This window comes from Bufo bufo, chromosome 1 (genome assembly GCF_905171765.1).
Source record: "Bufo bufo chromosome 1, aBufBuf1.1, whole genome shotgun sequence".
Classification (NCBI taxonomy): domain Eukaryota; kingdom Metazoa; phylum Chordata; class Amphibia; order Anura; family Bufonidae; genus Bufo; species Bufo bufo.
This window is the reverse complement of record NC_053389.1, coordinates 255,221,860-255,366,038: the sequence shown is the minus strand read 5'-3', so window position 1 is coordinate 255,366,038 and position 144,179 is coordinate 255,221,860. Positions and strand designations below refer to the sequence as shown.

At 43.9% G+C, this 144,179-nt stretch overlaps 2 protein-coding genes across 2 annotated transcripts; one reads left to right on the top strand and one right to left on the bottom strand.

The window, feature by feature from the left end:
- Positions 1 to 47,199: 47,199 nt before the first annotated feature.
- RESF1 (retroelement silencing factor 1) lies at positions 47,200 to 102,564 on the bottom strand. The gene is made up of 4 exons (XM_040438946.1): positions 102,295 to 102,564; positions 53,531 to 58,368; positions 49,449 to 49,529; positions 47,200 to 47,889 (listed from the first exon to the last, which is right to left on the bottom strand). The coding sequence occupies exons 2-4, from the start codon at positions 58,338 to 58,340 to the stop codon at positions 47,747 to 47,749; spliced, it is 5,034 nt and encodes a 1,677-aa protein (XP_040294880.1). The 5' UTR covers positions 58,341 to 58,368; positions 102,295 to 102,564; the 3' UTR covers positions 47,200 to 47,746.
- LOC121003295 (E3 SUMO-protein ligase ZBED1-like) lies at positions 80,923 to 82,537 on the top strand. Its single transcript, XM_040435061.1, has 2 exons — positions 80,923 to 81,407; positions 81,495 to 82,537. Exons 1-2 carry the CDS (start codon positions 80,936 to 80,938, stop codon positions 82,535 to 82,537), a joined length of 1,515 nt encoding a protein of 504 aa, XP_040290995.1. The 5' UTR covers positions 80,923 to 80,935.
- Positions 102,565 to 144,179: the final 41,615 nt, after the last annotated feature.

The following is a 144,179-nucleotide window of genomic DNA, read 5'->3' as shown; positions in this document are numbered from 1 at the left end:
GGACCAGTAAGCACGGCCAGGGACGCTATATCTCCCTAACTGCACACTGGGTAAATGTAGTGGCGGCTGGGCCCCAGGCGGAGAGCTGTTTGGCGCATGTCCTTCCGCTGCCAAGGATTGCAGGGCATCATTCTTTACCTCCTGATGCCTCCTCTTCCTACTCGGCTTCCTCCTCCTCTTCTACCACCTCCTCATCCGGTCAGCGACAGACCTTCACCACCAACTTCTGCACAGCCAGGGGTAAACGTCAGCAGGCCATTCTGAAACTGATGCGTTTGGGGGACAGGCCCCACACCACGCAGGAGTTGTGGCGGGGTATAGAACAACAGACCGACGAGTGGTTGCTGCCAGTGAGCCTCAAGCCCGGCCTGGTGGTGTGCGATAATGGGCGAAATCTCGTTGCAGCTCTGGGACTAGCCGGTTTGACGCACATCCCTTGCCTGGCGCATGTGCTGAATTTGGTGGTGCAGAAGTTCATTCACAACTACCCCGACATGTCAGAGCTGCTGCATAAAGTGCGGGCCGTCTGTGCGCGCTTCCGGCGTTCTCATCCTGCCGCAGCTCGGCTGTCTGCTCTACAGCGTAACTTCGGCCTTCCCGCTCACCGCCTCATATGCGACGTGCCCACCAGGTGGAACTCTACCTTGCACATGCTGGAGAGACTGTGCGAGCAGCAGCAGGCCATAGTGGCGTTTCAGCTGCAGCACGCACGGGTGAGTCGCACTGCGGAACAGCACCACTTCACCACCAGTGACTGGGCCTCCATGCGAGACCTGTGTGCCCTGTTGCGCTGTTTCGAGTACTCCACCAACATGGCCAGTGGCGATGATGCTGTTATCAGCGTTACAATATCACTTCTATGTCTCCTTGAGAAAACACTTAGGGCGATGATGGAAGAGGATGTGGCCCAGAACGAGGAGGAGGAAGAGGGGTCATCTCTAACACTTTCAGGCCAGTCTTTTAGAAGTGGCTCAGAAAGAGGATTTTTGCAACACCAGAGGCCAGGTACAAATTTGGCCAGCCAGGGCCCACTACTGGAGGACGAGGATGAGGAGGATGGGGATAAAGCATGTTCACAGCGGGGTGGCATCCAACGCAGCTCGGGCCCATCACTGGTGCGTGGCTGGGGGGATACGGAGGACGCACATGATATGCCTCCCTCAGAGGACAGCTTGTCCTTACCTCTGGGCAGCCTGGCACACATGAGCAACTAAATGCTGCAGTGCCTGCGCAACAACAGCAGAGTTGCCCACATTTTAACGTGTGCTGTCTACTGGGTAGCCACTCTGCTGGATCCCCGTTACAAAGACAATGTGCCGTTCTTAATTCCCTCACTGGAGCATAATCGGAAGATGCGCGACTACAGGCGCACGCTGGTAGACGCGCTCCTGAGAGCATTCCCGACTGACGCCGGGGGATAAGTGGAAGCACAAGGCGAAGGCAGGGGAGGAGGAAGAGGTCGCCAACGCAGCTGTGTCAGCGCCAGCCCCTCAGAAGGCAGAGTTAGCATGGCCAACATGTGGAAAAGCTTTGTCACCTCGCCACAACAACCGGCCCCAACTGCTGATATGGAGCGTGTTAGCAGGAGGCAGCATTTGAACAACATGGTGGAACAGTACCTGTGCACACGACTACACGTACTGACTGATGGTTCTGCCCCATTCAACTTCTGGGTCTCCAAATTGTCCACATGGCCAGAGCTTGCCCTGTATGCCTTGGAGGTGCTGGCCTGCCCTGCAGCCAGTGTACTCTCTGAACGTGTATTTAGCACGGCAGGAGGCGTCATTACAGACAGACGCAGCCGCCTGTCCACAGACAACGTGGACAAGCTCACGTTCATTAAAATGAACCAGGCCTGGATCCCACAAGACTTGTCTGTACCTTGTGCAGAATAGACAGTTCTAACAGCCTCAACCATCCATACTTGTACTCAAGTGCACTTATTCCTTTTATTTATTTTTTTATATGTCCCAATATTTTGGGGGATACCCCTATGTAAAAATGCAAAATAACACACATCTGTGTTGGCTACCTATTCCTCCTTCACCGCCGCTTCCACCTAAACCGCCACGTGAGCCTACACGGCCACATCCACCCATTCACCGCCTCCTCAACCTCTTCCTCCTACATTATTCCTAATTTTTATTTTTTTAAGGTCTTTTATGTTTTTTTTTTTATTCATTTCCCTATCCACATTTGTTTGCAGAGCATTTGCCATGCTCTTAAGCACACTTTGCTGCCTTTTTCAGCCCTCTAGCTCTTTCCAGGGCTATTTTAAGCCATTTTAGTGGCCAAAAGTTCGGGTCCCTATTGACTTCAATGGGGTTCGGGGTCAAGTTCGGGTCCCGAACCCGAACTTTTTTTTCAAGTTCGGGCGAACCTGCCGAACCCGAACATCCAGGTGTCCGCTCAACTGTATTCATGATGTTTTGCAGCTTTTCGCTGCTTTCACACTTGAATTATTGTTTTCCAGTATTGAGATCCGGCAGAGGATCTTAATACCGGAAAAAAATGTTTCCGTTTGGTCCCCATGCATTCTGAATGGAAAAAGATTTGTTCAGGATGCATCAGAATGTCTTCTGTTCCGTCAGCATTCCGTTTTGTGACCGGACACAAAACCGCTTCAAGCTGCAGTTGTGTGTCTGGTCATAGAAACGGATCTGTCATTGAAAACAATGTATGGCAATGGTGCTGGATCAGTTTTTTTAGGAGTCTAAAAAAACGGATCTATCACCCATTGACTTTTAATGTATTTAGTGACGGATACGTTTTGATTTCACAAAGCCGCATCACAAAGGAATGGATGCATCCTGATGTGAAAAATCATAATGGATCTGTTTAATCTGCCGGATCTCAATACTGGAATTAACAACGCAAGTGTTAAAGTAGCCTAAAGCGGAATATCACCATTCATTTCAATGGGGGATGCAATCGACCCAGAAATCCATCAATCTGCATCTTAATCCACACCTATTTTCTGGCAGGTTTTTCCACCACATGTAAAGGCACTTTTTGGGGAACTAAACCCTGAAAAAACATAAAGCATACAAATACATTTATTCCATAGTGTACACACAGCTATGTTTGCTAGATGCTCCCCAAACTGCTGTCATAAGAGGTTTAGGAGAGATCTTGCAGACTATGAACTTTGGGGGACATTTATCAAATCAGATATGTCAGTTTTGTGGCAAGTCATAGCAACTGAGCCGTTTTCTGCAACATTTGGTGTTCCTCGCCACTAGCCTTCAGCAAATCGAGCTTTGGATCATAGATCCGAAGTCGATTCATCCAAAAACTTTGTTTTAATGCTCTCCAGAGACCTGTCTCACAGCATTAAAATGTTTTGCCTCCATGTAGGCAAAATTAGTTTCACCTGAAGTCACACAAGACTTCGGTGAATGAATTCAGTATTCATTTCTGCATCTTTAAAAACATTTAAAATTAGAAATCTGAATTCAGGTTTGGTAAACTTTGGATTGCTATTTTAAAATATTTTTAAATACTTAAATATTTATTATAACTTTATTATAAATGTATTCCAAAATACCTTTTTATTACTTATAATGGTTAATTTTGTCTAGGGAACAATCATTAGGAGAAATAAAATGGTCGCCATCCTATTAGTATAGACAAAACCTGTCCTAATCACACAGGAGAAGTTACTTCACAACACTGAGCTAAAGAGCTGCCTCATCCTCCTCTCTGCTCTGCTTGTCAGGGATCATTATCCTGAATACAGTTTAATTTGATCTTCAGCTGAATCTCTGAAGGAATGGAGATCATGAGAAGACATGAAGTACAGAGAGGAGGTGGGAATGTGGCGAATGAGCAGCAGCTCTTGTATGCAGTCTCCATTACCACAGCCCCACAGTACCATAGTCTGTCCTGTCCGTCCTCTCTGTACTTCATGTCTCTTCATGAACTCCATTCTTACAGAGATTCAGCTGAAGATCTTGTCATCTGTATTCAGGATCATAAACCCCAACAAGTAGAGCAGAGAGGAGGATGAGGCAGCTCTTTAGCTCAGGGTTGTGAAGTAACTTGTCCTGCCGTGTGATTAGGACAGGTTTTGCGTGTACTAATAGGACGGTGGCCATTTTATTTCTCCTAATGATTGTTCCAGAAACAAAACAAGCCATTATAAGTAATAACCGTTATTTGGGAATATATTTATAGTAAAGTAATATTTAAAGAGGACCTTTCACTAGAATAGAAAATCTAAACTAAGTATATAGACATGGAGAGCGGCTCCCAGGGATCTCCCTGCACTTACTGTTATACCTGTGCGCCGCTCCGTTCTCCCGGTATAGGCTCCGGTATCTTCATATGTTCGGCTCCACCCAGTTGAGCCTGCCGGCGTCTCCTTCTCCCAGGCTGTAGTGCTGGCCAATCGCAGCTCTCAGCTCATACCGGGAGAACGGAGCGGCGCCCAGGTATAACAGTAAGTGCAGGGAGATCCCTGGGCGCCGCTCTCCATGTCTGTATGCTTAGTTTAGATTTTCTATTCTAGTGAAAGGTCCTCTTTAAGTATTTTTATTTTCTTAATTCTCAGAGAACCCCTTTAAAGAGGCAAAAGTGATTACAGAATTCATTCACTAAAGTCTCATGCGTCTATGGCTGAAATGAATTTTGCCTACACGGATGCAATACATTTTACTGCTGTACAGAGACAGGTCTCCGAACAGCATTAAAATGAAGTGTTTGAACAAATGGACTTTGGATCTATGATCTGAAGCTTGATTCACTCAACACTACTCGCCACTTTTCAAAGTGGTCTATGTTTAAGAGCTAAAAGTGAGATTAGACCGGGGTTATGGCACATTTACTATGTGTGACGTTTGCAAAAGCCAAGACCTACATCAGACAACCCCCTTGTGTACTTTTGCACATGTAGGTATAAACCACATTGCACTCATGTCAAATATATTACTAAAAGGGCTGTCCGCTTCTTTTATATTGATGACCTATCCTAAGGATAGATCATCAATGTCAGATCAGCGAGGGGATGACTCCAAGCACCCTCTCCAATCAGCTGATTGAAGAGAAAGCAGCGTTCACACGAGTGCTGACTTCTTTGCTTTGTTTACCTGCTTGCTGCAACGAGCAGTGTAATTACAAGTACATATTTTTTTTCCTATTGTCAGTGGCTAAATGTAATTAAACTTGGGGAAGGGGATTATAAATTTAGTACTCCATGGAAGTGTGGTACTCCCTGAAGCAACCGTCAATGCAGAGGCCCGGATGATCGGGGCACGTGTCACACTGAGTGGTGGTGTCCTTCCGTATCCCCCTCCTGTGACACACTCTGCACTTTTTTTTGGATCCGTCACTTCTTTCCAGTATGGGGAACACACCTGGAAAGTGTTGGCCAGGGATGATCCGAGCGCCTCCAGTTCCCGAGGTACTCCGGTCTGCTCTTTCCCGGTCAGAAAAGATCAGGGCCTTGAGGACTGCCTCATAGAACTGAAGGAATTTCCCTGTGTTGCCAGCGCTCCGGGACAGCACAAAAGAGTTGTACAAGGCAACCTGTACCAAGTAGACTGCAACTTTTTTGTACCATGCCCGGGTTTTGCGCATGGCATTATATGGCTTGAGGAATTGATCAGAGAGATCAACTCCTCCCATATACATACTGATTGTAGTCGACGATACAATCGGGCTTGAGGACCGTTGCCGCGGTACCTCACACAGGGACAGGGGTGATGCCGTTACCGTGAATTGTGGACAGTACAAGGACATCCCTCTTGTCCTTATATCTGACCAGCAAAAGGTTTCCACTGGTAAGGGCGTGGGTCTCACCCCTGGGGATAGGTACCTGGAGGGGGTGGGTAGAGAGACCGCGTTAATTTTTCTGTATGGTCCCACAAGCGGACGTGGATCTGGCGGCGAGGGACTGGAACAAGGGGATACTAGTGACTAGTGGGGTCATCCTCGTCCTTACTGGGACTCTCGGAGTTGAAAGCAAGCTGGGCGTATACCTCCTCTGCCGAGAACATCCGGCGGGCCATAGAAGAGTGTGTGTGTGTGTGTGGGGGCACGGGTGTTCACATATTTACCCTAAACCTAACAGAAAAATATATATAAACGTGAAATGTGAAAAAAATAAAAAAATATGTCAAACTCGCTGATCAGCGGTGGGGTGTACGATGCGCTAACAGTGGCCGGCCACATTCACAGTACGCAGAATTTATTTTTTTTAAACTGCTTGCACCTCCAAAAAAGTTGTGGTGGGGGGCAGGGGGGCAATCTGCAGCACCCCTGGGGGGGGGATCTAGGGTCACACAGCTATGCTGTGGACCCCAGACACCCGATTTAGGGTGAGGCAACAAAAAACTTTATATTTTTTTTTTTCCACTAAACTTTCTCTGAATATCCCTACCTAACCTAACCTGTCCTTAACCTTTCCCTAAATACCTTTTAGTGCCAGATGGCACTGTGGTGGGTCAGAAGGGGGTGCTGGGCACAGATGGGGGTGCTGGCTCTGGAGATCGATGCAGCGCCTCTCTCCTCGGCTCCCGGACACAGAAAGATGGAGGAGAGCTGCAATAATTTTAACCGCCCGCCCTCCCCGCAGCCAGAGACGATCCTGAGAGGTCACCATCACCTCTTAGGATCGCAAGATGGTGATTGGTGGTGTATTATCACACCACCGATCACCATCCTGTTCCGGGTTATCGGGTCCCCAGAGACCCGAATAACCCGGAAACGCAGCAAACCGCAGGTCTGAATTGACCTACAGGGTTTTCTGCGATCGCCGACACGTGGGGTCACAGGACCCCCCTGCGCATTGTCCCAGGGTGCCTGCTCAATGATTTGAGCAGGCATTCAGTTCCGATCACCGCCCGCCGCGCGGCGGTGATCAGAAATACACAGGACATACAGGTACGCCCTGTGTCCTTGAGTACCAGGACATCAGGGCGTACCTGTACACCCTGTGTCCTTAAGAGGTTAAGGTGCACCATTTCATAAATTTGCTGCAGGCACACAAAGCAACCGTAAATGATAAATGCCCCCCTTATTCTTCCTCTGCCATCTTCAGCTGCAGAACAGTCAGGTGAATATGCCTGACATCACACACACTGAACAGGATACGAGTCTCTGCCCTTAGTTTTTACAGACATTTTCTCTCTTACTCCCCTGAGATCTATCATCTGCCTCCCAGCCTTTACATCTTGCTCAATCCAATCCAGCCAATTTCATTTCACCCAACTTACCCATTGAGACAAAGCTCAGAAGTGCAAAGTAAAAGTGGAGAAGGACCTCTGTGATGTCACAATGTTGGCAGAGCACCTGTGCTGTGTGAGAGAGGTTGGTGTTTCCCTTGTCAAATACTAGGAGTTTTAGCTCTTTCCTTATACTCACTCCCTGTAATATCATCTGCTAGAAAAGCTGTGAGTTGTAGTTATGTCCTCTTATATACCTCTACATGTAATGGCCACTGATGTCCCATAACAACAAAATTTACTCTGTTTTCTAGAATATACTCTATTGTAATTACTGAAATGAGTGAGCTTTGCACAATGTTCTAGTATGTAGAGTTTCACCCGTATATGCAGGGGTATGGTCTATGCAATAAAGAGGTCAGAGGCCATGGAAACATAGATCATTGCCGCCTGGAAGCTTGAGATACGAATAACAGTGTAACAGGTCTTGTGCTCACGCACTTTTTGATAAATTATACTTAATGTCTGTAACATTTTCCAAATGCCATTCAAACTGTGAATATGTTGTTAAAACTAGTTCAAACCAGTTTCAATATGCTTCAAGATTGCCTATATAAACTCAACTTCAACAATATACCACACACATTCTGCTGCACCTACATACAGTGTGTTTAGTAACATAGTTTGAAAAAAACATCTGTCCATCCAGTTCGGCCTGTTTGTCTCTTCTTATATAAGAACAAAGAGAAAATACCTCCTTTAACCTTAAATTCAGATGACATCGTTGAAAGGGCCCCTGGTTTGTCTATGGGTGAACCTCCGGCCGGACAACCACTGAAGACCAATACACGTTGATAGGTTTAAAATGGTTGCTTCTTTATTTTGACATCGTAGCCAATTTATAGATACAAACCACAAGATTACCATATACCTCCCCTAAGCTTAATCCAATCAGGTAACGAATTTATCAATCTCACCTTTATACAACCAAAGCAAAAAAGTCATGATAATTTCCTAGAAACAAGGTACATATGTGACGCATTTATAATTCTTAGAATTCAGATATCTAACCACAATCTTTGTCGATTTTAGCTTTGTTCAAATATTTCTCGGAATTATCTTTGTTTATTTTGTACCAACATTTACCTGATAAAACGTCTTTCACTTATCTAAACCACAGGTGAACGTCAATATACAAGATGCTTATATATATAACCCGTATTGCAGTAATTGTAAAATATATGTCTAATGCACATGTTAGATATATGTGTAAAAGGTATATATGCATATATATGTTTCTGCAGCTATGATGCCATGCATTCGGCAATTCTCTCTTCAGGTACCTTTATCACAAATGTGGCCTTCTTTTGCTAAAGCATGCATATCTCTTTTTAGCCATGCGGTTTTGAGCTTCAGACAGCCATCTCATGATAGCTTGTGTTACTAGACCTTGTTGTCATAAGAGTATAAAATATTTCCTTTAAAGAAGAACTCTGTATACTTAATACAAGCATATAAGGCTGAATTAATACATATATGTGAACGTGTGTGGATACAGACATAATTTCCTTACAATCCCCTCTTTGATCATATGGAATTCCCATTCCATATGATCACTCCTTATACCACACACCATTTTTCGGTATCTTTCTCAGAGTACTTCCCTTTTTAAGGGTGACATATTCACCTGAATCTTCTGGTGGTTTCTTACGCTTTATCAATTGAGAGGTTTTTCCCATTCCTCATATTGTGAACTTTATTAGACAATATATAAGGAGTAGAAATACCAAAGTCATCAAAATAACAACGCCTGCCTTTCTGAAGAAGTTGAAAATTCCGGAAAAGATACCTCCTGTCCAATCTCCTATCGAGTCAAAAGGGTTCCATGACCCTGGCATATTATGTAATTCCCCTTGTAATCTCTCCCTTTCCTCTTGATGACTGTTGATTATATCATAGTAATCTGGTACCTCAATGTTCTTTGTGTCTTTGGTGAAGTTAGAGAAATAAATGCAACAGATTTGTTTGTTTTCTGTTTGATCACACAGTCCAGTGACTGCCATCATCAGTCTCTCCTGTCTCTGCCTAATCACTTCCTGTTCCATCCTTATTTTTCTCATTTCTTCATTTATCATCCCCAGGTCTTTTGTGGTGATATTAACCCATCTCTCGACTAATTCCTGGAAGGCATCTAATCTTACTAGGGCCATTGCAGTTCCCGACGGGCCTAAAATGCTCATGTAAAACTTCTCCCATGTGCTCGTCAGTGATCTCTTTTTCCTGTGTGTGTTATGGAAAATGAGCACCCCATGGGCTGGTCCTATCCGTACTTCTTTTCCTGATTGTGCACTCATGTATGGGAAGAGTTGGACCATAGTGCACCAACCTTTTGAACTAGGATCTTTAGGAAAAGGGATTGTAGTATGGCACCATAACCCACAACACACTATCCAGCCCTTTGGTAGACGAGGTGCTGGAATATCACTGAAGGTATTTTGCCCACTTCTTAGCCCCATTAAACACATCCATTGAACTATGTTAATAGGGTCAGTACTTCCATACTTAATGTCCGTCTTGTTTACTTGCTTCAACCAAGAAGTTAATGGGCCTTGATTTACCTGGGGCTTATAAGATGGACATTCTGTAAGATTGTACTGAAACATTCTTTCTATTCTTTCATCAGCATCGGCAATGGCAACTGTATTGAGCCCTTTTATGTCTACTGTTTGATTTGTAATATAGCTTTCTATGTCCAACAGTGTGAAGTTAACGTCTGTATTTGCACAGAATCTAGCATTAGCAAAATATTTAATATTCCTAGAATAATAATGACCATTTAAAAAACAAAAGTTTGGAGACTCGGAATACCCTTGTATCAAGAATGGTTTGTTAGTTGTTGTGATTTGTACTGTCTCTAGATCTGTTAGGTCGATCAGGGAAGGAAGGCGCATAGGTTTTGCTAGCATTGGATAAATGTGCTCCCCTGAATGCATGTGTGAACAAACCCAACAGTCTCCTTTTCCCTCTGACTGTTGTTTACCAAATTCATGCATTAGCAGGAAATGATGTGGCACATTACTTGGGTCTGGCCAGTTTAATGGTTCTACGTTATCTTTTGGGAAAGATGGTGTGTCTATTATATCTATTTTGAAGGTTGTCTCAGAGAGGAGATTTCTCTTCTGAGCTCCTTGTCCCTTTAATTCCTGTATTTTCCGCCTAGTGGCTTTGTCAATTGGATTGGGTGATAGACATAGGGAGGTATTCTTTGGGGACGCCCTGATAATTAGGATTATAGCGTCTAGTTTACATACCCCTTCCTTCTTCTGCTCATGCCAACCTATAACTCTATCTAACATTGATTGTGATAATTTATTTCTTCCTTTAGTACAACAGGTGATTTTCTCTTTTTTGTAATTGGGCCTATTAAATATAGATGCAGATCTTTTTGTTCTCTCATGTAAGGTTTCATTCACTTGTATCGGTGTGTGTGTCATAACTGCTTTCACAGTTGACACTACTACACTATAGAGAATTGCGAGGGTACATATAATTGCCAAACAGTTCAACAGGGATAATGGACACTTAGTGATCCCGATCCTGCGACTTGTTTTTGCTTCAGTGTCCACATCAACAGTATGAGTTTCTTTTTCCTCTGTTTCTTCAGAAAAAGATGTTGTGGAACAAGGAGACTGGGGAGGCCTGGGGAGTTTTCTTTTAGGGGGTTTTTCCTTGACAACCCTGCTCCTGTCATCCCATGTCAGTACTCTTCGGAAGAAGAAAGGATTTATCCATTGTCTCCCACCATCTGACAGTTTCATTCTCTGAATCATCTGCTTACTAAACGGTTCAGGAAAGTTTTGATCTTTCAAGTCCTCAGTTTCTAGTTCATTGGTATACTCCCTGAACATAAATTCTTCCTCATACAAGTCCTGCATAGTCTTTGGATCCTCTGGACAAAGTGGTTTTGGATAGCCTCTTAGCCATCGCTCATATCTACTTTGCAGGCTTGGGGGTATGATCAAAGCCATTTCCTTTGAAGGCATCTTGTCCGAAAGACTCATGTTTGTCCGGGGAATTCCCTGAGGACTCCTTCTGGTGTCTTCTTGAGCCGGCTGGCGTGTATCCACTGTGGACTCTGCTCAGTAAGGACAGCCGTTCGAGCAACTCTTAGAACCTCAAATGGACCTTGGTATATTGGACCAGTCTTGTGGCGGGCAGCTAGTTGTTTCACCAGAACTTTGTCTCCGGGCAAGAATGAATGAGTTGGGTCTGTGGAAAGAGGAGGAAAGGTGACAGCAACCTTATCATAATTTTCTGAGAGTATACCTACCAAGTGTTTCACGTACTGTTCCTGCAAGGCAAAATGTTACTGTCAGTATCCGGTTCCTCACGGGTATTAGGGGGTCGACTGAATAACACTTCATAAGGTGACAACCCTGTTTGTTTATTTGGTGTCGTTCTTATTTGGTAGAGAATGGCGAGTAGAAATTTCAGCCAATCTTTCAATGTTCCTGAAGTAGCCTTTTTTAACTTATCCTTAATGGTTCTGTTCATTCTTTCCACTACTCCTGCACTTTGAGGGTGGTAGGCTATATTGAGCTTCCACTGGAAACCCAGAATCTTCGTCAGTTCTTGTATTAGTTTGGACTGGAAAGCAGGTCCCTGATCTGAATGAATTACCCGAGGGAGTCCATACAGTGAAATCCATTGATTTATCAATGCCCTAGCTGTCACACCAGCTGTTTCTCCTGAAGTAGGTATGGCTACACACCATCCGGAGAACCTACAGACTATTACAAGCAGATATCTTATATTCCCGGGTTGCTTTGGCATGTGTGTATAATCCATCTGCAAATCTTGCAGAGGGCCTGTAGGGGGTGGTAGATTCCCATGTCTTCCGTGTGCTTTTCCTTGAACATTATTCTGTGCGCAAGTCATGCATGAGTCGACCAGATCGTCTATCAATCCCTGCAATTGGTGTGTACAGAACAGTGACTTGTAATGTTCTGATATGTACTGTTTTCCTAAATGTCCAGGACCATGAAGATAAGATATTAGGAGCGGTGCTGATGCAGTAGGAACCCCCAATATCCGATCTTTTGTCCACATACCTGTACCTGTCGTCTGCAGTCCCTGAGATTTCCAGTACTTGATGTCCTCACTGGTAGACTGTTTCTGAAGTTGATATACTATTGACACCCAGTTTTCACTTTCAAAGTCTGTCATGAATAATAACTTATTTTCCCTTCTCGTGTCTCTCTTGGCTGCCATTTTTGCTGCTCTGTCTGCTAGGTTGTTTCCCATAGCTTGATAATCTCCTTTTGCAGAGTGTCCTTTCACTTTTATCACACTTATAGCTTCTGGCAATTGAATTGCATGTAGCAAGTGATCTATGTATTTCTGATTCGCTACCTTCTTCCCGTCTGCTGAGATATACCCCCTATTTTTCCATATTAATGCATAATCATGCACTGTTCCAAATGCATAGCTACTGTCAGTATAAATATTCACTTTGTGTCCTGCGAATATTTCACAGGCTCTTGTGAGCGCCACCAGCTCAGCTTGTTGTGCCGAAGTTGTGACAATTGGTTCAGCTTCTATCACTTGATTTGGGAGCATGACCACTGCGTAACCTGTTTGGTATGTCCTGTCATCTGGTCTTGTGCATGATCCATCCACAAAAACATCTATACTGTCAGTCTGTGGTGTGTCCTTTAAATCCTCCCTAGGTGTTGTGCATGACAAGATTATTTCATCACATCTGTGCTCAGGTATTGGGTCTACTTGTTCGTCAGAACCTTCACGCTTGAGTCTCAAAAGTGTATGCAAAAATCTTATCACTGGTGAGGTGTCTGGACATGTCTGTATCAACAGGTTTGCCGTACTGAGTACTATGGTCTCATATCCGGACAGTCTCTGAGCTGTCATGTGTTGTGTGGTCATGTTTTGAAGGAGGGACAAGACTGTATGAGTGGTGAAAAGTTCCATTATATTTCCATGGACTATCTTAGTAGCATCCTTTACCGACATAGCCGCGGCTGCTAATGCTTGGAGACAGTGAGGCATTCCAAGAACTACAGGAGGTAATTTTCTCGATAGGTATGAAACTGGCCTGTTTCTCCCCCCATGTGTTTGTGTCAAAACCGCTGCATAGGTTTCTCCCGATACCACGCAGTATAATTGGAATGGCTTTCCATAATCTGCCAGGGCCAAAGCTGGGGCTTGGGTCAGGGACCGAATCAATCTCTCAAAGGCTTCTACTCTGTCCTCTGTCCACTCCACTACCTTTGGTGCTTCTGTGAGTGTAGTTTTTCTTAGGATTGAATCCCAATGGGAGCAATCGGGAATCCACTGCCTACAATACACTATTGATTCTAGAAAGGACAGCATTGTAGCTTTGTCCCTCGGCCTGCTTAGGGAGGTCACTGCCTTGACTCTAGCGGGTGAGATCTTTCTCTCTCCTGCCTCTATTATGCACCCCAGATACTCTACCTGGTTACTTGCATATTGGATTTTCTTCTTCGAGGCCAGGTGTCCTTTGCTTGCCAAGTGGTCTAATAAACTCTGTGAATCTATTTCGCAGGCTTCTAATTCCGAATTGGAGAGTAAAAGGGTCGTCTGTGTACTGTATTAAGGTGGATCCCCTCTTTGGTTCCCAATCTTCCAATGTAGCCTTTAATACAATAGAAAAGGCTGCTGGGCTATCCCCAAAACCTTGTGGGAGACGGGTCCAAGTCACCTGACCATCATCAGCCCACTGAAAAGCAAAAATATTTTGTGCATCCCAAGCCACTGGTATGGAAAAGAACGCATTACTGAGGTCAACTACAGTGTAGTATCTGGATCCCGCAGGAATGGCCCCAAACACAGCTGTAAGATCTGCTACCAAGGGGGGAAGTGGGATAATTGCCTTGTTTACCTTCCTCAGATCCTGTACCAGTCTCCATGTGCCATTAGCCTTTTTTACAGGATTATCGGGGTATTCCAGGGACTGACAATTTTCCTAAGAATTCCCTTCTGCAAGTATTTCTCAATTTGTGGCTTTATACCCTCTAACTTTTCCTCACTCAATGGGTATTGTTTCTGAAAGGTTGGCATAACCCCCTCCTTCAAACAGGGCCGGTAGGGCTCACAGTTAATCGTTCCTACTGAGTCTTTACATTTTGCCCAGATTGGATGATTTTCTAGGGACATTGGTATGCTTAAAAGGAACCCATTCATGTCACGCCTCTTTGGGTTTGTCAGGTCACATTTCATTGAGGTTGCTGTCAGTCTTCCCTTTTTGTCAAAGACTAATGAAATCTGTAATGCTGCCATTAAATCCCTTCCTAATAGGCAAACGGGGCATTCTAGTAGGACTGCAAAAGACATGTGCGTCACTAGTTCCCCCGTAAGAGTACAAACCGGGAGCAGTGCTGTCACCTTATGTCTTACTGTCGTCCCATTTATACCCATAGAACTTCCTTCGGTGCATTTATCATTAATGAAGTCTATTTTGTTTACACTTGAAGTCGTTGCTCCGATGTCAAGCAACAAATTAACTTTAATACCATCAATTTGCAGTATTACTTGTGGTAAGACTTGCCAATCAGTTGGAACAAAATGCATAATGAAGGATGGGACTCGTTCTGGGCACCCCTAATAGTAATTGTTCCCCCGTGGGGACGGGTACTGTTCATGCTCAGACCACCTCTGTAAATCTGATTGCAAATTGGGTTGTCTACTCCCCCCATCCTGTGCTGGCCAGTGTATGTTAATAAGATCTCCCTGGGGTTGTCTTCTTGTCATATCTTGCTGTCTTTCCTGTTGTCTGGGCCCCCCTCGGTAGTCAGAGGCGCCTCTCCCTCTGTATCCTCTCCTATCTTCATCTCTCACCTTTGGACATTCCCGCCTCCAGTGACCTAGACTCCCACAAATGAAACAGCCCTGTCTCTGATTTCTTTCTACTCTTCCCAGGTAATCTGCCTGGCCCCTACTTCTCGGACCTCTTCTATTATTCCTTCCCCGGGAGAAACCTGACATCATCATGTAATTGCTTTCCCCACCTGACAATATAGACTCCTGTTGTATGTCCTGCTGCATTAACAATGGGAATACTCCTCCCTTTTGATTGAAAACACCAGAGGCCGAGCGTTTTGCTATGTCATCCATAAATTCTGTCACTGATTGAGTAAGCCATTCGTTATTCACTAATTTTATTAGCTGTGTTGTCTTAGGGTCCCCATTTGTCATACATGTAGTCTTGAACAATTCAGGTGAATTCATTCCTGTACTACTGTAGAGGTCCAACAGTCTCTTACAGAAACTATAAAAATCCTCTTTCGGCTCCTGTTTTGTATTTAGCATTGTGTGTAAGCCTGAATCCCCTTTGTATCTTTTCATCCATTCTACTCCTATCTTATCCCAAAACTTCTTCCAAACCTTGGGGCCATCTCTCTCTCCTCCATCCCTAACTTCTTTTTCTGATGCCCTCATTATCTTTTCTGGATCGATTTGGGAGCCAGTGTCTGGGTCTATGGCTGATAATATTATCTGAATATCCTCCATAGTTAAATGGCTCCCTGCGGTATACTTCTGCAGAAACATAGCTGCTGCTCTAGGGTCCTTTTTTGGATTGGGGCACATATCTTTCAGTTCCTTCATTAATCCTAAAGGAAGAGGGATATGGACTTCAGTGCTACCCACAGTAATCATGGGAAGCCGCAGTTGTGTGCCTTTCTTATCCCCTTCCTCGGGTGTTAGAGTGAGTTTGGAAAATTCATCTGTCAGGGGTTGGATTACTCCAGGTATTCTAGGGCTGGAGGTTGCCAGGGGAATTCCATGTCCATGCTCTCTCTATATTCATTTCTTCTTTCCTGAGCCTGTTTGACTTGTGGAGTCACATCTGCTTGTTCCATAAGTGCTGCTGCCACTATAACTGCAGTACTCAAAAGGGAATCTCTATCCCCCAAATCCAGGTACAGTCCGGTTCTCCTTTGATTCTCACCAGAAAATAATATTAATTCTGGTGCGGTTGCTTGTTTTGGACAGGGGACCTTATCATAAGGGTCTTGTAGCATGTCCTCTGTAGAGACAGCTGGGAGTGTTGCCTTTTGTGGTTCTAATACCGTCACGTCATATGCCAGTGGCTTTTCTGGCAAGGAGGGCAGAATTTCTGACCATGGAACTTCTTACCTTTTACTCATTGTCCCCCTATCCTGTTTTAAGTAGAGTTGAGCGAACACCTGGATGTTCGGGTTCGAGAAGTTCGGCCGAACTTCCCGGAAATGTTCGGGTTCGGGATCCGAACCCGACCCGAACTTCGTCCCGAACCCGAACCCCATTGAAGTCAAGGAAACAGCCCAGGAAAGAGCTAGAGGGCTGCAAAAGACAACAACATGTAGGTAAATCCCCTGCAAACAAATGTGGATAGGGAAATGAATTAAAATTAAAATTAAAAAAATAAAAATGAACCAATATCAATTGGACAGAGGTCCCATAGCAGAGAATCTGGCTTCACGTCAGCAGAGAATCAGTCTCTTCATGCCATAGCAAAGAATCTGGCTTCATGTCAGCAGAGAATCAGTCTCTTCATGCCATAGCAGAGAATCTGGCTTCATGTCAGCGCAGAATCAGTCTTCATGTCATAGCAGAGAATCAGGCTTCACATCACCCACCACTGGAACAGGCCACTGTCACACATTTAGGCCCCGGCACCCAGACAGAGGAGAGCGGTCCCGTAACAGAGAATCTGGCCTTATGTCAGCGCAGAATCTGTCTTCATGTCATAGCAGAGAATCAAGCTTCACGTCACCCACCACTGGAACAGGCCACTGTCACACATTTAGGCCCCGGCACCCAGACAGAGGAGAGAGGTCCTGTAACAGAGAATCTGGCCTTATGTCAGCACAGAATCTGTCTTCATGTCATAGCAGAGAATCAGGCATCACGTCACCCACCACTGGAACAGGCCACTGTCACACATTTAGGCCCAGGCACCCAGGCAGAGGAGAGAGGTCCCGTAACAGAGAATCTGGCCTTATGTCAGCACAGAATCTGTCTTAATGTCATAGCAGAGAATCAGGCTTCACGTCACCCACCACTGGAACAGGCCACTGTCACACATTTAGGCCCAGGCACCCAGGCAGAGGAGAGAGGTCCCGTAACAGAGAATCTGGCCTTATGTCAGCTCAGAATCTGTCTTCATGTCATAGCAGAGAATCAGGCATCACGTCACCCACCACTGGAACAGGCCACTGTCACACATTTAGGCCCAGGCACCCAGGCAGAGGAGAGAGGTCCCGTAACAGAGAATCTGGCCTTATGTCAGCGCAGAATCAGTCTTCATGTCATAGAAGAGAATCAAGCTTCACGTCACCCACCACTGGAACAGGCCACTGTCACACATTTAGGCCCCGGCACCCAGACAGAGGAGAGAGGTCCTGTAACAGAGAATCTGGCCTTATGTCAGCACAGAATCTGTCTTCATGTCATAGCAGAGAATCAGGCATCACGTCACCCACCACTGGAACAGGCCACTGTCACACATTTAGGCCCAGGCACCCAGGCAGAGGAGAGAGGTCCCGTAACAGAGAATCTGGCCTTATGTCAGCACAGAATCTGTCTTAATGTCATAGCAGAGAATCAGGCTTCACGTCACCCACCACTGGAACAGGCCACTGTCACATATTTAGGCCCAGGCACCCAGGCAGAGGAGAGAGGTCCCGTAACAGAGAATCTGGCCTTATGTCAGCGCAGAATCTGTATTCATGTCATAGCAGAGAATCAGGCTTCACGTCACCCACCACTGGAACAGGCCACTGTCACACATTTAGGCCCCGGCACCCAGGCAGAGGAGAGAGGTCCCGTAACAGAGAATCTGGCCTTATGTCAGCGCAGAATCTGTATTCATGTCATAGCAGAGAATCAGGCTTCACGTCACCCACCACTGGAACAGGCCACTGTCACACATTTAGGCCCCGGCACCCAGACAGAGGAGAGCGGTCCCGTAACAGAGAATCTGGCCTTATGTCAGCGCAGAATCTGTCTTCATGTCATAGCAGAGAATCAGGCTTCACGTCAGCCACCACTGGAACAGGCCACTGTCACACATTTAGGCCCTGGCACCCAGACAGAGGAGAGAGGTCCCGTAACAGAGAATCTGGCCTTATGTCAGCGCAGAATCTGTATTCATGTCATAGCAGAGAATCAGGCTTCACGTCACCCACCACTGGAACAGGCCACTGTCACACATTTAGGCCCCGGCACCCAGACAGAGGAGAGCGGTCCCGTAACAGAGAATCTGGCCTTATGTCAGCGCAGAATCTGTCTTCATGTCATAGCAGAGAATCAGGCTTCACGTCAGCCACCACTGGAACAGGCCACTGTCACACATTTAGGCCCAGGCACCCAGGCAGAGGAGAGAGGTCCCGTAACAGAGAATCTGGCCTTATGTCAGCGCAGAATCTGTCTTCATGTCATAGCAGAGAATCAAGCTTCACGTCACCCACCACTGGAACAGGCCACTGTCACACATTTAGGCCCCGGCACCCAGACAGAGGAGAGAGGTCCTGTAACAGAGAATCTGGCCTTATGTCAGCACAGAATCTGTCTTCATGTCATAGCAGAGAATCAGGCATCACGTCACCCACCACTGGAACAGGCCACTGTCACACATTTAGGCCCAGGCACCCAGGCAGAGGAGAGAGGTCCCGTAACAGAGAATCTGGCCTTATGTCAGCGCAGAATCTGTCTTCATGTCATAGCAGAGAATCAAGCTTCACGTCACCCACCACTGGAACAGGCCACTGTCACACATTTAGGCCCCGGCACCCAGACAGAGGAGAGAGGTCCTGTAACAGAGAATCTGGCCTTATGTCAGCACAGAATCTGTCTTCATGTCATAGCAGAGAATCAGGCATCACGTCACCCACCACTGGAACAGGCCACTGTCACACATTTAGGCCCAGGCACCCAGGCAGAGGAGAGAGGTCCCGTAACAGAGAATCTGGCCTTATGTCAGCACAGAATCTGTCTTAATGTCATAGCAGAGAATCAGGCTTCACGTCACCCACCACTGGAACAGGCCACTGTCACACATTTAGGCCCCGGCACCCAGACAGAGGAGAGGTTCATTCAACTTTGGGTTGCCCCACAATATAATGGTAAAATGAAATTAAAAATAGTATTGAATGAGGAAGTGCCCTGGAGTAGAATAATATATTGTTAAGGGAAGGTAGTTAATATCTAATCTGCACAAGGGATGGACAGGTCCTGTGGGATCCATGCCTGGTTCATTTTTATGAACGTCAGCTTGTCCACATTGGCTGTAGACAGGCGGCTGCGTTTGTCTGTAATGACGCCCCCTGCCGTGCTGAATACACGTTCAGACAAAACGCTGGCCGCCGGGCAGGCCAGCACCTCCAAGGCATAAAAGGCTAGCTCTGGCCACGTGGACAATTTGGAGACCCAGAAGTTGAATGGGGCCGAACCATCAGTCAGTACGTGGAGGGGTGTGCACAGGTACTGTTCCACCATGTTAGTGAAATGTTGCCTCCTGCTAACACGTTCCGTATCAGGAGGTGGTGCAGTTAGCTGTGGCGTGGTGACAAAACTTTTCCACATCTCTGCCATGCTAACCCTGCCCTCAGAGGAGCTGGCCGTGACACAGCTGCGTTGGCGACCTCTTGCTCCTCCTCTGCCTTCGCCTTGGGCTTCCACTGGTTCCCCTGTGACATTTGGGAATGCTCTCAGTAGCGCGTCTACCAACGTGCGCTTGTACTCGCGCATCTTCCTATCACGCTCCAGTGTAGGAAGTAAGGTGGGCACATTGTCTTTGTACCGGGGATCCAGCAGGGTGGCAACCCAGTAGTCTGCACACGTTAAAATGTGGGCAACTCTGCTGTCGTTGCGCAGGCACTGCAGCATGTAGTCGCTCATGTGTGCCAGGCTGCCCAGAGGTAAGGACAAGCTGTCCTCTGTGGGAGGCGTATCGTCATCGTCCTGTGTTTCCCCCCAGCCACGCACCAGTGATGGGCCCGAGCTGCTTTGGGTGCCACCCCGCTGAGAACATGCTTCATCCTCATCCTCCTCCAGTAGTGGGCCCTGTCTGGCCACATTTGTACCTGGCCTCTGGTGTTGCAAAAAACCTCCCTCTGAGTCACTTTGAAGAGACTGGCCTGAAAGTGCTAAAAATGACCCCTCTTCCTCCTCTTCCTCCTGGGCCACCTCCTCTTCCATCATCGCCCTAAGTGTTTTCTCAGGGAGACATAGAAGTGGTATTGTAACGCTGATAACGGCGTCATCGCCACTGGCCATGTTGGTGGAGTACTCGAAACAGCGCAACAGGGCACACAGGTCTCGCATGGAGGCCCAGTCATTGGTGGTGAAGTGGGTCTGATCCGCAGTGCGACTGACCCGTGCGTGCTGCAGCTGAAACTCCACTATGGCCTGCTGCTGCTCGCACAGTCTGTCCAGCATATGCAAGGTGGAGTTCCACCTGGTGGGCACGTCGCATATGAGGCGGTGAGCGGGAAGGCCGAAGTTACGCTGTAGCGCAGACAGGCGAGCAGCGGCAGGGTGTGAACGCCGGAAGCGCGAACAGACGGCCTGCACTTTATGCAGCAGCTCTGACATGTCGGGGTAGTTGCGAATGAACTTCTGCACCACCAAATTCAGCACATGCGCCAGGCAAGGGATGTGCGTCAAACCGGCTAGTCCCAGAGCTGCAACGAGATTTCGCCCATTATCGCACACCACCAGGCCGGGCTTGAGGCTTACCGGCAGCAACCACTCGTCGGTCTGTTGTTCTATACCCCGCCACAACTCCTGTGCGGTGTGGGGCCTGTCCCCCAAACATATGAGTTTCAGAATGGCCTGCTGACGTTTACCCCGTGCTGAGCTGAAGTTGGTGGTGAAGGTGTGTGGCTGACTGGATGAGCAGGTGGAAGAAGAGGAGGAGGAAGCTGAGTAGGAGGAGGAGGAGATAGGAGGCAAAGAATGTTGCCCTGCGATCCTTGGCGACGGAAGGACGTGCGCCAAATAGCTCTCCGCCTGGGGCCCAGCCGCCACTACATTTACCCAGTGTGCAGTTAGGGAGATATAGCGTCCCTGGCCGTGCTTACTGGTCCACGTATCTGTGGTTAGGTGGACCTTGCCACAGATGGCGTTGCGCAGTGCACACTTGATTTTATCGGACACTTGTTTGTGCAGGGAAGGCACGGCTCTCTTAGAGAAGTAGTGGCGGCTAGGAACAACATACTGTGGGACAGCAAGTGACATGAGCTGTTTGAAGCTGTGTGTGTCCACCAGCCTAAATGACAGCATTTCATAGGCCAGTAGTTTAGAAATGCTGGCATTCAGGGCCAGGTATCGAGGGTGGCTAGGTGAAAATTTACGCTTTCTCTCAAATGTTTGTGAGATGGAGAGCTGAACGCTGCCGTGTGACATGGTTGAGATGCTTGGTGACGCAGGTGGTGGTGTTGGTGGTACATCCCATGTTTGCTGGGCGGCAGGTGCCAACGTTCCTCCAGAGGCGGAGGAAGAGGCCGAGGCGGCGGCAGCAGCAGCAGAAGAGGCCGAGGCGGCAGCAGCAGCAGAAGATGTAGCAGGGGGAGCCTGAGTGACTTCCTTGTTTTTAAGGTGTTTACTCCACTGCAGTTCATGCTTTGCATGCAGGTGCCTGGTCATGCAGGTTGTGCTAAGGTTCAGAACGTTAATGCCTCGCTTCAGGCTCTGATGGCACAGCGTGCAAACCACTCGGGTCTTGTCGTCAGCACATTGTTTGAAGAAGTGCCATGCCAGGGAACTCCTTGAAGCTGCCTTTGGGGTGCTCGGTCCCAGATGGCGGCGGTCAGTAGCAGGCGGAGTCTCTTGGCGGCGGGTGTTCTGATTTTTCCCACTGCTCCCTCTTTTGCTACGCTGTTGGCTCGGTCTCACCACTGCCTCTTCCTCCGAACTGTGAAAGTCAGTGGCACGACCTTCATTCCAAGTGGGGTCTAGGACCTCATCGTCCCCTGCATCGTCTTCCACCCAGTCTTGATCCCTGACCTCCTGTTCAGTCTGCACACTGCAGAAAGACGCAGCAGTTGGCACCTGTGTTTCGTCATCATCAGAGACGTGCTGAGGTGGTATTCCCATGTCCTCATCATCAGGAAAAATAAGTGGTTGTGCGTTAGTGCATTCTATCTCTTCCACCCCTGGGGAAGGGCTAGGTGGATGCCCTTGGGAAACCCTGGCAGCAGAGTCTTCAAACAGCATAAGAGACTGCTGCATAACTTGAGGCTCAGACAGTTTCCCTGATATGCATGGGGGTGATGTGACAGACCGATGGGCTTGGTTTTCATGCGCCATCTGTGCGCTTTCTGCAGAAGACTGGGTGGGAGATAATGTGAACGTGCTGGATCCACTGTCGGCCACCCAATTGACTAATGCCTGTACCTGCTCAGGCCTTACCATCCTTAGAACGGCATTGGGCCCCACCAAATATCGCTGTAAATTCTGCTGGCTACTGGGACCTGAGGTAGTTGGTTCACTAGGACGTGTGGCTGTGGCAGAACGGCCACGTCCTCTCCCAGCACCAGAGGGTCCACTAACACGACCATGTCCACGTCCGCGTCCGCGTCCCTTATTAGATGTTTTCCTCATTGTTCCCGTTCACCACAATTTTGAGAATGGCAAATTTGGGAATGCTTTTTCAACCCAGAACAAAAAGTCTGCTTTGACGGTCACTACAAATAACTTGACCAGCTAAAACTGTGCAGATTTGGTTGAATAGAGATGTGAGACCTGTTTTTTTTTGCGCTGTGTGACAGTTATAGGTTTAATCACAGAATGACACTTCTATCAGCACGCTAGCGTGTGTCTTAGGTTTTTCTGAATGATACTATCAATAACTTCAATGTAAGATTTTCTTTTTGGGATAGATTTCAAGTAGGCCTGAAATACCACAAACTAGTTATTTTCAGAATGGCAAATTTGGGAATGCTTTTTCAACCCAGAACAAAAAGTCTGCTTTGACGGTCACTACAAATAACTTGACCAGCTAAAACTGTGCAGATTTGGTTGAATAGAGATGTGAGACCTGTTTTTTTTTGGGCTGTGTGACAGTTATAGGTTTAATCACAGAATGACACTTCTATCAGCACGCTAGCGTGTGTCTTAGGTTTTTCTGAATGATACTATCAATAACTTCAATGTAAGATTTTCTTTTTGGGATAGATTTCAAGTAGGCCTGAAATACCACAAACTAGTTATTTTCAGAATGGCAAATTTGGGAATGCTTTTTCAACCCAGAACAAAAAGTCTGCTTTGACGGTCACTACAAATAACTTGACCAGCTAAAACTGTGCAGATTTGGTTGAATAGAGATGTGAGACCCGTTTTTTTTTGCGCTGTGTGACAGTTATAGGTTTAATCACAGAATGACACTTCTATCAGCACGCTAGCGTGTGTCTTAGGTTTTTCTGAATGATACTATCAATAACTTCAATGTAAGATTTTCTTTTTGGGATAGATTTAAAGTAGGCCTGAAATACCACAAACTAGTTATTTTCAGAATGGCAAATTTGGGAATGCTTTTTCAACCCAGAACAAAAAGTCTGCTTTGACGGTCACTACAAATAACTTGACCAGCTAAAACTGTGCAGATTTGGTTGAATAGAAATGTCAGGTCTATTTTTTAGGCGCTGGGTGACAGGCTCAACTTGCCCCTGATGTAATATATGGCCAAAAAATAACCAGACTGTTGATGGTTAAATGCACTTCGGTGACACAGGCTCAGCCTGCAGCTGATGTAGTATATGGCCAAAAAATAATCAGACTGTTGATGGTTAAATGCACTTGGGTGAAACAGGCTCAGCCTGCAGCTGATGTAGTATATGGCCAAAAAATAATCAGACTGTTGATGGTTAAATGCACTTCGGTGACACAGGCTCAGCCTGCAGCTGATGTAGTATATGGCCAAAAAATAACCAGACTGTTGATGGTTAAATGCACTTCGGTGACACAGGCTCAGCCTGCAGCTGATGTAGGATATAGCACAAAATAACCACACTATCGATGGTTAAATACACTTGGTGATAGCTCGTGCTGGCGCACCACAAGTCACAAAATGGCCGCCGATCACCCCAGAAAAAAAGTGATCTAAAAACGCTCTCTGGGCAGCCTCAAAAAAGTGAGCAAGTCAATAATAGCACTTCAATGATCCACAGCTGCAGATCGATCACAGAATGAAGTCTTTTGGAGGAGTTAATCTGCCTAATCTCGCCCTAACATCGCAGCTGCAACCTCTCCCTATACTGATCATAGCAGAGTGACGTGCGGCGCTACGTGACTCCAGCTTAAATAGAGGCTGGGTCACATGGTGCACTGGCCAATCACAGCCATGCCAATAGTAGGCATGGCTGTGATGGCCTCTTGGGCCAAGTAGTATGACGCTTGTTGATTGGCTGCTTTGCAGCCTTTCAAAAAGCACCAAGAAAGCGCCGAACACCGAACCCGAACCCAGACTTTTACGAAAATGTTCGGGTTCGGGTCCGTGTCATGGACACCCCAAAATTCGGTACGAACCCGAACTATACAGTTCAGATTCGCTCATCCCTAGTTTTAAGTATATGTGATGGGTTGGTGGAAATCTCTTTCTGTACTCTTTTAATGCCTTCTCCCATTTCTTAAAACATGTTTTCATATAATCTTCATCCCAGGCACCGACGGGATAGTTATATTTCGGGTGAAGCCCCACCATTTTTTTAACCTCCTCCCAGTCCCCTTCATTGCGAGGACCTACAGCGCTGATCTGCGTAATACACAGTTGCTGACTGCGGTCACAGATATTTACCCAAAACGGATCAGTTACACTAATCCCACAGGTGCCTGATACAAAATGTAACGAGGTGGGTCTGGTCTCTGGCTCACCATCCAGATCCTTTCCCACGCCGTTACCCATAATGTTCAATGAAATCGACAATGAACTCTATATATATATATTCAAGCAGCAAACAGTGAGGTAGAAATAGCAACAATTAAATAGCAGGAAGTAATTGTATTAGTACTGTTATGTTGAGAATCAATTAAGCCAGCACAATCAGATTTTCCACTAGCACAATATTCTTATAACACGTGTAAAATATCTAATATGAGCAACACCATTTACGAACTTAATAGACTGCAGTAATCAATGTCCAAGTTTTAACTGTACAGTTATGTTCTATAAACAATTCACTCCACAGACAATCCTAGTGAGTTAGAAACCAACATCTTCTTTATTTTGACATCTTAGCCAATTTATAGATACAAACCACAAGATTACCATATACCTCCCCTAAACTTAATCCAATCAGGTAACAAATTTATCAATCTCACCTTTATACCACCAAAGCAAAAAAGTCATGATAATTTCCTAGAAACAAGGTACATATGTGACGCATTTATAATTCTTAGAATTCAGATATCTAACCACAATCTTTGTCGATTTTAGCTTTGTTCAAATATTTCTCGGAATTATCTTTGTTTATTTTGTACCAACATTTACCTGATAAAACGTCTTTCACTTATCTAAACCACAGGTGAACGTCAATATACAAGATGCTTATATATATAACCCGTATTGCAGTAATTGTAAAATATATATCTAATGCACATGTTAGATATATGTGTAAAAGGTATATATGCATATATATGTTTCTGCAGCTATGATGCCATGCATTCGGCAATTCTCTCTTCAGGTACCTTTATCACAAATGTGGCATTCTTTTGCTAAAGCATGCATATCTCTTTTTAGCCATGCGGTTTTGAGCTTCAGACAGCCATTTCCTGATAGCTTGTGTTACTAGACCTTGTTGTCATAAGAGTATAAAATATTTCCTTTAAAGAAGAACTCTGTATACTTAATACAAGCATATAAGGCTGAATTAATACATATATGTGAACGTGTGTGGATACAGACATAATTTCCTTACAATCGTGATCCTTCCTTGGTAAAGAAAATTCTTTTAACATGGACATGCTGGGAATTTTAGTTTTCTTTGTTTTAAAAAGAAAAAAACACATCAAGACTCATCTCCAGCTGCGCCTGACAACAGTCAATTTTTGTAGCATCTTCAGCAGATTCCACAGCAGCCGTATAATGCATACATCATGTGTATAAGGTTAAACACAAGATAAAAATGCAATGTGAACACAGCCTTACACAGAAGTAAGGCCAGAGCTACACGACGACATGTGTCGCGTGACAATTTTTGTAATGATAGTCTATGGTGACGCACTGCGACATGCTGAAACTGCGACACGACATTAGCAAAAACAAAAACATCCAAGATGGATTTTTCTGCGACTGTCGCATCGCAGCATGTTGTATGTGCGACACCATAGACTATCATTATAAAAATTGTTGCACGACACATGTTGCAATGTAGTTGTGCCCTATGTGTTGTACGACATATTGTCGCACAACACATTTTGTTGTGTAGCCCTAGCCTAATAATGACTATTATTAGGGAGGATGATCTAGAAGATTGCTTCCAATAAAACGGTCACACTGGCAGTGTACACACAAGTTAGGCACACTAAACCCAGCCCCCTCCTCCAACACTTCCTGGCTTATATACACTAAAAAGAGAGGGGGAGAAGGAGCGGTAGTAAACATAGCTGCAGTCTGAGAGAACAATGCAATGCTTGTCCAGTTTACTTTTCATGGTCTGCAATTGCTGCATCTCACAAAACAATAGCAAACAACAGACAAATACGAATGTTACGTCGTTTTGTTTGGGGGTTTATTGTATTTGGATTCTGACTTTAGTTCCTCTTTCATGGAGTTGTTGCATGGTGTTTAATGCTTTGCTCTCATACAGCACAGAAAAATAATGGCAGGGACAAAACTGTATGAAGGAACATTTCAAAAACTGTTGATATTTTCAATTTTACACATAATTATTTTTAAGCTATGCCGAGAACTTTTCTAGCCCTGTGAATTTTGGTCGTACTCAATATGAGTGAGTAGTGTGCAGCAAGCTACAACCATTTTTATAAGCTATGTTTTAGGCTACATGCACAAGGCCATATCAGTTTTGTGGTTCGCTCGCAGCATTTTTTACAGCCCCATAGAAATAAATGGGTCCACACGTGATGCTGAAAAAAAGTGGATTGAACACAGACCGAAAATAATGTAGTGTGAATGAGGCCTTTTCCAGAATCACACAGACTTAAAATAAATTCATAGTCTGTTCTCACTCTATGGATCCTCATGTTAGATATTTTCTATTTCATATAGTTCAGGAAGGGACAAGCTCTTTTGGTGCCCAAGCCAGTGTATCAGAGAGCCTGAAGTTCCACAGGACAGATAAACAGACAGTGCCATAAGGCCAATTTCACTCAAGCATACATGCTCCATGAGATAGCTGTAACTCTGACTCGAACACACAGAATCATAATTATTTATGAATTGGTGAGTTCCTGCCCACCTTGTGCTTACTGTACTAATGCCATTGTGAGTACAGCACTGTACACCTGTCGTGGGGCAGGAACACATTATATCAGAAACCATTAGATTACTGCGAGTTTGGGTCAGAGAAGCAGTGTTCGGTCTGAGAAATGCGGCTGTCAAAGCGTTTCCAGGACCAAATGTGCTCATTTGAAAATGGCCTTTGAAGCCCATCAGACGCTGGGACCTACAGCATTATTAGCAACTTGGCCACACTGTCCTGTTTGTTGGCTACACTTCATCCAAGGCCTACAACATGGGATTATGTATTTCCTGCTACTTATACACTGACGAGCAAATGAGTAACAATGTTTTGAACTTTTGACTTTCAGGCTCCATCTCTCACCATCCACTACAGCTTTGAACGCGAGACTACCATCATTTTATAGACAATCATCTTGGCTATCTCATACATAAATTGGCCTTGCAACTATTTAGTATATGATTCTTGTCATGTCACTGCATTGTTACTATTTTGCTCCTGGTGGTGGAACAATGTTTTTCTTCTGGTAAACTATAAATTACAGCCTGTTCTCACATTCCCTAATAGCTCAGTGTGTTATTAGGTTGATTCCCAAGCGAACGGTAATAGTTCGAATCCAGGAGCAGCCATGAAGATGATTTCCCAAGAAAAGAGAAACAGCATCATCCAGCTCATCGATAGCGGTATCTCAGCCAAGAAAATTGCCAAACTGCATCATGTGAGTGCGATGACAGTTGGAAGAATACAAAATTAAGTTCTTCCATCCATTCCAAAGCCAAGATGTGGACGTCCAGGCAAAATATCTGAGTCAACAAGTCGGCTCATCACAAGGTCTATCAGTTCTGGTGTGACAAACACGGCAGTGGAGGTGGCTCATACGCCTCGTAATAGTGAGATCACAGACATCCATGCAAGCACTGTGCGACTGGCACTACACAAGTCTGGAATGTTCAACTTCAATATCGTCATATAAAGCATCAGCTAGAGAGATTGAAAAAAAAGTACAAACAGTGGACAGTAAAAGATTGGAAATGGGTGATTTGGAGCGATGAGACAAAAGTCAATAGACTGGGCTCTGATGGGTGCAAATGGCTCTGGAAGAAACAATGGAAAAGGGGGCTAACGGATCGAGAAAATTATGATTACTTACCGGTAATTTGATTTTCCAGAGCCCATTACAGCACCACGAGAGAGAGGATCTGCCCCTACAGACAGGAAACCTGCAGAATAAAAGGGCGGACACTCTCCTCCCAATTCAGTGCGATATCCAAACATTGGAGGAAGGCCGCCAACATAATGTTAGATGTCAAAATGTCAAAAATAATTTCCGTTTAATAAGGTTTTTTTTTCGTTTTTTTTTTTGCTATAAGACAACCAGAACAAACCCAGCAGGGAGAGAATATAAGGGTGCTGTCATGGGCTCTGGAAAATCAAATTACAAGTAATTATCATTTTTCCCTTCACCCATGACAGCACCACGAGAGAATTACCAGAGGAATTTTCAGGGTGGGAGAGTAGAAAAAAGCACCTTTTCCCCAAAGGAAGATCCTGAATGTGAGGAGTTCAATTCAAGACGATAGTATTTAAAAAAGGTTGATGGAGAAGACCAGGTTGCTGCTCTGCAAATATCCTCTATGGGAGCTGAGGATCCTTCTGCCCAGGAGGTAGCCACTGCCCTGGTAAAATGTGCCTTAAGACCCGTTGGAGGAGATAACCCAGATGAAAAATAAGACAAGGTAATAGCTGAAACAATCTGTAACGGATCCCCTTTCGTTAGTGGACGCTTCCTAGCTTGCGCCGAGGACCACAAGCACCGCACTGGACACCACAACCACCACAGACTCCACAACCGCCGTAGCTTAACTGGAGCCGCGCCGTCTTCCTTCCACCCTGAATGAACCTCCAGCATTCAGGACCGTGTGGGAAAGATCTCTCCTCCAGGGAATATGCAGAGCATAGCAATCCCCAGCGTGATACAGCAATTCCCTCCAATAACGAGACAAGGCTACATTTTGAGGGATTAGAAAAACATGAACTGAACTCTTTATTGAGGGCTACCCGCCCGTATTTATGCAGGTCCCCATCTGGTGTACACGCCCCTAGGGGACCAGAAGGAGGACTGTGATACATTGTGGGGATGTGTTGTATCCTGAGTGCTACGTGTCTGTCCTGTATCACAGTCCTCCTTCTGGTCCACTAGGGGCGTGTACACCAGAAGGTGTCGTCCTTCCCCCCAGCGGCAGTGTGTACCCCAGGGGGCCGAAGGTGTCGTCCTTCCCCCCCAGCGGCAGTGTGAACCCCAGGGAGCTGAAGGTGTCATCCTTCCTCCCCAGCGGCAGGGTGTATTACAGGGAGCTGAAGGTGTCGTCCTTTCCCCCCAGCGGCAGTGTGTACACCAGGGGGCCGAAGGTGTCGTCCTTCCCCCCCAGCGGCAGTGTGTGTTACAGGGAGCTGAAGATGCCCTCCTTCCTCTCCAGCGGCAGTGTGTACCCCAGGGGGCCAAAGATGTCGTCCTTCCCCCCCCAGCGGCAGTGTGAACCCCAGGGAACTGAAGGTGTCGTCCTTCCTCCCCAGCGGCAGTGGGTGTTACAGGGAGCTGAAGGTGCCCTCCTTCCTCCCCAGCGGCAGTGTGTACCCCAAAGGGCCGAAGGTGTCGTCCTTCCCCCTAGCGGCAGTGTGTACCCCAGGGAGCTGAAGGTGTCATCCTTCCTCCCCAGCGGCAGCCTGTGTTTCAGGGAGAGGAGCGCAGCACCCTCTCTCCCCAGCGGCAGCTTACCCTAACAAGGGGAGACACCAATCGCCCAGACGGCGCAGATGGGACCGTGGTCTCTGCGCCTGACCTACCGGGATGCTGGACAGCCTGTCCAGATCCCCCACTACCCTCACCAGGACAACAGGAGGAGGGGGTAAGTACAAATTCCCCTCCCCAGTTAACTCCTAACGTGGCCTCAGGGTTAACAGAGGCGATGTTAACCCCTACTGACTCCCATGTTCCTCTGGCTACTGAGCCGGACTATGGTCTAAGCACCCCAGCAGAAGAGCTGGCAGCTGGGCAGAGTGCAGTCGGCCTCTGCCCTCCCTCAAGTCCCCACAGCATGTTGCCCCATCACCACAGCAAAATACCCAGGTGCAGTAACTGTTTCTTGTGGGTGGGTCACCCTTGTACCTGTTTGTTGTGGGTGGGCTACTCGGGCATTTGGTTACTGTGGGTTGGTGGATCGACTAACGGAGGCACTGACCGACAGAAGGTCAGGTGCCTGGTTAGTCTTCCCCCCCAAAGGGGAGATGTGTGACAAACTGCCATTTGCCACTGGGCATTATAGAAAACTTATGGCTAGCCTCCTGCCCTACGACTATGGCCCCGGGACATATTATCCTTCAGGAACAGTGTAACAGAACTATGCCGCATGTCTGGACTGTTAATAGGACCGAACGCGGTCAGCGGTGTATACTAAAGATTCTGTGGAACTAAAATCGGATGCGCAAATACACGAACACCGCTGACCCTTACCTTCTTCCATACTGAACTTTCAGCTCCAGAGACTAAGTCCCGTTCGAAGATGGGACTTAGTTGTTTTTCTGCATGAAATTGACCGACCGCACAGCCCAAATCTATGGAACTGTTTTGGGCAGGGAATTGTGCTTGCGGTCGGTCATAAAGGACTTCCACTTAACTTTTGATCCGCTGGAGGGATTTGTGTGATTTTTGGAAGTGTTTATGTTTGATGTATGCAGAGTTTAAATATGTAATTTTTATGGAGATGGAAGGTATGGTTATAAAGTTACAGTGTATGTTTAAAAACTGTATTTTTACTGTCTGTGATAGTTATGTTAATCCATAATTATATCACAGACAGAAGGGAGGATTTTGTGTATTTGGGTGGTGATTCCTGCCCTGTTGTTCCCACATGTGTATTGGTGATTTCCCTTTGTCCTGAGAGATAATTGAATTGCTCTTCGGGTGTCTCCAGGGCAGAGAGGAGGAAACCATGATGCATTGTGGGGATGTGTTGTATCCTGAGTGCTACGTGTCTGTCCTGTATCACAGTCCTCCTTCTGGTCCCCTAGGGGCGTGTACACCAGATGGGGACCTGCATAAATACGGGCGGGTAGCCCTCAATAAAGAGTTCAGTTCAGTTCATGTTTTTCTAAGCCTTCAAAATGCAGCCTTGTCTCGTTATTGGAGGGAATTGCTGTATCACGCTGGGGATTGCTATGCTCTGCATATTCCCTGGAGGAGAGATCTTTCCCACACGGTCCTGAATGCTGGAGGTTTATTCAGGGTGGAAGGAAGACAGCGCAGCTCCAGTTAAGCTACGGCGGTTGTGGAGTCTGTGGTGGTTGTGGTGTCCAGTGCAGTGCTTGAGGTCCTCGGCGCAAACTAGGAAGCGTCCATTAACGGAAGTGGATCCGTTACACAATCCATCTAGCAATAGAACATTTAGAGGCCGCATTACCCTTATTCACTCCTTGAAAGAGAATAAAGAGTGAAGAAGATTTGTGTCAATCCTTAGTGCGAGATAATTAGTTAATCAAAGCCCTTCTGACATCAAGGCAGTGAAGGAATCTCTCTTCTTCTGACCCAGGATTTTTAAACAGGGCCGAAAGAATAATTTCCTGTGACCTATGAAATTTGGACACGACTTTTGGAAGAAAAGCCAGATCTGGACATATCAAAACCTTGTCCTCTAAAATTGTGGTATATGGAGGATTTATAGAAATAGCTTGAATCTCATTAATTCTGCAAGCAGATGTTAAAGCTATCAGAAGACATAATTTCAAGGTGAGACATTTAATAGGGCTGGTCTCTATAGGTTCAAATAGAGGACGAGTTAGGGCCTTTAAAACTACGTTTAAATCCAAAGGAGGAGGTCTAACTGAAGCTCTAAAGAACCTAGATAGCCACGGGCATCCTGCAATGTCTTGATTAAACAGGGCCGAAAGAGCTGAAACATGCACTTTTAAATTATTACCTGCTAGTCCCAGATCTAGTCCCTTTTGAAGGAACTCCAGTATTAGATAGATGGGAGCAGAAGATGGAATATCATTGATCTGGATATGTCCAAAATCTAAAAATTCTGCCACATTCTGGCATAGATGGCTACCGTTACTTTTTTCCTACTTTTAAGAAGAGTTGAGATCAAGGTATCGGAGAATCATTTCCTCTCTAACAGGAACCTTTCAAGTTCCAGGCAGTTAGGTGGAGATTTTTTATGTCTGGATGAAACACTGTACCTTGGCTCAACAGGCCCCGGGTCTCTGGAAGGACCCATGGATCCGAGACTGACATGATCCGGAGCCATCTGAACTAAGATCTTCACGGCCAAAATGGAGCAATGAGGATAACCCTCGCCCCCACTTCCCTGATTTTCCATAACACACGAGGAATCAAGGGAAGAGGAGGAAAGGGGAAAATTAAATTTCTGTACCAGGGCATCTATCCCACAAGGGGATACTGTTGGATCTAAGGAGAAAATTTTTAGAATTTTCTTGTTTTGGTAGGTAGCAAACAGATCTATGTCTGGCTGTCCCCATAAGGCCGTTATCTTCTTGAAAATGGATTGGTCCAGCGTCCATTCTCCCTGAGAGAGAGGGTGACGACTGAGAAAATCAGCCTGTCTGTTTTCCACTCCCCTGATATGCACCACTGATATCGACGCACATTCTTTTTCCGCAAGTAAGAGGATTCCCTGGAAATCCTGCATTAGAGTTTTGCACCTTGTTGTCTGTCATAATTCTTAGATCTTTCCCTCTTATTTTTGGAAGAACAGAACTCATCGCTAGGTGTACAGCAGTTAGTTCATTAGGGTTGGAGGACCCCCTTTTTTGGATACTCGTCCACGGACCCTGAAGGGAGATCTCCTGAATGTGAGCACCCTACCCCCAGGGACTCGCATCCGTAGTTAGACAAATCAGGTCTTTTAGTTTCCACGGAACTCCCTGAATTAGATTTTCCCTCTCCAGCCACCATGTCAAGCTTTAGATAGTATGCTCTGGTATCCTTATTTTTGCATTTAGGGAGTTGTTTTTCTCCCAGCGGGACAGGATTTCCCACTGGAGGGCCCTTGAGTGGAGTTGTGCTAGAATACAAGATGTGAGGGATCCTGGGATAGACATTCCTTTTCTTATTGAAATCACCGGATTTCTGATCAGGTCTCTGACTTTTTTCTGGATGAGAATTACTTTTTCCTCTGGCAAAAAAAAAGCTATGGCAGGAAGAATCTACTATCAATCCCAGAAAAGACTGTCTCCTGGTAGGATGTGATTTTGATTTTTGTAGGTTTAAAATCCATCCTAATCTGCTCAGGATTTCTGTCACCACAGCTACTGCCATTTCGCAGGCATATTCTGTTTCCCCTAGAATCGTGCAGGTATGATATGAAAAGAAAATCCCTCTCCCTCATATGAGCCGCCATCTCTGCGATTATTTTTTCAAAAACTCTTGGGGCCATGGTCAGGCCAAACGGGATAGCCTGAAACTGAAAATGCCGTAACTGACCCCTTATCCTGACTGCGACTCTTAGGAATTTTTGATGCCCTGTAAAAATTGGAATGTGATAATATGCATCCTTGAGATCGAGTACTGCCATGAAACAGAGAGGAGAAAGTAGGTTTATGACTGATTTTATAGTTTCCATTTTGAACTTTTTGATCTGAAGAAAATGATTTAATCTTTTTAAGTTTATTATAGTTCTGAATGAGCCATCCGTTTGTTTTTTGTTTTTTACTAAGAACAGGGGGGAATAAAATCCTTCACCTTCTTCCTCCTCTGCTATCGGGACTAAAACAGATTTTTCTACTAATTTTAGAATCTCGCTTTCCATGGCAGAAAATCCTAGAGCTGAGGCCTGATCTTTTGTAATTAGGAATCTTACTGGAGGTGCCAGACGGAATTCTAATTTTAATCCGTTGAGAATGGTGTCTAGAATCCATGAACTTAAGGAAATTTGGGACCTGGATGGAAAGAATTTTTTTAATCTGCCCCCTACCGGACTTCTGGGGTCATTGCTGACCCTGTTTCTTTTTGTCTCCAAGGACTGATTGAAGAAATAACTTCTACCTCTCCTCTGGTTTCAGAATCTGTCTTCCCTGGACTTTTTATCTGTTTCTTGATTACTTTTGAAGGGGCGAAAGGAAAGGTTAAACCGATTCTTAGAGGGGAAAGAGCTTTGAAACCCTGGAAATTTCTTATTTTTATCCGCAGCCTTATCTGATAAGTCGCCCAGTGTTTGCCCAAAAAGGTACTCTCCTTCCTAGGGGACACCACATTTCCAACCCAAATCTTTAAACAAAGTGCCCGTCGAGCTGAATTTGACAAGGCGGCAGACTTAGCCTCCAGTCTGACCGAATCAGCAGAGGCATCTGACAAGAAGTCAGACGCTTTTTTTTTTATTGTTGGGAGGGATGCTAAAATCTCCTTCCTGGGGCATCGGTTTTTCAGTTGATTTTCTAACTCAGAGAGCCAGACTATAAGGGACCGGGCTGTACATGTAGAAGCTATACTTGATCTAAATGAAGAAGTGGATGCCTCCCAGGCACCTTTTAAAAAGGTATCGGCTTTCGTTTTGAAGGAGATATAAATCCATGTTTGTTATATCTGAACCAGAGTTCAGATATAAGTTTAGTGATATGTCAGCTTTTTTGCAGGTGCGAGGGAACAGATGAACCCCACCTTTTCTATTCTCAGAAATTAAACTCAGAAATGGAAATTCTTACTGTTTAATTTCACATCCTCTTTCTGATAAGAAACTGTCTCGCTTTTCTGTCTTTGTAGTTTTCTCTTAAGCTATGTAACGCCCTTGGCTGCCGGATGACTGACAAAAAAATTCTGATATCTGTTAACCTAATAAACAGATCACAGCATCTTGACTGTACCAGTTTTCTCAATATGTGTACACATATGATTTCTTCTTTGATTTGAACCCTGATAAATCATAGACAGAGGTAATTGCCCCAACAAATTTGGCGGCCAACGTAGGGCTGGACTAATCAGCTCTCCTTCGACACTCCGATAACCATGGTCAGAGGACGTACAGATCCACTTAAAGCAGCACTGCAAGGTAAGAGACTTTATCTTGCTAAAATCTGTGCGTCATCTCCAGTCTGTCCAAATCGGTGTGGAGTTGGAGTCTAAAAAGCCAATTTACAGTCCAGCCTGTTTTTGGTAAAGAAATCTAAGAAGATAATATTCCTATGATTATTGGGTAAGGACAAAAATGACTCACAATGATAACTTGACTGGGACACATTTGGACTAGGTTTTTGGAATGTTGTTGGTTTGACTCTTGGAGTACTGATATATGTCTGTTTTGTTCTTTATGTCTTATGAAGATTTACTGTTAATGTCACGAAGGGTAATCAAGAACCTTGGAACCCCATGTTAGGGTGTTGAATCTTAATTGTAGAACTTACTTCAGATAGAGTACAGTCGTGGCCAAAAGTTTTGAGAATTACATAAATATTGGAAATTGGAAAAGTTGCTGCTTAAGTTTTTATAATAGCAATTTGCATATACTCCAGAATGTTATGAAGAGTGATCAGATGAATTGCATAGTCCTTCTTTGCCATGAAAATTAACTTAATCCCAAAAAAAACTTTCCACTGCATTTCATTGCTGTCATTAAAGGACCTGCTGAGATCATTTCAGTAATCGTCTTGTTAACTCAGGTGAGAATGGTGACGAGCACAAGGCTAGAGATCATTATGTCAGGCTGATTGCGTTAAAATGGCAGACTTGACATATTAAAAGGAGGGTGATGCTTGAAATCATTGTTCTTTCATTGTTAACCATGGTGACCTGCAAAGAAACGATTGCAGCCATCATTGCGTTGCATAAAAATGGCTTCACAGGCAAGGATATTGTGGCTACTAAGATTGCACCTCAATCAACAATTTATAGGATCATCAAGAACTTCAAGGAAAGAGGTTCAATTCTTGTTAAGAAGGCTTCAGGGCGTCCAAGAAAGTCCAGCAAGCGCCAGGATAGTCTCCTAAAGAGGATTCAGCTGCGGGATCAGAGTGCCACCAGTTCAGAGCTTGCTCAAGAATGGCAGCAGGCAGGTGTGAGCGGATCTGCACGAACAGTGAGGCGAAGGCCTGGTGTCAAGAAGGGCAGCAAAGAAGCCACTTCTCTTAAAAAAAAACATCAGGGACAGATTGATCTTCTGCAGAAAGTATGGTGAATGGACTGCTGAGGACTGGGGCAAAGTCATATTCTCCGATGAAGCCTCTTTCCGATTGTTTGGGGCATCTGGAAAAAGGCTTGTCCGGAGAAAAGGTGAGCGCTACCATAAGTCCTGTGTCATGCCAACAGTAAAGCATCCTGAGACCATTCATGTGTGGGGTTGCTTCTCATCCAAGGGAGTGGGCTCACTCACAATTCTTCCCAAAAACACAGCCATGAACAAAGAATGGTACCAAAACACCCTCCAACAGCAACTTCTTCCAACAATCCAACAACTTTGGTGAAGAACAATGCATTTTCCAGCACGATGGAGCACTGTGCCATAAGGCAAAAGTGATAATTAAGTGGCTCGGGGACCAAAACGTTGACATTTTGGGTCCATGGCCTGGAAACCCTCCAGATCTTGATCCCATTGAGAACTTGGTCAATCCTCAAGAGGCGGGTGGACAAACAAAAACTTACTAATTCTGATAAAATCCAAGATGTGATTATGAAAGAATGGGTTGCTATCAGTCAGGAATTGGCCCAGAAGTTGATTGAGAGCATGCCTAGTCGTATTGCAGAGGCCCTGAAAAAGAAGGGCCAACACTGCAAATACTGACTCTTTGCATAAATCTCATGTAATTGTCGATAAAAGCCTTTGAAATGTATGAACTGCATGTAATTATATTTCACTACATCACAGAAACAACTGAAACAAAGATCTAAAAGCAGTTTAGCAGAAAACTTTGTGAAAACTAATATTTGTGTCATTCTCAAAACTTTTGGCCACGACTGTACACTAGGTAGATATAGTGGGGAAGCTGAAGGGAAACTGAAGGTGAAAATAGACATCTGAACTAATTTTCTGGCATTGTTGTTGATATTATTTGACATAAAATAACAGGATCTAATAGACAATGGAAAATAACTTTAGTGTCCCAGAGGGTTACAAGACAGCAAAGACTCTAGTGGAGGTGTGGCAAAAGTTCAAACGAACTTATGGTGGATGGATTAGGGATCATGGATGTGAAGGAGTTGTTGATATATGTATAAAAGTAATTCATGAGGTTGAAACTGGGTGCTTGAGAGAGAATGAAGCATCGGTAGCTGACATAGATGACCTCCGGGGCATTACAAAAAGCACGGATTGCGTCTGTGTGTTCCGCAAATTGTGGAACGGCACGGACAGCCTTTAATATAACTGCCTATTCTTGTCCACAAAGCGCGCCAAAACTGCGGCTCGAATGCGGACCAAAACAATGGCCGTGTGCATGAGGCCTGATGTTGAGTATTTTGTAGATGGAAGCAGGTTTATGGGAGAGGATGGCCGATTCCACACTGGATATGCAGTGGTCATACAACATGAGGTAGCCATTGCTGAACCACTCCCTCAGCACATGTCTGCGCAGGAGGCAGAGCTGAAGGCACTCACTGAGGCATGTAAATTGGCCAAGGGGAAGAAGGTGAACATCTACACGGACTCCAGGTATGCTTTTGGTATTGCACATGACTATTGTGAGAGTTATGGTCCATACATTTACTGGTTATACATTTACTGGTTTACTGTATTTCATATAATGAATACTTATATGCTTGTTGTTAAACTCAATGGGAACTTTATCATATTCCTATGTCTTCTGACTGGAGATGTTTTTCAGTAAAGTTGTTTGTCAGTATGTGCCACGTCAGCATAATATGAGGAAAAGGGAGTATTTCATACAACAAAGAAGAATATTGAGATGTATTTTTGCTTATGTCCAACAAATTCTAGGAAATGTTATTCAAATGAAGGACACAGATGTCCACAATATGTGGTAAAGTTGGATTCAATTCCTGGGAACCTGACCTTTAGTTTAGAGTCTTATCTCAAGGATCTATAACCTAGTTATATGACTAAGACATTGCCAATATGTATCACATGCAATTATGTAACCTATATTGTCCAAAATTAAGCAGTGTAACCGCCCGGAAACCCCATGTTACTCCCATATCTTAAGGGTATATAATAAAGAGTTTGGGGCAGTCTCAAGAGAGATCTCCACAGACACATCAAACCTGATTGTCTGTGTGTTGACTGATTGATTTAATTATTTAATACTGATTACCTGTACCTGAAAATGTAACTACTCTGTCCATATGGCGAGCTAGAGACATTCTAACTTCTGCAGGTCAGCCCATTAAAAACAGACTCTGGTGCTTGAACTGATGAACTCTTTACTGTTACCAGGAGAAATTGCTATTGTAAAGGTAAAGGCTCACACAAGGTGTACCACGGTAGAGGCAAAAGGCAATGACAAGGTAGCCAAGCAAGCTGCGCTCCAGGCTCTTACTGATGCCACCCCAGTAAGAGCCTTAAAGCCTGTGGACATATATAAAGACATTTTAATTAAGTTGTTTAACCAGGGCCCACTTGAAGAGAAAGAACTGTGGACTAAACAAGGGGCTAGGCCAGATGACCAAGGAGTATGGAAAAACAAAGACAACTTGTCTACCACGCCCTCTATAACCAGCTATGGCTCAGGAGGCCCACTCACCTATGAAAAGGTGCCATGGTAAGTGTGGTTAATGCAGGGTGGATTGCTCCAGGGTTTTCTACAGTAGCTGCTCGATTCACACAAGGCTGTATGGTCTATGCACTGAATAACCCCTGTCAAGTAGTGAAGATTCCAAGCAAGCACACCCCTAGGCCACTTTACCCATTCCAGTGACTGCAGATAGACTACAACTACCAAAAGGTAGGAGTGTATGAGTAGGTTCTCGTGTGTGTTGATCTCTTTTCAGGTTGGCCGGAAGCCTTCCCAATAGCCAAAGCCAGTGCCAAGAACACTGCAAAGAAACTGGTCAGTGAACTGATATACAGGTATGATGTTCCTGAAGTTATTGAGCCAGACAGAGGTTCCCACTTTATAGGTGAAGTGATGAGAGAGGTTATGCAAGCATTAGGGGTGACCCAAGCCTTCCATACAGCAGTGGCCGAGTTAAGCGCCTGAATGGCAGATTGAAACTAAAAACACAAAAAGGCCATTCGGGGGATCCAGAGGCCCTGGACAGAGTGCTTACCTCTGGCCCTGTATTCAGTAAGGACCACCCCAAACAAGCAGACAGGGTTATCCCCATTTGAGATCCTGATGGAAGTGCCTCTAGGCTAGGGTTGTACTTTCCCCAGCAGCTGCAAATGAATAATGACAGTCTGACTAGTTATATGCGGGCCCTCACAAAAAGGTTGGAACACGCATAAAAAGGTGTTTGCTTCACTTCCAGATCCTGACTCAGTAGAAGCAACTCAAGTCTGCAACCAGGTGACTGGGTGGTGATAAAGAGGCATGTGAGAAAAGGCCTGGATCCCAGATATGATGGTCCTTTCCAAGTTCTGCTAACTACACACACAGCGGTGAAAGTAGAGGGAAAACCCAACTGGATCCACACCTCACACTGCGAGAAGGTGCCAAATCCTGAAAATAATGATCTTTGTACTGGTAGTCCTGGCTCTGAGCATTCAAGCTCTGCATGTGAACCTGAAAAAATAACTGGGACAATGCACTTATCAAGCATCATCAGGTCATGTTTAAAAATATAGATGCGGACGATTATAAAAACTGTTGGATCTGCACTCACAGCCCTGTGAGTTCCAAGACTATGCCCTACCTGGTCATACCGGTATCATGGTCAGAACAAGCAGATATGAGCTGTACTGACCGTTAAAAATCGGAGATCTACTGATGAGTCTCAATTTTAACTCTACAGCAGTCACCATCCCAATTGCAGTGTGGGTAGAGGCCCCCTGGTGGCAGGCCCAAGCAAAGACCCCACGTTGTAGAAATGAGTATTGCAAACAAGTTATTTTGTATTTTGTTTATCTATCCAATGGTAATGCAGATGTGGGATAAGTTGGTGGTAGCCACAGATTATCTAGATGATCAAGTATGGTATGTGTTAGGCCTCCTCAACCAGACCAATGATGTACAATCCCAGCTAGTTATAGTAGCTAATCAACATACTCTGGTTTTGGATTATCTCACTGCTAAGGAGGGAGGAATGTGTCAAGTAATAGGACCAGCTTGTTGCCGCTACATAGATCCACAGGGTAATCTCCAGGTGAGAGCAGGTATAGGATAAAAAAATGAAGGAAATGCGTGACAAATGGTTGAAAGCCCATAGTGCACAACGGGACAGTTGGTGGAGTGACACCTTCTCTTTCCAAAATCCTGCCAACTGGTTCCAAGGGCTGTGTGGCTAGCTAATGGGACTCATACAAATGATAGCACAAATGGTACTAGTTATTTACATTGTAATCAAGCTCACGCTTATATGTGTGTTAATAAAGTTTGTAAGAAGGGGAAACAATATCAAGATTATTGAGAGGGTCTGTGGTACTGCTCCCCCGTGAAGGGAATCCTATTAAAGAGGACCTTTCACCGATTCTTACCCTATGAACTAACTATACAGACATGTAGAGCGGCGCCCGGGGATCTCACTGCACTTACTATTATCCCCGGGCGCCGCTCCGTTCTGCCGCTATGCCCTCCGGTATCTCCGCTCACTAAGTTATAGTAGGCGGAGATACCAGTCCCTAAGTTATGGTAGGCGGAGTCTGCCCTAGCGCTGGCCAATCGCAGCGCAGAGCTCACAGCCTGGGAGGTTATTTTCTCCCAGGCTGTGAGATATGCAATGCGATTGGCCAGCGCTACAGAAGAACAAGGGCAGACTCCGCCTACCATAACTTAGGGAACGGAGATACCGGAGGGCATAGCGGCAGAACGGAGCGGCGCCCGGGGATAACAGTAAGTGCAGTGAGATCCCCGGGCGCCGCTCTCCATGTCTGTATAGTTAGTTCATAGGGTAAGAATCGGTGAAAGGTCCTCTTTAAGGCAGAATAAGGTTAGCTTGTTCTGAAGTACCTTTGGGTGGTAACAGTTCCACAGATTTCTCAAAATAGGGGAATTGTAAGAGATATAAATCCATGTTTGTTATATCTGAACCACAGTTCAGAAATAAGTTTAGCGATACGTCAGCTTTTTTTGTAGGTGCGAGGGAGCAGATGAACCCCACCTTCTCTATTCTCAGAAATGGAAATTCTTACCGTTTAGTTTCACATCCTCTTTCTGATAAGAAACTGTCTCGCTTCTCTGTCTTTGTGGTTTTCTCTCAAGCTATGTAACGCCCACGGCTGCCGGATGTCTGACAATAAAATTCTGATATCTGTTACCCTAATAAACAGATCACTGCTTTACAGCATCTTGACTGTACCAGTTCTCAATATGTGTACACACATGATTTCTTCTTTGATTTGAACCCCGATAAATCATAGACGTAGGGGTAATTGCCCCAACATTATCTAATGCGTCCTTCAAATATCCCCATGTCAAAAGGGAAGAGCCGTCTTTCTGGATACTTTAGAGATTGCCACATCTATCCTGGGAGTTTTATCCCATGTAACATAGTCTTCCTCTTTAAAGGGATATTTACACTTGAGATTTTTCAAGATGTACACCTTCCTGTTAGGTTTTCTCCATTCCCCTCCAATTAAGGCAGAAACATTTTTATGAACTGGGAAAGTACTGTGGTGTCTTGATTCTAATCCTCCAAACATAATATCCTGTATAGATCGGGGCTCTTTTGTCTCTCCAATGCCCATAGTTGACCGTACAGCTTTCAGGAGTTTTTCCGTGTCTATGGGAAAACACGGTCCACAACTAACTTCACCTTCTTCAGAGAAAGATAAGGATGAATCGTCAGATAGTCCAAATAAAGAGGAGTGTATCTCCTATTCCTCAAAGTCAGATAGAAAATGTTCCTGTGCAGATTCATAGCGTCTCACTCTAGTATCTTTCTCCCCCAAAGACTTTTTTAGATGACACAGTAGAATTAACCTCTGATCTGTAGACATTTATAAATTCTTTTATCAATACAGGACAGACACATTTTCTTTTCCCAATCAGAAGACAACCCAGCTTTACACAGAGCACATTCCTTATACTTCTTCTTAGTCACCACTTTCCTAGGTTTAGTCTGAAAATACATCAGTACAAGTGTATCAGCAGAGAGAAGCATAATATAATGCCCATAACACTCACCCCCTCAGATGTACCAAGACTGGAGGGACTGCCGACTCCTCAGTAAGTTTGTCCTCCTCCATTCTTTCGCTGCTGGCTACCAAAGTGCTGCTTTAGGATGCCAGTCTGTAGCTTATAGAGCTCTCTACTCATAGGCACTCCCTTGATGAGGTTACGCCCGACACAGCGCGCCGATCACGTGACTTCTCGTGCTTCCCTTTGCCGGAAGCCTCCTCTTCCCGCTGGGCCTGGCGTCCGTGCCTCTAGCACCTCCTTAATGCCGCCCCTGGGGTTCTGCTGTGTCCCTACAAGCACACCACCGATGCTGCCTCACGTTTTAGGTGGACAGCAGGAATGTTTCATCCATGTCCACAGGATTAACATGGGAGCAGCACCAGAGGGAAGGACCTAAAAAAAACAAAAAAAAAAAAACAGGCTTCCCAGAGACAAGAAACCACACTGAATTGGGAGGAGAGTGTCTGCCCTTTTATTCTGCAGGCTTCCTGTCTGTCGGGGGGGCGAATCCCCTCTCTCATGGTGCTGTCATGGGTGAAGGGAAAATTGAAGGAACTGTCAAGTTTGGTGGAGGAAGCCTGATGATATGGGGTTGCTTCACAGCCAAAGGCATTGGATACTTGCCCAGGATGAATAGTGGTTTCAATGCTGAGCTATGAGAGTATCCTACAAGACAAGTTACTTTGTACAGACGTGGCCAAAAGTTTTGAGAATGACAAAAATATTAGTTTTCACAAAGTTTGCTGCTAAACTGCTTTTAGATCTTTGTTTCTGTGATGTAGTGAAATATAATTACACGCACTTCATACGTTTCAAAGGCTTTTATCGACAATCACATGACATTTATGCAAAGAGTCAGTATTTGCAGTGTTGGCCCTTCTTTTTCAGGACCTCTGCAATTCGACTAGGCATGCTCTCAATCAACTTCTGGGCCAATTCCTGACTGATAGCAACCCATTCTTTCATAATCACTTCTTGGAGTTTGTCAGAATTAGTAAGTTTTTGTTTGTCCACCCGCCTCTTGAGGATTGACCACAAGTTCTCAATGGGATTAAGATCTGGGGAGTTTCCAGGCCATGGACCCAAAATGCCAACGTTTTGGTCCCCGAGCCACTTAGTTATCACTTTTGCCTTATGGCACGGCGCTCCATCGTGCTGGAAAATGCATTGTTCTTCACCAAACGATTGTTGGAAGTTGCTGTTGGAAGGTGTTTTGGTATTTGTCATTCTTTATTCATGGCTGTGTTTTTGGGCAAAATTGTGAGTGAGCCCACTCCCTTGGAAGAGAAGCAACCCCACACATGAATGGTCTCAGGATCCTTTACTGTTGGCATGACACAGGACAGACTGTAGCGCTCACCTTTTCTTCTCCGGACAAGCCTTTTTCCAGATGCCCCAAACAATCGGAAAGAGGCTTCAGAGAATATGATTTTGCCCCAGTCCTCAGCAGTCCATTCACCATACTTTCTGCAGAAGATCAATCTGTCCCTGATGTTTTTTTTGGAGAGAAGTGGCTTCTTTGCTGCCCTTCTTGACACCAGGCCATCTTCCAAAAGTCTTCGCCTCACTGTGCGTGCAGATGCGCTCACACCTACCTGCTGCCATTCCTGAGCAAGCTCTGCACTGGTGGCACTCCGATCCCGCAGCTGAATCCTCTTTAGGAGACGATCCTGTCGCTTGCTGGACTTTCTTGGATGCCCTGAAGCCTTCTTAACAAGAATTGAACCTCTTTCCTTGAAGTTATTGATGATCCTATAAATTGTTGATTGAGGTGCAATCTTAGTAGCCACAATATCCTTGCCTGTGAAGCCATTTTTATGCAACGCAATGATGGCTGCACGCGTTTCTTTGCAGGTCACTATGGTAATGGAAGAACAATGATTTCAAGCATCACCCTCCTTTTAACATGTCAAGACTGCCATTTTAACCCAATCAGCCTGACATAATGATCTCCAGCCTTGTGCTCATCAACATTCTCACCTGAGTTAACAAGACGATTACTGAAATGATCTCAGCAGGTCCTTTAATGACAGCAATGAAATGCAGTGGAAAGTTTTTTTTGGGATTAAGTTAATTTTCATGGCAAAGGACTATGCAATTCATCTGATCACTCTTCATAACATTCTGGAGTATATGCAAATTGCTATTATAAAAACTTAAGCAGCAACTTTTCCAATATTTTTGTCATTCTCAAAACTTTTGGCCACGACTGTACACTCGAGTACTATGTATAACAGGAAAAGTAGAAAAATCCAGCTCCAAGATGAAAAAAATCGTAGCTTTATTTGTGGTATTAAAATCTTCAACATATAGGACAAGTTCAGTTACGCCTTTCAGACCATGAACAAATAGCGGTCCTTCCTCATGATACATTGAACCTCTGAAAAGCTGCACCATATGAGCTGTTCACACAGCTGACCATGCAATCCCCAGACCTCAACCCAATTGAATACTTGTGGGTAGAGTTGAAGAAAAAGCTGTATTCATACCCAAGTGAGTCGACAAGTATGCACCAACATTGGAACATGTAGAAGAGACATTCTTGAATATGATCGAGAGAATGTCTAGAAGGATTCAGGCAGTGTTGAAAGCCAAAAGGTGGATTTACAAAATAGAAATATAGGAGCAAAACCGTAACAATCGGGATCCATGACAAGAATCTGCATAACTAATCACATGCTAAATAGTTGCAAGTTCAAGGGTACTTTCACACTTGCGTTGCTGGATTCCGGCAGGCAGTTCAGTTGCCGGAACTGCCTGCCGGATCCGTCAAAACGTATGCAAACTAATGGCATTTGTCAGATGGATCAGGATCCTGATCCGTATGACAAATGCATTGAAATGCATTCTGGAAAAAAGGAAACTGCATTAATTTTTTTCACATTTTTTGCAGTTTGAGCATGCGCAGACCGCAATGCTGGATCCGTTTTGCCGGAACACTCGGGGCCGGATTCGGCATTAATGCATTTCAATAGGAAAAAAAATGCAGATTCCGGCATTCCAGCAAGTGTTCTGGAATTTTGGACAGAGAAAATACCGCAGCATGCTGCAGTATTTTCTCTTTCCAAAGATCGTACAGTGACTGAACAGACATCCTGATGCATACTGAATGGATTGCGGTATTGAGCCTCTAGGACGGAACTCAATACCGGAAAAGTTTAACGCAAGTGTGAAAGTACCCTTATTTATGTATGAGATGGTCTACAAAATGCTGGCAGTCTCACGTTTGAAGTTGTAGTGGATGGTGAGATATGGAGCCTGAAATTCAAAAGTTCAAGACCTTGTTACTCTTTTGCTCGTCAGTGTATAGCTTCAAAATATTGAACAGCGCTGTACAGAGGTTATCACTACATTAGTGAGCCCACAATGGGGCTCGCAATCTAGATACCTTCACTTTACATGTTCCTTTAATAAGAAGCCTACTATCTTTTGGCACCATTTTGCATGCGTTACTGCAGCTGAGTCCCTTTACTTAATAGTGGAGCAAAACCATAATACCAGAGACGAAAACCTTGACATGGATGTAGCAGATATACCAGTAGCAGTATATTTTTAACCCATTTATCTAAACATGTACCAAGTGGACCTTATTATTCCAGCTGAAAGCACTTAAGATTCACCAGAAAGCCCCTTGTTCACACACAGCCATATCAACCAAACTGGTTGTAGAATGCCACATCGCATTCTGAAGGCCAGGCAACCGGAGTAGTCACAAATGTGTATAATCCATCTTTTTTGCCTAAAATGTCTTCAGGTCTAGTCACATTAGGGTTTGCAGTGATTTTCAGCAAAAAAGTATACCGACACTGATGCAAGACCTAGTCCTCCGGGACCACTACCGATCAACTGTTTGAAGACACCAAAGCTTGCAGTAGCCTTCTCTGCTCACCAAGCACAATGCTGTCTATTTGAAAGTGGCTGTGCTTGGCATCTCTGCTAAGGCCCATTCACTTTAATGGAGCAGAGCTGTGCCATGTGACATCACATGGCCTAGGGAAAGCTGTGAGAAGGCCACAGTGCTACTGCAAGCGCCATTGCCTTATAAAACGGCTGATTGGCAGGTGTTCCAGGTGTCACACCCCAGCTAATCAGATACTGATGACCCATCGAGGATAGATCATCAGTACAACAATCTCAGAAAGCCCTTTTAAGTAATCACGTATTGCACTCGTATCCTCCTAGAATTAACAACTGGCTATTACCATTCTGCTTGTTGGCAGGTTGTGACTGTACACATGGTCAGCACCGATTGGATAGTGTGTAAGGGACCCAACCCATTGACAAGAGGAATGGAAACACCAAGTTGTAAATATACTCACACATATCCAGGAGGAACAACAAAAAGACCTTGCTCAATGCAAATGTAAAAAAAAATAATGTTTAATCGAAGTACTGAAATGTAAACAAAGTACATACTACAAAATCTGTCCTTGGGACATGTAACAAAATCAATAGTGCAAAGTTGCAAGAAATTTACAAAATATCCCAAAGACATTAACATAGAACAGACAGCCAAAACAAAGTACAAAATGTAGAAAATCTTGTTCTGCTGAACATAGTAAAAAAAAAAAAATAAAGAAAAAGAAAAACCTTTACAATCATAATAGCAGCAACAAAATAAGCACCACCAGTTAATGCTCAGAAGTGTGAATTATGGAAGGTAATGCAATCCGTGCTCTTACACGGGCTCTGTACAATAAGACAATATTTGGGGGAAAGTGCAGATAGGGCAGTCAGAATAGCCATCTCAGGAAAAAAAATAAAAAAACACAGAACCTTTTCTCATTGTTCAGCAAAACGTAATACTTTAATCGACGGAATTCATGTTTTTGGGGACCATAAATTTATTTTTTCTAGTAAGCCCAACGATATTGTAGGCAATTAAACTGTAAAGACAAGTAATCCATGACATCATAGGCTGCTATCAAGGCTTTTACTTCTCTTTTCATGATACATCTGCCTGAAAACATTGAATGTTGTTTGAGAGTCTTGTACTGGCTTCAAATTCTTCTGAGCTGACTTAAAGGCAGATAATAGAGATGGACTTTGACAACCTGTGAAGAACAAGCAAGAAGCCAATTAGAAAACCAATGAATAGAGACCAGGAAATAAATCACACAGTTAGGGCTCATGCAGACGACTATGGGTATTTTGCACTCCGCAGAACAGCTGGCCTCTAATAGAACAGCACTATCCTTGTCCGTAATGTTGACAATTTTTGCCATATGGAACAAAATGCACACGGAGTAACTTCCTTTTTTTGTGGACCCATTGAATTGAAAGGTTCCACATATGGTACACAAAAAGAATATATAATAATTTATTAAAACAGAACGGACACCGAAAGGAAATAAGTTTGTGTGCATGAGCCCTTACAAGCATTTTGAAATATCCTGCAATATCACATCACCAACATCCAAAAAATATCTAGTTAGTCATAGGCGTCTTCATGCAACTTTGTGAAAAAAAATATAAAAATTCAAGCTTGTACCTAGAGGTGTGATACAAGCCGAGCATGAGGCACACAACACGGATTAAAAATAAAAGCCCAATATGTGCAAAGTTCATACAGGTCAGTAAAGTCTACATGCATATATGTTCACATATTCACCAAAGATCTCCATCATTCAGATGCTAGTTAACATTTGAGTCAAGGAATTGACAAGCGGGCCTATAACAGAAAGTTCACAATTTGAAATCTTCTATGAGGGACATGTAAAGGGGCTTGTACTAACGACTTACTCCCACTAATCAGACATTGGTGGTATATTGTAACACGATGCCCCCAATGCGTATGGTCGAGCCAGTGTGGGAGATAGAACTCCATCTTGTTCCTCTGAACCAGAGTTCAATAAGAGGTTGGTGTGGTGGAGCAGTTAACCCCCCCCACCTTCTCAGAAATGATAACTTTTGCTGTTCTAGTTCCACATCCTGTGTACGATAAGAGGATGTCTCGCTTCGATGTAGCAGTTTCGTTTCACTGTTTTGTGGTTTTCGTTTGAGCTATGTAATGCCCACAGCTGCCAGATGTCTGCTAGTAAAATTCTGATAAGATTTATCTGTAACAGAATTATGCCTCGTATGGTTTTGCGGTCAGTTTTAAACCGATCCGTTTTTCCATTTCAGTAGTGTTTCCGTTCCGCTTCAGTTGCGTTTGCCGTTCCATTTGGTTTCCGTTTTTTGCGGATCGGAAACTGAAGCATACAATAATATTTAAACACGAAGTACATAAAAAAATTGGGCTGGGCATAACATTTTCAATAGTTGGTTCTGCGAAAAACGGAACAATACGGATGTATTCCGTTTTTTTTGCAGAACTATTGACTTGAATGGTGCCACAGAATATGATTTGCGGGCAATAATAGGACATGTTCTATCTTTGAATGGAAATACGGAAACGGAATGCATACGGAGGAGTACCTTCCGTTGTTTTTGCGGACCCATTGAAGTGAATGGTTCCGCATACGGACCGCAAACGGAATCCGCAAAAACGGAACGGAAAAAATAAACGTTTGTGTGCAAAAGGCCTTAACAGCTGACCTAAATAAGAACAGTCGAATTAATCAAGCTAAATTTCAGCACTAAATCCAGCTGGAAAAAAATTATAACTCACCCTGATCCTCAAAGCTGGTATCCATTCGGCGCTTCTTAAAAGGTACACTACTGCACCATGCTTCTTTTTTGCTTTTAATACCTATGGTAAATTGAAATTTGTTTTGAGTGTTTTTTTCTACAATTTAAGAATAACCAGAAACAATCACTTAATTCTGATTGTCGAATTTTTTTTAAATACTGTTTTCTGAACATAATCTGGGTGGGTGACAACTATATGGGAGAGTTCTGGGCATGCTCTATGACCTATGCAGCAGAGGTCAATGTACTGGGAGGTGGGGTAAGGAGAGGAGCAGTGACCATCGCCTATTGTAAATGTTCTCTCCCTCGCCATTACCTGTCATTGTAATCCTGCCTGTGTAGATCAAGAAATGAGTACTGGTCTCTATAGAATAAGAAGTGTCAACCTTTTTTTTTTTTATAAGGACAAGTGAAAACGGGAAGAATTCAGGATATTTTTAAAATATAGAATGACATGGGATGAAAAAAAATATATCAATAAGATCTGACAATGTCCCCTAACCTGTCTGCAGCCGTTATAAAGCTATAACTCCCATCATGTCTGTGGCTAGGGTTCTGCAACAGTAGGAGAGCCACAGGTTGGAAATAGACGATTTAACTGCTTCCCAACATCCACTCTACATGTATGTTGAGTTTCAGGTGTTTAAAACCATCAGGAGCTGAGGGGGTGCTATAGCATGCTGTTTTATGTAGCCGACTTCTGCCAGTAGGGTCCACAAGTCCGTTGTCAACAGTGAACAGGGCACCTAAGCAGTCATTTACTGGGAGCAGGTTGCTTCCAGAGACCAAATGCCCCTGACAAGATTTCAGTGTCTGTTTAGTTGTTCTGGCAGCTGGAAGCCTTGAAGGCTCCCAGGCCTGCCATAGTATAGTACCTATTGTGCACCAATAGGAACATCGCAGATGTCATCATGCTGTCAGTCATCATTTACACCAGTTTCTCACGTAAATAATGATAAATGTGTCAGGGCCAATGGTCATGCCTACACCATGTCTCCTTTTCAAAAACTGGTGAGGGAGGCGTAATAAAGTCACAGCATTTTTTTTTTTTTAAAAGGTGTAAAACTGGGTTTTGCAACCTAACACCAGAAAACTGGTATAGAGGAATGATAAACAGCATGATATTCTAAATTTTTTACCTATTAGGCCCCTTTCACATGAACGATACGGATTGTGCCAGAAGGTGCTCAGGGTGAGTTCAGTAAAATGCGCACCATTTTGCAAGCAAGTTCAGTCAGTTTTTGTCTGCGATCGCGTTCAGTTTTTTTCATGTGGAAACAAATCGTATTGATGAGTTTTTCACGCGGGTGAAAAAAATAAATAAAAATAACACAGAAGGTTTACAAACCTCTCCAAGCAACCATCAGTGGAAAATGCATTGCACCAAGACTGCGTCCGCACGTTTTTCACTAAAGCCTCATTCACTTCTATGGGGCCAGGGCTGCGTGAAAAACGTAGAATATAGAACATGCTGCGAGTCTCACGCAACGTATAACGGAGGCGTGAAATAAAAATGCTTATGTACACAATCATTTAAATGAATGGGTCAGGATTCAGTGCAGGTGCTATGCGTTCACTTCACATATGGCACCAGCGCAGAAAACTCGCTTGTGTGGAAGGGGCCTAAATGTTATACATTATCTATAAACAAACAGCAGAGGAGTACAGCAAATAATAAAGTTTGCTTAAAGGGTTTCTGTCACCCCGCAAAACTCATTTTTTTTTTTTTGGATAGTTAGATTCCTCATAGTGCGATATAGCAGAATATAATGCTCTTACTTACTTTCATGCGGCCGATTCTTTATAAAACGAACTTTTATAATATGTAAATCAGGGCTCTACCAGCAAGTAGGGCGTCTACTTGCTGGTAGCTGCTGCAGAAATCCGCCCCCTCGCCGTGTTGATTGACAGGGCCAGCCGTGATCTCCTCCTCCGGACGGCCCTGTCAGTAATTCAAAAATCGCGCGCCTCGCGTCATTCGGCGCAGGCGCTCTGAGATGAGGAGGCTCGTATCCTCAGCACTCCCTCAGTGCGCCTGCGCCGATGACATCACCGAAAGAGAAGACGTCATTGGCGCAGGCGCACTGAGGGAGTGCTGAGGATACGAGCCTCCTCATCTCAGAGCGCCTGCGCCGAATGACGCGAGGCGCGCGATTTTTGAATTACTGACAGGGCCGGCCGGAGATCCCGGCTGGCCCTGTCAATCAACACGGCGAGGGGGCGGATTTCTGCAGCAGCTACCAGCAAGTAGACGCCCTACTTGCTGGTAGAGCCCTCATTTACATATTATAAAAGTTCGTTTTATAAAGAATCGGCCGCATGAAAGTAAGTAAGAGCATTATATTCTGCTATATCGCACTATGAGGAATCTAACTATCCAAAAAAAAAAATAATGAGTTTTGCGGGGTGACAGAAACCCTTTAAGTAAAGCACAGTAATTTGTGTCAAATAGGAAGACTGCTGGACCTTGTAATAAATGTTTTTTTTTTTTTTATCGCGTAACCCTCAGGATACATCAATATCTGATCTGCGGGGGTCTGACTCCCGCCATCCCCACTGATCAGATGTTTGAAGAGAGGCGGCACTCATGCAAGCACTACTTTCTCTTTAAGATTACACTGTACTTCATCTCAGAGGCGCAGTTAATTACACGTGCTTGTTCCATTCACTTAAATTACACTGTGCAACCGCGGCAAGCAATACTAAGCGCAGTGCAGTAACAAAGAGGAAACAGCGCTAGCACAAGTTCCGCCTCCTCTACAAACTGCTAATTGCGGAGATACCTTGAGTTGGACCCCTACTGATCAGATATTGATGACCTATCGTAAGGATAGGTCAGCAGTATGTACTGGCTGCACAAATCTTAATTTCCTCCTAGATAAAAGTGATAGTACCCCCCCCCCCCCAAAATCCTGACTTCTGCCTCTCACCCAGTTAAGCCAGTATTCTCTGCTCTGCACTGATTAGGGGCAATCACCCCGAAACAGCTGTCTGCAGATGAGGTGCTGGCTTATTTAATATCAGAGTCATGTCTCAAGGCCTATTTAAAAAGGGTCGAACATTGACTTAAAGGATAGCTGTCTTACATCTGGTGGCATCAGAGGCAGAGCTTGTTAAGAGCTCATTTGTATCCATTTCTTCTAATGATGCCTTGGGAAATTTAACTATAAAATCTGTATCTATAATGATGGAAGTTGTGTTCTGTAATAGCTTGATCACTGAACTGAATGAACCAGAATGCATTCCGTTCCATTTGCTTGCGTCCCCAACGTGGACAGAATAACACTGCAAGCAGCGATTTTCTGTCTGCGATATGGTGCGGAGCAAGACTCATCATGACTCCTAATGTAAGTCAATAGAGACGGATCAGTTTTCTCGGACACATTAGAAAACGGATCCATCCCCCATTGAATTTTAAATGGTGTTCATGACGGATCCGTCATTGCTATGTTAAAGATAATACAACCGGATCCGTTCATAACGGATGCAGACAGTTTTATTGTTATGACGGAAGAGTTTTTGCTGATCCATGACGGATCCAGCAAAAACGCTACTGTGAAAGTAGCCTTAAGGGGTTGTCCCACCATAACGACATATCTAGCCACTGGATAGGTGTTCAGCATCTGATCAGTGTAAGACTGACCATGAGAACATTTCTCTAATGAACAAAGGGACTGTCACACATGCTCTTATAGATAACTATCTGGTCAGAGGGGAACCAAATTCTGGGACCCGGCCGCCCTCAGATCACAAGAATGTAGGTTCCCGAGTCCACAAAATGAATGGAACGACCATCACATGTACTTGTGCTTCATGCAACTCTATGGACTGCTGGAGGGAGCTGAACATTATACTTAGCTATCCCCAGCAGTCCTATAAATGATTAATAAAGTGCATGTGACCATCATGCCATTCTCTGGGGTGAGGACTCCATTTATTGTGATTAGAGATAATCCCAGACGTTGGATCCCCACTAATCAAATACTTGTTCTTTAAGTTATTGTGAGACAACCTCTTTCCGATACTCCAGAACCACAGACAAACTTTGACTCCAACAATTACCTTCTACTACGCTTTTCTCTTTAGTAGCCTTCAGCTCCCCTTTTTTCTCTTGTGTGGATGGACTTCTGTTACCAAATTCTGGACATAATTTGAACTCGAGCATTTTTGGAGTTTCTCTGTTCTTGGCACGACTTTGGTCAGACTGTGACTGCTTACTATGCACAGAACTATCCAGTGACTTCCTCCTGTCAAAATATTCCTTTTTTTCAGGAGAGTGTCTAATCTGAAGTTTGGTTAGACTTATACCTTCATAAGAAGCCAGTCTTGATCCATCCAGAGGTGACAAGTAGATTTTTTCTCTACTGGAAGTGGTTTTCTGGTCAAGTCCTCTGTTTATCAATGATTTTTTCCCATGACTACCTGCTGGATCTCTGTGTTTTTTGTGCAAAGACTTATACACTCTACTGGTCTTTGGCTGGCCTTTTTGGGCTTGGTAATGGGCTTCCGACTCAATGTTCTTTGTTTTTACATCTATTTTAGCTGGAGGTATTAGTGTAGCTAGTGAACCATTTTCATTTCTCTCAACAACCCTATGCCTTACTTTAGGTGACTCATCTCTTTTATCCACTTTCGGCTCTGGTCTGTTGTTGCAGAGCTCTCTTTTTCTTTCTAGGTATTCTTGTACAGTTGGAACCTTCTTTACCTTTTCATAATGACTCTCAGATCGATTTTTAACCCTTACTTTACACTTGCCCAGAGAAGGAGCTTTGTTATGGGAATGCGACTTGTCCGAACTACTGGATGACTTAAGCTTATTGTTACTACTCACAGATGGCTGAACTATTCTAGCAGGAAGTTTACATTTCTCATTATTGGCTTCATCTCCAATTATACGGGCCATGTTAAGGGCCTTCACTGAATCACCCACTTTTGTATTTTTGTTAATCTTATGGACATTTCTGGCAACACCTTCTTCAACACGAGCAGTCTTCATTTCTTTATATTTCCTCTTCATTTTCAACAAATGCTTGTTTTTCAGAAAATCTGTTCTGACAATAAGTTTCTCCGACTTCCATGGATCCATTTTTGACTTACAACCTGATAAAGGGTCTTGGGCTCCCTTAGTGTTGGGGTCCTCCAACTGATCTTTTGCCTGGAGAATGTTTTCACTCGTCAAGGTGTCATTTTTGATTAATTCCTTCCGAGATTGATCTTCAAGATTAGTTTTACATAAACCCAGCTTTGATTGGATCTCTTCTTTGGAACGGCTTCTGATAATACATGGACCATGTTTACTTTCTAAAGAAATCTTGATTGGTTCAAGCTTTGGATACTTACTAACTTGTGGAAGTATTTCATCATTTTTTATTTCATTAGGTTGCATTTTGAAAGGGCATGGAGAGGAGGGTTTGAGACCATCTGTTGAGGTGTCAAGCCCATCTGTCAAGGGTTCATTCTTAACCACTGCAGTATGTTTGGAAAATTTGTTGGCTAAATCTTGCATCTCTTCCAGTTCTGTAAACTTGCAATTGCATTTTGGTGCATTTCCATTTGTGTGGGTTAACCAACTGAACAAACAACAGAACAGTTCCTTATCTGGGACGGATGTAGTCTCTTCTTCAGATTTCTCTTTTATGGAACTTACTGCAACATCCACCACAAGTGCTTTAGACTCTTTCACATAATGCTCATCCGAAGAACCTTCACCAGAATCTTCACCATGCTGTATAGGTTTATCAGAATCAATTGGAAAAAGCTTAGGGATTTCAGCCTGATCGAGTAAAGTAATATGTATATTGCTATCTGGACTATCAGAAATCTCAAAACAGTCATCCTCTAGTTGTAGAGAAGTCTCCTCATCACTAGGAAGTTCAGGTGTAGGCACACTCATATCTATAGACTGTTGTTCAATAACCTCAGTACTCTCAGATACAATTTCTTTGGTAAAAGTGTCAACAGCACACTCTGTCTGTGTGTCCTCGATGGACCCATCACTTTTACTGCCATAAGAAAAGGATATTGATGTTTGTGGAATTTCAAGTTTTTCTTTAAGCTTCGGTAAAGATATGGCAATACTGTCATGTTCATTTTCAGACATGTAATTTTTAATTCCAAAGGGAAACTCTGTTAGCAGCTCAGACAGCTGGTCAGATACAGTGTTGGATTCTAAATCAAATACATCAGATACAGACAAATTCGGTTCAGATTGTAATCCAAGGCAATCATTTGCTGCCTGCTGATTATCTTCGATGTTGGCAGGAGACTTAAAATGACATGGAGTTTCTGATTTAATGGCTTCTGTTTCTGTGGTAGGAGATACACAATCTGTGGCCTGGGAGGCACCAGATATATTGAAGACCTCCTGAGAACACTTAAGTGTAAAGTCATCCTTTGGATCATTTATTGCCAGTTGCGAGTCAGGTCGCATTTGCAAAGAACCTTCAAACATCATGGCTATGGAGGAATCATAGAGAGAGTTCCCTTTCACCAGAGTACATATCCCAGAAATTTGCAAGTTTTCATCCACAGTTTCCATATTTTCAGTAGAGTTCTGGTCAGCTTTACTAGGGGATGACGAAATCATATTGCTTCTAGCTCGGACGTCATTAAGATTATTCATGATGGCAGTGGCATCTACAGACTCAAATGGTAGATGCACTTTTCTAAAACAGTCATTTTCTTTGAATCCATTGACACGATTGCTAGTCAAAACTTCATCTTGGGGAACAATTTTGGGCAACTGGTTAAATTGATTTACTAATTCCTTTATCTGTACCAGTGGAGGTACAACACCAACCTGACGCTCATTACCCTTTGAAACATGCTCAGGTTTCTGAGCCAGTGTAACTGGGGGCTCATTTACAGGGCTGGTAGCAATTTCTTGTAAAAGATTAACGGAATTAAGGCTATTAATGTGTTGTCTTGATTCTGAATCACTTTTAGTCGGAGCGGAGCTTTGAGGAACAGATTTCCAGAGAGGCAAAGAAGCTTTGATGGCTTCTCTTGAACTAGATGATAGAGGCTTGTTAGCATAAAAATTATCAACGTTTGTTGTATGATTAAGATAACTTTCAGATGATGCTGGAGTCATTTGACCGAGGTTTTGGATAGAAGTTATATGCAGTCTGCTTTGTGAAAGGTTCCCATTGCTGGAATTGGCACACGAAAGGTATTGGTTATTTGACTGTATAGATACCATTGTATTTTCTTTAGGGTCCTGGACTCTCAAAGTCTCAGATCCTATGGCTTGCCCATGGGAATTTGCACTGTTTTGAACATTAATCTGTCTGGTATAATTTTTCTGATTTCCAACAACATCACTGTTATTAGTTGGGTATGCACGATTAGAAAAGGAATTGCTTGGTTGTGAGATATCCTGGACAGGAATATTTACAGAAGCATCATGCAAACTAGGGTTCTGCACACCATGTGTAGTATTTGATGGAGGATGGCTTTGCAAAGTTGAATTTTGTGAAACCTGTTGACCTATAAAGTCATTGGTGGGATCTGTACTGTTTGAGAGGCTAGAAATTAGTGGTGGTCTTACAGTACAAGAACCAGAATTATTCTGCGAGGAACTCTGCATTTTCTGTCTCAAAAGGTTATTCTCTCGGTTGAGTAATAAATACTTTTGTTTGACATTTTGATACACATGTAACAATGCAAGAATATCTGGCACATTAAGTCTTTGGTCCTGTGGTACATGTCCACTGTAGGGTGGGGGTTGTGCGCCCACAGAATGCTGTTCCTGTGGCACTGTATATGACTGTGCGAGCTGTTGAACATTTTGTGCAACAAAGTTTTGGTTTGCATTAGAAAATTGCTGGTTTACAGTAACATTGTTAACATTTGTATTGGATTGAGAATATAAAGATGGCGTTTGCCCAACAGTACATGATGGCAAACTGTTAGAAGGAGGATTGTTGGGAAAGCCAGAATGTAAATTTGGCATCATTTGTTTTTGAGGACTTGGCCCATTCATGTCCTGCTTTGGCTGTAGCGTATTTGTAAGGGATAATGTCTGGGAATTTGATCCTATCTGGTTCTGAATATTTTGTCCATATTGATAATTTGCGGATGAAACAGGAACATTTTTGTCATTCAACCCTTTGTAGGACCCAGCATTTTGAGCAGAGCTTCCAGGTGAGACAGAGTGCATAGCTACAGAGTTTTGTTTTGGCATAATTGTCCGGTAACCCATCTGAACATTTTGACTCTGTTTTTCAGCAGCATAAGAATTCGACATCTGTTGATATGCCCTTTTCTGTGAATATCCACCACTTTGTAAGCTTTGCAGAGACTGTTGAACTTCCCTGGAATTGTGTCCATTGGCACCATAGCACTGCACCGGATGAACTTGCTGTTGGACAACGGGTGCCGGATGAGTCTGCTGCTGGACCATGGGCGCTGGCTGAGCCTGTTGCTGGACCACAGGTGTCGGCTGAGCCTGCTGCACAGTCTGCAGAAGATAGTTTGGATAAAATTGTGTTGGAAAAATTGATACCACAGGGTTCTGAACATTAAGATTACTTTGATGGTTTGTGGCAGTAGTTGTCTTATGCAGCGCATTGCATGAAGAATTATACTGTCCTGGTGAAACCTGCATGGTCTGTTGCACTGGCCTTTTCAACAAAGCAGACTGCTGAATCTTTAATATTTCTTCAGTGGAATTAGCACCCAGCAGACCTTTCAGAAGAAGACTATTGCAACTTTTCGTCACAAACGTCTCAGCAGGATTGTAGGCATTTGGTGGCACATATGCCATCTGGCTCGATATTGTGGGGACTGTGGATGAGGTAGACTGTGGCAAATACTGCTGGTTGTTAGGATGGGCAACTGCCCCACTTGAGTTTCTTCTACTCCAATCCATGCTGCAGATGCTCACCAGCTTTTGTACCCTATGAATAAATAAAGAAATAAATAAATTCTAACATATGCATTCATATTCTATATGTAGTTAAAACACAGGATATAGCCCTGATTCAAGAGTAACAGTTAACTCGAGCAGTCAGAAAACCACATGTGATACAATGGATATGGAGCATATATTATACTCTATTATATTGTCATTTTACATCAATGTGTAATATTAAAATCTGCTGGACCAACAGCAATAACGTGGTTGCCCATACGGCTTCCGTTATCAAGAGACTGTACATTTATTGAAAATCTGCCCCCAAAAAAACAGTGCGGAATACACGCAGATTTTAAAGTGGGTTTGTAAGGCACAATTTTGGGATGTATAATGCAACACAACTGAATTTAAGGCTCAGTTTTTGTTTCAGATCCATGCTAAAAACTGCGCGGATGCATATGGCACAGTTTTGTGCCACTCCCAATTCATCTCAATGGGAGATTAATCCCAAATGTAGACTGAACCGCACTAGAAGAAAAAAAGCAAGCGTTGCTGCCCACTGAAATTATGGAAGCTGCTTGGAGTAGTTTTTGGCACCAACACGTAAAATGTGCCACTAAACCCACTGTACTGGCCCTTACTAATACAACTTACATGATGGGTATATGGGTGGAACATGGTAGTTAACTAATCAGCTGCAGTGTAGAAATGCACATCATTAAAACATTTTCCATTAGTTTACAAAAAGGGCCAATATGCCTCCGTCAGCATGGCCAGTTTAAAACTTATCTGATTCAGTTTTCTTCTAGTTAAACAATAAGAAGTAGAACAAGAAATCAGATTATCATTTAAAACTAAGATACCTTTGAACCCTTAAAAAGGGTTACCGTATATACTCGAGTATAAGACGAGTTTTTTGGCACATTTTTGTGCTCAAAAAGCCCCCTCGTCTTATACTCGAGTCTAGGTCTGTATTATGGCAACTTACATTGCCATAATACAGACCATGACATGTTGGGGGCCGGAGAAGCTGTTACTTACCTTTACAGCTCCCAGCACGTCCGCGCGGCACCTCTGTTAAGCTCCCAGTAGGAGCGATTTGGCCGACCCGAAAATGATATGGCCGCGATTATATATTAAGGGGCCCCGCTCACATAACTGGCTTTGTGTGTAAAGTATTTTACTAGTGTGTGAAACAATCTCTCTCCTATTGATAACAGGTCCAGCCTCTGTACTCACTGTCACGATGAATGCACTGCAGCGAGCGGCCCGGCCGGCGAGTGACTGACGTCACTTAGTAACGCTCCTGCTTCCTGAAGTGGGAGGAGCGTTACTAAGTGACGTCAGTCACGCGCCGGCCAGCTCGCTCCCGCTCGCTGTAGTGCATTCATAGTGACAGTGAGTACAGAGGCGGCCATGTTATCAATAGGAGAGAGGAAGGAGTCAAAATGGGCAACCAGCAACCTGTTCTAGAATATGAGCAGGATTGCTGTCACCAATTTCAGCGCTGCCTTACTACACACTACGCTCTGGCACTTGCCTATAGAGACCACTGGTGAGTTTTCCTGTCAGGCTGCTCAGCCATGATGGCATATTACAGGTAGAATCAGATCATCTATCATAAAAGTGTAGTGAGGCACTCGATAGAATTCTCGATTACAGAAATAGTCGATAGCTGCAGCCCTAGAAGATCATCTGTAATTGTGTTAGGAAAAAAAAAAGGCCTGTAGGCCTGGGACGGGGGGAGTATTTTACTTAAATCAGAATACAATAGTGAAGATTGCCAAGATGGAGTGTGAACCGACATGAACCAATGTTTCTAGGGTTTCTAGGAAATGTTTGTCTTCGTGAATAAAGGATCCAGATGGTCTGCATTCCTATCCAATTTGGGTCCAGTTTTAGACAAATTAACTTTTACAGATTTCCAAACTACAAGATGTTGCCATATATGTCAAAGATATTGCCAATATGCTATCACATGTAATTACGTAATCTACCAAGTCTAATTTTAAGGTATTGTATCCACCTCAAACTCCCAGTTACTCCCATTATCGAAAGGTATATTAATAAATATATTTGGGTGGGATTTTTCAGATCTCCTTAGATACAGATAGACAGTATCCACTATATCAGTGACCTCCACAGTCTTGTTAACAGGCAGCCCGTCCCCTTAACAGAGACCTCCACAGCAGCCCGCCCCTAGGTCCGGTTTAATGCCTGATAGTCCAGCTTTCAGACTCCCTGTCCTCCGTCCAGCACAGGGCCTGGACGGACACAAGGATGTCCTTTTAAACCACTCACTCACAGACAGCAGCACTGAGCGTGAGCTGCATGGGTAAAGTCGCCCTCCCTTCCACCCATGCAGCTGAAAGAAGTTGAAATTTTTACCTTCATTTTTTTTAATTCCCCGTTGGCTGTGGAGTGGGAGGGGGCACGGCCTAACAATCAGGCTAAGCAGGACCTGGGTTGGGATTTTTAAAGTCAGTCTTTTGAGGGTGGCCTGAATGGGCACCCTACCTGCCCCCTGAACTGTGACCTCCACAGCACTCCGCTCCCTTAATGTCATCCACAGCGCCCTGCCCCTTTAAAGCTGACCTACAGCAGTGAAGAAAAATGGCTGGGTTGTTATGGAAACCTAGTGTAAAACTGTGTGTATGTGGAGTCTAAGGGCCTGAGAACTTCTATTGGCTGATAAGGGTCATGTGACCAGGCTTCTATTGGCAAATGCATTTTTTGGGGGGGAATCTCTCAGGAACGGTACGTGCTAGAGCAGAGTTCCCCAACTCCAGAGGGCCCACCTACCAGTCAGGATTTGAGAATATCCCACAGAATGAACACCTATGGTAAGTCCTAAGGCATTGACACTAATTATATCACCTGCTCAATACTAAGGAAATCCTAAAAACATGACCGGTAGGTGGGCCCTGAGAACTGGAGTTGAGGAACACTGCTAGAGAGCAGAGATCCAAACCTTCCAGGATACCTGATGTACCTTTGTTTCTATCTAAAAAAGTAACGTGTTTAACTTCTACAGCGACCCCATTCTACTAGTTAGCAGAGCGTCCACCTGGGCTACAGGAGGGAGCAGTCCTGCCTCTGTACCCTGAACATCACTGAAGTCTGATCTGATCTGTGCAAAGGCTTAGCTCCATCCATCCTTAGCTAACAGTGGTCCAGTTCATGCAGATGGCATCCCCATAGAGGCTAGCTTGCCAGCGAGTAAGGACCAGTCATGTGCATGGAGCATCAGTACTGATGTCTGAAAAGTGGGCAGAGCTTGCTGGTGCAATGCCACAACAGTTTTCATGAATAGAAGCAGCAAGGTGTAAATGCCCAGGAGAGCACACAGGAGAAAGAATACTGACCTCACACAGACAACTACTTGGAAGAGCTGCAGCAGGAGAAGAGCCATCTGTGTCATCTAAGAGCAGCAGGGGGAGGGGAAAGGAAGTCTTAGGCAACATCCCCCAAATATTCATGAGAAAAACCATCACAGAATGTTGTTACATGCCCCCACTTCTCTGCAACTACATGTAAATAAAGGGGCCAGGGCAGTACTTGGCATGTGTCTAAATAGCATTTTTCTTTTGCTATACCTCACGTATCTAATGTATATATTCCTGACCATCAGGTTTGCAGAGTGTCTCATTTTATGTAAGGGTACTTTCACACTTGCGGCAGGACGGATCCGACAGGCTGTTCACCCTGTCGGATCAGTAATTCCGCTGTTTCGCCGTGCCGCCGCTCCGTCCCCATTGACTATAATGGGGACGGGCAGAGCTCTGGCGCAGTACGGCAGTTCGCGGTGAGAGGCCGCCGGACATGCAGTACTTTTAGTTTGGCGGCCTTTCGCCGTGCGCTGCCGTGCTGGCGCATGCCCCAGCCAAGCAATTGATAGCGCAGGCGCCGGATCTAGCTGCAGAGAAGGAGGACGCTAAGGAAGAGCTGGGCGGGCAGAGGAAGAGGCTGGGGCGGGGATATGACGAAAAGAGGCAGAACAGCCTGGGCTCCAACGAGGTGAACGCCGCCCTGGGCACTTGCGAGCCCTAAATTTACATATGAATAAAAGTCAGTTTTTGCCTTGGGGGAACTTCACAAGAAAACATCAAAGGTACCATTAGAATCATAGACTGCTATGCTAGAGCGCTATGTAAGCGGTCTATAAGGTCAAAATCTGGTGACAGACTCCCTTTAAGCACACAGCCAAGACAACACAGGAGTGGCTTATTGACAACTCTGATAATGTTCTTCAGTAGCTCTGACTTTGAACATCTCAGGAGACCTGAAAATGGAGGTGCACCGATGGTTCCCCATCCAACCTGACAGAGCTTGAGGGGGAATAAAAAAAATGACAGAAAATCCCCAAATCCAGGTGTACAAACCTTGCGGTATCATACCCAAGACAGCTAGAGGATGTATTTGCTGCCAAAGGTGCTTCAACTAAGTACTGAGTAAAGAGTCTGAATACTTCTATCAGCGCAAGATTTTAGTTTTTCTTTTTCAATCAATTAGAAATCTTTGCTAACAGTCTGGATAAAAAAATTTCATTATGGGGTATTTAGCGCAGAATGAGGGGTTAAAAATATGAGAAAATGTAAAAAAGTGAAAGTCTAAAGACTTTCCAAATGCATTGTATATAGGTACATTTCAGTTAGTCTTCACTTAAATTTTTACTCTGACTTATGACTGGCCATAGTTTCATTGCTTAAAAAAAAAAAAAAAAAAAAAAAGTTTTTTGTTGGGCTTTGCAGGATGGAAAAGCATAGTGTACTGCAGAGTTCAGGGTAAAAAATAAAATAAAAAAATATTGGAACAATTATAAAATTAATACAATGAAAACATACCACACTGAAATGATAACCCTAAACCAGAGAAGCCTCCCTAGGTCCCTGCTAGGGAAAGCACACTCAAAAAGTATGACGACAGCAGGGCTCTCTGCAATGAGAACACTCATTTAAGCCATATTTTTATCATTTGATAAACATTTCACTATAATGAGGATGTATGAGCTGTTAGGAATTCAGAAATAAGGGCTAAACATCCGGCCATCAGAACAGCAACATGACTGACAGACAGCATACATAAACTACTTTGTAGAGAAAAAAATAATAATCTGAAAGTTAAGAGCAATTAAAAATAACTTACTTTAACCCCAAATAAAGTGCAATTTATAAAAAGAAAATTGCCAACCTTTAACATACATGAAGCAACTTTCCATTATTTCCCCAACAATTTAGTTGCTGCACAATCTCAAATACAAAGAGCATTTGGGAAACATCAAGCTTCTCCTTACAGTATCAAGTTACATGAACGCTGCCTTTACGTTATCAGGGGAGATGGGATATAATTTGTTTTTCATCCATTTTCAACCTTTGTTTGGCCTCCTGAGCATTCCTTTCAGTCAAAACATCAGCACCTATCATTATAACCAAACTACAGGAACAACATCAGGCTCTCATATATAGAAGGTAGTGGATTACTGTAACTATGCTATAGGTATGTGCATGATCTCTCTCTCCAATCAACAGGGATTGTAAACGGTCCTAATAAAGAATCTGTCTTAAGCAGACCCTTTAAGTAAACACTTGAGCACCTGTCAAGAACTCTGGTACAATGAACACCGTGCTCAGTGTGTACTCTAAACAGTACATCGGTTCTTTGAGGATCCAGTCCATGGGAGTACAGCTTATGGACAATCTACAGAGTAGGGCAGATTTACTAAACCTGGCTAAAATGCAGTGTAAACTTTGGCAATATAAAGACCCGCCAAAATTACCACAGTAGCTCAGGAGGGTGACAAGTTTGGCGCTCGGCTAGACATCAAGTGGTTGGCTTACTTTGTGTCCGTTTTGTGGCAAAATAGGAGTGCATTTTAGACCATGCCCCCTAAATGCTAAACCACACCAGTGTCACCCCCTCAGCGGGCAAGGCAAAGTGGATTATTTTTATTATACTTACTTCACAAATATCTGAAATAAGAGGCACCAAATTTTGTTCTGGGGGCCTTGGTTGGGGATCTCTGTCACTGGCTTGGGACCTTTGGCTCTCTGCCTTTCTTCTCTGCCCCCTTCCCATTATTGTTCTTATTGTCGCTGGGAATTTTTTTCTATACTACTGTCTGTGTTGATATAGACCAGAAGTAACCTCTCTCTTATGACATTACTTTGGTGCCCACACATGCAATGTCTGGTTAGTTTATGTTTGGGCTGAAAATGATTAACCCTTTCAGGACCCTACCATTTTTCACCTTAAGGACCAGGCCATTTTTTTGCAAATCTGACATGTGTCACTTTATGTGGTAATAACTTTAAAATTCCTTTACTTATCCAACCCATTCTGAGACACTGTCACATTGTACTTCATGGCAGTGGTAAATTTGAGTCAAAATATTTCATTTTTATTTAGAAAAATAAAAATTTACCAGAAATTTGGAAAAATAGTTATTACTTTATATTTCCTATATGTCTACTTCATGTTTGGATCATTTTGTAAAGGACACTTTCTTTTTTGGGACGTTAGAAGGCTTAGAAGCAAATCTTGATTTTTAAAGACAAATTTTCCAAAACCCAATTTTTAAAGGACCAGTTCAGGTCTGAAGTCACTTTGTGATGCTTACATAATAGAAACCACCCATAAATGGCCCCATTTTAGAAACTACACTTCGCAAGGTATTCAAAACTGATTTTTACAAACCGTTAACTTTTTAGGCGTGTTTCACAACAATTAAAGGAAAATTAAGAAATTTCAGAATTTCACTTTTTTGGCAGATTTTCATTTTAATCCATTTTTCCAGTAACAAAGCAAGGGTTAACAGCCAAACAAAACAATATTTATTGCCCTGATTCTGTAGTTTACAGAAACACCCCATAGGTGGTTGTAAACTGCTGTACGGGCACACAGCAGGGCGCAGAAGGAAAGGAACGCCATATGGTTTTTAGAAGGCATATTTCACTGGAATAATTTTAAGTTGCCATGTCACATTTGAAGACCCCCTGATGCACCCCCTAGAGTAGAAATTCCAAAAGTGACCCCATTTTGGAAACTATGGGATAAGGTGTCAGTTTTGTTGGTACTAATTTAGGGTACATATGATTTTTGGTTTCTCTATATTACACTTTGTGAGGCAAGGTAACAAAAAATAGCTGTTTTGGCACAGTTTGTATTTTTTGTTATTTACAATGTTCATCTGACAGGTTAGATCATGTATATAGATATGGCAGGTTGTTGCTGACGCGACAATACCAAATATTTTGGCTGTTTCAGTTTTATATAATAAAGCATTAAAAAATATATATTTTAGTGTCCATATTCTGAAAGCCATAGCTTTTTTTTATTTTTTGGGCGACTATCTTATGTAGGGTATAATTATTTTTTTTCGGTATGAGATGCCGGTTTGATTGGTACTATTTTATGGTGCATATAACTTTTTGATCGCTTGGTATTACACTTTTTGTGATGTAAAGTGACAAAAAAAAAATTGCTTTTTTTTACACCATTTTTATTTAATTTTTTTATGGTGTTCACCTGAGAGGTTAGGTCATGTGGTATTTTTATGGAGCCGGTCGATACGGATGCGGCGATACCTAAAGGAGAAAAAAAAATTAAAATAAATGTTTTGGCACCATTTTTATTATTGGGTTTATTACAATGTTTATCTGACAGGTTGGACCATGTGGTATTTTTATAGAGCAGGTTGTTACGGATGCAAAAATACCAAATAGAATAACTTTTTTTGGCTGTTTGTTTCTGTTTTACATAATAAAGCATTAAAAAAAAAAAAAAAAAAAGATTTTTAGTGTCTCCATATTCTGAAAGCCATTGTTTTATGTAGGGGGCTCATGAGGTGATGGTTTGGTACCATTTTGGGGGGGGGGGGGGGGGGCATACACCTTTTTTGATCGCTTGGTGTTGCACTTTTTGTGATGTAAGGTGACAAAAAAAAAATAATTATGGTTTCAGCACAGTTTTTAATTTTCTTTTTTCTACAGCGTTCAGGTGAGGGAGTGGATCATGCAATATTTTTGTAGAGCCGGTCGTCAGACGTGGCAATACCAATTTTTTTTTTTTTTTACAATTGTGTATTTTTTATTTTTTTTTTACTCTAAACATTTTTTTTATTATTATGAAAAAACACTTATTTTTGTCCCACTCTGGGACTTCAACTTCTAGGGTTTGATCCCCTCTGCAATGCATTACAATACAACCTGTATTGTAATGCATTGGCTGTCCGCTTTTATGATGACAGCCTGCCTGTGAGACCCAGCCTAAGGGCTGGATCTCACAGGCTTCCGTAGAAGACAAGCTCCAATGCCTATGGAAGGCATCGGGCTTGCCTTCTCTGCCATAGTGTCCCCGCCACTGCAGTGCAGGGACCCGATGGGGAAGCGTAGGGCACCCGTAACATCCGCATGGCGCGGACAGCTTTGATCATGGCATAAAAAGGGGTTAACACGCCGGCATCGGTGTTTTCACCGATGTTGGCGTATGCAGCAGGAGCCTGGCTGTCAGTGACTGCCAGGTCCGTGCTGCTGATCGGGCGGGCACAGCCAGCCGATCAGCCTGCTGTACATGTACGGCGCTGGTCCTCATGTCACATCCACCAGCGCCGTACATGTACGGCCGGGGCCTTAAACTTTCTACTTTTGATGGTCAAAAGGTACTGTCTGATTGTATATTTGCTTTGGTTATGCTTTGTGCATGTCTTGTATACTTTTCTAATAAATAATAATAAACATTAATTAAAAAAAAATAAAAAATACAAAGTGGGCCAGCATTTAGTTTGTTTATATCCAGGTTTGCCCATGGACAGTGTATGAGCTCTACTTCTCTCAAGATCTTTGCTAAGGAAGAAGGTTACTGAAGGACATAACCATCGCTTTATACACATCTCTGCTAACGTTTATATATGAAAAAAAAAAATAAATTTGCGCACCACAAATACTCAATGCGGATGAATTTTTGGAGGAACAACATACAGGAGTGTAAAATACTTAAACAGAGAACATCTGCTCTCGGGTCATTCCAAAGGTCTCATTCGCTCGGAAGAGGAAGTTACTCATATAGGTTCGGAGTAAAATGGCGATAACATATGCATGGGTAACAAAATAAAAAAAATAAATAAAAAAAAACTTTGTGCCCAAGCACAATTGCCCATTAACAAAAAGTGCAACTAGTTTTCATGGTTTTGCTACACTCTAGTGGCAGAGGAATGGAAAAGCAGAGCGTGTACTCAGCACTCATCTGAATCAACAGAATAAATCTAACTCCGTGAGAGATTAAAAGCAGATGCTCTTGCGCAAAGTATAGATTGGGTGAAACCACTTACTGGGTGTTGTGGTTGTGTAAAACCTCCAGAAATGTTAATTCTGCTTAGTGGGAAAGCCAACAGAAAAGTCAAAATAGTGTTATATAAGATCTCAGACTTCAGGGTTCTATTACAGTCCAATCCTACAGCTTTAATAGCAGTAGCTCCAGGCATTCCTTGCTATAACCAGGTCTTTCACACAGAACTTATGGAATGTGCCGAACTCCCTCCCCCCACCCAGGCTCTTGATCTCTTCTGTCCTCATCTTCTAAATAGTCTGCAAAATTCGAGGTGGAGATACAAATGTGTTCTAAAGATAGGGGGGGGGAAACAAAACAAAAACTAACTACTTCACAATAAATTTGGGTCCACATATCAGGTTAGGCATGTATAAGTTATCACTTCCCTCTCGGATATTTGTCATTTGTGGAATTTCTACAGTTAATCCTTCAGCATACAAAAGGTACTGTTGCTCCTATTTTGGTCAAGAGGTCACATCCTAAAAGGCTGCAAGGGGAGTGTGGCCACAAAAAGTAATGCGTTGTCCTTGCAGGGTCTAATTTTACCTCCACCGGTTTAGCAATTGGCACCATCACAAGTTGATTGCTCACCTCCAATAATGGATACTGTCTCATGGATGGTATGGAGCCATCTGAAAAGTTTAAAAGAGACTTTGGCTACTTTCACACTGCCGCTTTGGTTTCCGTTTGTGAGATCCGTTCAGGGCTCTCACAAACGGTCCAAAACGGATCAGTTTTGCTATAATGCATTCTGAATGGGAAAGGATCCGCTCAGAATGCATCAGTTTGGCTCTGTTCAGTCTCCATTCCGCTTTGGAGGCGGACACCAAAATGCTGCTTGCAGCGTTTTGGTGTCCGTCTGACTAAACTGAGCCAAACGGATCCATCCTGGCACACAATGCAAGTCAATGGGCACGGATCCGTTCTGACACACAATTGACTTTCAATGGTGTTCAAGACGGATCCGTCTTGGCTATGAAAGATAATACAAACGGATCCGTTCTAAATGGATGCAGACGGTTGTATTATCTGAACGGATCCGCCCGTGCAGATCCATGATGGAGCCACACCAAAAGAGTGTGAAAGTAGCCTTTGTAGCTCCTATACCTGTTAAATAAGACAAAAAAAAATATCTTTAACAGAGCCAAAACGGGTCCGTCTTGAACACCATTGAAAGTCAATTGAGGACGGATCCGTTTTCCCATAGTCTTACATTGTGTGTCAGAACAGATCAGTTTGACTCAGTTTCATCAGATGGACACAAAAGCGGAATGGAGACTGATAGGAGCCAAACTGATGCATTCTGAGCGGATCCTTTTCCATGCAGAATGCATTAGGGCAAAACTGATCCGTTTTGGAGCACTTGTGAGAGCCCTGAACGGATCTCACAAACGGAAAGCCAAAACGCCAGTGTGAAAGTAGCCTAAGTGGACAGAGTGGAGTGAAAAAAAAAAAAAAAAAAGTTAAAAAATTTAGGCGTAAATAATGCTTGTGCAGAAACCTGCAACTTTCTGGTGGCAAATAGCCCATGATAAATTTCCCTCCTTTGTGCTAAACACCATAAGATCTAACGCGCAGGTGGAGTTCAAATACACTGCTCAAAAAAATAAAGGGAACACTTAAACAACACAATGTAACTCCAAGTCAATCACACTTCTGTGAAATTAAACTGTCCACTTAGGAAGCAACACTGAGTGACAATCAATTTCACATGCTGTTGTGCAAATGGGATAGACAACAGGTGGAAATTATAGGCAATTAGCAAGACACCCCCAATAAAGGAGTGGTTCTGCAGGTGGTGACCACAGACCACTTCTCAGTTCCTATGCTTCCTGGCTGATGTTTTGGTCACTTTTGAATGCTGGCGGTGCTTTCACTCTAGTGGTAGCATGAGACGGAGTCTACAACCCACACAAGTGGCTCAGGTAGTGCAGCTTATCCAGGATGGCACATCAATGCGAGCTGTGGCAAGAAGGTTTGCTGTGTCTGTCAGCGTAGTGTCCAGAGCATGGAGGCGCTACCAGGAGACAGGCCAGTACATCAGGAGACGTGGAGGAGGCCGTAGGAGGGCAACAATCCAGCAGCAGGACCGCTACCTCCGCCTTTGTGCAAGGAGGAACAGGAGGAGCACTGCCAGAGCCCTGCAAAATGACCTCCAGCAGGCCACAAATGTGCATGTGTCTGCTCAAACGGTCAGAAACAGACTCCATGAGGGTGATATGAGGGCCCGACGTCCACAGGTGGGGGTTGTGCTTACAGCCCAACACCGTGCAGGACGTTTGGCATTTGCCAGAGAACACCAAGATTGGCAAATTCGCCACTGGCGCCCTGTGCTCTTCACAGATGAAAGCAGGTTGACACTGAGCACATGTGACAGAGTCTGGAGACGCCGTGGAGAACGTTCTGCTGCCTGCAACATCCTCCAGCATGACCGGTTTGGCATTGGGTCAGTAATGGTGTGGGGTGGCATTTCTTTGGAGGGCCGCACAGCCCTCCATGTGCTCACCAGAGGTAGCCTGACTGCCATTAGGTACCGAGATGAGATCCTCAGACCCCTTGTGAGACCATATGCTGATGCGGTTGGCCCTGGGTTCCTCCTAATGCAAGACAATGCTAGACCTCATGTGGCTGGATTGTGTCAGCAGTTCCTGCAAGACAAAGGCATTGATGCTATGGACTGGCCCGCCCGTTCCCCAGACCTGAATCCAATTGAGCACATCTGGGACATCATGTCTCGCTCTATCCACCGTCACGTTGCACCACAGACTTTCCAGGAGTTGGCAGATGCTTTAGTCCAGTTCTGGGAGGAGATCCCTCAGAAGACCGTCCGCCACCTCATCAGGAGCATGCACAGGCGTTGTAGGGAGGTCATACAGGCACGTGGAGGCCACACACATTACTGAGCCTCATTTGACTTGTTTTAAAGGACATTACATCAAAGTTGGATCAGCTTGTAGTGTGTTTTTCCACTTTAATTTTGAGTGTGACTCCAAATCCAGACCTCCATGGGTTGAAAAATTTGATTTCCATTTTTTTATTTTTGTGTGATTTTGTTGTCAGCACATTCAACTATGTAAAGAACAAAGTATTTCAGAAGAATATTTAATTAATTCAGATCTAGGATGTGTTATTTTTGTGTTCCCTTTATTTTTTTGAGCAGTGTACAACACAAAAGGTTTTTCTACCTACTGTAGTCAGTGTTTTATACAAGCAGACATGTCTACCACACCTAACCAGACTGCTAACAACCCTTCACATGAAAGTTGTAGTTTCACGAGCTGGAGTGCCACAGCATTATGCTTCCTCCATCGCATTGGCATTGTGCATACATGGTGGAAATGTTATTTTTGGCATCTGCCACACACAGGTTATTTCAAGCAAACCTACAGCAGTGAAGCGTATCTAAACGACTTTAGAACACAGCAGCAGTGTGCCCTCCAACAGTCCTGGCAAACACACCATTCGTAGGATGATCTGAACCTTGGGACAGATGAGAACAATCCACTGCAAATGTTTCATCTACAGCAGTGGCAAGTCTCTACATCTACTGGTACACACTTGGCTAAAATCACAAATTTAAAGGGGGTGTCCACATTGCTCTCTGCTACCCCCCCCCCCTTTGTTACGTGCCTTTGAGTGGCTCCTTTAACCTCTTAAGGACACATGACGTTGTTCCGATCACTGCCGCCCGGCCGGCAGTGATCGGAACAAGGTGCCTGCTCAAATCATTGAGCAGGCACCTAGGCTAAATGTGCGGGGGGGTCCCGTGACCCCCCCATGTCAGCGATCGCAACAAACCGCAGGTCAATTCAGACCTGCGGTTTGATGCGCTTTTTGCAGTTTCTGATCCCCGCGGTCCCTGACCGCGAGGATCAGAAACTTTATAATGTCCAAAATAGATCTGTATACCCCCCCCCCCCCCCTGCACCCCTAAGTGATTTTAGCCCGGTGGGAGGTGCAGGGGGAGGGTTGCGGGATCGCGATCCCCCGCCCGCCTCCCCTTGAATGATCGTTGGTGGTTAGTGGGTATACCAGGGTGCCAGCACATTGCTGGCACCCTGGTATAAACGGCTGACATCTGCGATGCGATGTCAGCCGTTTAACAGTTTCCATACAGCGGTCTGTATGGACCGCTGTATGGAAAAAGTTAACAGTAAGAGGGAGCTCCCAGACAGTGCCTTTGCAGCCCCCCGATGGGAGAGAGAGAGCTCCCAGACAGCCCACCGACAGATCCCCTCCTTACCCTTCCCATGGCAACAGGACGCCGTCTCAGGCATCCTGCTGTCCATGGTGCTGAACAGATCTGTGCTAAAGGCAGAGATCTGTTCAGACAAAGTGTGAGTGAAATACAGTACAGTACAATATATATTGTACTGTATTATACAGACATCAGACCCACTGGATCTTCAAGGACCAAGTGGGTCTAGGTAAAAAATAAAAAGTGAATAAAAGTGAAAAAAAAGTAAAAATCAAAAAACACATTTATCACTGATTAAAAATGAAAAAAATAAAATTCCCTACACATGTTTGGTATCGCCGCGTCCGTAACGACCTGATCTATAAAACGGTCATGTTACGGTCATGTTACTTTACCCGAACGGTGAACGCCATAAAAATAAAAAACTATGATGAAATTGAAATTTTGCCCACCTTACTTCCCAAAAAAGGTAATAAAAGTGATCAAAAAAGTCGCATGTACGCCAAAATTGTAACAATCAAACAGTCATCTCATCCCGCAAAAATCATACCCTACCCAAGATAATCGCCCAAAAACTGAAATAACTATGGCTCTTAGACTATGGAAACACTAAAACATGATTTTTTTTGTTTCAAAAATGAAATCATTGTGTAAAACTTACATAAATAAAAAAAAAAGTATACATATTAGGTATCGCCGCGTCCGTATCGACCGGCTCTATAAAAATATCACATGATCTAACCCCTCAGATGACCACCGTAAAAAAATAAAAACGGTGTAAAAAAAGCCATTTTTTGTCATCTTACGTCACAAAAAGTGTAATAGCAAGCAATCAAAGTCATATGCACCCCAAAATAGATGCCAAACAGTCATCTAATCCCGCAAAAAATAAGACCCTACTTAAGATAATCGCCCATAAACTGAAAAAACTATGGCTCTTAGACTATGGAGACAAACATTTTTTTTGTTTTAAAAATGAAATCATTGTGTAAAACTTACATAAATAAAAAAAATTGTATACATATTAGGTATCGCCGCGTCCGTGACTACCTGCTCTATAAAATTACCACATGATATAACCTGTCAGATGAATGTTGTAAATAACAAAAAAAAAAAAAAACGGTGCCAAAAAAGCTATTTCTTGTTACCTTGCCGCACAAAAAGTGTAATATAGAGCAACCAAAAATCATATGTACCCTAAACTAGTACCAACAAAACTGCCACCCTATCCCGTACTTTCTAAAATGGGGTCACTTTTTTGGAGTTTCTACTCTAGGGGTGCATCAGGGGGGCTTCAAATGGGACAGAGTGTCAAAAAAACCAGTCCAGCAAAATCTGCCTTCCAAAAACCGTATGGCATTCCTTTCCTTCTGCGCCCTGCCATGTGCCCATACAGCGGTTTACGACCACATATGGGGTGTTTCTGTAAACTACAGAATCAGGGCCATAAATAATGAGTTTTGTTTGGCTGTTAACCCTTGCTTTGTAACTGGAAAAAAAATATTTAAATGGAAAATCTGCCAAAAAAGTGAAATTTTGAAATTGTATCTCTATTTTCCATTAAATCTTGTGCAACACCTAAAGGGTTAACAAAGTTTGTAAAATCAGTTTTGAATACCTTGAGGGGTGTAGTTTCTTAGATGGGGTCACTTTTATGGAGTTTCTACTCTAGGGGTGCATCAGGGGGGCTTCAAATGGGACATGGTGTCAAAAAAACAGTCCAGCAATCTCAGCCCTCCAAAAACCAAACGGCGCACCTTTCACTCTACACCCCGCTGTGTGGCCGTACAGTAGTTTACGGCCACATATGGGGTGTTTCTGTAAACAGCAGATCAGGGCAATAAAGATACAGTCTTGTTTGGCTGTTAACCCTTGCTTTGTTAGTGGAAAAAATGGGTTAAAATGGAAAATTAGGCAAAAAAAAATGAAATTCTCAAATTTCATCGCCATTTGCCAATAACTTTTGTGCAACACCTAAAGGGTTGACGACATATGTAAAATCAGTTTTGAATACCTTGAGGGGTGTAGTTTCTTAGATGGGGTCACTTTTAGGGAGTTTCTCCTCTAGGGGTGCATCAGGGGGGCTTCAAATGGGACATGGTGTAAATAAAACAGTCCATAAAAATCAGCCTTCCAAAAACCAAACGGCGCACCTTTCACTCTACGCCCCGCTGTGTGGCCGTACAGTAGTTTACGGCCACATATTTGGTGTTTCTGTAAACAGCAGAGTCAGGGCAATAAAGATTGTCTTGTTTGGCTGTTAACCCTTGCTTTGTTAGTGGAAAAAATAGGTTAAAATGAAAAATTAGACAAAAAAATGAAATTCTCAAATTTCCTCCCCATTTGCCAATAACTCTTGTGCAACACCTAAAGGGTTAACAACGTATGCAAAATCAGTTTTGAATACCTTGAGGGGTGTAGTTTCTTAGATGGGGTCATTTTTGGGTGGTTTCTATTATGCAAGCCTCGCAAAGTGACTTGAGACCTGAACTGGTCCCTAAAAATTGAGTTTTTGTAAATTTCTGAAAAATTTGCTTCTAAACTTCTAAGCCTTATAACATCCCCAAAAAATAAAATATCATTCCCAAAACAATTCAAACATGAAGTAGACATATGGGGAATGTAAAGTCATCACAATTTTTGGGGGTATTACTATGTATTATAGAAGTAGAGAAACTGAAACCTTGAAATTTGCAAATTTTTCCAAATTTTTGTTTAATTAGGTATTTTTTGGTGCAAAAAAATTTTTTTTTGACTTCATTTTATTAGTGTCATGAAGTACAATATGTGACGAAAAAACAATCTCAGAACGGCCTGGATAAGTCAAAGCGTTTTAAAGTTATCAACACTTAAAGGGACTCTGGTCAGATTTGCAAAAAATGGCCTGGTCTTAAGGTGTAAAAAGGCTGTGTCCTTAAGGGGTTAAAGATTAAAGAAAGGCTTTAACTGAAAAAAAAAGAGTTTACTGGGTCCAGAAGGCCATCCTGTAACAACAGTCTTGTGATCAGATGCTTTACAACAAAATTTGTAGACAGCAACATGTGTTCCTGCCAGTCAAGTTTCACTTTAAACCACAAACGCAATTGTCTACTCCCAGTTCTTTACCACAGAATGCCGCTTACCAATCCTTGGTGGAAAGGTATTTCAAATAGAGTGTAAATCTCGCACCGTTCAGTATTCGGCGCAGTGAGAGAAGGATGCTCGGTGGTTGCTGGCTTCCTCACTGCGCCGTTCAGTATTACTGAACGGTGCGAGATTTACACTGCAGACCCGGCCGGCGGGAGGAGAGCAGCGCTGCCCTGGCCCTGTCAATCAAGAGAATAAGGGCGTCAAGAGGTGGGCAAACGGAGCCTCTAGGAGCCCCCCTGCTCTTAGATGCCAATTAGCATATTCTAAAAGTTTGTTTTTCTCAATAAAGGCTTCAGGCAGTGAGATGGCACTAATATAGTTCTGTTCAGCTGATATAAGCACATCGCTAATGTCAGCCAGCTTAATACCCATTTTTCAGGTGAAAGAAACCTCAAGTTACTTTTGGCCTCACTCAATGGAGTTTAAGTATGGTAACAGACAGGCAGAAGGGAAGACAATTCATTTCAGGGAACAATATTATACACAAGGGGTCTTTTAGAGACCAGGTGAAAGGTCATTTATTGTAAATCAAGGCAATGGGGAGAACACACTGCAGTGGGGCATATATTAGTGAAAGGGATCTGCTTCTGTATGCACCCCGATTCCTCCTTCATCCCCAATGACAGGCGCCTGGAGAGCTATGTCAATGACACGCACACACAGTAAACATAGAATGTGTCGGCAGATAAGAACCATTTGGCCCATCTAGTCTGCCCAATATACTGAATACTATGGATAGCCCCTTGGCCCTATCTTATATGAAGGATGGCCTTATGCCTATCCCATGCATGCTTAAACTCCTTCACTGTATTTGCAGCTACCACCTCTGCAGGAAGGCTATTCCATGCATCCACTACTCTCTCAGTAAAGTAATACTTCCTGATATTACTTTTAAACCTTTGCCCCTCTAATTTAAAACTATGTCCTCTTGTAGCAGTTTTTCTTTTAAATATTCTCTCCTCTTTTACCTTGTTGATTCCCTTCATGTATTTAAAAGTTTCTATCATATCCCCTCTGTCTCGTCTTTCTTCCAAGCTATACATGTTAAGGTCCTTTAATCTTTCCTGGTAAGTTTTATCCTGCAATCCATGTACTAGTTTAGTAGCTCTTCTCTGAACTCTCTCCAAAGTATCAATATCCTTCTGGAGATATGGTCTCCAGTACTGCGCACAATACTCCAAATGAGGTCTCACTAGAAACAGCTCTGATTTTATTTTGAGAATACGGCTTCTTATACATACAGGAAACAGATGTGGTTCACATATACAATGGTGCCGAGTAGAAACAATTCCTTATATGGAAATAAGGCTAATGTAAATACCGTATTTTTCGCCCTATAAGACGCACCTAGGTTTTTGAGGAGGAAAATAAGAAAAAAATATTTTTAACCAAAAGGTGTGCTTTTGGTGGGTTTGAACTAATGGCGGTCTGTGCATGACACTATTATGGGGGCTCTGTGGATGATGCACTGTTATGGGGTGGGGGGTTCTGTGGATGGCATCATGACGGTGGGGTGGGGATCTGTGGATGGCATTATGACGGTGGGGGGGGGGGGGGGATCTGTGGATGGCACTGCTATGTGTGCCATCCACAGATTCCCCCCACCATCATAATGCCATCCACAGATTCCCCCCACCATCATAATGCCATCCACAGATTCCCCCCACCATCATAATGCCATCCACAGATTCCCCCCACCATCATAATGCCATCCACAGATTCCCCCCACCATCATAATGCCATCCACAGATTCCCCCCACCATCATAATGCCATCCACAGATTCCCCCCACCATCATAATGCCATCCACAGATTCCCCCCACCATCATAATGCCATCCACAGATTCCCCCACCATCATAATGCCATCCACAGATTCCCCGGGAGGGACTGTAGTAGGCGGGGAGAGCGGCGGGCAGTGCAGGCACTGTACTGTCCCTGCCGCTCAGTATGTACTGTATTATACGTAGTGTTAATCATAATATCTAAACTGAATAATGATGCGCTCCCCCTGCTCTTACCGGTACACATGTCAAGCTCCTTTAGTAAGCACTAGCAGCTAGCAGGCAGGCCGGGCGGCCGTAACTCACTGAGGTCACGTGCCTGCTCTGCCTACTTTATGAATGAAGTAGGCGAAGCAGGCACGTGACCTCAGTGAGTTACGGCCGCCCGGCCTGCCTGCTAGCTGCTAGTGCTTACTACAGGAGCATGACATGTGTACCGGTAAGCACAGGGGGTGCGCATCATTCAGTTTAGATATTATGATTGACACTACGTATAATACAGTACATACTGAGCGGCGGGGACAGAGTACAGTGCCTGCACTGCCCGCCTACTACAGCCCCTTCTCCCTAATACAATCGCATATTGCGATGTAAATTGCCACCATTCGCCCCATAAGACGCAGGGGCACTTTTCCCCCACTTTTTTGAGGGGGGTAGTGTGTCTTATGGGGCAAAAAATACAGTACATTCACCCTCTAGTATGATGTCACCCAACATCCTGTCATTCATACAGATCATATAGCTTATTCTATTTAACCCTTCAATTAGCACTCCATATAGCTAGAACAATCAAGTGAACCACTAATCAGTCACAATCCCAGGAAGAGTATGGATGCAAGCTTTAGGGGAAACTATCATGAATGCCCACCATCGCTGAATTACTTACACATATGCTAGCGAAGATAATCAGTATAAAAGAGGTACTATAGGTACCATCTAGTTGAGAATCCCCTGCGGGCAGACTGAAGCTTTGCGTCCAAGTACAGTATCCCTTGGCTGATGCTTGGCCAGAAGTCTAGCTAAGAATTCTAGACATGGGACCCTTCTAGGTTACAAGTGAAGGAAGAAGACCGTAAGAATATCTATAAGTTATCCATCATTGTAATCACTTCTGCTTTTTTTCTATTTTACTTACTCTGGACTTTAGAAATATTCCAATTGGCTTATTTCTGCTATACACAGCAGACACATGCTGCAGACGTCTGCTGGCTTAAGAACCGCCCTTCACACTACCCGGCAGAGGGGGGGGGCGTGGCTTGGGTTTCGGCATCTTGTGCTCCCGCTTCCAGCAGTCTCGCAAGTTTGAAGTCGAGTCTGTGCTGTGGATCTGAACTCCTAGAGACATTTCAACTAGGGCTGCACAGAGCTCCCTGCACAGCTCACGGCTGATAATACAAGGAGAGTCACCCGTATGCAGATTTATTATATCATTAAAAAAGGTATCGCCAGATTTGTACTGACCTGTAGAATGAAAGTAACCGATCAGTTTCATCTCATATCGAATGTCGTGAATTAAAAACCCAACAGAATGGTAAAACCCTATATGGCTATGTGAATGTAGAATAACGTCCAGCATTTCTCTATTTTTCAAGAAATGCTTTAGAAGGAGCCCAACAAAATGCGCAAAGTTCGTGATGAAAGATAAAAATTAGAAGGATTTAATTCTCATAAAAAGAAAGTTACAAAGTTTAGAAACAGAAAAATATAGCACAGCAAATAAGTCTTGAAAGTTAACAAGCAATTAAACAATTAAAATAAGTGAAAAAGCTTATTTCCCCAAAGTAACATGTATGTGTGAGTCTGTGTGTGTTGAGAGCAACAGGTGTCCGTTCAAGAATGCTCTGCTCTAGTCAAAAGATGAAGCCTTCTTTATAGTCTGACTCTCCATTGAGGTGTATATTGTATCCTAAATTTAGCATTTTAACAGACATATATGGTTAGCTAGTAGAATCCCTTACATCATGGTTTCCTAATTGCTCCTTATATGTCAAGCTAGGGGTGGGCGGTATAGGCGATATGCGATATAAATTTGGGCCACGATATGGATTTTCGCCATATCGCCCATATCGCCGTAGTGCGATATGACCACCTGAATCATTACCCAGAAGCTTCTTTTGGCCTCCCGACTCCGCAATACCGCTGTACTGGCCAGGGCCGGCGTGCGCACAGCGTCAGGCCGCTTTGCTGACGCTGTGTGTGACGTCAGTGAGGTCCCGCCAGTGCTGGAAGAAGACGCCACACCGCCCGCGGACTCCATTAGCCAGCCGCTGCCGAGCACCCTGCAGGAAAGGTAAGTTTTATAACAGCTGCTCTCGCTCTTGTAGGGGGACTGTCTGGGACTCTTGCTGGAGGATCGGGATGGGGACGCTGGCCGCTGGAGGATCGGGAGGGGGACGCTGGAGGATCGGGAGGGGGACGCTGGAGGATCGGAGGGGGACGCTGGAGGATCGGAGGGGGGGGGGGGGGGGAGTGGATAAGGAATGGATGGCCATGGGGGCTGATGCTGCAGTCATGCAGTGATCATCTTATGATAGCACTGAGAGTCTGAGACCATGCTCTCTGAATGTATAGCAGGGGAGGAGACACATGAAGTCTGATGATGGCAAATGCCACATTATCTGATGGCACTGGCTCACTGCTGGGGGACACATGTCTGATGGCAAATGCCACATGGGGTTGAGCTCAAGTGTGATGGCACTGACTCACTGCGTCCCCAGCAGTCAGCCAGTGCCATCAGATTAGCCCCATGTGGCATTTGCCATCAGACATGTGTCCCCAGCAGTCAGCCAGTGCCATCAGATTAGCCCCATGTGGCATTTGCCATCAGACATGTGTCCCCAGCAGTCAGCCAGTGCCATCAGATTAGCCCCATGCCCATGGCATTTGCCATCAGACATGTGTCCCCAGGAGTCAGCCAGTGCCATCAGATTAGCCCCATGTGGCATTTGCCATCAGACATGTATCCCCAGCAGTCAGCCAGTGCCATCAGATTAGCCCCATGTGGCATTTGCCATCAGACATGTGTCCCCAGCAGTCAGCCAGTGCCATCAGATTAGCCCCATGTGGCATTTGCCATCAGACATGTGTCCCCAACAGTCAGCCAGTGCCATCAGATTAGCCCCATGTGGCATTTGCCATCAGACATGTGTCCCCAGGAGTCAGCCAGTGCCATCAGATTAGCCCCATGTGGCATTTGCCATCAGACATGTGTCCCCAGCAGTCAGCCAGTGCCATCAGATTAGCCCCATGTGGCATTTGCCATCAGACATGCGTCCCCAGCAGTCAGCCAGTGCCATCAGATTAGCCCCATGCCCATGGCATTTGCCGTCATCAGACATGTCACCCAGCAGTGAGCCAGTGCCATCAGTTAAGCCCCATGTGGCATTTGCCATCAGACATGTGTCCCCCAGCAGTGAGCCAGTGCCATCAGATTAGCCCCATGGCATTTGCCATCATCACACAGTCTGATAGATGATGGCAAATGCCATGGGGCTGATGGCACTGGCTCTGGGGGACATGTCTGATGATGGCAATTGGCAAATGCCATGGGTCTGTCTGACGCTGACTGACAGCAAATGGCATGGGGCTGATGATTTGCTATACTATTACCACATAAAAATATTGTTTTTAAAAAGCAATTAGCAATACGTTAGCAATAGTTTAAGAGACGGTTTGTCTTATTAGAGACGAGTACTCGATTGCTAAAATAATCGTTTCCTGCAGGCGCCCTATATGTCATCAAGATCAACTTAAGTTGTGCCTGTTTTGATCAACTTCATGGAGGAGCTTACAGCATGTGGGGAGGAGGAAGAGGAGGAGGTGCTCATAAAGAAGACCGGTGCGACGTCTGTCATATAGACCTGGTTTGGGTTTAAGAAGTCTGATGTGGAGCAGAAAAATATAATCTGCAAAGTTTGCCGGGCGACAATAGCAAAGAGAGGGAATACAACCAATTTGTTTCATCACCTCAAAATGAAGCACCCTTTGGAATACCAAGATAGCCAAAAACTGCGCCCTCCTCCACAAACGGCCAGTCTAGTGGAAAGAAAAAAAGGTGGCCCTGCCCACCAGCAGACCGATATTATGAAAGCATTTTCTAAAGGCACTCCGTATGACAAAAAAAAAATCGGCGGTGGATTGATATTACAAATGCCATTACCCTATACCTGTGTAAGGACATGGTGCCGTTTCTTACAGTGGAGAAACGCGGCTTTCAGAACATGATTAAGACACTCGATCCACGTTACGAGGTACCTAGCCGCAAATACTTTAGCCAAACTGAAATGCCCAAACTGTATGACAAAGTCCGTGAGCAAGTAAAGAACGAACTCCGGAGCATAAAATACTATGCAACTACTACGGACTTGTGGTCAAGTCGCACAATGGAGCCTTACATTAGTCTCACAATCCACTTCATCAATGACGAGTGGAAGTTGTGCAGCAGATGCCTACAGACATCTTATTTTCCCGAGGATCATACGGGTGAACTGATATCTCAGGGATTGAAGGAAGCGCTCGAGTCATGGGGACTTAAAGAAGAGTTACAAGTCTGCATAACCACCGACAATGGCGCAAATATTGTGAAAGCAGTGGAAATTAACGGCTGGACAAGACTGCAGTGCTTTGGTCACAGGCTCCACCTCGCCATAGGTAGGTAAACGTTTCTTTTAGTCCTAGACTAGTTACATTATGCACTGGGGTTGATGTGCTAATGATATCTTCCAATTTTGTCCTTAGAGAGAAGTGTGAAAGACGCCCGTGTTGAACATGCCATTGGCAAATGCAAGAAAATAGTGAGTGCCTTTTCTTACGCTTGGAAAAGGAAGAGAGAAATGGCTAATGCCCAGGCTGAGCTAAACCTGCCTCCTCACCGCCTCATCACTGAAACACCAACAAGATGGGGGTCTCGACAGCAGATGATTCAGCGGCTGCTCGAACAAGAGAAGGCCATATCACAGGTCCTGAAAGCAGACCGGAAAACCAGGCACCTGGTACCAACTTGGCAGGACATTGATGTGTTAGAATCGATGAACAAGACCCTCAGTCCCCTGTTGGAGTTTACAGATGCTCTGTCTGGAGAAGAGTATGTGAGTGTGTCGAATGTCAAACCTGTGCTCCACCTTCTAAACACCACAGTTCTTCCTCTAGCTGATGACGACATTGACACAGAACTGACGAAGGACATGAAGACAGCCATCCTCAAGTATTTAAATGAGAAGTACTCGGACGTTGCAACTGATGACCTCCTGGATATGGCCTCCTTGGTCGACCCACGCTTCAGATCATCATATATAGCAGATGACCGAAGAGAGTTCATCTTCACAAAGGCAGCAGCAGAAATTCAGGCACTGCTAGAGACGCAAGCTGTGTCTGCCACAGAGTCATCATCACCATCACACACAAGCACAGGAGCTGCTGGAGAAGCCCAGAGAGAACCCAAGAGGAGTAAACGAAGTCTGGGCAGCTTTTTAAAAAATGCATCTGCTCAGCCTGGCCCAGCTGCCCTCACTGACAGAGAAGCGATTAAAATTGAGCTTAAGAGTTACCTGCAGGCACTGGATGTAGAAGGAGAAGCTGACCCACTGGAGTGGTGGAGGTTGCACCAGGCTAATTTTCCCAGGGTGGCAAGCCTAGCCAAGAAATATATTTGCATTCCTGCCACAAGTGCCCCTTCAGAAAGGGCATTCAGCACCAGTGGCAATATAGTAACATGCCACCGATCTGCACTGAAGCCCGAGACTGTGGACAAACTTGTGTTCCTGGCGAAAAACCTTGGCTGAAGTGCTTTATGTAATGACAGGACCCCTCAGGAGGCGTGCAACGCTATACTCCTGTATTTATTATCTCCTTATTGGCGACTCCAGAGGACCTGAGCGTTACTTTCGCACCCTCACTGAATAGTTTTATTGAAATTCTACTTTATTGATATTGATATATCCTTTAAAATCACTTCGTGTTAGACAAGGAATTTAAAAATGTGATTAAAATTACTCAGGGAGTTCAGGTTATAGGGAAGGGACGTGGCCTCCCTGAGTAATTTTAATCACATTTTTGAGTTCCTTGTCTAACACGAAGTAATTTTAAAGGATATATCAATAAAGTAGAATTTTAATAAAACTATTCAGTGAGTGTGCGAAAGTAACGCTCGCTCAGGTCCTCTGGACCAATAAGGAGATATTAAATGTAGTGACGGCACGCAAGGCTGATGTTCAGTCGCACTCGATATTGATTTGCAAGTTTGCAATTTGTTATATATTCAAAGGGAACCTGTCCTGTCATCACCTTTATGCTGACCTCACTGACAGCAGCATAAAATAATGACAAAAATTCTGATTTCAGCGGTGTGTCTCTCATTAACTAAAAGTAAGTGGTTGCTGAGAACCAGCATCATAATCACTGCAGCCCAGGCCTTGAAAAGAGTCAGATCTACCTGAGAAGAGTCCTGGTTATTCCTAATCTCCTGCTCTCCCCGCCCATCTGCTGATGATTGGCAGTTCTCTCCTAGACAGAAAGGGAGAAAACTAGGTAGAAGCCTGTCAGTCATCAGCAGGTGGGCAGGAGAGCAGGAATTCATGAATAACCAGGACTCTTCTCAGGTGGCCGGGACTCTTTTCCAGGCCCAGTCAGCAATTAATGTGATGGTGGTTCTCGGGCAACCACTTACTTTTAAACTAGGCAGACTGATGAAATCAACTCACCTGTCTCTACTTTATGCTGCTGTTCGTTTGGGCAGCATAAAGTTGATGACAGGTGTCAAGTTCCCTTTAACAGTTTACCGTTAAGAAGCCTGTTGAACTTGAAGGCTTTTTCGTTCAAATATGTGCAACTTTTTATTTTTGTGCAATATAAGTAAGGGCTCGTTCACACATCACCGTTTCTCCTTTCCGTTCTCCAGCTCCATTAAGGAGCAGGAGAACGGAAAGGACGGATTCTGCAGATAACTGACACACCTAACTGAGCGTAACGGAGCCTAAGGACCCCATAGACAATAATGGGGTCCGTTCCGTGCCCGCTCAGAACATGATTTTTTAGCGGAGACTAAAGTCCTGCATGCACTACTTTTGTCTCTGCTCAAAAATCATGTTCTGAGTGGACACGGATGGAGGGGAGCCTAAGTAATCAGGATAGGAGGAAGAAATGTGATGTTATTTATTATTTTACATTTTGCAATTTGCACTTTATTTTCAAGAAATTTGTGTTTTACTAACACTTCATCTTTACATTGTTTGGAAAAAGATGTGTTACACAATACACATATTAAAAATTTCTTGCAAAGTTTATTAATTTGCATTTTTTGTATACATACAGAAGAAAATAATATATCGCAATATATATCGCATATCGCACATGATTCAAATTATATCGCAATATAGATTTTAGGCCATATCGCCCACCCCTATGTCAAGCTAATAATAATATGCTGAAGTAGGAGAATTCCTAGAGCTTTACAGGTTGCCACTGGAATCCTCTTCCACCTCTCCATGATGACAACATGGAGCTGGTGGATGTTAGAGACCTTGCTCCCCTCCATGTTCCGTTTATAAGGATATCCCATAGATGCTGAATAGGGTTTAGGTCTGGAGACATGCTTGGCCAGTCCAGCATCCTTACTCTGTTTCTTTAGCAAGGCAGTGGTCATTTTGGAGGTGTGTTAAGGGTCATTATGTTGGAATACTGCCCTGCCCCCAGTCTCCGAAGGGAGGGGATCATGTATGTCGCACTACATGTTGGCATTCATGGTTCCCTTAATGAACTGTAGCTCCCCACAGCCGGCAGCACTCATGCAGCCCCAAACCATGACACTCCCACCACCAGGTTTGACTGTAGGCAAGACATACTTGTCTTTGTACTCCTCACCTAGTTGCCACCACACACGCTTGACACCATCTGAACCAAATAAGTTTATCTTGGTCTGATCAGATCACAGGACATGGTTCCAGTAATCTATGTACTTAGTCTGCTTGTCTTTAGCAAACTGTTTGTGGGCTTCCTTGTGCATCATCAGCTATGCAGAGCAATTTGATGCAGTGTGCGGCATATGGTCTGAGCACTGACAGGCAGACCCCTTTATCCTCTGCAGCAATGCTGGCAGCACTCGTATGTCTATTTTAAAAAGACAACCTCTGGATATGACGCTGGGGACGTGCACTCAACTTCTTTGGTCAACCATGGCGAGGCCCGTTCTCAGTGAAACCTGTCTTGTTAAACCACAGTATGGTTTTGGCCACAGTGCTGCAGCTCAGTTTCAGGGTGTTGGCGATCTTATAGCCTAGGCCAGTGGTCGGCAAAGTGCGGCTCGCGAGCCACAAGCGGCTCTTTAGACGCTTCAATGCAGCTCTTTCCCACGGCGACCCATCCTGCACTACAGAGGAATCAGTGGCGTAACCATCAGGGAAGCAGCTGCTTCGGGGGCCGGGAGCAGTCACTGTACTTCATAACCCCGGGCCCCTGTCAGAGCAGCTGACTTCTCCTGCACCGGGTCCAGAGTCCTGCACTCTGTCACTGACCTCCTGACATCAGTGACATTGCTCCGCCTCTCCCCTCCTTAGTTCTTATGATGGACAGTGACCAGCATCAGGACGGCCTGACGTGGGCGGGGCTATAATAGCCCCGCCCAATTTCCTACCCGCAATTCCTGCTGCCTGAAGTTGAACCTTCCATGCCCAGCATGCTGAACATCAGTTGGATTGTCACAACTGCACCAGTGATGTGAGTGTCAGGGGAACTGGGGTTATATTCAGCTTTCCCAGACTGTGCACATGTGACCTGCAGTACAGTAGGAAAGCTGGGTGAATTATATCATGAAATGTCATCCAGCTTCCCTGCTATCCTGCATGGCACCAGTGCAGAGGCATTAGAGTATGCGGGAGAGGCACAGCAGGAAAGCTGGGTGTCTATATATGTGTATTGTATGTGTGTGCGTCCATGTATGTGGTGACTGTGTGCATGAATGCATCCATGTATGTGGAGAGTGCGTGCATGAGTGCGTCCATGTATGTGGAGAGTGCGTGCATGAGTGCGTCCATGTATGTGGAGAGTGCGTGCATGAGTGCGTCCATGTATGTGGAGAGTGCGTGCATGAGTGCGTCCATGTATGTGGAGAGTGCGTGCATGGGTGCGTGCATGTATGTGGAGAGTGCGTGCATGAGTGCGTCCATGTATGTGGAGAGTGCGTGCATGAGTGCGTCCATGTATGTGGAGAGTGCGTGCATGAGTGCGTCCATGTATGTGGAGAGTGCGTGCATGACTGCGTCCATGTATGTGGAGAGTGCGTGCATGACTGCGTCCATGTATGTGGAGAGTGCGTGCATGACTGCGTCCATGTATGTGGAGAGTGCGTGCATGACTGCGTCCATGTATGTGGAGAGTGCGTGCATGACTGCGTCCATGTATGTGGAGAGTGAGTGTATGACTGCGTCCATGTATGTGGAGAGTGCGTGTATGACTGCGTCCATGTATGTGGAGAGTGCGTGTATGACTGCGTCCATGTATGGGGAGAGTGCGTGTATGACTGCGTCCATGTATGGGGAGAGTGCGTGTATGACTGCGTCCATGTATGGGGAGAGTGCGTGTATGACTGCGTCCATGTATGGGGAGAGTGCGTGTATGACTGCGTCCATGTATGGGGAGAGTGCGTGTATGACTGCGTCCATGTATGGGGAGAGTGCGTGTATGACTGCGTCCATGTATGGGGAGAGTGTGTGTATGAGCGATCTCACACCTGAGACCTTGTAAACACTAACGAGTCACATGCCACTGGGGAGGGAAAATGGGGAGAGTGAGTGTATGACTGCGTCCATGTATGTGGAGAGTGCGTGTATGACTGCGTCCATGTATGGGGAGAGTGTGTGTATGACTGCGTCCATGTATGGGGAGAGTGCGTGTATGACTGCGTCCATGTATGTGGAGAGTGCATGTATGACTGCGTCCATGTATGGGGAGAGTGCGTGTATGACTGCGTCCATGTATGTGGAGAGTGCATGTATGACTGCGTCCATGACTGCAGTATGAAAGGTACAGAGGCTAAAATACTTGTGGATATGTAGAGGTAAATCAGACATGTCTATTACAATTGCAGAGCAGGTTTTAAAGGGGTTGAGTTGAATATAAACTCCGTCAGCAACTGGAAATGTTAAAAAACAAAGTCGTGCTAGAAATGACAGTAAATACAGTAAATAAAAAGTCACAAAATAGCCATATAAGAGGGGTTTGCACAGGAGGAGGCGGTTTGTGAAGTGTGTGTGTGTGTGTGTGTGTGGGGGGGGGGCCCCGTACAAAAATTTGCTGTGGGGCCTAGTCAGTTCTAGTTACGGCTCTGAGAGGAATCAAATCTTGCCTGTGGGACGCATTTACGTTCCACAAAGCAAGAGAGGGTGTGTTCGCTAACTAGTATTAGCGCACGCGCATCACAGTAGGGCCGGCAGTACGCACCTCCTTCCAGAGTAGACGTCGGAACGAGGAGGAAGTGACGAGGGGTATTGAAAACTTCCCGGGCAGTGAAATCTGCCAGAGACAGAACACCGCAGCCCGCATCATGGACCCATTTGCTTCAGCATGCGCTTTCTTCCTATATATTTTAGGTTTTAAAAATGTGGCTCTCAAAAGCATTTCAATTGAGGTTTTGGCGATATTTGGCTCAGTTGACAAAAGTTTGCCCACCACTGTCCTAGGCCATCTTTATGTAGAGCAACAATTCTTTTCTTCAGATCCTCAGAGTTCTTTGCCATGATGTGACATGTTAAACTTCCAGTGACCAATATCAGAAAGTGTGAGAGCGATCTCACACCTGAGACCTTGTAAACACTAACGAGTCACATGCCACTGGGGAGGGAAAATGGGTAACTGGGCACACTTTGGCCATTTTCACCTAGGGTTTGAAAGGGTCTTTCTTCTGCACCCTGCTTTCCCTTCGGACGTCCGGAGAGTATATTGCAAAGAGACACAGATTCACGCTTCTAGTGTCACTACAAATAACTGATTTTATCTGTGTTCTCTCAGTCTTATATACAGTCATTCTAACAATCATTAACAGGTGTGGTGTAGATATACAAGGTTGCGGAGTACAAACAATTCCATATATAGGCTATTGCAAACAAACTTGACTGATGTCCTTGGTACAGATCAAATAGCATGTCTTTATAAAACTCCTCACTACATAGCATATGGCTTGCTTTATTTAACCCTTCAGGGGTGTACTCACTTGTTGCCAGTGGTTATTTTGAGGGCACACCAAATTTACACTGTTATACAAGCTGTACACTGACTACTTTACATTGTATCAAAGTGTCATATCTTCAGTGTTGTCCCATGAAAAGATTAAATAAAATGCTTACAAAAATGTGAGGAGTGTACTCACTTGTGACATACTGTATATACGCTCACCTAAAGAATTATTAGGAACACCATACTAATACTGTGTTGGACCCCCTTTAGCCTTCAGAACTGCCTTATTTCTACGTGGCATTGATTCAACAAGGTGCTGATAGCATTCTTTAGAAATGTTGGCCCATATTGATAGGATAGCATCTTGCAGTTGATGGAGATTTGAGTGATGCACATCCAGGGCACGAAGCTCCCGTTCCACCACATCCCAAAGATGCTCTATTGGGTTGAGATCTGGTGACTGTGGGGGCCATTTTAGTACAGTGAACTCATTGTCATGTTCAAGAAACCAATTTGAAATGATTCGAGCTTTGCGACATGGTGCATTATCCTGCTGGAAGTAGCCAGAGGATGGATACATGTTCTCATTCTGTTTACGCCAAATTCGGACTTTACCATTTGAATGTCTTAACAGAAATCGAGACTCAGACCAGGCAACATTTTTCCAGTCTTCAACAGTCCAATTTTGGTGAGCTCGTGCAAATTGTAGCCTCTTTTTCCTATTTGTAGTGGAGATGAGTGGTACCCGGTGGGGTCTTCTGCTGTTGTAGCCCATCCGCCTCAAGGTTGTGCGTGTTGTGGCTTCACAAATGCTTTGCTGCATACCTTGGTTGTAACGAGTGGTTATTTCAGTCAACGTTGCTCTTCTATCAGCTTGAATCAGTCGGCCCATTCTCCTCTGACCTCTAGCATCCACAAGGCATTTTTGCCCACAGGACTGCCGCATACTGGATGTTTTTCCCTTTTCACACCATTCTTTGTAAACCCTAGAAATTGTTGTGCGTGAAAATCCCAGTAACTGAGCAGATTGTGAAACACTCAGACCGGCCCGTCTGGCACCAACAACCATGCCACGCTCAAAATTGCTTAAATCACCTTTCTTTCCCATTCTGACATTCAGTTTGGAGTTCAGGAGATTGTCTTGACCAGGACCACACCCCTAAATGCATTGAAGCAACTGCCATGTGATTGGTTGACTAGATAATTGCATTAATGAGAAATAGAACAGGTGTTCCTAATAATTCTTTAGGCGAGTGTATATTTGAACATGTGGCTGGACATGTGAGTGATCAGATGAATTGCATTAGTCCTTCTTTGCCATGAAACTTAACTTAATCCCCCAAAAAAACTTTCCACTGCATTTCATTGCTGTCATTAAAGGACCTGCTGAGATCATTTCAGTAATCGTCTTGTTAACTCAGGTGAGAATGTTGACGAGCACAAGGCTGGAGATCATTATGTCAGGCTGATTGGGTTAAAATGGCAGACTTGACATGTTAAAAAGAGGGTGATGCTTGAAATCATTGTTTGTCCATTGTGAACCATGGTGACCTGCAAAGAAACGCGTGCAGCCATCATTGCGTTGCAGAAAAATGGCTTCACAGGCAAGGATATTGTGGCTACCAAGATTGCACCTCAATCAACAATTTATAGGATCATCAAGAACTTCAAGGAGAGCTTCAATTCTTGTTAAGGCTTCAGGGCGTCCAAGAAAGTCCAGCAAGCGCCAGGATAGTCTCCTAAAGAGGATTCAGCTGCGGGATCGGAGTGCCACCAGTGCAGAGCTTGCTCAGGAATGGCAGCAGGCAGGTGTGTGCGCATCTGCACGCACAGTGAGGCGAAGACTTTTGGAAGATGGCCTGGTGTCAAGAAGGGCAGAAAAGAAGCCAATTCTCTCCAAAAAAAACATCAGGGACAGATTGATCTTCTGCAGAAAGTATGGTGAATGGACTGCTGAGGACTGGGGCAAAGTCATATTCTCCGATGAAGCCTCTTTCCGATTGTTTGGGGCATCTGGAAAAAGACTTGTCCGGAGAAGAAAAGGTGAGCGCTACCATCAGTCCTGTGTCATGCCAACAGCATCCTGCGACCATTCATGTGTAGGGTTGCTTCTCATCCAAGGGAGTGGGCTCACTCACAATTTTGCACAAAAACACAGCCATGAATAAAGAATGGTAACAAAACACCCTCCAACAGCAACTTCTTCCAACAACAGTTTGGTGGAGAACAGTGCATTTTCCAGCACGATGGAGCACCAGGCCATAAGGCAAAAGTGATAACTAAGTGGCTCGGGGACCAAAGCGTTGACATTTTGGGTCCATGGCCTGGAAACTCCTAAGATCTTAATCCCATTGAGAACTTGTGGTCAATCCTCAAGAGGCGGGTGGACAAACAAAAACCCACTAATTTTGACAAACTCCAAGAAGTGATTATGAAAGAATGGGTTTCTATCAGTCAGGAATTGGCCCAGAAGTTGATTGAGAGCATGCCCAGTCGAATTGCAGAAGTACTGAAAAAGAAGGGCCAACACTGCAAATACTGACTCTTTGCATAAATGTCATGTAATTGTCGCTAAAAGCCTTTGAAACGTATGAAGTGCGTGTAATTATATTTCACTACATCACAGAAACAACTGAAACAAAGATCTAAAAGCAGTTTAGCAGCAAACTTTGTGAAAACTAATATTTGTGTCATTCTCAAAACTTTTGGCCACGACTGTATATCAGCCCTACATCTGTTTCTACCTATAAAATAAAATTACTAACTAGGGTTAGAACGGAGACTTGTTACATCTGTGTTTGAATGAAGTCATTTCTCGACGGTGGATATAAATGGTTTAATCACTATCCAGGAGAGGACCATTGGGGCCTACTGGGAAAATAACTCCCACACCAGTGTCCCACAATTAGTTGTCGTTATTTTTGGAGAAATCAGGAAACATCAATGTCTATGGCAGCTTTAGTCGGATAGGCTTTCTAGCTTCTGTTTTTGCAATGGTGTGTGTAAAAGATAACGGATCATTCTTCCAATTTCAGTTCAGATTCTCTTATTGACATATGCACATTCGGCTACTTGTGTCCCCTATGGGGTAACGGTTAAAGAGGCTGCCATTTATCTTCAACATCATTTTTATTCGTGAGAAACCGAATCAAACCTGAAATCTCCAACCTGGGACTGGAGATGCAACTGTTGGTAGTTAACGGAGTGCTTCTAAAACTAAGGCAGGAAAAAATGATATATGGCAATTCTCTCTCTGACCACATCTGTAATGTTCTACTGGGTTCTGGAGACCAATTTTAAGATGAACTCTCAATTTCTAAATGTATTGGTACAACCATTGATGAAAGTGTGGATCAGGTTTTCATTAAGAATATCTCTGAACTTTGTGCCATTCAGCTTTCCCTTAACCCCGACTAGTATCCCTGTCCCAGCCACTGAAAAACAGCATGATATTTGGTGGGGCGCTCTGCTTTAGGAAAAGTCCAGGGTGTTCCAAACTTCCTCCATTTAAGAATTATGGAGGCCACTGTGGTCTTGGGAACTTTCAGTGCAGCAGAAATTGTTGTACCTTTCTCCATAAATTCTGTCTGAGCACCACAGGCAGCTTTTCTCCTCATGGCTTAGTTTTTGCTCCAATATGCATTATCTGCTGTGAGACCTCATATAGACAGGGGTGTGTCTTTCCAAATCATGTCCAGTCAACTGAATTTACCACAGGTGGTCTGCATTCATGTTGTAGAAACATCTGAAAGATGAGCAAGAGAAATGAGAGGCCCCAGAGCCAAATTTCAAGCGTCCCATCAGAGGGTCTGAATACTTATGCCCATGCAAAAATTTGAAAAAAAAAAGTTTTCTTTATTAATAAATTTGGAAAAAAAATCCTAGAATTCTTTGGCATTTTTGGGTACTGAGTTGGTTCTGACACAGGGAGATAGCTTCTTTACCCTTACTGTGTTGGCACGTGACTAGTGACTTTATGCATATTCGGCTAACTTTTTTTTAATTTTAGCACAAGGCCACAATATAAAACGTGAAAAAAATGAAAAGGGTCTGAAGACTTTCCTAAAGCATTGTACACATATCATGAGTCTGTATCGTCTGTCTTCTCCAGCTGGTATATTCCCCCTAGAAGGGAATTCACAGTTTAACGCCTACAGACAACTAGGTGAAAAAGCCTTTAGGGATTACATCTAAATTCTGCCAAGTGACTTTACCGTTCCAATCTGCTTGCACTCTTATTTGACACTGTTGTCCAAATCCCTGCAATTCCACATCAATGTTGGTTCTGGCACAGGGAGGGAGCTTCTTTACCCTTACTGTGTTGGCACGCGACTAGTGATTTGCTGAAAGGGACTGGTTGCCTGCCTTAGTTCAATATATGAGCTACTGAGGCAGACTGCCAGCCCCCTTCAAACATATCATTGGTCATGTGCTGAGGAAAAGGAGGGGGTCATCGGGAGAGGACTCCCTTCCTGTGCTGGAGGAAAGCAAAAGCTTAGTGACCTTTAAGCTCGACAATCTCAGGAAAAAGAGGTGGGTTGCAACAGTCATGTGAAACTCACTTTATGCATATTTGGCCAAGTTAACTTTTTACTCGGTTTCCAGAATTAAATTTTGTTTATTGCCTTTGTATCCCAGCAATGTCAAAGAGTGGCCAGATATCTTATTCCTCTTTCATCTAACAGCGTAATAGTTCCCTGAAAAACCCTCAGTTATAGACGAGCAGCTGGCTTAACACCTTCAGGACCTTGTCACTGAGTAAACACACAGGGCCAGATTAATCATTACACTTACATCTTACGCCACTTTTACATATGTCCAAGGTCACTTTTGGCCAAGTCAGATTTATTAATGGTCCTTTAATACTGTAATAAATGTGGTTTGACGGTAGCAGTTCATCCTTCAGTAAGCGGCTATACAAAAGTTGCACGTCTTTACGAAAAAGACGCATTTTCTATTAAAAAGTTGCTTAAGATAAGCATGGTCCTCACTGGAGTGAAATTGCGCAATTTTTTGTGACTTTAAAATGTTGCAATAGTAAATCTGTCTAAAGATTAATTTACATAAGAAAACACGCCCACTTTCAGAAAACTGGCGAGCATAGAGCAGACCCAATATAAGTCGCAAATGTTTGCGCAGTTTTAGCGATTGCGCAAAAAATGTGACTTTCACTCCATTATTTTGACTTGAGCTAATGATAAATCTGGCCCAGTGTCAGGATAGTGATAACCGCTGTTACAGACAGCTGATTGGTCACACCACCTATGACAGACAGTCACAGCTGTCCCCAACTGACGATCACTGTGATTGGGTCAGTCAATCCAGACTGACCAATTACAGCTAAAGGCGTCTATTTCAACACCGATCTCCTCAGTTTTGTCATTATTGTGACAGTGCTGAGGAGATAGAGTGTGTGCTATAAATTCTCAGCAGTACACTCCTAATTTCTGAGATCGCAACTGCGGCCTGACATTCTCTCTCCCTTCCCCCCCGCAGCGCTGAGGAGATCGGAGCTGTCTCCAATGCTGAGGACATCGGAGCTTCTTGTAATTCTCCATCTCCAGTGCTGAGGAGAACGGAGCTGTGGATTAGCCTACCCTCCCCCCTCAGCTGCAGAGTTAACCAATTCAGTCCCCCTCACACCTCCACAGCCGTTCCTTAGAGCTCCCTGATGCTGTGTGACCAGTGAGCTGTGCCTGCCCTTCCCCCTTAGCTGCAGTTAACCCCATGTGCTGCACTTAGACCCCCATACCCCTTCCCTAGTGTTGTGTGACCTGGGAATAAAAGGCAGGAAGCTGTAAGTGTATTACAGTGAGTTATACACCTACAGCCAATGCATTAGAATACAGAAGTACGGTAATAATGCATTGTAAAGGGGATCAGACCCCCAAAAGTTAACGTCCCAGAGTGGAGAAAAAAAAAGAAAAGTAGAAATATTAGGTATCGCTGCATCCATATCGACCTGCTCTATAAAAATACCACATTACTTAACCCCTCAGAGGAACACCATAAAAAAATGTAATAAAAAAAAATAAAAAAACACAAAAAGTGCAATACCAAGCGATCAAAAAGTCATATGCACCCTAACAGTACCAATCAAACCGGCATCTCATATCGAAAAAAAATGATACCCTACATAAGACAGTCACCCCAAAAAATAAAAAAAAAATGTATATAAAACTGAAGCAACCAAAAAAAGTAGTCCTAATTGGTATTGTTGCTCTATAAAAATACATGACCATTGTAGATAGCAAAAAATAAAAACTGTGCCAAAACAGCTATATTTCTTGTTACCTTGCCTGACAAAAAAATGTAATATAGAGCAACCAAAAATCATATGTACCCTAAAATAGTACCAACAAAACTTTATCCACCTTATCCCGTAGTTTCCAAAATGGGGTCTTTTTTTGGGAGTTTCTACTCTAGGGGTGCATCAGGGGGTCTTTAAATGCGACAGCAGCTTAAAATTATCCCAGTGAAATCTGCCTTCCAAAAATCATATGGCATTCCTTTCCTTCTGCGCCCTGCTGTGTGCCTGTACAGCAGTTTATGACCACATATGGGGTGTTTGTGTAAACTACAGAATCAGGGCAATAAATATTAAGTTTTGTTTGGCTGTTAACCCTTGCTTTGTTAGCAGAAGAAAAAAAATGGATTAAAAAAAATAAAAATAATGGAAAATCTGCCAAAAGAGTGAAATTCTGAAATGTCATCTACATTTTCCTTTAATTCTTGTGAAACACCTAAGGGTTAACACAGTTTGTAAAATTTGTTTTGAATACCTTGAGGGGTCTAGTTTCTAAAATGGGGCCATTTATGGGTGGTTTCTATTATGTAAGCCGCACAAAGTGACTTTAGACCTTAACTTGTCCTTAAAAAGTGGGTTTTAAAAATTCTGAAAAATTTCAAGATTTGCTTCTAAACTTCTAAGCCTTCTAAAGTCGCCAAAAAATAAAATAGCATTCACAAAATTATCCAAACATGAAGTAGACATATGGGGAATGTAAAGTAACAACTATTTTTGGAGTTATTACTTATTACTATTATAAAAGTAGAGAAATTGATATTTTGAAATTTGCTCATTTTTGGTCAATTTGGATTTTTTTTTTTTTTACCACTGGCATGAAGTACAATGTGTGACAAAAAATAAAAAATCTCAGAATGGCCTGGATAAGTAAAAGCATTTTACAGTTATTACGACAAAGTGACACGCCATTTTTTTGCAAATCAGACCTGTGCAGGAAGGTGAAAACTAGCCCGGGGTTGAAAGGGTTAAGCCTCACAAAGTGACTTCAGGCCTGAACTGGTCCTTAAAAAGTGGGTTTTAAAAATTTTCTGAAAAATTTCAAGATTTTCTTCTAAACTTCTAAGCCTTCTATCATCCCAAAAAAAGAAAATGTCAGTTACAAAATAATCCAACCATGAAGTAGACATTTGGGGAATGTAAAGTAATAGATATTTTAGGAGATATTACTATTATAAAAGTAGAGAAATTAAAATTTAGAAAATTGTGAATTTTTCCAAATTTCTGGTAAATTCTGAATTTTTTTCTAAATAAAAATGAAATATTTTGACTCAAATTTACCACTGTCATAAAGTACAATATGTGACAAGAAAATCTCAAAATGGGTTGGATAACTAAAAGCATTTTGAAGTTACCACATAAAGTGACGTCAGATTTACAAAAAATGGCCTGGTCCCTAAGGTGAAAAATGGCAGGGTCCTGAAGGGGTTAAAAGATAGATCTTAAAGGGATAAAATAATGACTTCTTAAGGCTGAATGCACACGGCCGTGGAACACGGAGGCGAGTGGTCCGTGGTATCCCGGCCTGATATCCTGCCGACAGCAGGCGCGCGCGGCGTCATTGGTTGCTATGACGCCATGCGCTTCATGCTGCACTACAGTAATACACTCGAGTGTCAGCAGAATGGCAGGCCGGGATACCACGGACCACTCAAGTCCGTATGCATTCGGCCTAAGCCTGTAGAACCAGTTTGCCAACAAATCTGGCATTTGTTTCCGTGCTCTACTAATAAAAACAAAATGCAAAAGCACAAAATGTTAACAGTCAACAATTTTAGGTGTATTGGATACCTGGTTCTTAGAATTTGTACAGCACAGTCAGACACCAGTCTTCAGCATAATACAGCGCTTTAAGCTAGGGCTAAACGGCGAGGTGCTGCACAACAAAGTACCACAAAAGGCTAACCATTTTAATGCTGCAATAAAAAATAAATATAATCTAGCAAAAATGTTTGCAACTTGAAACTAGAAATCCAACAGGGTTGGACTAATAGCAACTTGTACCAAAGTTGCCCTAAACTGAAATACAACAACAACATTTATCATATGCAATGTATCCGTGTAGCCCAGTCCTTAGGAGACCAACAAAAATGTTTCAGAAACTGCAGAGATTTCTCCTCCTTCCCTCCAAACAAGGCCACATTGCCATTCCTTCAGGGCTCATCCAGTGGTGGTCTAATAAAAAAAAATGCACACAAGGATAGGAGAAAAATCGGCGCCACTGCTGCAATACGCCCAAAAACACCCCAAATAGGAACAATGCAACCACGGCTCAACAGCTGCTGACAGGATCGTGTGGTGCCCAGCAAGGAGCTCAAGCAGACTCTTCGTAAAGATAATGTGGCAAGTAGAAAAGATTGCGGCACTCACCACCGTCATGCAAAAAACTTCAATGCTTTATTCATACGTATAACATGAAGGTTGGCAGGCTGGGGGAGCGGGTATGCTCTTCACTGCTGGTCGGCGGTGATAGCAGTTTCGCGCTGTCTCGGACCGCTGTGGAGTCTCTGCACACAGCCGTGCAACAAATAGGCGTCAGCCCGACCATCGCTATGGTGACAACAAGACGCTCCACAGGTGAACAGAGATACAATTAAAACCAAACCGAAACAAAAAGACCGCGTATGCGCACATACATATATATATATAGCACTGACTGCAATCAGGAAAATTGGGTGCACGTTCCAGGGGAATCGACCTCTTACCCCAATCAATGAATCCAGAAAATGGACGGCACTATTGATTGGGATAAGAGGTCAAGATAGGGATGCATGAGGGAACAGGACATAAAGAGAAGGTAAATTTGTACATATACAAGCATGCAGGATATGTTTAAAGAAACACGGCCATGTCATTTTTGTCTAACAAAAAGACCAGACCAGACCGTGACAGTGACCACCTTTTTTTCCCTCCTGGTCCGGACAAAAGATAGATAAAGGGGCAGAGAAACCTCAACAGGATATCTAAGACGGCCAACCAATGGGGAGGGGAGGACCAGAGTGTGGCAGTGGATTCATCTGGCAAGTATACTGCATTCCTTGCCCTGAGAACATGTGTTCTCAAGACTTAAATACCGATGACCAATCCTCTGGATAAGTCATCAGTATCTGATCGGTGGGGGGTCTGACACCAATCAGCTGTTTGAAAAGTCAGTAGCACTGTGGTCTTCTTGCAGCTTTCCCTTGGCAGAGTGACAACACGTTCATTGTTCACATGGACTAGGAGCAGCTCCGTCCCATAGAAGTGAATGGGGCCAAGTTGTGATACCAAGCACAGCCGCTGTACAATGTACTTGGTAAGCAGGGAGAAGACCATGGCCTTCTCAAACAGCTGATCTGCAGGAGTCGTGCGTATCGGACCCCAACCGATCACCATTTAAATCTCGGAAACCCCTTTTAAGTTGGAAACAGACAATATCACCCAATAGGTTTTCTCCAGACTAAGAAATTGTAGACATGCCAGAAGTCTGTCAGTTATGGGACAGGGGATTTTTCTCCAATTTCTACAAACATTGTTGTCTTAATATAAACTAAAGAGGTTGCCCACTTTGGACGATAATTTTAGTTAATAAGGTTCCATAATGATACTTCTATCTGTCCTCCATGCTCAGCCGAGTGTGAACTATGATGAAATCTAGACACAAGTGTTCAATTTGCCTGCGGCGCCGTCACGAGGAACACGAAGCAGTACAACACCCTTTGTTCCGATGAACAAGAGAAAAATTACCATATGTAAGCTTTAAATCATGTATGAAGATTCAAGTCCAAGCAAATGCCTCTAAGACAACTCGACGGCTTATAGAACTAAACTGTCACCTCCCCCGAACCACTAAAGGAAACGATAAAGGAGATACAAAGTTAACAGAACTTTTTATTTTTAGATTTTCTCTTCAGGGCTAGGGGGAAGGCCCGGACAAAAACATTACTGTATTTCTAATTTTCTCCATCATCTTCAGGCTCCTTAATAAATTTCTTTATTAAAAGTAACCCTGTGGATGTAGGCTACTGAAAAAGTCAGATTTTACAACTCCAGAACACAGGCTGCCCTAAACAGAACATGGACACTGCTAAAACATTTCTAGGGCAGTGCTGGGAAACCTAAAACTAAAATACCTAAATATCAAAATTAACAGAACAAGACAGCAATGATTTTACAAACCAAAATCTATGGAAATAGGACTGTTTATTCCAAGTAACTCTTCAGGAATGTCCTACAAGTAATTGAGAACAGGAGACGGGGCCTCAGCCGAAACCCTTGGGGGAGTAGTTGAGGCAAGAATGTTCTTCCTAAGCTGAAACCTGATGCCTTTAGGCTAGGGCTACACAAAGACATGTGTCGTACCAATGTCGTGCGACAATTTTTATAATGATAGTCTATGGTGTTGCACTGCGACACGGTCGCAAAAAATCCATTTGAAATGGATTTTTCTGCGACTGTCGCGTCGCAGTATGTCACATGTCGCAGTGCGACACCATAGACTATCATTATAAAAACTGTCATGCGACATTAATGTCACGCGACACGTCGTCGTGTAGCCCTAGCCTTGACACTTTAAAATCCCTCAGCAATCCGTTATTGTTGTGGCTGTTTTCTTTAGAGATGGGATTGCCTTCATGGGGGTACTTTCACACTAGCGTTGTGAGGATCCGGCAATCCAGCAAGTGTTCCGGAATGTTGGCTGGAGAAAACACTGCAGCATGCTGCGGTATTTTCTACGGCCAAAAACCGTAAAAGGGACAGAACAGAAGACATCCTGATGCAGACTGAACGGATCGCTCTCCATTCAGAAGGCATTAGGACAAAACTGATGCGTTTTTTTCAGGTATAGAGCCCCTAGGACGGATCTCAATACCGGAAAAGAACAACGCTAGTGTGAAAGTACCCTTAGCTGCTGTCCTAGCTCCCCAATTCACATGCCTCACCCTTAAAGTGGACCTTTCAAGTTTTTTGTTTATTCTAAATATCTTTACTTGCGGGGTAACCCCCGCTGACGCTGCCACCGTGCCTGTTATTTAAAAATATCGCTCCTACTCCCTGCATTGCCCCCCTGTATTTTTCCCGCTCAGTATGTTACTACTGAGCATCGGTACAGGGAGGAGACGCCAGGGTTTCTCAATGGGAGTCTTTGTCCCTGGCTGTGCCATCGGAGAGCGTCACAGCAAGGGAGAAGGAGACGCCCATTGAGAAACGCTGACGGTTCCCCCTCCCTGTACCGATGCTCAGTAGTAACATACTGAGGGGGAAAACTACAGGGGGGCACAGCGGGCCTAGGAGCAATATTAAAAATAAAAAAAAAGGCAGGGTGGCAGCAGGGGGGGGGGGGGGGGGGGGTTCCCCCCCGCAAGTAAAAGGTATTTATCTAGAACAAACAATGAAAGGACCGCTTTAACATTTCCTCTTAAGGGGTAAAACGGAGTTGATAAAGACAATATGGATAACTGCTTTTTTCCCCCAAATAATGTCTCAATCTCCATGCCGTATAACCTACAGCACGGGTTTCCAATGGATCAAAATAGGGGGTGGCTGTTAGGAATATTCTTTTCATTCCCTCTTATTGGTACCCTAGTACCAGACTTAAGAATCAAATCAAGCTGAATACTGATCTGGCGCCAGAGAGAGCAACTTCTCACACAAGACACACTTCTGGTGTTGTTCAAAGTCACTCTGAGTTGTTATTGATCTCGTGAGACATATATAGTCCTAATCCAATGACATGATGTTTAAGTTAACCAATCACAAAGTAACACGTCGTAGCTAGCTACACATTTCAGTTATCTTATCTTTTATCAGAGTCAAGGCTATATGTGAGCAAAACACTTAGTTCTTATGAAATAGTTTCCCAAGAACTCTTTACCCCTGTGTTCCTGTGTACAGGATGTACTAATGTATAGATAGTGATGGAATTTAAAGCTTATATACAAAATAGACTTTGGACTGTAATAGAACCCTTCAGTGGCTTCCATGTGGATATGTGCCAGAGAAAATCCATTTAGCGAATATATCCATATATAAATTGTTGCATAAATAAAATTGTTAAAAGGGTTGTCTGAGTTATTTTTTTATTCTTTTTTATTTTTCTAACTAGGCTAATGTAAGGACTTTACAATCCACTTTATCTCCAGTTGCTCCTTTCTCAGATTTCACTGAGGGTCACATGACCTGCGATGTTTGCTCTCTCAGAGCTGGGAGAGAAGCTGAGTCACTGTGTTGGCCACGCCCCCCTGCACTGCCAGCTGCTGCTTATTGCTCTCCCTGGATTGAGGAAAAACCATTAACCCCTTCAGCTGCACAAACTCAGGGCTGAAGACTTTACTGAGTAGCTGCAGGCAGTGAGGAGACAAATGCTGGGTACAGGAGCTGACAGAGCATTGCACAACAACAGGTAGGGGGAAGATCCTTTGTGTATCAGCAGCAGTGCCATTGTAATCTTACACATACAACATGCTGCAGAGTTTCCCAGCTGGCAGACATGTCACTTAGAGCAGCTCTTGTATTCACTCCCTTAGCAGAGCAGGGGGAGGGGCAGAAATTGTTGTTATTGCAGATAAACAAAGGGCCAGAAGAGAACCAGGGAAATGAGGAAACATTTTTTTTGCCTAAAACTTGCTTATATATTGCTGCCCATCAGATTTACACAGTGCTATTTTTTTTTCCATAACTCAGACAACCCCTTTAAATCTCATGTTTTTCAGCTTTTATAAAAAAGGACAAACATGCCTACAAAAAAAAAAGAAAATGTCAGCTTGACTGAAGATAAGCTTATCAAGGGTCAATATTGGCAAGTCAGCCTGACCCCATTAAAAACCTATCCAAATAGCAATGGATAAACCAAAAAGGACACGTATAATAAAGGCTGGTCAAAGAGTGGCTCCTCCTCTGGAGGACTCAGATGGTTGCTTATACATTTAAATGGGTGACCGGCAATACCATGCTCCTCCTGTAGTGGCCACTGTAGGGGATTCTGCAGCTGATCGTCAGGGGTTTTAGCGGTTGAACCTATGGAGATTCCTTGCTCGTTAAGCCCCTTAACCCCTAAATGACCAGCTAATTATTTCCATGTTTAAGCCAACATGACTATCTTCTCATCGACATGCTCTAGCTTTTATGTTACTACTTCAAAAATTCTCTTTTTAATTTTTTAGAGTTGCGAATGTAGAGAAAGTGATTTGACATTGGCTTTTTTATTTTATTGTTCACACTGTACATTATTTCAAACTAGTAACCAGTTAAATGAGTTGTTCTGATTATTTTGGTCATGTGTCATTTTTATTTTTTTGCTTTTATGCAAAGTTTACACCATAAAATGTATTCTATGAAAATAAAAATAAAAATTTATTCCTTTAAATAAATTAGTCTCACAGATTATTTTATGCTTTTAACATATTAGCTTACTCCTGTACGCCAATACTCTATTACCCAGCCTCCGATCAGATCACTGGGAAATCCCCCTATGATCATGCAGCAATCACAGGGTTAACAGCCAGGAGTGGAGCTACCGCTGATCCTGGCTGCTCTAGGGACCAGAGCTGCGCACAGAAGTAGATCAGCGGTGGTCATTAAGGGAATGGTCAGGGGCAATTCAACCTTAGTAGGTCATCTAGCAAAGATGTTCTGCAGAAGCTGCTGTAGTATAGCAAAGCTAATGATCTGTTTCCCTGTCCTTTGTGTGGTCTCGTGCATTTTAACCCTGTGCTGAGCAGCTCCTTAGCTATCGTGGACTCACATTTTTGGTCTAGACATTTACCAAGGGGGTTGTGAACATTATTTTAAGGAACAAATAGTACCAGAGATGCAAAACCCACAAGTATTAACAGCAAGGAGACAGGGCGACCCCCAACAGTGACATTAAAACAGCACATGCACCCATTATTCTATTGGCTTCACTGCTAGGACATTGTCGGAATGCACCTGGAGGATCAGGATGAACAGTAAGATAAAGGCTGCAATCTACACATCTAATAGAAAAGCTTTTTAGCTAATATGAGGGGGGGGGGTCTCCCGAGCACAAGGGTTAACAGGAGTTAAAATACATATTTAATTGAGTGAAAAAGAGGCAGAAAAAAAACTTACAGGAAATCCTGACAACTCCTCTTCAAACGGAGAGCGAGCGCTACATGAGAAGTCCGCAGAGCGCCCACAAAGTGCGAGCAGCAACAAACTCCACAGGAAGTGACCACTGAAGAAGCAACATGAAGTTTAGCACAAAGAAGTCGGAAAACAACGGGTCCCCGGAAGGGTCATCCAGCCAGGACGCCCGGCATGCAGCACTTACACGAGTGTCCGCTGCTCAGCGATACAGCAGCCCCTGCCCCGCTATGCGCGCTACCTCTCCACACCGAGCCCCAGTCCACCACATTGAAAAGAAAGGCGGCGCCCAAACAACGCGCGTCCAATCACAGAGCGGAGGGGGCGTGTCAAACTCCCGCCTTTGAACGTTGCCACCCGAGAACGCACGGCGGGCGTGGCTGGATAAGTACGTGCAGTGCGCAGTTGCCATCTTTAAATATGGCAGTGTTGGCACGGCGGGAAATTAGCGTTACGTTGAATCGCAACATGATAGATGACATCAGATATTAGACAATATTACATTTGCTTCTGTAATATGACCGATGCGTTATGTAATGCGCGTGCCCTGATTTACCACACAGACCACTGCGGGCAAAGGTCTTTGGAGACTCAAGAGAGACACCTGCTGGTTATTAATAGAAACTGCGTGACAGAGTTTATTCATGGAACCCTATACTGGTGGTTCACTCATAGCTTGAATTTTTGACCATTTTTGGAAAAGGTTCTTGTCAGTGGGGAGATTTTTAAACAGATCCGTATGCAATCCGTTTAGCGGATCCACCTAGTACTTTAAATTGATTTTTGTACAAGGTTAAGATGGAAAGTGCTGCATCCGTTTTTTTTTCTCAAAAGATGGAATAGTGCAGACATCTGTATTTTCCCTTAAAGGGTTTCTGTCACCCCACAAAACTCTTTTTTTTTTTTTGGATAGTTATATTCCTTATAGCGCGATATAGGAGAATATAATAGTCTTACTTACTTTCATGCGGCCGATTCTTTAGAAAACGAAGTTTTATAATATGTAAATCAGGGCTCTACCAGCAAGTAGGGCGGCTACTTGCTGGTAGCCGCAGCAGAAAACCGCCCCCTCGCCGTGTTGATTGACAGGGCCAGCCGTGATCTCCTCCTCCGGCCGGCCCTGTCAGTATTTAAAAAATCGCGCGCCTCTGGTCATTCGGCGCAGGCGCTCTGAGATGAGGAGGCTCGGCTCCTCAGCACTCCCTCAGTGCGCCTGCGCCGATGACGTCTTCTCTTTCGGTGATGTCATCGGCGCAGGCGCACTGAGGGAGTTCTGAGGAGACGAGCCTCCTCATCTCAGAGCGCCTGCGCCGAATGAACAGAGGCGCGTGATTTTTGAAATACTGACAGGGCCGGCCGGAGGAGGAGATCACGGCTGGCCCTGTCAATCAACACGGCGAGGGGGCGGTTTTCTGCTGCGGCTACCAGCAAGTAGACGCCCTACTTGCTGGTAGAGCCCTGATTTACATATTATAAAACTTCGTTTTCTAAAGAATCGGCCGCATGAAAGTAAGTAAGACTATTATATTCTCCTACAGTCATGTGAAAAAATTAGGACACCCTTTGAAAGCATGTGGTTTTTTGTAACATTTTTAATAAATGGTTATTTCATCTCCGTTTCAACAATACAGAGAGATTAAAGTAATCCGACTAAACAAAGAAAACTGAAGAAAAGTCTTTTCAAGATCTTCTGTAAATGTCATTCTACAAAAATGCCTATTCTAACTGAGGAAAAAGATAGGACACCCTTGCCCCTAATAGCGAGTGTTACCTCCTTTGGCTGAAATAACTGCAGTGAGACGGTTCTTGTAGCCATCTACCAGTCTTCGACATCGGTCTGAGGAAATTTTACCCCACTCCTCAATGCAGAACTTTTTCAGCTGTGAGATGTTTGAGGGGTTTCTTGCACGTACAGCCCTTTTCAAGTCACCCCACAGCATCTCAATGGGATTCAAATCTGGACTTTGACTTGGCCATTCCAGGACTCTCCATTTCTTCTTTTTCAGCCAATCTTTGGTTGATTTACTAGTATGTTTTGGGTCATTGTCATGTTGCATGGTCCAGTTCCGCTTCAGCTTTAATTTTCTAACTGATGGTCTCACATGTTCTTCAAGCACCTTCTGATACACAGTAGAATTCATCGTGGATTCTATGATGGTGAGCTGACCAGGTCCTGCTGCAGCAAAGCAGCCCCAAACCATGACACTTCCACCTCCATGCTTCACAGTTGGTATGAGGTTCTTTTCTTGGAATGCTGTGTTTGGTTTACGCCAAACATGTCCTCTGCTGTTGTGTCCAAATAATTCAATTTTGGACTCATCTGTCCAAAGAACATTATTCCAGAAGTCCTGGTCTTTGTCAACTTTATCTCTGGCAAATGTCAGTCTGGCCTCGATGTTTCTCTTGGAAAGCAAAGGTTTCCTCCTTGCACACCTCCCATGCAAGTTAAACTTGTACAGTCTCTTTCTGATTGTAGAGGCATGTACTTCTACATCAACAGTAGCCAGAGCCTGCTGTAGTTCTCGAGATGACACTTTAGGGTTTTTGGAGACCTCTTTTAGCATCTTGCGGTCTGCTCTTGGGGTGAACTTGCTGGGGCGACCAGTCCTGGGCATGTTGGCAGTTGTTTTGAAAGCCCTCCACTTGTAGACTATCTTCCGGACAGTGGAATGGCTGATTTCAAAATCTTTTGAGATCTTTTTAAATCCCTTCCCAGACTCATAGGCTGCTACAATCTTTTTTCTGAAGTCCTCTGACAGCTCTTTTGCTCTCACCATGGTGCTCACTCTCACTTCAACAGTCAGGAGCACACCAAACTAAATGTCTGAGGTTTAAATAGGGCAAGCCTCATTCAACATGCAGAGTAACGATCTACTAATTATGTGCACCTGGTGTGATATACCTGTGTGAGATCTGAGCCAATTTAAGAGGGAATACATGTGAGGGTGTCCTATCTTTTTCCTCAGTTAGAATAGGCATTTTTGTAGAATGACATTTACAGAAGATCTTGAAAAGACTTTTCTTCAGTTTTCTTTGTTTAGTTGGATTACTTTAATCTCTCTGTATTGTTGAAACGGAGATGAAATAACCATTTATTAAAAATGTTACAAAAAACCACATGCTTTCAAAGGGTGTCCTAATTTTTTCACATGACTGTATATCGCACTATAAGGAATATAACTATCCAAAAAAAAAATATATGAGTTTTGTGGGGTGACAGAAACCCTTTAAAGCCACGTGTACAAGACGGTGTCCGTTTTTCAGTCTGCAAATTGCGGCTCTGCAAAACACGGATGCCGGCTGTGTGCATGCTGTATTTTGTGGAACGGAACGTCCGTCCCTCAATAGAGCAGTCCTATCCTTGTCTGTGAATAGGACATGTTCTTTATTTTTTTGCGGGGCCACAGAACGGACGTGCGGATGCGGACAGCACTTATTGAAGTGAATTGGTCCGTATCCAACCCGCAAAAAATGCGGATTGGATGCGGACCCAAACCATGGTCATGTGCATGAGGACTAAAATGGACAGGACTGTACTGTGGCTAGTGGCTAGGCTTCCACTTATACCGTTACAGGGTGTCACTCACTCACAAATACCTCACAGATAAAAAAAAATAATATTTAATATTTTTCTGTGATATAATCACATTTGCAAGCCCGTGTGTGTCAGGCCCACACAGACTGTACTGTGGCCACTGGCTAGTGGCTAGGCCTCCACTTATACCGTTACAGGGTGTCACTCACTCAAATACCTTTGAGATAAAAAAAATTCTATTTAATATTTTTCTGTTATCTAATCACATTTGCAAGCCCGTGTGTGTCAGGCCCACACAGACTGTATTGTGGCCACTGGCTAGTGGCTAGCCCTCCACTCATACCGTTACAGGGTGTCACTCACTCACAAATACCTCGCAGATAAAAAAAAATTATATTTAATCTTTTTCTGTGATATAGTCACAGTTGCAAGCCCGTGTGTGTCAGGCCCACACAGACTGTATTGTGTCCACTGGCTAGTGGCTAGACCCCCACTTATACTGTTACAGGGTGTTACTCACTCAAATACCTTTCAGATAAAAAATATTCTATTTAATATTTTTCTGTGATATAATCACAGTTGCATGCCAGTGTGTGTCAGGCCCACACAGACTGTACGGTGCCCACTGCCCACCACTTATATAGGGTGGCACAGTACCTTGCACGCATGGTAACACTTATCTAATAAAAAATGACAGGCAGAGGCAGGCCACGCCGCAGGGGCCGTCGTGTTCGTGGTGCTGTGATTTCCACTGGCCCTGGAATAATGCCCAGTGTTCAGAGGCCACGTACCCTGAACCCAAAAAATTCGGAGAAAATAGTTGACTGGCTTACACAGGACACCCAATCTTCAACAGCTTCCGCTAAAAACCTTGACGCACCATCCTCCTCCAGCTCAGCTAACAGGGATTAAACTGATAGGAATAGTACTAGTTAAGACACCACTCATATAGGGTGTCACAGCACATTGCTCCGTGCACGCGCAGTGCCCCAACTTGGGAGTAAGAGGACCGACCAAGCTGCTTTTTCAATCTCCCGGTTCCTAAAATCAATTCAGTTTGGTGTATCAGAGTTTGGTCTGTCACTGTGAAGGCAGTCGAAGGTACCCGGCCTAAATTTTTTTTCACAAAAGGCAATCCCACTCTGATATGGGACCTAACAGGGATTAAACTGATGAGAATAGTACTACAGAAAATAGCACTCATATCGGATGTGACAGTAAATTGGACGGCGCAGACGCAGTGACCGTGGCGTGGATTCAAACAAAGGGGAGGGAGCCAGCGTTTTTTTAACCATCTCCTCGTTCGAAAAATCAATTTAATAAATGGACCCCAGATTGGGGAAGTAACAGGGATTAAACTGATGAGAAGAGAGAACTACAGAAAATAGCACTCATATCAGGTGTGACAATAAATTGCACGGCGCGGACGCAGTGACCGTGGCGTGGATTCAAACAAAGGGGAGGGAGCCAGCGTTTTTTTTAACCATCTCCCCGTTCGAAAAATCAATTTAATAAATGGACCCCAGATTGGGGACGTAACAGGGATTAAACTGATGAGAAGAGAGAACTACAGAAAATAGCACTCATATCGAGTGTGACAGTAAATTGCACGGCGCAGACGCAGTGACCGTGGCGTGGATTCAAACAAAGGGGAGGGAGCCAGCGTTTTTTTAACCATCTACCCGTTCGAAAAATCTATTCAATTCACCTTTCGGGGACCCTTGGTGTTGTATGTGGCTGGGTGGAGGAAGAAACCTTCAATGACATCGACGGGACATGGCTAGCTTGGTATCCAACCTTGTGCAAATGAGAAGTTTGCGGTTGGGCAAATGGACTGTTTGCGGTTGTTTGCGGTGCATTAAAAGGGGAGTTTGGTCTCTCAATGTCTGTGAAACGGGCGTAACCCTTACACTACCTGATCGATACAACATCATACCTGATCGTATACACACACTGGATGTTTTAAACCACGTTGTTCAAAAAAAATTGGATTGTTAGGTGATTTATGCCCTTTATGGATTAAAATCCAACTCTGAGTCAACTATGTAATTTTCCATAGGAGTTTTGCCATGGATCCCCCTCCGGCATGCCACAGTCCAGGTGTTAGTCCCCTTGAAACAACTTTTCCATCACTACTGTGGCTAGAAAGATTCCCTGTGGGTTTTAAAATTCGCCTGCCTATTGAAGTCTATGTCGGTTCGCCCGTTCGCAAACATTTGCAGAAATTCGCGTTTGCCGTTCGCGAACGGAAAATTTTATGTTTGCGACATCTCTACCCATCACCCCAATTAACCCCTTGATCACCCCTGTCAATCACTAGTGAAAGGGAAAAAAGTGATCAGTGTAAACTGTCACTTTTTTTTTTCCACCAGTAATGACTGTTAGGTTTAGATTAGTTTAGGCCCCTTTGGTAGTTAGCTTCAGTTAGCGCCCAGCCCACCGCACCGCAGTCACTGATTCGCTGATTAGCGTATCGCTAATCAGCATTGGTACTTTTATAGTATCTGTAAGTGATCAGAACTGATCACAGTCAGATCTACAGGGTGGGCCATTTATATGGATACACCTTAGACAAAATGGGAATGGTTGGTGATATTAACTTCCTGTTTGTGGCACATTAGTATATGTGAGGGGGGAAACTTTTCAAGATGGGTGGTGACCATGGCGGCCATTTTGAAGTCGGCCATTTTGAATCCAACTTTTGTATTATCAATAGGAAGAGGGTCATGTAACACATCAAACTTATTGGGAATTTCACACGAAAAACTAAAATTTTGTGCTTGGTTTTAACGTAACTTGATTCTTTCATGAGTTATTTACAAGTTTCTGACCAGTTATAAAATGTGTTCAATGTGCTGCCAATTGTGTTGGATTGTCAATGCAACCCTCTTCTCCCACTCCTCACACACTGATAGCAACACCGCAGGAGAAATGCTAGCACAGGCTTCCAGTATCCGTAGTTTCAGGTGCTGCACATCTCGTATCTTCACAGCATAGACAATTGCCTTCAGATGACCCCAAAGATAAAAGTCTAAAGGGGTCAGATCGGGAGAACTTGGGGGCCATTCAACTGGCCCACGACGACCAATCCACTTTCCAGGAAACTGTTCATCTAGGAATGCTCGGACCTGACACCCATAATGTGGTGGTGCACCATCTTGCTGGAAAAACTCAGGGAACGTGCCAGCTTCAGTGCATAAAGAGGGAAACACATCATCATGTAGCAATTTCGCATATCCAATGGCCTTGAGGTTTCCATTGATGAAAAATGGCCCCAGTATCTTTGTACCCCATATACCACACCATACCATCAATTTTTTTGCTCCAACAGTCTTGGAGGGATCTATCCAATGTGGGTTAGTGTCAGACCAATAGCGGTGGTTTTGTTTGTTAACTTCACCATTCACATAAAAGTTTGCCTCATCACTGAACAAAATCTTCTGCGTAAACTGAGGGTCCTGTTCCAATTTTTGTTTTGCCCAGTCTGCAAATTCAGTGCGCCGATCTGGGTCATCCTCGTTGAGATGCTGCAGTAGCTAGAGTTTGTAAGGGTGCCATTTGTGAGTAGCTAATATCCGCCGAAGGGATGTTGGACTAATGCCACTCTCCAGTGACATGCGGCGAGTGCTACGCTGTGGGCTCTTGCTGAATGAAGCTAGGACAGCCACTGATGTTTCTTCATTAGAGACAGATTTTATGCGTCCACATTTTGGCAAAACCAACACTGAACCAGTTTCACGAAACTTAGCAAGCAGTTTGCTAACTGTAGCATGGGAGATGGATGGTCTCGTAGGGTGTCTTGCATTGAAATCTGCTGCAATGACCCGGTTACTGCATTCACCAGACATCAACACAATTTCTATCCGCTCCTCACGTGTTAACCTCGGCGACATGTCAATGGCTGTAAACAAAGAGAAACTTGTAAATAACTCATGAAAGAATAAAGTTACGTTAAAACCAAGCACACCATTTTTGTTTTTCGTGTGAAATTCCCAATAAGTTTGATGTGTCACATGGCCCTCTTCCTATTGAAAATACAAAAGTTGGATTCAAAATGGCTGACTTCAAAATGGCCACCATGGTCACCACCCATCTTGAAAAGTTTCCCCCCTCACATATACTAATGTGCCACAAACAGGAAGTTAATATCACCAACCATTCCCATTTTATTAAGGTGTATCCATATAAATGGCCCACCCTGTATAATAGTATTAGTGTCACCTTAGCTCGCCCTCCACCCAAAACGCAGTGTTTGCCCGATTAGGCCTGATCGGTCGCCCACACGGGCGTTCACCCACGCCCGCCCCGCCGCAGTGACAAAATATATATTTATTTTTTATCACTGCACATTCACTACACAAGCGCTGCCGCGATAAAAAAAAACAGTTTTGATATTTTTTAGCAATCGCAGCGGCTTCCTGTACTTTGCTAGCCTCCCATTTGTAAGACAGGCTTGCTTTTTTTCTTGGGTAGTGTCAGGGAATACCCCCAAAATTTAGTTGACCAAATGGCAAGTAAGGGGTATTCTTCTGAAGAGGCCTACAGGCTTCTGACCCAGTCGGATGAGGAATGGGAACCCTCATCTGACGAATCCAGCGGGTCAGAATACGAACCTGTAGAAAGCAGTGGCAGTCTGACCCAAAGTTCGGACGATGAGGTTGAGGTCCCTGATACCACCAGGCGTACCCGGCCCCATGTTGCTAGACCACAGGTTGCGCAGGATCCGCTTCAAGGGCAGCAGAGTGGGGCTGGCACTGTTGGATTACGTGGTGAGGCATACACCAGTAGCGCAGCCCATCCTGGACCTAGTTCCAGCACTGCCGTAGAACATGGTGAAGTGGCGAGCACCAGAAGGGCAGTTGAAGCTGGTACGGTGACTCATGCAGTAGTTCCCCCGTCGCAGCCACCGCACAGACAGGCCCATAGAGCCCCTAGAGTCCCAGAGGTGCTTGCAAACCCTGATTGGCAGCCCCCATCTTCAGCCGCACCAGCAGTTCCCCCTTTCACCGCCCAGTCTGGAGTTCGGGTTGATCCCAGCAGTCGTGTCTTCAATCAATAGGATATTTATTTCATTAAATTAGAAATGTCCACAATCCTGGACGCGTTGCGGCTAGCATGCCTTCATCTGATGATGAAGGCATGCTAGCCGCAACGCGTCCAGGAGTGTGGACATTTCTAATTTGATGAAATAAATATCCTATTGATTGAAGACACGACTGCTGGGATTTTCCTTGAATATACGTGGATTTCAGTCCTATCCCGTGCAACGTGCAAACTGAGTGAGTGCCGACTATTTTTCCTGTGGAGTTCGGGTTGAGACAGCTCAAATCGGATCGGCACTGGGGTTTTTTGAGATGTTCTTCACTGCAGAGCTCTTAGACTTAGTCGTGGCAGAAACAAACCGGTATGCCACTCAATTTATAGCCGCCAACCCGGGAAGCTTTTATGCCCAGTCTTTCCGGTGGAAACCCGTCCAAGTTTCCGAATTTAAAACTTTTCTGGGCCTTCTCCTCAACATGGGCCTGACAAAAAAGCATGAATTGCGGTCATATTGGTCCACGAACCCAATTCATCACATGCCCATGTTCTCTGCTGCCATGTCCAGGACACGATTTGAGACCATCCTGCGTTTCCTGCACTTTAGGGATAATAGCACCTCTCGTCCCAGAGGCCACCCAGCTTTTGACCGGCTCCACAAAATTCGGCCCCTCATAGACCACTTTAACACCAAATTTGCAGATTTGTATACCCCTGAGCAAAACATCTGCATAGATGAGTCCCTGATACATTTTACCGGGCGCCTTGGCTTCAAACAATACATCCCAAGCAAGTTCGCCCGGTATGGGTCAAATTGTATAAGCTCTGTGAAAGGGCCACAGGCTATACGCACAAATTTCGTGTCTATGAGGGTAAAGATCAGACCCTGGAGCCGCTCGGTTGCGCTGACTACCTGGGGAGCAGTGGGAAGACAGTCTGGAACTTTGTGTCACCCTTATTTGGCAAGAGGTACCACCTTTATGTGGACAATTTCTACACAAGTGTGCCCCTCTTCAGGCATTTGTTTCTAGAACAGATTGGCTGCTGTGGCATCGCGCGACCTAGTCGCCGGGGCTTCCCCCAACGGCTCGTTACCACCCGTCTTGCAAGGGGGGAGAGGGCTGCCTTGTGTAACGAAGAACTGCTCGCGGTGAAATGGAGAGACAAGCGTGACGTTTACATGCTCTCCTCCATTCACACAGACACGACAATCCAAATTGAACGAGCAACTGGAGTCATTGAAAAGCCCCTCTGTGTCCACAACTATAATTTGCTCATGGGAGGGGTGGACTTCAATGACCAGATGTTGGCTCCTTATTTACTCTCCCGCAGGACCAGATGCTGGTATAAGAAGGTGTCTGTATATTTAATTCAATTGGCTGTATATAATAGTTTTGTTCTCTACAGTAAGGCTGGGAGAACAAGCAGATCCTTCCTCAAATTTCAGGAAGAGATTATCGAGAACCTCCTGTATCCAGGAGGTTCCGTGGCCCCATCCACCAGTGTAGTGAGCCGTCTACACGAGCGACATTTCCCCAATGTCGTTGCTGGTACCTCAAACCAAGCGCCACCCCGAAAAAGATGTTGTGTCTGTAGCAGGAGTGGAATAAGGCGTGACACCTGCTATTTCTGTCCTGACTGCCCTGACCACCCTGCCCTATGCTTAGTTGAGTGTTTCCGGAAGTACCACACACAGGTACACTTAGTATAGGGATTGCGTGACACAGGACAGGCACACAGGGGTCTTAGGGCGCTTTCACACAGAGCTGCTGCAAATCTCTCCTTTCACCTGGGACAAAGTGCATAATGTACTTCGCCACATCTCTGGGCGATTTGCGCTTTGCACATTGTCCCATGTGGAAGGAGAGGTTTGTCCTATAAAGGTAAAAAAAAAAAAAATCACAGGTAAGCAAAAAAATGTTCCAAAAGTTCAATAAAGTTTATATAAGTTAATGTTCTGTTTCAAATGTTATATAAAGTTAATGTTAATAATTTGATTGCGTTGCAGCCTGTTTTTTTTTTTTTTTTTTACCTTCTAGGTGGACCAACCGACGAACCAGCTGCAGCACTGATGTGCATTCTGACAGAAGCATTGCGCTGCTATCAGATTACACAAAAGTCGGAATTTGGGCCCCTTTGCGCACCTAGGCTGCAAAAAAGTGTCACACGTGGTATCGCCGTACTCAGGAGAAGTAGAGCAATGCATTTTGGGGTGTATTTTTACATATACCCATGCTGGGTGAGAGAAATATCTCTGTAAAATGACAACTTTGTATAAAAAAATGGGAAAAGTTGTCCTTTACACAGATATTTCTCTCACCCAGCATGGGTATATGTGAAAATACACCCCAAAACACATTGCCCTAGTTCTCCTGAGTACGGCGATACCACATGTGTCACACTGTTTTGCAGCCTAGGTGCGCAAAGGGGTCCAAATTCCAATGAGTATCTTTCCGATTTCACAGGGCATTTTTTACGCATTTGGATTCCAAACTACTTCTCACGCTTTATGTCCCCTAAAATGCCAGGGCAGTATAAATACCCCACAAGTGACCCCATTTTGGAAAGAAGACACCCCAAAGTATTCTGTGAGGGGCATGGCGAGTTCATGTAAAATTTTATTTTTTGTCACAAGTTAGTGGAATATGAGACTTTGTAAGAAAAAATAAATATAAAAATCCTTTTCCGCTACAAAAATAAATCTAAAAATCCTTTTCCGCTACAAAAAATAAAAACTTCCATGAACTCACTATGCCCATCAGCGAATACCTTAGGGTGTCTACTTTCCGAAATGGGGACATTTGTGGGGTGTTTCTACTGTCTGGGCATTGTAGAATCTCAGGAAACATGACAGGTGCTCAGAAAGTCAGAGCTGCTTCAAAATGCGGAAAATCACATTTTTGTACCATAGTTTGTAAACGCTATAACTTTTGCGCAAACCAATCAATATACACTTATTGCATTTTTTTTAATCAAAGAACAATAAATTTAGATATATAGAAATGTAGTTTTCAGAAAGTGAAAAATTTCATTTTTTTGCAAAAATTTCGGTAAATTTTGATTAATATCAAAAAAAGTTAAAATGTCAGCAGCAATAAAATACCACCAAATGAAAGCTCTATTAGTGAGAAGAAAAGGAGGTAAAATTCATTTGGATGGTAAGTTGTATGACCGAGCAATAAACCGTGAAAGTAGTGTAGTGCAGAATTGTAAAAAGTGGTCTGGTCATTAAGGGGGTTTAAGCTAGGGGAGCTGAGGTGGTTTAAAATGAGGTTGTTGCTGCTAGTGCACCTTTTATGCCGCCGTTGTTAGTAACACAGCCAACAGTGTTAACGCGAGGCAGTTTATTACCTAAAAAGAGAACTCCTCCTTTGTTACAAACGTCTTGGTTAACGTTGTAAATTTTTACTTTGCCTGTATATAAAATGTATTTGTATGTAACGCCTTATAATGTTTTATTAGTTTTATTTTGTTTAAACTGTTTTTAAATAAAATGTAGTCAATTTTTTCTTTTTATAATAAATACACTATCTTGATTAGTTAAATTGCATAAACAGCTAGATCACATTGATTGCTAGACGCTGTTTAAAACGTTGCTAGTATGACAACAAATGCCAAAATATTGAGAAAACGGTACTACATGGCAAAAGCTGTTGGCTCTTATGGAGGCGTAGAGCTTATAAACAAGCCTATGTGTAACCTATAAAATACATAATTTTTTTTAACTTTAAATGTGGTTAAAGCGTCGTTGGTTGAGCGTTTTAATAGAACTCTGAAAACAAGAATGTGGCATTATCTTAGAGAAAAAAACACATACAGATACATTGACAAGTTACAAGACCTGGTGTATAGTTATAATCACACGTACTACAGAACCATAAGGTGTCGACCTGTTGATGTGTCAAAAGAGAACTCTTTAACCATTTGGAAAAATATCTACGGATAGTTACGCAAAAGTATAACCGGCTGGACTATATATCTTTCTGCAAGCAACACTTTGATAACATTACAATATCGATACTCATGGATCAAGCTAAACCCGTTAAATTCAAATACGTTAAGACTATTGTGCGATTACACTTTAGACCACGTGCTGTGACGATGTATTAAAATGTTCCCCCAGAGAGTGTACGGCGATCCGGATGCGTATACGCATTATTACATAGCGCAAGCAGTTCATGGTTTGGAAGGCTTTCATGGCGACAAATTCATGCACGGTTCTGGTCTCGCTGGTTTATTTTGTGGTTTCTTTCGATGAGTCGTTCCACTATTCAGAAAAGGCGTTGAACTTGTAAAACCGAGCGTAAAAATGGCTGCTAGGAATATAGCTAGGGATGTTGTCGCTACGGCATCGACGGCCTTTATGGATCAGGTAAATAGGCCTACGCAAGAGCAGGGTGGCTCTGGTGTTGTGCAAATTCGTAAGAAAACACGTAAAAGAAAACGCAGCCGCCTACCGTAATCCTACCCCCTTTTATCAATAAAGCATCGCAACCTAAGAGACGGCGATGCCAGAAAACAAGAGGTCGTTCACTGAGCAACATCTTCTAATCAAACGCTATGGCTTTTGTACATGCCGTATCCGCCAAGTACGCCAAATCAGAGTTGGATATCTTTCAAATACCACCTACGCAAACAAGTATTGAAAAATCGTTTTATGTAGAGGTGCAGCCAATCGCTGCAATCGCTGACAACGCGCCTTTGGAATTCTTTATCTCGGGCAGCGGTGAATATTATTACGATCTAAATAACATGCTGTTACACGTCGTTTGCAGAATCGTTGGTCCTGATAACACACCCATACCCAACGGATCCCGCGTAGCCCTTATTAACTACCCTATAGCAAGCCTTTTTAATCAATTGGACATAACGCTCAGCGACACATTGATTTCAAGGAGCGACAACCTTTATAAGTATAGAGCATATATAGAAAACCTAATAAATTATAATTCACAAACTTTACCTTCCCAATTTACTGCCGGTTTGTTCTATAACAGTGATGGTGAACCTTTTAGAGACCGAGTGCCCAAACTGCAACCCTACTACCCACTTATTTATCGCAAAGTGCCAACACTGCAATGGCAATGAATACCAATATAGTATGTCTTCCATGTAATTTATCTATGATAGCCTGCCTACATTCAATGCGCTGCCTGTGCCATTCATAGTGCGCCCTGCGCTGATGAATGGCAGGAAAAGTCTAAGGCATATTGGTACACCATAAACTTTTCCCAGGGCGCGGGTGCCCACAGAGAGGGCTCTGAGTGCCGCCTCTGGCACCCGTGCCATAGGTTCGCCACCACTGTTCTATAAAGACACCGCAGGTCATCATGATGATCGGGCTCTCGGCGGTCGTAATGTCGGTTTCAACAAGAGATCTCAGTACACCTTGCGCTCAAGGAGTGTGGAATTAATGAGGCCCATTTACGCCGATATATTTAATCAGCCGAAGTTAATACTGAACGGTTTAGATCTAAAGATAAAATTGACCAGAAACAAAGACACATTATGTCTCATGTCCGCCGAGGCGACCAATTTTAAAGTCCAAATACAACAAGCTTCCCTGTTTGTCAAAAGAGTACAAGTATCGCCCGCTGTGAGAATCGGGCACATTTGCGCTCTGCTAACAGCTAACGCAAAGTACTCGGTCGATCGCGCGTCGCTTAAAGTGTATAGCATACCCGCCGGCACTCGAATATCTAACCATGAGAATCTTTTTCTCTGTAACATTCCAAAAACAGTAATACTATCGTTTGTGGACAACAACTCATTTTCCAGGAATTAATAAACAAATCCTTTGTGTTTCAACCACTATAATGTGAATTATGCAGCCTTATATTTGGACGGTCAACAGATACCTGCAAAACCGTTTTAGCCTAATTTCGAAGACGAATCAGCGGTTCGTGAATATATGTCGCTCGTACATATTTCGGGAAAGCAAAAGGCTGACAACGCTTTATCCGTGGATCAGCCCGAATTAGAAAATTTGAACGGTTACACTTTGTTCGCTTTTGATTTATCACCGGATCAAGAACCCGGCAGCCATTTCTCTCTAGTAAAAACTGGAAATCTCAGAGCTGAAATTAGATTTGCTGAGCCGATGGCTAACATTATTAACATGATTGTGTATTCAGTTCATGAAAATATTATTGAAATAAATAATAGAAGCGAGGTATTATATGATTTTCAATTAAAAATTAATAATTATGAAATTACCTGTGTTATTAAAGCCGACTTTCATACCTGTCGCATATTTAAAGGTGTATTTCCGAGCGATTTATTACCGGTAAATAAAATCATGGACCGTCCGGCGGCCTACATTGTAAATACGGACAATTCGTATCAGCGGGGAAAGCATTGGATTTTAATTATATTATACCCGAATGATGTGTCTAGTTTTTTTGATAGTTATGGTTTATCACCCACAAATGAAATATTTCCTGGTGAATTTATATAAAAATTCTAAGACTATAAAGTATCAAAAACAGACAAATACAGGACACCATTAGTTCGGTCTGCGGGCATTACTGTATCTATGTCTTACATTGTATCGCCACAGGAATGTCTTTTGAAAATGTATTAAAAATGTTTACTCGTGATTTTAGAAATAAATATCGTGTTGTGCGTTCCTTTGTTGCAAAGCGCTTGAAACAATTATGTATACGCTGCTGTAATTACACTCAAACGTGTCTGTCACTACAGGGTTGTTAAAAAGTATAGTGTGTCGTGTTGTGACTAAAAGAAAATTAATAAAAAATGTAAACGTTTTAAATTTTGTCATCGTTGGTTTTTAACTCTATTATTATTAAGGGCTAATAGTTTGATAAGAATTGAATAGGATTTAAAGATTCATACACCTTTTTTAATAGATTTATACAGTTTAATAAGGTGTCTGTAAGATACATCTTAGGATGTGCCTGTACATGTATCCAACAGGCACAGACAAGCCCTGACGCAATCGATATCAAACAGAATAAAAGGGCAATGCAATCGATATCAAACAGAATAAAAGGGGGCGTTGAATGGGCGTAATTTAGGCGTGGTTTGGGGCGTGCAATGGGTGAGGCATGGGAGGGCTTGTGGGCGGGGTGGGCGGGGTTATGGGCGGGAAAAGGGGCCCACGCCTAAATTACGCCCATTCAACGCCCCCTTTTAGTCTGTTTGATATCTATTGCATCACCCTTTTTATTCTGTTTGATATCAATTGCATCACCCTTTTTATTCTGTTTGATATCGATTGCGTCAGGGCTTGTCTGTGCATGTTGGATACATGAACAGGCACGTCCTAAGACTTATCCTACATGGCCAGACACCTTATTAAACTGTATAAATCTATTAAAAAAGGTGTATGAATCTTTAAATCCTATTCAATTCTTATCAAACTATTAGCCCTTCGATTGCATCGCCATTTTTATTCTGTTTGATATCGATTGCATCACCCTTTTTATTCTGTTTGCTATCGATTGCATCAGGGCTTGTCTGTGCATAAAATATTAAATAGAATAAGAGGGGCACACCTACATCTAGTTCACATCAACCACTACACAGTATTATGTTAAAACAATTTATTAAAAATACATACGGTACCTGATAAATTAATAATACACCTAAAATACGTCAATCTATACTGTGAATAAATAAATGAATAAATATATATCAATGAATAAATATATATCAATATAGATAGAAAGTGATAATACTAAGGGTTATTGACGTCATGCATCAGATGGTTAATAGTAAATGTCTCTAGTAAGATCGCTGAAATACAGGATAAGGAAACAGTCACTATATTGGTCCGCAATATGCGATTCTTCCAAGCAGGAAAAAATATAAATGAATGCGTTAGTCCTTCAATATAGGAACAATGGACTGTCCTTAGCGTATAAGTACAAGCATTCCTTTTTGTAGAGGTAACTTCGTCTCACAGTTATAGCTCCACTATTGCACTGTGATACAATATGGCAAGTACTCACTGTTTGTAGAGGTGGTAAAGTGTTCGGATAGTTGCGCTTAGCGTGGCGTCCCACGAGTTGTCAGCGCAGATGATTATAACTCCAATCTACTTTATCGTGAGTTGTACACTTGCATTGAAATAAGCTTGCACAAAAGGGGAGAAACAGTCCGTTTGATGAACTAGGGTCAATGTGAATATGGCCCTACTTGAGATTCGCCTTTGCTTTGTGTCTTTTTCGCACGGCAGGACTTTCGTTTCTTTCCAAATTGGCTGCAAACTTGTAGTTGAGATGCGCAAATAATATTGCGGTTTCCTTTCTTATGTTGCGGTTTCTTTCCTTTTGTTGAGACTTGTCTGCACCATACGCGTTTCGGAGTTAGCACGACTCCTTCCTCACCACTGAGGAAGGAGTCGTGCTAACTCCGAAACGCGTATGCATGCCGGATCCCAACAACGCAAGTGTGAAAGAGGCCTAACGCATTCATTTATATTTTTTCCTGCTTGGAAGAATCGCATATTGCGGACCAATATAGTGACTGTTTCCTTATCCTGTATTTCAGTGATCTTACTAGAGACATTTACTATTAACCATCTGATGCATGACGTCAATAACCCTTAGTATTATCACATTCTATCTATATTGATATATATTTATTCATTGATATATATTTATTCATTTATTTATTCACAGTATAGATTGACGTATTTTAGGTGTATTATTAATTTATCAGGTACCGTATGTATATTTAATAAATTGTTTTAACATAATACTGTGTAGTGGTCGATGTGAACTAGATGTAGGTGTGCCCCTCTTATTCTATTTAATATTTTATCTCCTTTTAAGGTTTGGGGTAACCTTTTTAGGGGGAGCACCCTTTTTCATAGCAACTTGGAGGGTGAGCCATTCCGATATATCCTACTTGTCTGTGCATGTTGGATACATGCACAGGCACGTCCTAAGACGTATCCTACTGGTTGGTTTTTAACGTTATTATTAATAAAGGCTAACAGTTTGATAAGCATTTAAAAGGATTTACCTAAGGCTACTTTCACACCTGCGTTCAGGTGTCCGCTCGTGAGCACCGTTTGAAGGGGCTCACAAGCGGCCCCGAACGCAGCCGTCCAGCCCTAATGCATTCTCAGTGGACGCGGATCCGCTCAGAATGCATCCGTCTGGCGGCGTTCAGCCTCCGCTCCGCTCAGTGAGCGGACACCTGAACGCTGCTTGCATCGTTCGGGTGTCCGCCTGGCCGTGCGGAGGCGAGCGGATCCGTCTAGACTTACAATGTAAGTCAATGGGGACGGATCTGCTTGAAGATGACACCATATGGCTCAATCTTCAAGCGGATCCGTCCCCCATTGACTTTCAATGTAAAGTCTGAACGGATCCGCTCAGGCTACTTTCAGACTTAGAAATTTTTCTAAGTTATAATGCAGATGGATCCGTTCTGAACGGATGCAAACGTCTGCATTATAGGAGCGGATCCGTCTGATGAAACATCAGACGGACCCACTCCGAACGCTAGTGTGAAAGTAGCCTAAGACGTATCCTACACAATCTGGTGTCATTAATAATGCTATTAAAAGCTGAGTAAGTCCTTGTCTCTGGATCCATACTGTTGTGCAATGTCACAGATGTCCTAAGACATATCCTACACAACCAACCCCCCACCACTATGTGTCAATAAACACCTTAGTATTTCCCTGTGCCAACTCCACCAACACTCTGTGTCAATACACTTACACAATACAAAATTTCATGTTGTACAATACGCCACCAATATGTGTCAATACACACCTTAGTATTTCCCTATTTAAAATCTTTACACAATACAAAATTTCAAAATGTTATGCCAAATGTTAAAATGATGTTAGGATAATTGCATGTAGCTACAACTAATGAATATACTAACTATACAGTGTACTGCAGTGTATTGTAGAGCTATCAGGTCCACAAAATGTAAAAAAAAAAATAATAATCGAACTTCTTCCTATATCCACACATTTATAATTGGTTAAAAAAACACTACAGTGTCAGTAATGACAAGATCTATAAAAGGATCACATTACTTTTTCTGCACGGTGAACGCCATAAAAAAAAAACTATGATGGAATTGCGATTTTGCCCATCTCACTTCCCAAAAAATGGTATAAATAGTGATCAAAAAAGTCATATGTACCCCAAATTAGAACCAATGAAACCATCACCTCATCCTGGTAAAAAATCAGCCCCTACATGAGACAATCGCCCAAAAAACAAAAAAATATAGCTTTCAGAAAATGGAGACACAGAAACATGATTTTTTTTCAAAAATGCTTTTATTGTGTAAAAAACAAAAAAACAAAAACATATTAGGTATCTCTGCATCCATAACAACCTGCTCTATAAAAATATCACATGATATACCCCCTAAGGTGAATTCTGTAAAAAACAAACTGTGCCAAAAAAGCCTTTTTTTGTCACCTTACATCAAAAGGATTAATGCCAAGCAATCAAAAAGTCCACTATAGACGAAAATAATACCAATCAAACCGTCACCTCATCCTTCAAAAAATAAGACCCTACATGAGCCAATCGCCAAAAAAAATAAAAAATATGGCTTTCATAATATGGAGACACAAAAAGATAATTATTTTTTTCAAAAACGCTTTTATTGTGTAAAACCGAAAAAAATTAAATAAAAAAAATAGGCATATTAGGTATTGCTGCTTCCATAAGAACCTGCTCTATAAAAATATCACATGATCTACCCCTTAAGGTGAATGCTGCAAAAAAAAAGTTAAATAGAAACTGTGCCAAAAAAGCCTTTTTTTTTTTTACTTTAATAAAAAAGCTTAATGGCAAACGATCAAAAAGTCCAATGTAGACTGTCACGAATAAGGACCGCCTTATTCCTAGTTATAATGTTTTCTGTGATTTTATATGTTTTATGGGCATATGTCATTGTGTAACATAGTCCAGTGTGATTCACATTCATATACAGTATGTATTTATGTATTTGTATTGCCAGGTCAGCAGCCATTGATGAAATGGTTGAAGGCTGCATATAGTGCCAAGATGTCTGCCTCATACCTGTGAAGACAGCAAACTGCTCACCTGGGGGTTAGTTAGCACAGAGATGCTAATCAGGATGGGCTCGTTTGCTGGTCACACTCAGGACAGGGGACAGCAGACTCTCTGGCGCTGTATGTCAGCATGGTTGTAATCCTTTATAACTTGTTCAGGATGGGGCTGAGATCTCCAAAACCCAGCTCATCATATCTGGTATGATGGGGGCATCGCATGGACACCAGACATGGCGCATCAACTCGCCTTCATCTTCTTAAAATAAGAATCTCCTCTTTCGAGTGTCCTGGACGTGTCTCGTTTGATATGCTAGGACTTTGAACGATAAGATGTGAATTATGAAGAAGGTCTAGGGTCTGTAGTTTCCCAGTTGCCCTGGTGAAGATATCTTTTTGATATTTTCATACCTGTTCCCTAGATGGCCAGTGGGCCGGCTGCATGGGTAATGAAGCTCAGCCAGAGGGGCTGAGTCAGAAGGGGGAGGGAAAATCCCCCTCAGGCCTGCCCCTGGAGGAAAGGCATAAACATGCAATCCCTGGATATTTGGGGGTCACAAAGTGGGAGATCCAATCAAATTGGTTTGTGCACCATTATTCTGCCCAAATCTCCTGGGAGGAAAGGACTTTTACCACACAACTGCTAAGTATTAGAACTTTCTTTGTTTTCTCATTTTTATTTTACAATTGTTTGCCATTTATTTATGTCTCTTGTTAATATTTTTTTGTAACCAAGTACTGTCTATTTTTTATACATTAAACCTAAAAGCTTGATGGTTTGTCTTGTAACCTTAACAAGAAAAGTGTGTGTGCAGTGTGAGGCTGTATGTTATTTTTCTGTGAGGCTTGCTATCGTGTGGGTGTCTGCTTGTGAGTGGAACACTCAGGGGTGTCCTGTCGACCTTATAACTGACAGGTGGTGGCAGTGAAAGTTTTGTGTTAGTGCGTGGGTGTGCTTGCAGGCTTTAGGTGGCGATTTATGCTCGAGTTAAGGCCCAGCTTAGGGTGTAACAGTGTGTGAGGGCGTGAGGTGAATCGGCCTGAAGGGCTTGGGCAACCCTTGTCACATGATGCGGTGGGCAGGTCTGGTCCCCGGTATGTGACAGATTGGTTTGCAGCGGTGGGATATCGCTATTTTTATGTGATTAAGGCTTTAGTGTCTGGTTTACGGAATTATTCCTGACACTAAAGGTTGGTAGAAACCTTCCGAGGTGAACCAGCATACAAGACAAACATAGTACTTGATTTTTGTTCTATAGACATACGTGCAAACAACCCCCCCCCCCTTCTTGTTTTTATTTTTTCTATCTTTTTATTTAAGTTCTACATGGGCCTGGTCCTACAGAGTTTGAGTGGATGGGAGCCTCAACAGCGCCTGGAGATTCTCCAGTCTTCAATAAAAAAGAAGAGAGAATTCTGCAGGAAGATGGCACAAATTTATAAGAGCACCGAGAGGATAGCACAGTACGAGCCCAATCCGGAAGATTTCCCCCTCATGGAGTCAGATCAAGAAGCACACTCCCTGGGGCCTAAGCACTGGGCACACTTCTTCATCCTTAGCCTGAAAGGAGACCTCCTGGAAACGTTGGCGCATTTGCCTCCTGAGACCTACCTGGATTATAACACCATAAAAAGTGCTCTCATCCAACAGGGTGAGCTGCATCGCGCCAAGATGCTCAAACCCAAGGACACTGCTCTTAAGCGGACTTTGCCGGTGAAAGATGTGACTACCACTGTGTGGCTTGGAACCAATATGGGCAGAGGACCCCCCAGTATGTGGACATCCCAGTTGTGGACAACACAGCAGCACCTGAGGAGGAGACTTGCAGAACCAGCAAGGTACTGTGTGGGGATTATGACAAGGACTGTGATTTAAAGGCATGTGGGCCTGTAGGTCCTTGTGGGTACTTGTGGGATGGCTTCAAAACCACAGAAGTCTCAGAAACCCCTATCTCTATGCATAATTCCTTCCTGGAGACAGCACTGGAGCTAAATGGACTGTCTCAGGAGGGTTTCGCTTGTGAACCTGCACCTTCAGAGGAAAATTGCATTGTTTCAGAACAGACAGGCGAGTTGCAAGAGGGAAACGTTATTAAAGATTCCATTGTCCCAGGGCCGGGAAATGGATGCATGGATGCTGTCGGTGAGGATCCCATTGACGGAGGCGATGCAGTGGGGGACAGTGACCTAACTACAGGGTCCCGTGATGCAGGGGCCAAAGATTCTGCTGATGTTGCAGACCTGGATGCATATCCCGTGGAGAACTCTAGTGTCCAAAACCCTGGACATGGAGATATGGACATTACTGATAAAAGTATGGATATTGTTGATAAAGGCATGGACTTTGTTAATATAGCTGAGGACAACACATGGAATACAGTGAAGCCACGAAAGGATCTTCCAAGGCAGAGACTGTAAATTGTGTTAATGTTGGGGAGAAAGACAATCTCCCTGTCAAGAAGTCAAACATTGAGCAGAGCATGGAGGAGCTAACCAGTAAAGCCCCTTCACTTTGTCCAGCCGTCGTCATGGAGACCGTACTGACTGAAGGTCCACAGCACCTATACTGTGGACTGACAAATGGGACTGATAATGGTGACCTAGTGGTTGATACCTCACTGAATATAGCAGTGGAGAATCAACGTCGAGATGTGCTGAGGCGGATCTGGTCACCAGTTGTGAGCAGGGTCAGAGATGATAGGCCCTTCAACATCAAAACTGACCCACCAGATATCCACAGTTCCGGGGTAACCAGGGTGAGCCCTCTTCCTGAGGTGAGGGAAGAGGACTTGCTTAAGATCATGGAACATCTACTGCACCATTGTTATGTGAGCTTAGCTATGATGGCTCCCAGTAATCTTGATATGATTGACCTTTGTGTGAGAGGTCGGCTGATCTCCACTCACAATCCTGTCCTGGAGAAGGCATTGAGATGGGCTCAGGAGATGATCTGTGAATCGATCTCCCTCGCCATCTCTTAAAAGGGGGAAGTGTCACGAATAAGGACCGCCTTATTCCTAGTTATAATGTTTGCTGTGATTTTATATGTTTTATGGGCATATGTCGAAGTGTAACATAGTCGAGTGTGATTCACATTCATATACAGTATGGATTTATGTATTTGTATTGCCAGGCCAGCAGCCATTGATGAATTGGTTGAAGGCTGCATATAGTGCCAAGATGTCTGCCTCATACCTGTGAAGACAGCAAACTGCTCACCGGGGGGTTAGTTAGCACAGAGATGCTAATCAGGATGGGCTAGTTTGCTGGTCACACTCAGGACAGGGGACAGCAGACTCTCTGGCGCTGTATGTCAGCATGGTTGTATTTCTTTATAACTTGTTCAGGATGGGGCTGATATCTCCAAAAGCTAGCTCATCATATCTGGTATGATGGGGGCATCGCATAGACACCAGACATGGCGTATCAACTCGCCCGTATCTTCTTAAAATAAGAATCTCATCTTTCGAGTGTCCTGGACGTGTCTCGTTTGATATGCTAGGACTCGGAACGATGGTCTAGGGCAGTGATGGTGAACCTTTTAGAGACCGAGTGCCCAAACTGCAACCCTACCACCCACTTATTTATCGCAAAGTGCCAACACTGCAATGGCAATGAATACCAATATAGTATGTCTTCCATGTAATTTATCTATAATAGCCTGCCTACATTCAATGCGCTGCCTGTGCCATTCATAGTGCGCCCTGCGCTGATGAATGGCAGGAAAAGTCTAAGGCATATTGGTACACCATAAACTTTTCCCAGGGCGCGGGTGCCCACAGAGAGGGCTCTGAGTGCCACCTCTGGCACCCGTGCCATAGGTTCGCCACCACTGGTCTAGGGTCTGTAGTTTCCCAGTTGCCCTGGTGAAGATATATTTTTGATATTTTCATACCTGTTCCCTAGACGGCCAGTGGGCCGGCTGCATGGATAATGAAGCTCAGCCAGAGAGGCTGAGTCAGAGGGGGGAGGGAAAATCCCCCTCAGGCCTGCCCGTGGAGGGACGGTATAAACATGCAATCCCTGGATATTTGGGGGTCACAAAGTGGGAGATACAATCAAATTGGTTTGTGCACCATTATTCTGCCCAAATCTCCTGGGAGGAAAAGACTTTTACCACACAACTGCTAAGTATCAGAACTTTCTTTGTTTTCTCCTTTTTAATTTACACTTGTTTGCCATTAATGTATGTTAATAATTTTTCGTAACCAAATACTGTCTATTTTTTATACATTAAACATAAAAGCTTGATGGTTTGTCTTGTAACCTTAACAACCTGTTAGCTCCATGAAGAGTGTATGTGCAATCTGAGGCTGTATGTTGTTTTTCTGTGAGGCTTGCTATCCTGTGGGTGTCTTCTATGCCAGTGGAACACTCAGGGGTGTCCTGTCAACCTTATGACTAACGGGTGGTGGCAGTGAAGGTTTTGTGTTAGTGCATGGGTGTTCTTGCAGACTTCAGGTGGCGATTTATGCTGGTGTTATGGTCCAGCGTAGGGCGTAACAGTGTGTGAGGGCATGAGGTAAATCGGCCTGAAGGGCTTGGGCAACCATTGTCACATGACGCGGTGGACAGGTCTGGTCCCCGGTACGTGACATAGACCAAATCGCCAATCAAACTGTCACCTCATCCCGCAAAAAATGATCCCCTACATGAGACAATCGCCAAAAAAACTAAAATAATATGGCTTTCAGAAAATGTAGACACAACAAAATGATTTGTAAAACCAAAATATATATATATTTTTTAAATATTAGGTATCGCCGTATCTGTAACAACCTGCTCTATAAGAATATCACATGATCTAACCTGTCAGGTGAACATTGTAAAAAACAAAAAATAAAAACTGTGCCAGAATAGCCATTTTTTTTTTGTTTCCTTCCCTCACCAAAAGCGCAATATTGAGCAATCAAAATTACCTAAAATAGTACTAATAAGACTGTCACCTTATTCCGTGGTCACTTTTTGGAAGTTTCTACTGTAGAGTGCATCAGGGGGGCTTCAAATGTGACATGGTGTCTAAAAATCAGTCCAGCAAAATCTGCCCTCCAAAAGACATATGGTGCTCCTTTCCTTTTGAGCACATATAGAAGTTTACGACCACATGTGGGATGTTTCTGTAAAGTGCAGAATCAGGGTAATAAATATTGAGTTTTGTTTGGCCATTAACCCTTGCTGTGTTACAGGAAATAAAATGGAAAATCTGCCAAAAAAGTGAAATTTAGAAATTTAATTTCCATTTTCCTAGACCTAAAGGGTTAACAAAGTTTGTAAAATCAGTTTTGAATAACTTGAGGGCTGTAGTTTCTAAAATAGGGTCATTCATGGGTGGTTTCTACTATGTAAGCCCCATAAAGTGACTTCAGAACTGAACTGGTCCTTAAAAAAGTGGGTTTTGGAAATATTCTTAAACATTTTAAGAATTGCTTCTAGAATTATAAGCCTTCTAATGTGTTAAAAAATAAAATTACACTTACAAAATGATGCTAACATAAAGTAGACATATGGGAAATGTAAATAAATAGCTATTTTGTGAGGTATCACTATCTACCTTAAAAGCAGAGAAATTCATATTTTGAAAATTGCTAATTTTTCCAAATTTACAGGAAATTTGGGATTTTTTTAAAATATATATAGGTGGTTTATATTGACTCAAATTTACCACTATTATGAACTACAATGTGTCACGAGAAAACATTCTCAGAATGGCTTGGATAAGTAAGGCCACTTTCACACGAGCGTGGCGGATTAGGTCCGAGTGCGTTCAGGGTGCGCTCAGGGAAACTCACACCATTTTGTAAGCAAGTTCAGTTGTTTTTGTCTACGATTGCGTTCAGTTGTTCAGTTTTTTCTGCGTGGGTGCAATGTGTTTTGATGCTTTTTTCACGCGCGTGATAAAAAAATGAAGATTTTCAAACAACATCTCCTAGCAACCATCAGTGAAAAACGCATTGCATCCGCAATTGCTTCCAGATGCAATGTGTTTATCACTGAAGCCCCTGTCACTTCTATGGGGCCAGGGCTGCGTGAAAAACACAGAATATAGCAGATGCTGTGTTTTTCACGCAACGCAGAACTAATGCGTGAAAAAAACGCTCATGTCCACAGACCCATTGAAATTAATGGGTCAGGATTCAGTGCGGGTGCTATGCGCTCACGTCACGCATTACACTCACGCGGAAAACTCGCTTGTGTGAAAGGGGCCTAAAAGTGTTCAAAGTTATTGCTACATAAAGTGACACTTGTTAGATTTCCAAAATTTGGCCTCGTCTTTAAAGTTAAAAATGGCTTGGAACTGAAGGGGTTAATGTTATGTGATGCATTGTATTGCACCCATTATAGTGTGTATGGATAACAAACCCAGAGTTAATCACCTTGGCTTAGCCCTTGTAGGAAGTAAGATGTGGGCTGGTCCCACCCTTAATCTTTAGGGACAGTCTAGACTGGAGTTTCACAGGGGAATCTCAAGTTCCTGAGATTAACAAATCTCTGTAGGATCTTCAGAAAGAGAGAGAAAAGGAGAACAATCTTCATGGCCGAGCCTAGGAGTCAGTAAGGTATCCTGCTACTACATTAGTGATAGCATCGTTCAGCCAAGTTACAGCAACCCAGCAACTATTGCTGGGGCTACATGCCATACTATTTTGGGGCAAAATGGCTCTTACACTACACAGGGGAGCCCTATACACTCAGAGACTTTCATGAAAAAATGTTAACTACCTTCAAGTTGCCACAGATCAGAAAGTAGAGACTTTGATTGGCCATCTTGACAGAGCTGCACTCTGTGAAGGCAAGTCCTGGCCAATGCCAAAGAAATGGACAATAGAACAGATCCTCGATAGACTTAGAACAACCTTTGAAACAACAACTGCCTCAGAATTAAACATGTGATCTTTGCAGGGCCGTCTTTAACACTGGGCAAAAGGGGCAGCTGCCCCGGGCCCAGTTGCTCCTGGGGGACCAAGGCAGCTGCCTCTTGAGTCCTGCTGGCCACTGGTGACGTAGGGGGCGGCAGCAGGGCACAGGGAGATGAGCGCTTAAATTGTGGAAGCGCTCATCTCCATAGTCATCTGTATCGCCGTCCTCAGGACAGCGATACAGATGGAAGTGCTGCGGCAGGGCAGTGGAGGGAGAGGAGTCTCCCTTCCCCATTCCTCTGATAGGCTGCAGGCACTAGGCCTGCAGTCTATCAGAGGCCAGCGCAGGCGGTGCGATGACGTCATCGCGCCGCCTGAGCCGTACAGCGCAGGACACAGGCCGGAAGAGGCCTGCATCGCATCGCTGCCAGCCTGATGGAGGTAAGTATAAGTGTTTCTTTTTTTATATGGTACAACTACTGTCACATCATTGGGGGGCATCTATAGGGGCACCTGTAGCTGGCACATGATTGGGTGCATCTATGGGGGCACTTGTTACTGGCACATGATTGGGAGGCATCTTTGGGGGCACTTGTTATTGGCACATGATTGGGGGCATCTATGGGGGTACCTGTTACTGGCACATGATTGGGGGCATCTATGGGGGCACTTGTTACTGGCACATGATTGGGGGGCATATATGGGGGCACTTGTTACTGGCACCTGATTGGAGGGCATCTCTGGGGGTACTTGTTACTGGCACATAATTGGGGGCATCTATGGGGGTGCTTGATACTGGCACATGATTGGGGGGCATCTATGGGGGCACTTGTTTTTGACTCATGACTGGGAGGCATCTATGGGGGCACTTGTTACTGGCACATGATTGGGGGGCATCTTTGGGGCACTTGTTACTGGCACATGATTGGGGGGCATCTATGGGGGCACTTGCTACTGGCACATTATTGGGGGGCACTGTGGGGGCACATCGTACTGGCACATTATTGGGTGGCACTATGGAGGCATCTATGGGGGCTCTTCTAACTGGCACATTATTGGGGCATCTATGGGTGCACATCTTACTGACAAATTTTTGGGGGGCACTGTGGGGGCATCTATGGGGGCACTTTTTACTGGCACATTATTGGGGGCACTTTTTACTGGCACATTATTGGGTGGCACTATGGGGGCATCTATGGGGGCACTTCTTACTGGCACATTATTGGGGGCACTATGGGGGCATCTACTGAGGCACTGTGGGGGCATCTATGGGGGCACTTCTTACTGGCACATTATTGGGGGCAGTTTTTACTGGCACATTATTGGGTGGCACTATGGGGGCATCTATGGGGGCACTTCTTACTGGCACATTATTGGGGGCACTATGGGGGCATCTACTGAGGCTACAAAGAAGGGGTATTTTATATGGGGGAAGGGGGAGGAACACTATGGGGACTTCTACTAAGGCCACAAAGAAGGGGTATTTTATATGGGGGCTCTGTATAGGGGTATTTTATACTGGGGCACATTATGGTGGGTACTATGGGGAAGGGGAGAGAGGAGTACTATGGGCTCATCTATGGGGGGCACTAAGAAGGGGTAATTATGGGGTCATTGAGGGCATCTACTGGGGCACTATATATGGGGCATTTTATACTGGTACATTATGGGGGGCACTAGGAAGAAGGGGGAGAGGAGCACTATGGGGGCATTTACTGGGGGCACTATATAGTGGTATTTTATACTGGCACATTATGGGGGCACTATGGGGACATTAGCTCAACTGGGGCATTAAAAGGGGATATTTTTTGCACTGGCACATTATAAGGAGAATTATTACTATTGGGGGGCATTATGATGGGCTTTATTACTACTGGGGGTCTATGGGGAACATGATTACTAGTATGGGCACTATGGGAGCATTATTACTTCTGGGGCACAGTAGGGACATGTTGGGGGCACTATAGGAGCACTATTACTACCATGTGTGCTCTAGCAGATAATTATTCCTATTGGTGGGACTTTTGGGAGCATTATTACTGTGGAGGCACCTTGGCACAGCTTACCACAATTATTTTTGGGGGATGTTATGTTTACACTATTAGTGTCAGGGCCAGGGCACTATTTGCTGGGCGCAGTTATTTTAGGGCACTGTGTGACAATAATTATTGAAGGGCACTATCTGCATGGTACTACTATTATCAGGGGGTTTATCTGTTTCTGCAGTATAGTATTGGGGGTGGCAGGATGATTTGTCCAGAAGATGATGGAAAAGTAGTAAACTAAGATTTTGTTTGTCAAAATGCAAAGACGAGAAATAGCTGAAAAATGGTGGTCTGGTCTGAAGGTCTGAAAGGAGAAGATGAGGAAAGAGAACATCTACATCAAAGAGATGTCACTGGATGTAAGAGGTATGTGGCGCTGTATTACCGTGGATGGACGGGTTAGTAGTACAGTACTATCTGCACATTGTTAAAAAAAAAAAGTAATCTGCAAAATACTGTATATTTGTGTCAGAAGTTGTGCTTTTTTAATTTTTAGAATAATGATACAGCCATTTTATTTGATACATTTGTGCTGATTCTTTTTTTCTCTCTATAAGGGACACTACAGTCACCAGAACCACAACAGCTAAACGTAGTAGTTCTGGTGTCTATACCATGTCTCTGCAAGCTTTTTGATGTAATCACTGCCTTTTCAGAAAAAAGGCAGTATTTACATTACTGCAAAGGAACGCCTCTAGTGGCCACTCACCATTATTATAGTTTACTACTCTACGAGGTGTGTAGATTATTTTTATTTTTTTGTGTGTTGTGGTGGAGGGCGTGATTGCATGCTAGGGTGTGGGAAGGAGGGATCCAGGGGGCCCAAGTAAATTCTTGCCCAGAGTCCAATCAATAGTAAACACGGCCCTGGATTTTTGGCAAAAGGCAACAACCCGGGGAGTCACTTAGAGACTTTTCTCTGTTCCAAGAGGCCCTGAGGGCCAACATCCACGTTGACCCTTTTAGGCTGAGAAACAAGACCAAATCCTATGTTAGCAGTTCATAGAAGCTGTTGCCACTAAGACTCTGAAATGTCAGTTAAAAATGCTGTCAGCTAAACGTCCAGATACCCCCCTCTTAGACTTCAAGATACTTGCTATTTGTATCCTGGGGATGGACCATATGCCCAAATCTGTGAAGAAGAGTAACTTGCTGCCTATTCCTTTACCTGTAGACAACTACCCTGCCATCAAGCAAGGAGCTTAAACTACTGTTCCGGATATAGTCATTGCCCTGACCGATTGAGTCTCCTTTCTAGCCGAAAACATGGAGAACATGAGGAAGCTAGAGCAGTTGGAACAGAGTCCACCAACAGAGAGAAGAGCTCCACAGCTTAGTAGCTGGCCTTTTTCCAGTTCCAAAGGGGATCACCACCTGACTACAGGTAGGCTGCTGACAAAATGGTACAAAGAGACTAAGGCTACTTTCACATGTGTGGAACTATGATCCGGCCGCCAGTTCTGGCAGAGGATGGAGTGAATCGGCTGGACACAAACTGCAGCATGCAGCAGTTTGTGTCCTACCAGTTCTCGACATATTTGCCAGATGGAGGCCAGATCCATTATAGTTAATGGAGCCAGCAGGCATTCCGGTTGCGTCTGGCGGCCCCCGGTGAGAGGGCTCCTGGGTTCCCCGAGGGGAAACAACAAGTCAGTGAGCAGCTCTGCCGGAGGCCGCCATGCACCCTGTCCACATGACAGTCCAGGCAGTTTCTGGTTTGCTGGATTCCGTGTTTGTTGTTTTGTGCAGCGTTCTGTTTAGTGTTTGGGTTCCAGTACAGATGCATGCGTTCCAGTCGTTGTTTGCTGTGGCAGGTAAGTGCTTTTTCTTCTGGGCTCTTACCTGCAGATCCAGTGGCTGTTCTCTGTCTTTCCATTTCCTTGCATCTAGGCCGGAGGAGACTCCTGTTCTTCCGTGTCTTGGAAGAACAGGTCATCTCAGCCCTGTCTCTATTCCAGGGATTTTTAGGGCGACTCAGGGTCCGAGGTTCCGGTGTATGAGCCCTCCTACCATCTGGGTTCGCTCATACGGATAGGAGTCAGGGCGAAGATCAGGGTTGCAATAGGAGGTGTCCTGCTCCCTTTTCCCAGTCCAGGCCTAGTTGCTCTTCCCTTTTCCCTACAGTGTGCGTGGGGAGTTTCCCCCACTTCCCACTATGACAGTATGTCTCACTAGGTGACCCTCAAGGACTGGGCAGATGGAACACCCAGGACAGGAGCAAGGCTCCAGCACCAACAGAGGCTGGAGGAACACTCACTCCAGCCTATAAGCCACAGGCAATATAAACACCAAGTGACCACACCCAGCCAGGTAGTTAACCCCTCCTGCTCCAGACAGAGAAGGAACCAGGAGAAAGGAGGAAAGCACACACATGCTGCAAAACAACATGTTTCCCCTGGCAACCAGCATGCACGGCTAAAGTGTCACGACGCACAACAACAAGACACAGCCGTGACAGTAGCCTAAGTGTAACAATGGCAGTTGGCAGCCGCCAGCGTGCAGCGCATCCTGCTATGTCCCTTAGTTGAACTGAACTCAAGGCTCCTCCTCTCCGCTGCAGGCTCCATCTCCGCTTTCCTGCACTGTCGCAGGAAGCGACAGCTTCAGTTGCACCTTGTAGGAGTCGCACGCGTCCTGTTTCTTTTAAGGTTCGTGCACGCCCCTAATTCCGCCTTCTCTCCAATCCCGACCAGGCACCACCTTTATAAGGGTGCTTCCCCCTTCCTGTGATGCCTGAGAAATATTGTAGATTTCTACAGCGAAGGTTCCAGCTCGTAGTTCCTGTGTTGTTATCCTGCTTCCGACCTTAGCCTGTATCCTGACCTCGTCTCTGCCTGATCCTCCTGTGCCTCGCTACTCTAAAGTGTATGATTCGGATTGTCGACCACACCTCTGTCTGCTGTTCAGCTTGTTACACCTGCTGCACCTGAGCTATTCAGCTATGCTGTTCTAACAGCTCCAGCTCTGCTTAATCAGTAACTCAGCTCTGCTTCATCTGACTCTGCTGCTGCGCTTCTTTCATCCAGCGACAGTATCCCCAGTGCTTGCACTGCCACTTAACCGGGACCACTCTTGCGGTAGCGACCTGGTGTCTCCCCTGCAGCTAAGACCAGCTTCCGCATCTTGGAGTGGGATAAAGGGTGAAGACCAGGGGAACACTTAGATTCCGTTCCCAAGTTTGGCCCAAAGCCAAACCGGTAAGTGGCACAGCCCGTTGGAGCGTTACACTAAGTGACTCATCTGCAGGTACTACAGCAAACATGTCTATATACAAACTACAAAAAATGGCGTGGTGTCAAAAGGTAGGAAGTGCTCAACCCCATATGCAGTTGTGCATCTATACCAGGGGGGCAGATCCTGCACTTGTGGTCCGCTGCTAATGGTGAGCCCCAGCAAAAGTGCATACAGTGAAGGATGCTTGCGGCGGACCACAAGTACCACAAAAAGACATCCTACACAAGATAGAAAAATGTGTGGATGTAAATAGCTATATAAAATAAACATTAATAAGGAAGGTGCACTACTGTGGATGCAAACAAACAAGTCTGACTAAACCCTCAAACTGGTGTTAAAATTAAGAATTTAGCCAATATATCCTTATATGAAGGACATAGCCCGAGCTATGTAACTCGGGACCTAACGCTAACCTACCTGTCCCGTATGGGCAATACCAGGAGCCAGTGGGCAAATTACAGGAGCGTATGGTCCGACTCACAGAAAACTCCCAGTTACCTCCAGCATGCAGCCATGCTTGCAATGGGAGGAGGGAGGAGGCTGTGAGTCCCACCAAAGACTGACTGATAAGGCCCAGTGGTACTTGTGGTCCACTGCGGGCATCCACCACTGTATTTCTTTTTTGCTTGGGGTCGCCATTAGCAATGGGCCACAAGTGCAGGATCTGCTCCCCTGGGTATAGATGCACAACTGCATATGGGGTTGAGCACTTCCTGCCTTTTGACACCACGCCATTTTTTGTAGTTTGTATATAGATATGTTTGGCGGAATATAAACTCCATATTTAAATGTGCCTGATTTTCATCCACAGGCAACATTTAGGTGCACCTGTGAGGCCTGGGCCTTATCAGTCAGTCTTGGGTGCATGCTGACAACAATATATCTATTGTACTCGGTTTCTGTGTCCTCCAGAACTACTACATAGCAGTGCTGGGAGCACTCCAGACATTCCTGCTAACAGCACTTTGGGCCACAGCTAAACAAATGGACCTCAGCTGAACAAATTGAATGTGTGTTTAATGTGGCAAAAAAACATTATCTAGTCTTCAGCAAACATTCAATGGACTTTGGTAAAGCCCATCTCAACATACCATACCAACTGGCTCACACCCTCCAGTTAAAGAAAAACAGAGGCCAATACTACCTACTATGTATCAGCCAGTGAAGAAAATGATCCGGGAAATGAAAGAGGCAAATGTCAATAAGGACATTCACAGCCCATAAGCTGCCCCCTTAGTCCTAGTCAAAAAAAGGACAGGTCTCTCTACTTCTACATAGACAATCGGAAAATCACGGACAAAGATGTGTATCCTCAGGCACGCATTGAAGAATCACAGCCCTCAGATAAGCTGCCTGCTTTTCAACACTGGAACTAACCAGCGGCTATTGGCAAATATCTATTATGCAAGAAGACAGAGAAAAGACTGCCTTCACCACTCCTATGGGCCTGTTCGAGTTCAATTACATGCCGTTTGGACTAACCCTGGTAACGCCCCTGATAACTTCCAGAGGTTAATGGAGAGATGCCTTGGACACAGAAAACAAAGTGCTTGTCTACTCCAAATCATGCTAAAAATGTTGTAGAACTTCTCAATCTCCAGCAAAGATTCCAGAGAGTCAGCTTCTTTAGAATTAAAGTTTATTAGTAGCGCTACGATGCTATGTTCAAGGTAGAACATAACATATATGGTAGCATGTACAATTTTTATAACACAATTTTACATTACTTAAGCAGATAAGGTTCATCCAATCATCTTTTTACTATCTTATTTACCATTTTCTCTAGCTTCTATTTATCGTTTGTTAATGCTTAACACACACTTGCTGTCTAATCAGATTACAGGAATCATCAGCGCATTCTCCATTTTGTATCCGAACTATAATCAATCTACACTAAACTTGACAATTTAATTCTTCATCAATTAGTCTCTCTTATAATTATTATTATCACTTTACTTATTCTGAAAATAGAAATAACGCACACCTCGAACATCTGGCCAGACTCTTATAAAACATGAGCTGAAGATGCAGCCTTCAAAGTGTCATCTACTCAAACCAAGTCAAATATTTAGGACATGTTGTGAGAGCAGAAGTTGTCAAACCAGATTCAGACAAGATAACCAAAGTTCACAGTTGGCCAACTCCAACCACAGTCAAAGAAGTAAGAAGTAGGAATTTGATTCATATCTCAAATTCCAGGACCTCTCCAAGATCTCCTAGAGGGTCATCCTGCCAGGACTGTCAGAATGCCAAGGATTCGGGATCCTCCACGCCTCTGCACACATGTCCCTCAAATTTTCCTTAAAGAGAAAAAAGTTACACTAAGCTACTCCTTTAACTTTACCCAATGCCTAACTATACACACCCAGTCCCACCTGGTGCATTGATGCAACTTGCAATAAATTAAATAACCAACTGCTTCTACCTCATCCAGAGTGTTGCTGGCATGTCGGCATGATGTCTGTTGGATTTGGAACAAGGTCACTGTGGTGAGAAAAAGAATAATCACATAAGGAAGGGGTTGTAACTGTCAGAATATTTATACTGCTCTGAAAAAACACTTTTATTTATGTAAGGATCTATAATAAAGGAGAATCCAACTTATTTCCATAAACAAAACAAGAGCTAATTAGAGCTCTTTTATCTGCGTTGAATTGAAGACAAAAAAAAACACAGAAAAAGGTATACAAAATATATATATAGTTATTAATAATAATTCAGTGCAAATAGAATAAAATATAAAATCAATGACAATAAAATGGTGATAAATAGTGATGGACGAACATCAGCCAGGACGATTCGCGAACGCGATCAAATGTTCGCGAACCACAAGTTCGTGGCGGGCCCCATTCACTTTAATAGCAGGCGAACCTGAGAAACCTTCAGGTCATTATTGCAGCCACCAAATGCTTACAAAAAGTGCACAAATCATCCCACAACATGGACAGTGACATTCCAGAGGGGGATCAATGGCAAAAATTCCCACAAAAAATATGTATTTTAATCAGGGGCCATTTTTATGCATCTTAAAGAGAAACTGTCAAAAATGTGGCCTGCTGGAGTCTAGAAAATTTTTATTTTAGGCCCCACAGGAGTACAGGCCCCAAACATATAGGCATTCACCGGACAGAAAAGATCAAGTGATTACGTGGCTGGAGGTATATTATACGGTCAGTGGATAACAATTTTACTGCAGGCCAGTGGAGTACAGGCCCCAAACATTAGGCATTCACCAGACAGAAAAGATCAAGTGATTATGTGGCTGGAGGTATATTAGACGGTCATTGGATAACGATTTTACTGTAGTCCAGTACAAATACATGTCAAATACATATGTTTAAGGCCTCATGCACATGGCCGTTGTTTTGGTCCGCATCCGAGCCGCCGTTTTGGCGGCTCGGATGCGGACCCATTCACTTCCACGGGGCCGCAAAAGATGCGGACAGCACTCCGTGTGCTGTCCACATCCGTTGTTCTGTTCCGTGGCCCCGCTAAAAAAATATAACGTCCTATTCTTGTCCGTGCTTTGCGGACAAGAATAGGCATTTATATTGAAGGCTGTCTGTGCCGTTCTGCAAATTGCAGAATGCCCACGGACGCTATCCGTGTCTTGCGGATCTGCGATTTGTGGACCGCAAAACACACCACGGTCGTGTGCATGAGGCCCAAAAGAGCTAAAAATATTAAATTAGATTAAAAACATGGCTAACAAAATCACCCTTCTTGAATAAACCCCAAATGATAATAGACAAAATTTGATAACACGTGGTCGTCACAAGTGTTGAAGTCCTCCGAGGCCCCAACAATTAGGCATTCACCGTACAGAAAATATCAAGTGGTTATGTGGCTGGAGGTATATTAGACGGTCATTGGATATCAATTTTACTACAGGCCAGTACAAATACATGTCAAATACTTATGTTTAAAAGAACAAAAATATAAAATTAGATTAAAAACATGGCTAACGAAATCCCCCCTCTTGAAAAAAACAAAATTATAATAGTTGAAATTCGAAAACATGTGGTCGTCACAGGTGTTGAATTCCTCTGAGGTCCCAAACATTAGGCATTCACCGGACAGAAAAAAACTTTTATGCCGCTGTATTTACATAAGACAGGGACCATTATTTGTTCTGGGTCCTGGCGGATATGTGTGGGCTGGCATGAGTAAATTCAATTAAACGTGGGGCGTGGCTTGCTAGGCATGTGAGCGGACGTGATCTCCGGAGCTCCTGCACTACCTCGGTCATATATCCGTTTAAAGCAGCCTGAATCCCTAAATAACTTTGAACTGACCATAAGTAGCCGATCCAGAGGCGAGAGATGTGCCTCTGGCAATAACAGTGAGTCCTCCCTGACTGGAGCGGGAAGGGATTCTGATGGGGAAGGGCCTGAAGAGGTGATGGGCCTGAAGCAGCACCCTAATAGATTTGCCGCCATTCAGGATCAAGATGAGGCTGGAGACCCTGATATTCCGTACTCAGACATGGAGGAGCCAACTATAAAGGACGTTCTTCAAGCCATTTCTAAGTGGGGCAAGTCGCTTACCATCCTGACTATGCAGATGGGGGCTATTAAAGAGGATATCTCTATTGTCAGGCACGATATGAGAAAACTTGCAGATCTCACTACGTCCCTGGAAGACCGTGTGGGGGACATGGAGGATGCGGCGCACCCTCTCCAGAGAGACACTGCGGACCATTCTCGCAGGCTTGATGCAATTGCTGCTAAACAGGATGATCTGGAGAATCGTCTGAGACTAAATAATGTGCGGCTAGTGGGAGTGCATGAGAAAGTGGAAGGCTCTAACCCCACTGAGTTTTTTGTAAATTGGCTCAAAGATCAGTTTGGAGGGAGCGTATTATCTCCTCTATTTGCCATTGAACGCGCGCACAGGGTTCCTACCCGGCCCTTACCACCAGGGGCACCACCAAGACCGGTCCTTATGAAAGTGCTACACTATAGGGATCGGGATTCTATTCTACGCAAGGCAAGAGATATGCCTGACCTTTCTATTGACTGACACAGGGTGTCGTTTTTTCCCTGATTTCTCCATGGAGGTCCAGAAGAGGCGTGCTAGGTTCCTGGATGTGAAACGGCGTCTGAGGGAACTTGGAGCATCATACTCTATGTTATAGCCGGCCAAGCTCAGAATAGCGGCTCTTGGATCCACAAGTTTCTTTGAAGACCCGAAGGAGGCATCTAAATGGCTGGACCGGCAAAAAAAAGCAACTTCGTGCGGAAAAGAACCAGGGCGAATAAGAGGTCTACTTAGCAAAGGGACATTGTACACTCTGGATGGTGAATACAGTATATGTGGCATTGCATTGATAGTTATAGCTGGTTATAGTTTATCTATTGCCCACTCTGTGTTTCTGTCAGGGGCCAAGGTAACTGTGAAATGCATAAGGCTGATATACATAGCTAGCATTGTTTATTTTAGTTAGTTAGTTAGTTAGTGCAGGATGTTATCCATGTTGTACATTTCTGCTGGTTAACAGTTTGTGTTTAAATTTGTCAAAATACGGAAACATTTAATTCCGCCAGGTAATATGGGTTTAGGGGGCTCGCTCTGCGGATAGATATTGCCCACGGACCTTAATATTAAGGTGTATTAGTGGGGTCTGTCAGGAAGAGTGACTTCCAGTGTTATTTGGATAATGGGGAGGGTGTTATTCAGGGTAGGGAAGGGAAAGGGGGAGTTGGGGAAATGGGGTCCCAGGTCCGTAAATATGCTCCAAGGGACAATACTGCTTCTAAGCTGCAAGTTAAAGTATCCAATAAATATGAGGTTTTATATACTTAAGTATGGCTAACCCAGTGAATTTTCTGAGCTGGAATGTTAGAGGGGTTAAGGATGCCATCAAGAGGAAGGCAGTAATGGAGACTGTAAAGGTATATCACCCTACAGTTTGCTGCTTACAGGAGACACACCTCCTTCTGGAACAATCCTATTTGCTTACCCCTAGATGGACGAACCAATGTTATCACTCTACTTACTCCTCATATGCAAGGGGAGTAAGTATATTGATTCACAGACAGCTGAATTTTAGCTGCATAGATAAGAGGATTGATACAAATGGATGCTACGTCTTCCTTTATGGCAAACTTTTTAATGTCCAATGTATTATTTATGGGATATACATACCACCGCCTTATTCCCCGCTTGTACTTAAGAAGTTGATGGCCTTTCTGTCAGATTATCCAGAAACCCCAGCACTGATAATGGGGGACTTTAATAATGTGATATGTACTGAATGGGACAGAATGTCGGCTTCTGTGGTGCAATCGGAGAGGCTGCTTACACCGTTTGGGAGACTTCTAGAGGAAGCATCATTAATGGATTTCTGGAGGCTGCACAATCCTTTAGTGCGGCAGTACTCGTGCTGCTCTAGTACGTATCAAACATTGTCCAGAATAGATATAGCTCTAGGGAATGAAGCGATGGGCTGCCGTATTTGTGATATTAGGTATCTACCCAGGCAACTCTCAGATCATTCGCCTATATTAATATCCGCCAATTTCCTTCCCTCTGTGAACAGCTGTAGGCCACTATGGAAATTCAATCCATTTTGGCTGTCAGTCTTACCCACAGTCTCAAACATTGGGGATGCGCTGAAAGAGTTCTTTACCCTTAATCTTCCAGGAACTCCCTCATTGATTGTTTGGGATACCATGAAAGCCTTTCTGCGGGGAGTATTAATTGCAGAGGTTAATAAAAAGCGAAATGAATCCCAAATAACGGTTAAGACTTTAGAACGCCGAACGGTTGAGGCAGAAACTCAATATGTCATGCAGCCCACGGAAGAGCATAGAGCTCAATGGCAGGAAGCACAACATAAACTGAATGATAAGCTTCTCCTTAGGGCAAAGAACAAACGCTTTTTCCAAAAACAATCATTTTATGAAGAGGGGGAGAAGACAGGTAGATTGTTGACACTACTCTCCAAAGCACAACAGCCTTCTGTGTATGTCGCTGCTTTGCGTGACGTCGAGGGGGCTGTGTGTACAGCTCAAGATTAGGTTTTAGATATTATGCATGGATTTTACTCATCCCTTTACGAGTCCAAAATCAATGCAGGGGATTCAGAGATCACAAACTTTCTAGATGGGATACAGCTTCCTAAACTGAGTATTGATCAGGTGACAGGTTTATATGGACCCATAACAATTACGGAATTGGAACTAGCCCTGAGTGAACTGTCTAATGCTGAGGCCCCTGGGAGTAATGGACTGCCTGCTGAAGTGTATAAAACATTTGCCCCTATCCTGCTTCCTAGTTGTTGGAGGTGTTCAAGGAGGCACAGCGTCGGGGCGGATTGCCACTCAGTATGAACGAGGCGATCATAGTCGTCATTCCTAAACAGGGCAAAGACCCCCTGATGGCAGAATCATATCGGCCTATCTCATTGCTTCAAGTTGATGTGAAACTATTAGCAAAGGTATTAGCGAATAAACTCAATACTGTGATTACGACGCTTATACATTCAGATCAGGCAGGATTCATGCCTAATATGTTGACGGCGGTCAATGTTAGGCGCCTTTTCTTAAATATACAGGCAGGCCGATTCCACGGGTTGAATGCTGCGGTCGCGTCTCTAGACGCGGCCAAAGTGTTCGATAGCGTGGAATGGAGATACTTGTGGGCTGTGCTCAGGAGAATGGGCTTTGGGTCAACCTTTATTCAGTGGATCCAACTCTTATACAAATCCCCAACTGCTAGGATTAGGGTAAACTGAGTTCTCTCCCGATCTTCCCATCTGCATAGAGGTACTAAACAGGGCTGCCCTCTGTCACCCTTACTTTTTGCAATAGCAATCGAGCCCCTGGCAGCGGCGTTAAGGGAAGCGCGAGAGGTCCAGGGTTTTAGATATAGTGGGATTACTGAAAAGGTGGCCCTCTACGCCGATGATATGCTTCTATTCCTAGATGAATGGAGCTCCTCTCTTCCGGCAGCCATGAACATTATTAATGGATTTAGTAGTCTGTCAGGTCTGAACATAAATTGGTCCAAGTCTGTGCTGATGATGCTCTCTGCTAATAATGGGAAAGATTATGGCTCAAAAGAAGGCTTGCAACTTGTCAAGTCTTTTAAATATCTAGGTGTCCAGGTCACCATGGATGTTGAAGATTATGAAAAACTGAATCTAACTCCGCTGCTACAGAGATTTCGGCAGAAGGTACAGATTTGGACCAAATTACCACTCTCAGTAATAGGAAGAGTCAACCTTCTTAAAATGATACTAATGCCACAACTCCTATACTTGTTGCACAATGCACCTATATGGGTTCCTGCCCGATTCTTTGTCACGGTTAATGCAATATTCAGGGACTTAATCTGGAAGAGAGGAGTTCCACGCATAAAATTGGCTACACTTTGTAGACCAAAAACAGATGGGGGACTTGGGGTCCCAGACCCATGGATCTATTATTTGGCTGCCCAACTTCAACATCTGCGGGGGTGGGGGATGGAAGAAGGAATTAATAAAGTGGGGAGAATAGTGCGAATTCTTGTAGGGGGGAAAAATCTAATAACAGCATTAGAGGATGGATCGCTGGACAAAGCGGGGAGTGACATTCCGCTACTTCGAGTAATCCATAAAGTCTGGTGGAAGGCGAGGAAAGTAGCAGGGATACAGGGTTACACTAGGTTTACCGCAATTTGGCCCAATCTCATGTATACAGAATTACATAAAGTAACTAATGTTCAGATTTGGGGAAGATATGGACTCACATACATGCATCAGCTATATGAGGGGGGCACCCTGAAAGAATATGCCCAACTACAAAGAGAGTTTCAGCTTCCGCACTTCCAATTTTATTTATATTTGCAGCTTCGGCATGCTATCCACTCCCAAGACAAAGCAGAGGGGATTGGACCGGCTTCCAGAAATCCGATTATAGATTTGGCAGGCTCTGGGGGATCCACCTGTGGGGTCATATCGCTGCATTACAGAAGTCTTATGGAAATGCAATTTAAAAGGCAGCCTCTCCGATTGTATGATAAATGGCGGGAGGATATTGACGACTTGACGGAAGAGCAATGGCACACAGTGCTAGAAGGGTTTACTGATATAGCGGTAGGCGAAACACACAGAATGTCACAGCTGCTATTGTTACACAGAGTTTATCGGACACCTGCCCTCCTAAGGAAAATGGGGTACAGGTCAGATGACCTGTGTCCCAGGTGTGGTGTACCCAATGCTACGCTGATACACCTTATGTGCAACTGCCCTAGGCTAAGGAGGTATTGGGGGGAAGTAACAGATTTATTACAAAAAATGTTCGAAACCCGAATTGAAATTAATGCCAGATTGTGTGTACTTGGATGTGTTGAGTTTGTACAATTACCTGCTGAACCAAAATTAGCGATTATTCGCATATTGTATCAGGCAAGAAAGGTGATAGCGTATCATTGGGTAGATCCTGATCCTCCTAAAGCTAAGGAACTAGTCCATAAAGTTCACACACTCTTACAAATGGAGAGATTTGTATACCAAAAAAGGAACAACATCAAGAAATATGAGAAGATTTGGGGCAGGTGGTTGCAACATTATAATATTGTAGATTAACATTGATTTAAATAACAGTTGGTGACCAGATTGCCCCGGTCTTACGAGTGCTTTTGGGTGCTGTCCCTCTGGAAATATGGTACTGATGCTCCCTGGGAGCAGGAGAGATGCGGTAGATACGGGAGGGACAAGGTTCTAGCTTTTGAGGGACTGATGTGATACATACGATTTATTACGTTACCTTATAATATGCTAGTATAAGAACCAAAAGGTGGATGTGCTATATGTACTGCACAAATGTGAATTATGTATTGGGTTAACAGTTGATTGGAGTTATTACTGCTTTTCAGGATTGGATTTTTCTTTGAAGAGACTTTTGGAATTCTGCTCCTTGGATCTAGGACATTTGGAATCGGCGGGGTTTGTTCTCTTTAACGCTTTAAAATATCTCAATAAAAACTATCTGATAAAAAAAAAAATTTAATTAAACGTGGTCGTCACAGGTGTTGAATTCCTCTGAGATCCATGCCTCATTCATTTTTAGAAATGTGAGGTAGTCCATCCACACTGAGCTAGGCAAGTACGCTTATTGGTCAGGATCCCCCCTGCTGCGCTGAACGTCCTTTCAGACAGG

Bases quoted from the DNA above. Each gene is read 5' to 3' on its own strand.
- RESF1 (XM_040438946.1), bottom strand. From the start codon at position 58,340: ATGGATTGGAGTAGAAGAAACTCAAGTGGGGCAGTTGCCCATCCTAAC. The intron at 49,530-53,530 runs GTAATTGTTGGA...AATTTACCATAG, and splicing joins AGAGAAAAGCGTAGTAGAAG to GTATTAAAAGCAAAAAAGAA. The intron at 47,890-49,448 runs GTGAGTTATAAT...TGTTCTTCACAG, and splicing joins TACCAGCTTTGAGGATCAGG to GTTGTCAAAGTCCATCTCTA.
- LOC121003295 (XM_040435061.1), top strand. From the start codon at position 80,936: ATGGTGCCGTTTCTTACAGTGGAGAAACGCGGCTTTCAGAACATGATT. The intron at 81,408-81,494 runs GTAGGTAAACGT...TTTTGTCCTTAG, and splicing joins CAGGCTCCACCTCGCCATAG to AGAGAAGTGTGAAAGACGCC.